Source organism: Vanessa atalanta, chromosome 7, assembly GCF_905147765.1.
Source record: "Vanessa atalanta chromosome 7, ilVanAtal1.2, whole genome shotgun sequence".
Lineage (NCBI taxonomy): Eukaryota > Metazoa > Arthropoda > Insecta > Lepidoptera > Nymphalidae > Vanessa > Vanessa atalanta.
In genome coordinates, this window is record NC_061877.1 from 11,398,411 (window position 1) to 11,542,589 (window position 144,179).

At 31.8% G+C, this 144,179-nt stretch overlaps 1 protein-coding gene across 1 annotated transcript; it reads right to left on the reverse strand.

The window, feature by feature from the left end:
• Positions 1 to 25,403: 25,403 nt before the first annotated feature.
• On the reverse strand, positions 25,404 to 107,316 carry LOC125065285 (acid sphingomyelinase-like phosphodiesterase 3a). The gene is made up of 10 exons (XM_047672815.1): positions 107,205 to 107,316; positions 40,845 to 40,971; positions 36,305 to 36,370; positions 33,472 to 33,625; positions 31,054 to 31,259; positions 30,811 to 30,977; positions 30,532 to 30,730; positions 29,428 to 29,537; positions 25,980 to 26,152; positions 25,404 to 25,614 (listed from the first exon to the last, which is right to left on the reverse strand). Exons 2-10 carry the CDS (start codon positions 40,912 to 40,914, stop codon positions 25,404 to 25,406), a joined length of 1,356 nt encoding a protein of 451 aa, XP_047528771.1. The 5' UTR covers positions 40,915 to 40,971; positions 107,205 to 107,316.
• Between the last annotated feature and the right edge of the window lie 36,863 nt (positions 107,317 to 144,179).

Here is a 144,179-nt window from a genome sequence, read left to right on the forward strand (position 1 = left end):
GGCCCGTAACAGCTGGGAAAAGGCCTTTTTATAGGTTCTTAACTGTTCCATAAGCATCATGATGATGTCCTTAAAAAAAATCCTTACTTATATTTAAACATTAGATCTTTCGATAAATTGACATGACCTTCTCTGGTTATTTAAAAAAAAAACGTTTATATAATATTTAATTATCCATTTAACAATGATAATTATAAGTTCAACAGTTACAATAGTTGATAATTAAAAGCAACAGGTTTGTGTATATTAATATCGCTAAACAAACATCATACATAAGTCATAAGCTCGTTACATATAGTATAATATATAATATATTGGCCACTCATTGCATCACCGATAAATTTTAATAGGCAGGCAGGCTGGCAAATTTTTGTGGTACAATAAATTATGACTCAGCTATCCAGATTGAATAAGGTGAAGAAATGAAATTATTTAACGATATTTCTCAGTGGCATATGAATCTAAATGTGATGTCAAGCTCATCTAGTACTACACAGTTCTCAAAGTCAAAGTCAAAAATCTTTATTCAATGTAGTAGTGATTACACTTGCTTATTGATAGTCAAAAATCTACCATCGGTTCGGAAATATAGTATAGTTCATGCATAATAATAATAATAAACACATTTTCGTTATTTGAAACAGCCTGGAGGCGATCATCTCATTCCCAAGGTATGCAATCAACTAAAAAGTCATTATTGGTATAATATTCTTTAGCATACAAACGACCTTTAACGATTCTCTTAAATTTTACAATTGAATATTTTCGAACGTTTTCTGGGATCTAGGTTCTATCGACACAAAAACGCAAATATTATTTTCGTTATACTTTACAGTACCTATTTAGTTTTAGAACTTATATAAGTTAACTCAAATCAATGTGTTGATCATATACTAGGTATTACAGAGGGATTTAATTTATTTACGGATGAAATGGAATGTCTTCCTTCTCATGGCCCCAAACAAAGATTTACCTCGTAATACTCCATGAAGCATGTTGACCTATTACGTATGTGTGCTCACACGTACAAACAATGAATAAATGGAACAATACGATTTAGTAACTATTGTTAGTTATTGTAAGCTAGCGATCCATCACCGGCGTTGCTCGCTCCGTTCTCTCCAACCATTGTTTCTTATAGAAGTGTACACTTCACTGCTCATTGAATAGTCACAAGATAAACGTGGAATTTATAATAACTGTGTATTTGGAATTTGCTTGCGGCTCTGTTGCCAGATACGTTTTATTCTTGACGAGCTTCGTGTTTGTCATTACGCAAAAGGTTTGTGAATTTTTGGGATTGTGTTCCATATATTTCCTTGTCTAGAATACGCGGCTTGATGTGTATATACGTATTAAATATTTAATGTTAATGTCATTATTTATTTACTTAATATGTGATAACAATCCCGCACTATGAGTTGCATAATTTCGTTCCTAAGTCATTGGGCTTCCTTCCTAAGTCCTTTATGCTACTATAATCCCCTATCTTAAAGTATATGTAGAGGATAAAAATTGCAATAATGAGTAATATCTTAAACACAATTCATATTAGTATTAGTTCAAAGGATTTGACATATCCTATGACCATGACATATTCTACTGCGAAATAACAAGAATTATATTTTTGTTTTCCAGCTTAAGCGGTGAACATGCCAGTATCAAAAACATTTTTTATAACTCAGTGGCTGATGTCAAATTCAACGGCACATAAAATATTACAAAATAAATGATAGTCTTCTCTTTGCATCATTTTCTTAATTCAATGAACAGCAATCAAAGGCAGCAGTACCAAAGGTTTTCTTTGGTTTTCGGATGCTCGACTCAAAATATTTCTAAATTCAAAACTCCGACCTGTTCCTAAGATTTTTTGATACTAAATCCCTATAACTTTTTATTTGACGTTGGGTCTTGAAATCTGCAACCCAAAGAAACGTTTAACGACTTATATAAATAAAATAATACTCGCATAAATTGAAATAAAATAACATACAAACGAACTTCTCAGAATCCTCTATAATTCCCATCGATTTTTACTTATCTCTCATAGTATTGTGCTTACAATGAAATTTTAGAATATGTTCTCGGAGATTAACATAAAAGATAAAATAAAGTGGCATTTTATATGTTGTTGGTGACAAAAGTTTATATAATCTGGTTCTCTGACTGAAAGTTGCCCACAGATATTTTATTAGAAATACCTAATTATAAACACGAAAATTGCTAACTATTTCAGTGAACATGGATCATAGAAAGTACCCTAACATATCAGTGACTTTTAGTTGAAGGACTTACTCAATCCGGGCTCAACTACATAGGTACCCCAGCGCCAGTTTAGTTATTTATTGTTTTTCATACGATACAAATATATTGGAATATATAATTGGAGTTTTAAAATCTAGGATCCCATCGAGGAATCTTTTATATTTTAAAATTTTAATCAAGTAAGCATAACATTCCCTAAACCAAATTTTTTATTCACACCCAAAACCAGAAAACCTTTTGTTGAAAAGGAGCATGGCCTTGGAACAAAATATTTTCTGAAGTAAGGACCACATGATCTTTTCATTTTCCCCCCCCCCCCCCCCCCCACAACCTAAACGACTTTTATGTTTTACAACTCGCACTCAAATCGTAAAGCAATATGAAACAGGGCACGCCAGGGCCCCACCTCACCCGTCGTCATTACTACTGAACTGGTGTACACCTCCAGATCTCCAATCAGTAAATTATAACTAACTCAACCTAAAGTGTAACAAATGAACAACGTTATAAACATATTATTTTAAATCCAATGCTCGTTTACAATCTCTCTCTTAACCCGTGACACATACATTATTATCACACAAGTCAAACTCAACGAAAACCTGAACCTCTAATGCTTATTCAAATTCCAATTTGTCAGTTTATAAACATAAAACATTACATACACACTGACGTTACGACGCATAAAAGAGATGTCAAACGGATTGAGAAGTTTACGGGTGTTCATGACTTCACAACAACGTATCTCCTATGTGAATACATTAAGGGTTGTTTTGGCATGTGCTATTTATTTAGCGGTAATGCCGCTGTGGGCTACATTTTCATTGTCAAATAAATGTAATTTACGTCATGTTACCCCTTACCTCGGGCTATGCAGCGAATTCAGTGATAAGACTATTGATTTTGTTATTTATTACTGAAGATAGACCGAGCACATTGTAGTAACATTGTTAATGTGACAGTAATTGCTTATTATGGTATCTCTATTGATAGTGTTCGAGAATAAATATAAATCATCATATTATAAACTTGATATTACCCACTACGTATTCTTGGAGCACATCGTCATCATCTTATGGGCATCTATTTAAATAAAAAGACATAAGGGTTCAGTACTCTTTACGTGAACCGATTTATTTTTCTGTTCAGTAGATATGACGAGTTTTAGTGTTTTGAATAAAGAAATAACAAATGTTTGTTACATTGCTGCTATACAATTTTCTCTAAATTTCAATTTTATTATGGTCTAATTTCGTATACTAGGCGAACATTATTTGTATTGTTAAAAATGCTTGTCGCTGCTTTTAAGTTCATATGTTTTAGCCACTGGGTCTTAACAGCTAATCATTTTCTTAATAGTATTTGGTATCAAATATATAACTTTCTTGATGGTTAGACTTTGTGCAAGCTCTACTGGGTAGGTACTACCTACTCATCCTTTATTCTACAAAACAACAATACTTGGTATCTTTGTGTTCCGGTTTGAAGGGAGAGCGAGCCAGTGTAACTAGTGTTAAGGTTGGTAGCGCATAAGTGTCATGAGGAACAATTAATATTACAGTACCAACGCCTGTGGGAAGTCGTCACCACTTACCATCAGGTGGCCCGTTTGCCAGTCCCACTTACCTATAAATTATACGGTACCTACCTTAAATTAATGGCATATCAAATAAAATAACATCAAATCATAAGTATTTTATTAAGGGAAACTTAACCATGAAGCGATTTTGAATCGTCAATATTTAAAAACTACCACCGTTACGGAAAGCAGCCTTCAGCAAGAAGAAACGGTAAGAAACTTGCATAGTTGTTCTTTTTAAATAAACAGATTTACAATGCTGTTTTTCACAATTAGTGTTCAATCAGTCCTGTAATGGAACCCGAGCCTTCTAAATCCAGGCGTCTAAAAAGTATTATTTTAATGAATTATAAGATTTATTTATTACCTAATTTTTTTAATGGTAAATTGATTATATTTTCCATTATTTTATTATATATGCGTATAACACTACCCAAAAATGTTCTGTAGCGTATGCAAACGGAAAGTAGGTATTACAAGTTTATTATTTCCTGTATTAATAGTATGTATATCAGTTTTTATGGAATATTTTTGTATATTCTTCTGTATAAACATTATATTATCATAAATATATTACGAAGCAGCCGTTAATACACCTATTTCTTTAAATTTTTCGCATAACATTGACGTGTTATTCTTCTGTATTTAATTTTCCAGACATAAACAATATTTAACGATCCAACAATACACGAGTATGTTTAACACACTGAATACACACTTGAAACAGCTTAAGACATATTCAATGTTATTCGCAATATGGAGTTATGAAAATTGAAACAATTATCACCTTAAAACATCTGTTCTGTAAAGCGGCCCGTGTTAATCCGTTATTTGTTGTATGGAATGAATAATTCATGAGATGAGAGATACACCATTGATCGGTACGGATTATTTATCGTTATCCTACCATTAGGCGATGTCGTTAGGAAAAGACGATGATCGCATTTGCTGTAATGACACTGGATTCGATACTATTATTTTATCTATGTTGGTGCTCTATGCAGGCTCGTCGATGTTGATGTCTTTCATCCAGCGGCTATTGTGTCCCTTAAAAGTATCTTGATTATATTTGAGTACGTCAGCGTTACGCAATAGTTGCAAGTCGTGTGTGGGTAAAATGATTATTTACAAATCGAATGAGGTCATCGCACTATTTGTCCTTTTTATTAATAAAATCTATGATGAAATTTAATAAAAAATATTAAAAATTAATCTGCTATTTTAACAGTTTTAAGTATTTTTTTGTCTAATGTCATCGTCAGTTCATATGTTAATATATTTTCTATTAGAATATACCATAGTTACTTTTTTACGTACTAAATTTTAAACCAATACAATTTTTATATTTTACGTATAGTAAAATTTATTGCAACGATGTTTACAGTACTTAGTTACCGTAAGGAACAAAAGCGTTATGACCCTTCCAGGCGAGCTTTCTCTCTCTTTCTTGCTATCCTTTTCTTTTATTTAAACCTATTTTTTGTTACATTTTTTTTGTCACTTCATTATTTTCGAACGTAGTTCTTTTTGTATTGTGTCCTTTATCTCATAAAAACCGGGTGTCGCAAGGCATCTCTCGTTTTATTTTTAATCAAAGCGTCAAATGTTCGAACATTGTTTAGAGTCTCAACGGCCTCATAGATGGTTTACGCTAAATTTCCCAATGAGATAGCGTATCGGATTCATGGCTTGTAAAACCTGATGAAAGGGACAGAATGAGCTGTGGGCACATTGAAAAATGATATTTCTTTTCAAATTGAATTCCTTTAAGGATAAAATCATGATTGATTTTTAAATTATTCTATATTCAAAAAATACAATGAATTTACCTAAGATTATATATGTGTCCGAAGAACTGAAAGAACGATCGAACTAAACAAACGATCCAACGATATTATCTTGGCGCTCGTGACAACTACGCTTGAAACTCGCCAAATGTACTACTACTGTACTAGTATATAACTTTTTAATAGTGTGCATGTATTTAGGGACCAACTGTTGGACACTATTTTTCCGACGCTTTCTATATCTTAATCTATCTATAGATAGACAATCTTGACATTCAAATAATCTAAGGATGTTACAATTTTATAACCGAACATTTACAACCCACAAAAATTTAAAGTATTAGTTTTAATGTTTTGGGTCCTGTCAGGTAATAGTTGTTATCTGTTGACTGAAAGGATAAAACAGTTTATTTCACTACGATATTCTTTGAGTACGAAATGAATTAGAGATACAAATGGATGTAACTGAATATTTCGTAGAGATTCGTGTATTTGTCAATAAATTCATCGCTGCTCAATTTATTAACAATTATCAGTTATATAACAAGTATTTATAAATGTGATTGTGTATTTTTTACTAAACCTAATGTTTCCATATCTATGCCACCACCACTGAAGATTATTATAGATCCATCACATCATATGCCATGCATTTATATTCATTGGTTTGTTACTGATCTATACACATATGACGGTTCGTATTTAAAACCAAAGTAGCCTTTAATTTCAATATATTAAACGATGTTTATTTAAAAATAAATTTTAATAAAACTACAGTTTTGTTGTACATGTATTCAGAGTAGATTTTACATATAATTAAGTAATTATAAATACATTTTATTGTACATATATATATACATATTTAAATCTTTTTATTTATTTCTACCTGTTAGTATTTGTAGGATTAACAAGATTTCAAACTTCCATATAAAATTTCAACCAGTTTTCGAAATTTCGTACACAATTTTTGTGCACGTGAAAATACAATCTTATGCAGACAAAGCTGGTGGAAAAACGGTTTAAAAAAATACAAAAGCATACATGTTTGATTTATATTGAAACTTTTTTGTGTTAATTTTATTATTTACAAATATTCAATATAAAAAAATAGCCAGTAGACGATCGTTTCATTCCCAGTGTGCTATCAACCATTAACTCACACATTGTATTACCTTTCGCACACAAGTACTTTTTAACGATCTTTTTAAAATTTGCAACAGCTACATTTTGAACGCTTACTGGGATCCTGTTGTAGAACCGTATTCATTTAAATAACTATATATTATTTTTCTTTTTTTTAAATTCAGAATGTTAACGTCATAAGGCACCTTATATACCATATGTTGTATATGCTATGTAAGGTAAGTCACGTTACCATTATTTATGTAAATAAATTAAACAACATACAAAACGCTGTAACTTAAATGCCTTCAGTAGTTTTATTATAACTTACTCAAAGAATCCGACTTAACAGTAAGGGTTGTGAACACAACATCCAAGTTAAATACGCCTAAATAAACAACATACAACGTTGTGTGTTTGTTCTTATGTTACGACGTCGAGATAAAAAGTTAAGCAGTTCTCCGAGTTAAACAAAAGTTCATTCAAGTCGACAGCTCTCTGAGCTGGCTTATTAGTTTGTCGGTCGAAAACGTTTCAGAATTTCAGCTGTAAAATGAGAACTTTAAAATACTCTTATATAATTACTTAAGTTTCTTTCCCTTGTAACTTAAGTCGACAATATGGTATTTAAAATATGTTTTATTTGTACTGTAATAAGATTGTTTTAATATCATATTCAATATTCATAGTAAGCATTAATATAAATAGTCGTATCGTTTTAGGGCTTTGTGCAGGCCCATCTCGGTAGTCAACAAACAGCGATACTTAGTATTCTTGGGTGACGGTTTCAAGGGCGAGTGAGCTAGTTCATTCATCTCGTGCTCGGCGGTGAAGGAAAACATCGTGAGGAAACCTGCATGTGTTTAATTTCAACGAAATTATGCCACATGTGTATTCCACCAACCCGCATTGGAGCAGCGTGGCAGAACATGCTCTATACCTTCTTCTCAAAGGGAGAGGAAGCCTTAGCCCAGCAATGGGAAATTTACAGGTTGTTAATATATATCAATGAATTAATCGCAGTTGTTTATATAAAACAATACGCAACCTATTAATAAAACTTATCGGTTGAAATATTAAATTCCATACTTCTCTATCCAACGTCATGAAGGCGACATGGCAGAGAGAAATAAAATCAGAAGTCACTGATCGTTCATTATTGATATTAAATATTTAATTAAAGGCATTATTTTATTTTTTATTTTCAAACACAGAATATATTTTTTATAATTAATTAAAATCCCATCAAAACATAAATGTGAAATGAGAGCCAATTTCAATATTATGACAGAGGTCTTGGTTGTTGACTTCAACGACGAAGTAAGTGAATATTCCTTTTCCATAAAGTTTTCCAAAAACTTCTATAAAAATTCTGTACAATCATCAATTATTTGACTAACAACTTTGCAAATATCTTCCACATTTATTAATAATACAAGTTATATAAATAATATTGAACAAAATAAATAATATTTAATTAAACATTACTCAGTAGTTGGACGAAATATAAATAATAATGAACGATACCGAATTTTAATAATAAAGTAGCGGTAATTTCGAGCGCACATCCCATTTAATGTCGCCGACCGCATTAATATTCTGATTATAATGTGTAGACTGGAACGAGCGTTGATGAGATAATGCCATCGGTTTTGGTGCATTACGTATCTATGGCATAAGAAATATACTTTTCGTAAAACATATGGCTAGTCTTAAGTTGATTTAATCATTCACATGAATCCTCGTTTGTATTATTTTTTGACAATCAACTAATTTTTATTTTTTTATTTTTTATTCAGATTTTTTCGCCAATGTCACGTGCGAAACAATCAACTAAGTAACAAATCCTTCTATTATACAAATATTTTTAACATAAATGTTATTTTTTTAAATAATTAACAAACGCTATTCGGTTTTAAGTGGGCATTCCTGTGAGCATGGTCACACTGGGCGTTCTTGGTACCGGTGAGTCCCACACATCCCTACTTCACGTGGGAGAAACGCGTAAGATCATTTTTCCAGCGAGAAAGAAAAGAAAAGACTATCATTTAATAAGATATACTAATTTATTATAAATATAAAAGTTTTATTCGTTGGTTTGTTCTGAATTTAAGTAAAACTACTTAACTGTTTGATTAGTTTCTTTTAAATTATGTTAGTTTATTGTTTTAGGATGAATAGAGAGTTTACAGTATTTATATTTTTTGCGATTTTGAAAGGTCTGGGCGCTATACAAACGAACGCTGTCCCAAACTATAATATTGATATTCATGTACAAACTTCAAATGCCTCCAAGTGGTTTCTACAATATGACGGCTATTGTCGTCGTATTCCATAAATAATATTATTATTATTATATTTAAGTCCTTGTGTATCATTATTCGCCTCGTTGGTCTAGTGGTTAAGACCGCAGATCCTGAGCATGGGTTATAGCCCAGTTCGGTAAATAGTTAATTATAAAAATTAATTGTGCCCGGTATAAAAAGTAATTGTGTTTTTCAGTCCAAAATTTCTCAATTGCCTAGATTCTGGAAGTTAAAAGTGTGTATATTGCTTTGGAAAACAGGTAAAGTTAAAAAAAATGCCTGTTGACATATATCTGTTTGGGATAAATAGATACTATTTGTCTAATCATTATAAAAGTTATGAACTAAAAGAAAAAAGTTACACCCTAAATATACTATGATTATGTAAAACTATGTATACATTCGAACAGGGAGAATATTTTAGCGCGAATCGTATCGGGTAATAGTTTGTAAAAAGATATTTTGATAACTCAATAGTACAAGAGATTTTTATTGTCATTTACTGGGTGGTTCTGTATAAGCCCGCTAGGATAGGTATCACTTACTCAACAGTGTCTAACACTTATTAACATACATAATATTTAAGTGTTAACATAAATATTCTACGTATCATTGTTGTGTCCCAGTGCTTTTAACAATTTTAACAATAATATTAGCTTACCTCTTACCTAAAGTGGAAAGAGGAATATACACGTTTTTGTTTGCTTGATTCAGTTGTTGATACCTTATTTACAGACAATAAAATAAAGACGCATTTTAATGCATCCTATCCGTATGATTTTAGGAATGGATACCTTTAAATTAGATTATTGTCTAATATAAGCGAAGCGGTATATATTATTTTATTTTTATGTAGGAGGTTATTAACTTACTCGATGTAGAATGACTACCACCACCCACAGAAGCAACATCGGGAAGCTTGCAAATTGCCGGCCTTAGAGGAATGAGTGGGTTCTTTTCTTGTTTCAATAGATTACAAAGAAACAAAAAAAAAATCAAGCTGTTCTTATTTCAAAATTATTATTTATCGATAGAATAAAAACAGAAAGCTTAAAGGTTATTGTGGTGATCATATATTAAGAGGAATTTAAATAAATTGTATTTATTAATAGTTCCATTTTAAACAACTGATTAATTTGATATTAATAATTATAATTGGATAGGCATCATTTTGATGGTCTGTCAATCTGCTAAAGACAGGTTGATTGATGAAGGTTCTACTAACTAGCATATCTATATAAATATTTCATCTTTTAATGTATTAATGGTTGATATGATAATAAAAAGAATGGTTGAAAATTAGTTCTACGATTGTTAATTTAAACAGCCTTGTTAGTCTAGCTAACTTTAACGGCACTCATTCCCCAGTTTTGGTTTCTGTATTAGAATTGCTTTAGAGAAGCTAGGTGTTTGAAAAAAGTCCAAATAATGACAAAGTAATGATTCCTTCAAATTCTTTTTAAAATTAAAATTATTTCTAAAATACTTAGGATTTATATACATCACAAAACAATACATAGCAATTATCTTATTTGTATAGTTTAATTACAAGCAATCGCCTTAAAATTGTACCACCGATATTTTAATATCACATTAATCGCTTTGTTTACTAAAACAACATTATTGTTGACAAACGCATCCTGCTTATAAGCGACGACACTTCGATGGGTTTAATTAATATCTTGCTTACTAACAAAAATAACGCGCGTGCAATTCAGAACAACTGACGTAAGGACAATTGAATTTAACCTTTTTGTGTCTCATCAATTTCACTCAAATTCACCCTTAAAAACGTCACATTCAATGACGAATTCCTTAAGAAAATAGCTTTCGAACAGCTTTTAAATGTCACACTGTCGAGCAGAGGTTTCTTCGACTCTTAGAAAAGAGAGATTGAAGCTTCTTTGTAGAATTTCATTTAAGACATGCAACTACTGATTTAATTTATTAAATAGTGTATTTTACCACACTGCTTCATTATGGATTGGTGGATATACATTTAGCAGAGTAAGATCCAAAACATGCTTTACTGCCGAGCACGGGAAATTCAGTGGTGTTTGACCACGAGTGGACCCGCGATCATAGCCTAATATTCAAGTTTTTAAACTACTGAGCGATCTAGTGAACACAAAATAATTTATAAGCACAAGTTAAGCACACAAAAAATACTTTAAATAAGCTTTTAACTACATTTATTCCAGTGAATTTTTCCGGATAAATAAACGACAAATTTAGTAGTTAACAATTTTTCACGCAAAGGAAACCCCTTGAAAAGATATGCGGATCTCTGAGGAGTGAAAAACTTAGTTATGTAGAATCCTTACCCAATGAAACCTTTTCAATAGACGTCTTCGGCACGGAAAGGAGATGCCCTGATTGTGTCTCGGCAGAAAATCATTAATTGAATATAATTTTTTTGTTATGTTGAACTAATTAGTGGCAAGAAACTTAATATTAAAAATAATCATACAGATATTTATTGTTCCTCTAACATCTCATTCGTCTTTGATGAAATAATCTCCTGATTTGATTCTCAGGATTTGCCTGCATTTACAGGTACTGTGATGTTTAATTATTTTAACTTATATAATAATCGCATCTGAACTGTTACAATACAAACGAATGCTTCCGGTTAAGGCCCCTAATATTTCATTATGATCTCGAATCGATCGAACATTTTTCTAAAGGTACTCTTAACTTAAAAATACAAATGGTAAATACATTGTTGGATGGAATATTTATTATTGCTGAAAATCACTATACTGAAATTCTGACAAACACAATGCGTTATTTACTGTGGGTGTGGAGTCAGGCGTCAAGTCAAATTTTACAAGCAATATAACTGAGGAGATACAGGTAAAAACGTTTGTGAGGACAACTGAATGAGAGGAGCAGATCTTAAAGTAATATTTTTTGAACGAATATTTGAATGATTTTTTTTAACTTGTTATATAACTATAAATTTGTAAAAAATAGCAAATTAAAATACTGTGAACTGATAATCACTGACACAGAAATAAATAAATATACAAATTAAATCTATAGACTATGCAAGATTTTTTTTTCTAAAATAGGTAAGCGAATAAACAAATGGGTCACTTGATGGCGAACGGTTACCATCATATTATAATCGTTACTTACATCTCCAATGCATCACTAACTTGGGAACTAAGTTATTATGTCCCTTGTGCCTTAGTTCCACTGGTTCACTCACCCTTCAAACCGGAACACAACATAACATAGTATTAGCTTCTTGGCAGTAGAATATATGATGAGTGAGTGGTACCCAGTTAATGCTTTCTTCTGATTTGAAAGGTCAATGAACCATTGCAATTGTAGACTCATTATGACGGTACATTGATCATGTACTTTCAGTATTCGTGCTTATAGACAAAGGGACCTCTGACCACCGAGTGACTCGTCTGTCTTTATTATTATTATTTTTTTTTTTTAATTATATGGATTAAATTCTCATACCTATATTTTCTTTCCAAAATATGAAATGTAAAAAATGAAATACATGAAAACATTTTGTACGGTATATTCATTTATTATATGTGTATCAAATAATTTAATTTGTAAGTATTTTACTTTTAACTTGTCAGCTTAGTATTCATAAGAATTTCTTAAAGACGCTCAGTGAAAACATTTACAAAAATAAAATAAAAATTATCGTTCGTACATAGAATCGGAACGCTTAGTGTTTTCAAAGAAACTTCGTTATAATAAAATGATTGAACCCTGTTCGTTGCTAAATCCTATTAGATTCAAATATTTCAAGAAAATATCGAAGGTGAAAAAAAATATTTTGAATTTACGATGTACTTTTAGTCTTACGTGATAATATGCAAAGTATTATACGTGTAATTTTAAAAGAGTATTTAAGTATTTTTTTATGAAAATTAATAAGGTAAAGTTCTGAAATTAACAAGCTACAACTTTTTTTATTAATATACGAGTACTCCTTGGTCAAACTGATTTCCATTCTGATTCTGATTGTGTTGGATAAAAAAGATTTTACCAAATAAATATTTCTCAATCATCTCAGTGACAGCAATATTTTATAAAGATATAATGTAAGACTTGATTTTATACACACTGGCGTCTAAAATAGATATACAGCAGTGTAAAGTATTGATATTTTGCGCGAGAATAATTGATGAATCAGTTCCAGAGAGGCTTGCATAAAACCCACTAGGCTACCCTTTTCATTATTAAATCCAAAACTTTCCAATTTAACGTTTCGATATTTATACGAAAACGAACGAACAAACAATTATAATAAGCTATTGTTATTTTAATTATTGACATGTATTAAATCGAATGGCACTAAGTTACTATTTCAGTTTGATGTTTTAATTAGTATTCATTTTATTGTTATATAAGGAATTTTCTTCTTCGCACAATCAGCAAACTTTCGCCAACGGTTTTTCTGATTCGACATAAGTATCTTCAAGAAAAGACCTTACACATTTTCTAAAGGTCAGCAACGCACCTACGAGCCAGCCGATGTTGTTGTCCATAAACGGTGGTATTCATATTCCATCAGGTGAGCCTTTTGTAAAAAAAACTGTTCTAGACTAGAGGATATTTTTATTTAAAGATACTATATACATATACTAGACTATAATACCTCATGTTAAGTACTGATATAGGGTCTAACATCGAAGCTAGTTGATGCGCTCATCCTTGGCTTCTAGATACCCAGATTACAATGCTCAGGAAATACTGACAGAGAGGAATAAAGCATGTGGGAGGGGACCTGTTGGACTATCAGGTTGTAGGGTTTGGTAGTGCTATTATGTTTGAACAGCTACTTTTGCATTATAACACATTATGAAAAGTTATCTTGTCTTTGTAGAGTATAGTTGTATTTACTTGGTGGTAGGGCTTTGTGCAAAACCCGTCTGAGTAGGTATCACCCACTCATTAGATATTCTTTCGCCGAGCAGCAATACTTGGTATTGTTGTGTTTCGGTTTGATGGGTGAGTGGGTCAGTGTCAACTACAGGCACAAGGGACATAACATTTTAGTTCTCAAGGTTGGTGATGCATTGGCCAAGTAAGGGATGGCAAATATTTCTAACAGAACCAATGTCTATGGGCGGTGCTGACCACTTACCATCAGGTGGACCATTTGCGAGTATGCCTACCTATTATTTAAACAAAGAATAAGGTTACTCAATCAGTACTATTAAAGGACAAATTTATTGTGACAAGAGATTTTTTTTTTATTTTGCACATAAAGCTGATCAGCTTAACTCGTAATAAACATTATTCAACACGTGCGGTCCGGAATAATAAATAAGACTTCTGTCATTTTGCGGTTGTACAATTTTAGGACTTTCATAACGCATTATAAATTTGTGGACAACAATTTGTTACAATTGGTGAATCGCTCTAATTACGTTATTATCTCGTTTTATTATGAAAACATTTCGGTGTGACATCGTTCAAAACGTTATTTCTACATGTATAATTGCTCGCGAATTTAGACGTTATGCTCGATGCATTAAGTGGGAAAATAGATTAAATTGTTATGTGAAATTGAATTTATATTTTGTGAACTGTACGATTGTCGGTATAATGTAAGGCTCGCATTTCGTACAAATTATTTAAAGTGGCCTATTTGTGGTCGTTCGGTTGATAAGCGTACGTATAACAGTACATTTACGTAATCGTGTCAAATTTTTATAATCAGTATCAACGACAATTTCAGCTTTGTTGTGATATTCATAATTATATTTCAGTTTACTCTGTTTTAATTTTTATTATAAAAAAATAAAATTTTTAATACGATAAATATTGATGCATTAAGTACTTATCCTGATTCAAAACTTTAAAAAATATAATTTCAAACATTTAATACAGGAGCCCTGAAATATTTTTTACATAATACCATATGTCTTTATTTTATGGTGAAAATAGTAAATATAAAAATTATTAAACATAGCATTATATCTAAGAAATTAAACAAATAAGAGGTATCATGTTATTTTATACCACGGGGTTGGGATGAAGTTACTTCCGCTATATATTATTGAAGACCCAGCTTCAAGTAATCATGAACGTCAAATAATTAACAATATTTAATAGAGTTTACAATAAAAAAAAAATCTAGTTTTTGTTAGAATCATCCATCATCTTCCGTTTATCAACCCCAATTAACGATTCCCATGTCCAATTCAAAAATATTCTTTTTCTACTTTTGTTTATAAAAATGTCAAACCAAAAAGTATTTATTACATTTATATAATTATATGATTGAATACTCAATAACTAGAAGCTATACAAACTTTAATGATTATTTATAAATATTTTATATCAAATAATTTATCTGTTTAAATAATGTATTAAATAATATATAAATTAACTACGTTGGAGAAAAATTAAATGTCAAGAAGTGAAATTGTTATTATTTTATAAAAAAAAAATCCGTGTGAATTAAAACAATAACAAAAGATAAGTTTAGATAAAAAGAGATATAGAGAGAAAGAGAGAGACCAGTCGCTTGGAAGGGAGATAACGCTGTTTCACTCTACTGTAAGCCGCGTAAGATAACTTAACGCGTTCCAAAAAAAACCTATAATTAGTCAATTTTCGAAAAGTAACAATGTATAAATATAACACATAACACAACCGCAATTCGATTAAGATTAACGTACTGTCCACTCGATCAGATTGGTTTTTTACTTGGTTTTTAATAAGTTTGACAGTATAAATAAAAATACAATTATTATTATCAAAGTCTCTTCCTACTAAATAAAAAACCACTATAAAAATTTTATTTAAAAAAGTATTCGATAAAAATCGTATTACTTAAAATCATATCTGTTAAAAAATTGCATCTTGTATTTCATTCTTACCTTTAAACATACTCATTGGTTAGAAAGGAATAATAATAACGTCACGTCACAGTTCACAGAGTACTCATGCTTGCCGCAGGCGTTATATATTCACGTTATAAATAAAATTCTGGTCGTGCTACAAAATAATACGTTCAACAACGAATCATCCCGGTGACCAAAAACTAACAGCATATATTTTTCATAGTTGACGCAGAATTTTAAATCTCAATTTCGACCGCCAAATAAACGCTAACGGGACGGAGCAAAAACTGTGAAACCGACCCAGCGCGTGACGGGGTTTCGAACTGGCGTATTTTTACATCCAACAAAGAGCTAGAGACTTTTTTTGGAGACAAACGAAGTTAGAACAACAGCTTTTTGTAAGGGATTTTTTATTAATATATTTTTTTTTATATCTTGGACAACATCACATACATTACTCTGATCCCAAAGTAAGTAGCTAAAGCACTTGTGTTATGGAAATCAGAAGTAACGACGGTACCACAAACACCCAGACCCAAGACAACATAGAAAACTAATGAACTTTTTTTATATCGACTCGGCCGGGAATCGAACCTGGGACCTCGGAGTGGCGTACCCATAAAAACCGGTGTACACACTACTCGTCCACAGAGGTCGTCAATATATTGAATTATTATCACATTTTTATCTGGTTATTGACATTCAACAGGCAAGTGTAATGTATCAACGTTAGAATTATTTTGAATTTAAATTTATTACATGTTATATAAAGAAATACTTTTTTTACAAGAAGCTGATCTCTTCGCTTAAATTAGACTGATAAAATCAGGTGAAAAATCTATCGAACATTGCATTTTTAATTTAGTCAGTTTATGATAAAAATAATGATTCATAGATTATTAGCATCTAGTTAATAAAATTTGCGTTTATAATTCATCTCCTGCTCGGCGGTGAAGGAAAACATCGTGAGGAAACCTGCATGTGTCTAATTTCAACGAAATTCTGCCACATGTGTATTCCGCCAACCCGAATTGGAGCAACGTGGTGGCATATGCTCCAAACCTTCTGCTCAAAGGGAGAGGAGGCCTTTAGCCCAGCAGTGGGAAAATTTACAGGCTGCTAATGCTAATGCTAATAAAAGTTTCAATTAAGTAACAACACGTATTGAATAAATCATATTTTGTTTGTCTTACAAAAAAGGTTCTAAGCATTATAATTAATTGTGTATCTAATTCTCAATAAAAATGTAACTTACGACATATTTTTCTGTAGTTCTTAAACAACCTTATCTGGTTTTCAGGAGTTTTTGTCTGTGTTACTTTTATAACTTGAACTTTCTCAAGATTTTAATAAGAGTTAATTATCATGAACAGGATTTATTTGAATGTAAAGCTACAACTGGCTCTAAATACATAAATGCAGATTGGAGCAGTTACTGTAACCCATTATTTTTGTCTCATATAAAATACAGTCATTACGTATTTTCAGTTATATTGTTTTTAAACACTCAAAAATGTTTAAGTTTTTATAGAAATTTCTCTGCTTTCATTTTAAGTATCCTTAAATCGAAACTGAATAAATTACTTGATATATAGCTAATATTATTTCGCGCAATTCTCACTACTTACATATTTTAGAAAAAAATATATAATTGGATTAAATTTAACATTTCAACACTCATAAGTGTAGAAGATGAATCGTACGTGTTAAGTGCATGGGTCATGGGGTCACGACGCTCAACTGACAACTTGAGCCGACAGTCAGACAGAATGTTTGCTTAGAAAGCCCGCAACTTAAGGGTGTCATGTTGGATGTAAATTGGGACAAATGTTTAAGCCAAGTATTTCTGCCTTTTTATATTATTACTTAGAATATGGAAAACTATTTGTTCAATAAATTTCAATGTGTATACTTTTTATAATGTATGTAACGTGCCTTTGAAACTGTTTATACAATTTGAAAAACTGCTTGTATGAGATAGTCCGTTTATTGAGGCAGTTTAAATGATAAATACGCTATACACATCGTAGGTCATTTTGTTGCGGCGGGGAGTAATTTTACGCATGGTAATATTCAAACATAATCTATGTTAACACATACAAAATTAAAGTCACTAACGGGGCGAAATCAATAGCGATTGCTTGGGTCTTGAAGACGTACCATTGCTAGTTACAGTGGTGGTGCCTTTAGTGTTTGTTTTTAATGTAAGAAATATCTCGAGAAGTTCACATTGTTTACAATCCTTTGCTTAGGAAAACAGTTAAAGATATTGTTGTAGCGCCTCTTATTTTCAATCGTGATTTGCCGTTCCATTGATTTTGAGTGTGAGGATAAGGAAAGGACGCTTATGTTTGACATTTAAAAATAATGTATAATCGTGTTCATATACTATGCTTCCACATATCGTTTATCTGAATTTACATCGCTTATTACGTATTGGTTATGATCTACATTTTAAGTTAAGGTACGCTAAGCCATGTTGTCTTAAACTTTCATGTTGAATCTTAATACGTATTAAATAAATAACTTATATTTTCTATTCCCTATCGCGTTTCTATCATTATTTATATATAATATAACCACGTTTTACCCCCTTAGAGGTAGAGTTTCGTTACGTTCTTAGCGGATGTCTACACTCTATAAGGAAACCTACCTGCCAAATTTCAAGTTTGTATATGTTATAGTTTCTGAGATATAGTGATTAATCAGTGAGTGGTATTTCGCTTTTATATATATATATAAACTTGGTTTGTTATCAATTATGCAACCATGCAAATATAATGTTATATAACATTTAATGACATGTAACCTCATGATGTTTTAATTTGGTTAGGTAACATTTTACGTTCCAAAATGTAAAGTGTCCGTACATTGTTGATTTAGCTTTGCGTATAATACAATTAAACTTCGTCGGTTTGTTGTGTGTTTTTTTAATTTATTTTCATGGATTCTATAGTCTTATATGTATCGCTTAACGCTGTCTGTCCCTATGTATGCTAAGATCTTTAAAATTACACAACGGATTCTGATGCGGTTTTTTTAATAGATAGATTGAACAGATTAGACAAGAGGTTTATATGTATAATAGATGCACAATATAGTAGAGGAACACTGATAATTTTAGAGGTTTCTAAAGTAATGTCGTAAACAAACACATTTTTTTACGCTTACATTGCAAACGCTGGCTGAACACTACAAGATAGATCAAAACAATGTACTACAGAATGTAGATACAAAAATATATGTAAGACACTCTGTAGTATATTTAGTATCAATATTGCACCCACGCAAATCCGGGGCGGGTCGCTGGTATCAAATTAACTGCTTTTGCAGAATTTTTGGATAAACAAAGGTTTGATTTTACAGCGATTTTGAAAAGTCCGAGGTTGTCAGGTCATCGCTTATTTTTTTCCAAAATCACACGTCACAACTCCAGGTTTGCAGGGTTTATTTCATAATAATTTACGCCGCGAAAACCAAACCGAGCCTTTCTTACGACATTAGTCGTGTAATTGAATAGCAACGAGAGTTGGATGCGACGGGGTCAAATCTCATTAATTTTGCAACGAATTTAATTACCAACGAGGGTCAGTGGGCTAAATGTGCGTAATATAATAAACAGGGCCCTCGTAAATATATTGTAGTCTTTTATACACACTAATTAGATATCAGATGCCTCCGGCGTGGGGTTTCAGCTTCAGTGTTTGAATTTTAAATAGATTTCATCCTTTGTTCGTTCATGATATATCCTCGCTGTAATCGTTTTGTAAAGTTTCGAAATTAACTCCTTTATACCTTTACTATGTGTAGACTAAAATGTTTTGTATAGCGAACGTTCTATTTGTATATTTAAAACATTGTTCTCAATTTTCGTTGGTTTTAGGGATTTGTGCCCGTCTGGGAATCTACTCATCAGATAATCTACTGCCAGGCAATACTTAGTATTGTTGTGTTCCGATTTGAAGTTTGAGTAAGCCAGTCTAAATGCAAGCACATAGGACATAATAACTAAGCTCCCAAGGTTGGTGGCGCATTAGCTACGCAAGGAATGTTTAATATTAGCGCAAGAGTCTATAGGTAAAGACCGCTTACTATCAGAACACATTTGTTTCCACTTAACTATATTATAAAAAAAAAAAAAACAGTTGGAGTACCACGTATTACAAAGTCGAAATCATTATTTAATAGTGCTATAATGTAAGAAAAAATCGAATGTTACCACAGGACACGATCTGTCGTGAAGTTTCAGACAGTTACAAGCAACATTGATTACAATAATTATAAGCATTACATCGGCTCTCAACATATCACGACTAAGATGATGAAGTGAGTTAGTGAGACAACAAGAAATAATTTATGTTTCAGGTACCTAGACGCATAGTGGTATCGGTGTGTGTATATTCATGTATGTATATATAAATACAATATTGTAATAGGTAATGTTTACCTACACTAGTGGATGGAAAAGATCACATCTAGACTATTTATTCTTAAACACTGAATACCACGTCTTATTGCTTCCCGTCGCAACAAAAGACTCAGCTCAACAACACGATTCAATCAATTCCTACCAACTTTCTTTCAACCATGCAACCATCAATAGTTGACATTTTTTTTAACTTTTCATCTGAATTGATTCATTATTTACACACACGTATACACACACACTCTATACATGAGATTTACATAAGTTTTAAGGATAATAAACCAACAACATACACACACTTGCAAACATAAATGTACTTAATAGAAACAGCACCAATCACTTTGCGTTTATATCTAAATTCAATAATCATAGATAAACTTGTTTTCAAAAATTTTGATGGAATGTTAAATTACAATTAACTGATATTTTGTTTTGGACCTCAACTCCTTAGATTTCATTTCATTGTTCAACATGCAATATTATTAAAATTATACCAACTAATAAGACATCTAACTTTGAAAGATTCCATTAGAAGCAAAAAATATTTCTACAAACAAATTATTATTACACATATTTGCAGTTAAATTTTATTCTAATTCGAAATAACAAAGAGAGAAAATGCGTACGACTCCATTTTATATATTTTTCCACACATTAATGCTTAGTAGCTTTTTACTGAATATACTAAGCCATACCCTTCGTCCTCGACTTGTATTCATAACGTTCGTAGTTCCCACATGTTGTCCAGTTATTTAGACCCTTCGTCTGGTGCTCCAAGGGTCAATTTGTTCAAACATGTTTTGTGGCTCGGGGTCTTTGTAACTGGATAGTTATTTACAGAAAGAGAAAAGGTTGATTCGAAATATTTTGTAGAGGTTTAGAAGTGCCCAAGACATTAGTGAGAGCGCTCCCTAAGAATATTACTTTAAAAATAGCAAAAAAGCGGCCAAGTGTGAGTCGGACTCGGGCACGAAAGATTCCGTAAAATTGACTAGGTAAATAACAGCAGGTACATAAATTTCATAATGCAACCTTTTTTGAGTTTCTCTTGTCCCGGTATCTCTTTGTAACCATAGAGTCTGGCTGTAGTTAAATCTTGAAAGCAAAATTTGACTTATTTCGTGGTTTTTGGCATGAGAAATAGGTTATTAGGAAATATAAAGTAAATAGTTATCAGATGGAGTTAGGTATATAGTAGGACCGCCCAGTTTTGTTTATGTATTAAAAATATTACACAATTTGAAATTGTATCCATAATGGACTATGGGAACTAAATAGTGCACGGTATGAGCCAGCATTTAACTCAATATTGCTAAACATACAATTAAGTATTTTCATACATCGCGTTGAATTCAAGATGATTAACCAATTATATATTTCTATTTGACTTATATTTTATTGGACTTATAGTAAGCTCTATAATATATATATCGATATTGTGGAACCTCTTTTATTTAACACCATTTAAAAAAAAATCATGTATTAAATTTATTCGAAATTTTGTACAAATTTTATTTCGTCAGACGAAGGAATTCAATTATACATCCGCAGGCTAATCGTTTGGTATTAAAGGCAATAAAACAGTACGTAATATTATATATCTTTATTCATATACTTAATTACAATGGTTTTCAGTTCACTTATAAATAAATATATACAAAACCTCAAATATCACATTGAAATCAGCAATATATTTTCTAAATACGAATATTTAATACATTTAATTATGTTTTATTCAAAGAGATTGTTTGGAAGAAGATTTCCTTTGACAATCAATGATTTTATTTGATTACGTTTATGTAATTTTGGTTAAAAAATTTTGATATTGTATTTTTTTGTATTTGTTTTTACGTATAATTTAAATACATTTTCAAGGTCGAATAGTTGCTGTAATTTTGGTCGTTTCGAGAACTTAGTAACCATCTTACAATTAAGTATTAATATAAGATCAATAGCTACGCCTACATATTTACCAAGTTGCATCGGAGCAGGGAGGTAGAATAAGCTGCAAAACCTTCTTCCGAAGACGCCTTGAAGAAAAAGACGCAAAAATGTGACGTTTACAGGTACTTACTTACTTACAGATACTTACTAGCCTTTTTATTTAGATTGATTTACTTGGGGGTAGGCCTTTGTGTAGCTTGTCTAGATAGATACCGTTTACACAACATATATCCAACCATCAAGCAGTAATACTTAGTTAGTGTTGTTTTGTTCCGGTTTGGAGGGTCAATGAGCCAGCAAAATGTTACATAATGTCTCAGTTCTCAAGGTTGGCGCATTGGTTATGTAAAAAAAATATTAAAATTTTATATGGCCTTTTGCAGTGGTGACCACTTACCAACATGTGACCCATTTGCCGTCCACCTACTGGTGCCATTAAAAAACAAAGATTATAACGTTGATTATTTTTCTAGCTTCCAAGGGGGCGAAATTCAGTAGGAGTGGATTAAATTAAAATGGAATATTATTATTCTAAAACTCTATTACGAGAATTTATATTTTTTATATTTTTATATATAAGCCGAGGGCTTGCCTTTAATCCGAAATCCAAGGGTTTTGTATGGCGCAATTACCTATATATCAACATCGTTTGTTTGTCTTTATTAAATGTATTTATGTAGGATTTATCATTGATTTATTCGTATATTAATCTCCACATCTGGGTCTATTTTCAGTTCTTCTTTAAAATCTCATATCTCACACAGTTAATACTTTTCAGCCTCTTTTAGTACAGCAGGTTACATTTGCACCTAAAATTCTTATTGTACTATGACTTTTCTCTCGCCGTATATTTTTCAAATTCTCAGAAATCCATCCCTTGGTAGATGGAGGATATCTTGTTAAAGTCCACTCCACGTTTCTCTAACGCACACATTCCATATTTTGTCTATTATCTTCACTCCACACGACAATCTCAAAATTATCTTCAACAGAATGTTTGATCATAGATAAAGATGAGCCAAGATGACCATTAGGTTAGAAGACATGAATTTATGACAACACACAACTGAATTTTCATGTGTTTAATTTGTGTCTATAATTTGATGAAGAAACCTGCATGTGTTGGATGAAATTTTATCAAATTTTTACTCTTAAACGGTATTTATACTAATTTTATTATAATTAATATGTATCTCTTGAAAAGGTACGGCCATATTTAATGTATTAAACGTATAGATTGGTCCTGTACATAACTTTCCTTCATTACTTCATAGCTGTAATCTTTCCGCTGGCCCGACATCTGCTTTGATACTATTTTCGAATTTCGTTTTTTACGGCAACATCTATCCTTTTTATGTTCACGGAAAACGCTGGCCTTTTTACTGAGGCCGTAATGAGATTAACCTTCAGCGTAACGAGGGGGGTGTACAAATTTTAGCGATCAAAGCCTGCTTTTAGGGTTCCTTCTATATTATGTTGTAAAAATGTAACGAACCCGTTTTTTTTTAATGATATATAATTTAGAAGGATTAATTGTCATATCTAATATATTATAGATTTGAATTATAACTGTTTTTATGGAATCTATTGAGAGTACCTACAGTGTAAGATTGTTTCGTGTGCCGTGATGACAAACAGCTGACTCATGATTTTACGACTCCTAGTACATCCACCACAGCTCTGTAGTGTCTCATGTTAGGGAATGTTAGGGACACGTTATAATAAGATAAATGTAATTATTTTCGTAACCGCGAAATCCTATTAATTTCACTGTTTATTTATTTCTTTAATTATTTTAATAACAATTAATTCTAAAATCTTATTTAGGTCTTTCTATACAATAATTGGAACACTTGATTTATTCGATGTTACCATAATTCTAAAAGTTCTCAGGTTAAATTGAAGAAATATGTTCGAATCATTCTTTGCAACAGTTAATGTAGTTGACATAATATCGTCATTGTAATAGAATGTTGTATTTAAAAAAACTAATGTTTCAATTAATATTTATTTAATAACATTTATGAATTTCTTACAGAAGGCCGTGAACATTTTTTTTAAATTAACAAAAAAGTATAAACAGTGACAGTAATGAATGATAATGGTTGTTTTTTAAAAAAAGAACAAAAAAGGTCCTCTCGTATAACGCGATCAAATTTGTTTTTTTCTTTACTAAGTGCCTTGTGCTGTTCAGAAATTTCGTACAGTATCAAATGAATTCTAATAAAATTCCAAACAATCTCTCTGAGAACAAAAGCTTTGCTATGAATATTTACTATTAATCATATTCGTTTCGATAAAATTTACTTTACGATAAAACTGTACATCGACTTAGTCTATGTAGATATATTTTTCATTTTGAATATTACTTTTACACGATTTGATTATAAATAGTTAAATTATTTACACTCAGCTATCTTGAAGCTGTAATTTCACTACAAGAGCTTCAACCGTGGAACAAAGACTACAAGAGGAGATGCACAATATCTGAGGCCTGATGCTAAATGACCCTAAGTATATTATTGAGTAAAATTCAAACGACATTTTGGCATTGGCCTAATCGTTAAAATATATATTGAAGCTGCATAAGCTTAAATTTTTTTATTCAAAACAATCCATATTGCTTCTATTAATGATTGCCAAAAATAACAGTGAAATTAGTACTTTAAACTCGAGGCCACAGATATTATATTACAAAAAATACAACATTTTTGAAAATAAATAAATAGACGTATTGAAGTTAAACATGATTAATATTTACCAGAAATCATCACTGTTTTAAGATTGTAAACTATGGTATAAATTGGGATATTTGTAGGTAATATTTATGTTCAGAGATAAAAATAAAAGTTTTTACTTTTACATATTAACGGTCATACAACATTATTACACAGATTAAGCTTATTTACAAAGGTATTTCCTGACGTTACATATTGCTATTTTTACTATTACCCAAAATTATAATTATTTTTTTAAAGCATACCATATATACATTGCAATTTCACGAGATATTTAAATAAAAACAGCCTTTAAATTGTAACACGAATAAAAATATTTTATAACTTATTTAAATAATATCAAACTTATATAATTATATATAATACTATAATATTAAAAATTAAAAAAAAAAAAAACACTAAATATTTATGACGAAATCAAAATCAAAATGGCGTAAAGCAATATGGCGGCGGAGTTGTGACACGCCCGTGACGCAAGCGCCGACGCGGGATTATGCACACATGTACGAAACTCGTGAAAGTCGGCGCGTGTTATCGCGCAGAAGTGGACGTGTACGCATGCGGCGTCGCAGTCGGATATGTCTGTAGTGTGACGAACACGCAGTGCTGTCAAGTACCTGGCAAATGTTTAAAATGTGACTATCGCTTTATACGTGAAAATTACATGGCTATATATTTTAAATTATAAAAAAGATTACAACAATTCTACCTTTTTTAAAAATTAAAATATCTATAATGTATCAATATCCATATGATAAGTAAACACAATTTCGACATTATTAATTTTTTTTTCATATTACGAAAAAAACATCTTTTATTCATGTATTAAATAAAATAATCATCGGTCGAATCTGTGAAGCTTAAAAACAAAAAAAAAAATGCTATTTAGAGTTCAAATTTTTTACAATATAAATTCAAACACTGAAGAGAAAATAGTCAAGTTGGAGATATTTAGTATAGCTTAATTAATAATAACACTTACTTGGCAAGCAGCCCACGGTCATGGTAGTTCCTTATCTTCTCCGCAAGAGTATCCAGACTGACAGCGCTTACTTCCCTAAGACCATAGTACTGTGTCACATTGTATTCTATCGCCCAATGCGCTTCTCCTCTCGTATTCGTTACATCTAGATAATACTGTGTATAGTCCAATACCTGCAAAAGTAATATCTTTGTAAATAGTGTATTTAATAAGGTACTTTATTGCCATAAAAAAATAAAAAAACAGGATTTAAATTTCATTTCTGCCATTTTTTAAAATTATACATATTCGTTTTTATATTTAATTTTATTTTTAGTAATAGCTTACTATCACAGAATCACACATCTCACAATCTCAGCTTAGAAAATGACAATCTTTGTGAAGGTTTAAGTTGGTGTCATGTTATTTGATTAGGTGTGGTGTCCTACAGTTGCAAAATTTTCTATTGTCGTATTTCAGCTTTAACTAAAAGTAACCCAGCTAGTTTATTCTTTATTACACGGAGTATTATATAATGTACAGAAATTGATTATGATTTATGTTAAATGTTTATATTAATGATATCAATTAACGCCTTAATGATCCAAGTGTACCAACAGCAAATGCATACACAATGCGAATCGGCGTCGGGTAGGCCGGTATCTAAAGTACCAAATCACTCAAACTGATACGATATTCCCATCAATCGAATGACGAATGATAATGAACGTGAAGTGAAATGAATGTATCGTCAGAGCTAAAATAGTTCAGTTCAGTAATATAAAGTTATATAGCACATTTACATAGCAAAACACACTTAACTTACTCTCGAGGCGAATTTAGGTATCATTATATTTTACCCTGTCAGCCATAAAAATTACATGATTCGTAGACAGTATTTATAATGGCTCGCGGAAAATATGTAAAGGGTAAAGAAAATGTCAGTAAATGTGAAAATCGGGTGTATGTTATGATCGACAGCTGTCGATATTTTTGATGATAATATTTTACATATATTTATGTGACTATTGACGATTTATTTTCTAAAAAGTTACCAGCTTTTAAATATTTTTTGGGAAGGTTTTTGGCACATATTGCATAACCACCGTAATGCTGATTGGAAACATATTTTAAAGATGCCTTCTTTACCAATGTATCTGTAAAAAATACATTGGTAAAAAACCCATATTATTCGATAGAATCGAATCGAATTGAATCGAATTCAATAGATCGAAGATTATATTGATAATGAAAAAGCGTGGAATTAATGCTTGTCGACTTCCAGGCAGGAGACATAACATACATATATAATTGTATTTTACTAATATGACTGTAATTTTAGATGTTGAAAAAGTGTAACTACTGAGTTTCTTGCCGGTTCTTCTCGGTAGAATCTACATTCCAAACCGGTGGTACCTTTACTTTAAATAGTTTGTTAAATGACGATTCAAAAGTGCTTGTAAAAGCCTACTTGAATAAAGTATATTTTGATTTGAAAGACTTACATCCAACGCAATCCGCTTTCCTCACGATAATTTCCTTGCGCGATTTTATTATTTCAACGCCAATATTAAAACAAACGTCAAAGAAATAATTAATTAAAAATTATAAAATTAAACAGAAACGTATTATTGAAACCATTCTCATAATAATTGTCAGGCGTTTATTCACAATCATTTGTTAATTAAGCGTCAATTAAATATGGAAATGATATTTTCAATTGGATTCGAAAATAGAACAACAATAAATCTATCGTCATATAATTTCAACGCGATTCAATGAAATTAGATCTCGCTTTGAATATATAACATGTCGCTAAATACGCATCGGTAATGGTTCAAATCTTAGTCAGATATTTGTATGTTTTAAGTATTTAATGGATTTTGTGTGAATGCTATATCAATAAATGGTGAGAAAATTCAATTTAATTGTAATTATTTAATGTCTTCGCTGTTTAGTAAATAATAATAAAATTAGTATATTTTTTGCATTTCATACCATTTTTAAAAAGTCTTTTTTAAAATAATAACTTTGATTTCAATTATAATAAGGATTGATACGACTAAACTAAAAAAATATTTATCTAGAGCAAATTAAAATTGTTCTATATTCAAAACATTATATATAAATTAAATTATGGTTTGTATAAATTAGCTATTGTACAAAAAAACAATGACTTCATTACTTCAAAACCTATTCTTCACTTTCAAAAGGAAGTCAGGAAGCTAATTTCTTAAGCATGATTCGGGCGGAGTAGACAGCAGTTAAATATAGGCAGTTGGTTGTTATTTTATTAATCAGTCCTCGCAATTTGTGAGAAAATAAAACAATTATAAAGTTTTTACAAAAATTCTGCCTTTTAATACAAACTGTTGTACTTAACTTTATAACTTTAAGTGATGTGTTAATCTTTTGGGTATTTTTCTGACCGTACAAACCTTATTGACTTTGCTGCAATAGTATATTCTTATATACAAAAAACCACTAAATACTATAATAATTTACACAAGGACGTAGTTACGAATATAATACAAGTTATGTAAAATTTTATGAGTTATTATTTTTCTGTCTGTACCTATTTTATGGACTAATTTTCTTAAAGGCGAAAGGAGTTGAGCAGCTATCTTATGAAAAATTATTAAAATTACCACTTTAATAACATGTATAAGCTGCAATATAATATAAATAGTTTCTAAAGTATGTCATCGAAAATGTTAGGTTGATGTCACCTCGAATGCAAAGAGGTATGATAGTACTACTTGGTTTTAGATAGATATTTGCTAGCAATATCTGACAATCGTTTTCTTGCCTGTATATAAATACAATTGTCGCGGGGAAGGTATATACCTTATTTATTAATTTTATGTTAACAAGAGTTTATTTTGTTAATGATTATACTTTAACTTATGTTTTGTTCTTCATATATAATTATTCAAGACATTTCGCTTTTCTTCGAAGTTTGAACAATTACAGAACAATAAACCAACTTCAAATTTAAAACATCTTGATTTTTTTTATTCAATTTCAACGTGTGGTTAAAAGAATGAAGAACAAAAACATAAAATCCCATTTAATGCGATCTCTGCGCTGGAAACTCATAAAGGGGTCGCGGTAAATGCTGTTAAATGAATATTGAACCGTGCGAAGATTCATGCCGGGAAAGGTTTTATAAGGTGAACTTTTTTTGCTATTCAGAAGAATAAAAAGTTTTGTAGAATTTTAATCATACATAGCACTATCTATATTATTTAAATTAATAGAGAGAAGGCCGAACGCCTCATGGTATGTGGATGATAACACTGGCTCTGAATACTGAATTATACTAGTTAAATTAAGACATTAATTTTTATATGCTTCTTCTGCTTTAAAATACTATTAAATGTATCTGCGCCTTGAGTCTTAGCTGCGGTCTATCACCTTGACGTGTAACATCGATTTTATAACAATGTGGAATGAATTAATAACTCACCTTTCCTGTATTCGACTCGAATTTGTAAAGTCTTAATCCAGGGTTTGATATGCTACCAGCACCACGGGGAGTCAACGAAGGTGCTAGAAGGGCCCAGGATACTGGTCGACCTGTAACGAATGTGCTTCATAATTTCTAGTCCATTAAAGTACAAGTAATTACACCCTGTAAATATTCAAGCACTACGCAAAGAATTCTCTTCTTTTAAAAACGTTACCATGTTACTGTTGGTTGAATCGGTGCTGAAGGAAAATATTATAAGTTAACCTATATGTATCGGATAAAATTGTACCACATGAATACCTACAAAGCCGCAATGAAGAAGCGTTGCGGAATAAGCTCCAAATCCTCTTAATATAAGAGGGCGCCATTTTCTAGCAGTACGGCATTAACAGGCTGTCACTTAAGTTTTGAATTTTAGGACAAAATATAATTATTAATGCCAAATGAATTATAATATAATATACACGAAGTAAATAACATTATCAATTTACAAGTATATGGTTTTAATCATATACAATTATTACTCGTACTCATAAAAAATATCTTAATTTATGTTTCCAGAATACTATTTCAATAAAATAAATAATATTTCTGAATTACTTCATAAAATGAATTAATTAACGTGTTGTTTGTGAACACGTCAAAGCTTTACTTGTCATTGTATTGCCTGTGTGACAAGTGAAAATAAGGATTTGTATATATTTATTCGAATTCGAATATATATTTTTGCTTTTTTATGTTCACTGTAACTTCTCTAAAAATTTAAATAAGATTTACAGTACGTTACCAAGACAGGAAAACTTTTATTAAAGAAGTTTTCATTTAATCGTTAGAAATAAACATAAACATAAAGCCTAGAATACATCGTATCATTCCCAATGTGTGTAATAAGTAACATTTATCACACAAACGCACGTTAATAGTTTTTTTTATAATATAATTATAATTTAATTTTTTTTTTATTGGTTCCTTGGTTCCTGTTACCCCACAAAAGAATTACAAGTCTTCTGTCATCGGCAAATTGAGTTAAGAACTCAATGACGTAATGATTAATGCATATATATATATATATATACTAATTAAAAGGATCACATTACATACCTTCACTATAAATAAGTCTAAATGTATCTGCATGCCGGTGGCCATAAAATTGCCCAGCAATAACGTCACTGAAGGCTCTGATCACATGCAGCAGTCTTGCGTTTGCAGTCGGAGTGAGTTCACCTCCACCTGATGCTGAAGAACTTCCGGCATTATGCCGTTCCTCAACACCAGGTCCTGCATGGGCTACCAGGTATACCTATTAAAATGTATTAATGATTAATAAACAATACAATATCATCATAAAGTTTACATGTTTAAAGTAACTAGCAGTCTTACCATTTCATTTTTCCTCCTAGCCTTGCTAAGAACATGTTCCAGCCATTCCCACTGTGATCTTCCTCTATGAGGGCCATCAGTTTTTGCGGCTCCACCAGCCCAGAGCACACTATTTAGTACTACTATTCGTAATCTGCTATGCGACTGCTCAATTGTGTAATATCCTCCTAAAAGTTCGACAGGAAATCTTAAAATGCACTTAATCTGTAGAAATAATTCGTTCAAAGTTGGCGATAAGTTTACCAGTTTCAAAAGTCTGCAGCGCTTCAGTTGGCAACCACTGCATCCACATATCGACTAATTTTCTAGAAGGCGGAGGATCATTGTGCCCCAAAGCTGGGAAAACGAACTGGCTGCTAAATGTACGACTGAGAATATCGGTCACATTTCTGACAGCCTCCAACTTAATTTCCTCGTTCAGATGCTCCATCGATGAAGATAAGATGTCTCTGCGACAAAAAACATAACTTTAAGACTTCAGAGACTCAACTTGTAAAACTACTTGAAATGTTTTTACTTATGGCTAAAGTTTGCTTTAAGTGTTTCACAAATAGGTTTTGATACCCGTAAAAACTTTGCGCCATCAAACAAACTTCTCGAAATTTTGACAAAGATATTCTGATTTACATAGTTCGGTCTAGATTTTAGCCTTCAAACTGCTTAATTATTTTTTGTTTAATATAAACAAAACACAACAATTTTGTTCATAAATAATGTAAGCCATAAAACTTCATAAAATAAGACAATATGCTATTTTTGGTTTTTATCGTATATTAATTCGCTTTTGAATGTATTCAAAACCACGAGATAGCCTCCTTTTGTTAACAGTATATTAGCTACCACAAACGATCGCATAAGCGGTCAGAAGCCAGATGTTGCAGCGACCATTACTCAGAATAATGTCCGTAATTGTGTGACCAAACATTATCGGCTGAATGTAGAGATTTATTAATGAAGATAGTATACTGACCATTAGCGAGATAAAGCTACGCTAGAGTTGGGGTAATTATTCTTTGGAATTGTGCTTGGGGTTTTAATGCTTACTGAATGAAATTATTTCAGTCGTTCCCCTTTTAACAACAAAGGAGTGAATGTAATTAATCCGTGATTGAAGTGAAACGTTACATAAAGAAACGTTGCAATGAAATTAAATTTTGTAATTTTACTTTTGTACGTTAGTTTTGAAACTAAATTAGGTGATTATATCTTACTTCTCTGTCATTGCTAATACGCTGTGGCTGGATGGACATAGACCCAGGAGATATCAAAGTATACAAGTGTCCGCAACATCAAACACACGTGCGCTTTTAATTTCATCACTCTTATAATCCGGTGGGACATCAATTCAGCATGAACGGAGACAGATCAGACTTTACATGATGTTCGAGGACGGGAAAAGGACGGTTCGGGGGGCTTAGAAGGGTGGTTGGGATTTAGGGGGGCGGTGTCGTTATTTTAACCTACTACTGAGAATAACATGAACCAATTTTCAACTCTACCCAGGAATCGAACTCCAAACCTTTCACTCTTTGAACTTTATCTACGATTATATAAAAAATATATGAGAATAACTGTTATTGATTCATCACAGATACTTAGATCTAATAACATTATAATAATAGTAAATATAGTTGTACCACAATACAATAACATCAGGTCATTGTGATACAAACTACTTATTCATACAATGGCAATAGTAATCATATCCGTTTCAATAATATAACAATGCAGCATATTAGAAATACTTATAAGCTATACGTATGTTGTATTGCAAATAATTTGTCACGAGCAGGAAACCGATACGTAACCCTTGTCATTATGTAATGAGAATAGATCAACGACATCAATACTTCAATCATTTCACTCCGGTCATTCTCAATTGAATGAAATGAGTTATGTTATGTTTGAGAATGTTTTGTTTGTAACGGAGTAAAGCTAATATATTTACTGAATGTAAATGTTTAACGTCTAGATTCTACGTTTAACCTTTGAAACTAATTTGGGCACGTTTATTCAATACTAGCGGGTCTCCCGCGAAACTTTACGTTTAATCGAAAGATTTTTTAGGAATTTCGAAACCTGAGACAGTTTTTATGTTTGATTTAATTTCATTGAAAATTGCAAGTTCGTCATTTACATTCGACGCCAATATGATGAAACCTCTTTTAAATGAAATTTTTAATATTAAATATTATTTAATTTATATTAGTTTATTTAAAATTGGAGTTAGTCGAAAATAATTTACTTTTATTTTGTTTTATTATTCAGCAGTAGTAGTAGCGCTCTCTAACCGGCCAATAACTTTTTTCCGCTTTCTAAAATTAATTCTTTGCTAAATCATAACAATTTAGTAAATTTAAATCAAGAATCCTCTATAATTTTCTGCACATATACGGCTTGAGCTCTTCAAAATGAGACCATAACTGATTTTTTATATGCAGCCATCGTCCCATAATCACTGGGACCAAAATCGGCATACGCTATTAATATATAAAATATAGTTACATAAACGAAAGATCGAGTATTAAATTAAGGAATAGAGATATTATACGTATTTGCTCACATTTTTCTCAGTCGGTTAACAGGTTTATATTTATTTTGTAGAGATACTTAGGGTTGTTGATGTTCAAACGTTTTTTTAAAGTGCATTATTATACAAACCCAGTCCACAGCACAAATTCTAGTGTGTCCGGATGTCGCTCCGCCATGAATGCAGCGGCGCTTTGTATAAGTGGCCACGAGCTGTCACACGTGTGGTCGCGGTGGCGTCCGTTGCGGTGACTGTGTTCGCTATTACCACGATTGTGTTTACAACCTGGAATTCCACGTTTATAAATATACATCTTAATTATTATCACAAACTAAATATATTTTTAGTATAATTGGCTTTTACAAACATTCTTTAATGATAATTTTACATGCTTAAGATAAATATATTCCACTCAACAAACTTCGGAATTTTAGATTCGAATAAAAAATAAAGTGTTAAAGTTTTTCATTTAAAAACTAAATTTTTACATTCTCTTATTATCAAAACTTGCGTTTGAAATTTATGATACATTCAAAGAATTGAAATACGTTTATTTATTCAAAGATTTTAAGCACTGACATGAATCGATTCCCTTATTACGTACAATCATTTTTGCTATGTGAAAATATTGGGGCAAAATACCTCGATTCCACTTTAGGGCCGGATATTTCGAATATTTTGCAGAGGTTGTGTCATGCGTCATGAGCAAAAGTCATGCATTTGACATCATATTTATGTCTCAAGCCAAGAATAACATGAAAATATTTTATTTATGTACGTTTCTATGAAATACTTAGCATATTTTATAGGAATATAAACAAGATTTTATAAAATTTTAGTTCCAGACGAAATTTAGTTTGTGTGATCGTTTTGATAATATATGTAAACATTTTTTTATTCTAATTATAAATGTATTTATATTATAAGTAATTTACGAATAAATATTGCTCATTATATAGAACTTAAGAGTTTTTCAAAAGATATAAGTAGGACGACTACTAATTATTACCAGTACATTATCAGTTCACTAAAAACAGTTAGACTCTTTAAAATATAATAAATGTATTTAGCATAAATGCTTAAAAGTAGTAAAAAATATTTATTTAGCCACGTCGTTCGACATTTCTGATTAAAATTTATTTATTTCAAATCGTTCTTCTATTTAACAAAATGTCGAATAAATGAATTCAATTGAATGGTATAATGTCTCAGTGGACTTCGAACGAAAAACGAAAAGATCGAGATATTTTATCGCTTATACCTTGGCATCTGTATCAGGCTGCATTATTGGAACGTCGCTTCGACTTAAGTTAAAGCAAATCTCGATGTTACGAGTCAAGTTGCGCCACAACGGATACGTGTAATGAATGGAAAGCGTCGCCTTCTGACGTTATTGCTTAGGAATCTTTCACACACGACGGGTTAAAAAATTTATATTGAAAATTTATTTCTTTGACTCACTGATTGTGTACTGAAGCTAGTTTAATACAAATTTATTTCATATAAATGGACTTCTCGTTCTATATTTAAAATTGTAAGTTAATTCACCTTGCAATTTTTAATTTATTCAATTTTAAATACTTTAGCATTATATCAAAAACCTAATCCTCTTGTCCTCTAATATATTTACGTGATATTAAATAAACTAATGCTGGTGACAGGAGGGCTGATTCGTTTTTTGCCCAGAGGATCGGAATTGCGATTCAACGGGGAAATCCTGCTAGTATTCTTGTCACCATTCCACGCGGTCAATATTTATATAGTAACTATTTTTAATTCATTTTTGTATATATTTAAGGACATAATGATAATAATTCTTATTTAAAGAAATATATACATTTGTAACAAACTAATGCTTATATATTATTTCATAAATTTATTTTTTTTCAGACAAGAAAAATCGAAGAAAAATCAATAGGCTATTTTCAGGTTTTAGTATCAAAATCTAAGTTATTAAAAAATAAAATTTTAATATTTTTATCGTTAAATTGAATAGTAGAAATAAAATAACGAGAAATATATTTTCCATTTTCAATATCATGTGATACAAGTATATGTAGATACTATTACTTTTTGTTAGTTTCGAACTATCACAAGCGATAACAAGTACTGAACTTTCATAACAAATACTTCGAAATAAACAACAAAGAGAAAAACTAAAAATAACTTAGCAGTATCTATTTGTATTTTGTTAGTACATATTATATGTATTCGGTTTAATATATACATATTTTTAAAATAATAATTCATTTTCAAAGTCAAAGAAATTAATTTATTTTTAAACAACGACACGTGTTACCATTTCCAGGTGAAATTTATATTAAAATATGTCATAAAACACAATTTTGTTATAAACGTAAACGTAAAATATGACAAACTTATAAAAAGATAATTTCCTGCGCTTCAAAACGCTCAGTGTCATTGATTCTTTACGCTTGAGTTGCTACAAGCGCTACGGTAAATTGTAGCGTCGCTACGTGATTTGCTACGAGATCGCTACGAATGCCTTTTATACGTCCTTAATCTTACATGAATTATAAAGTATTAGTGAGCTTAGTTACTCTTAAAAGCAATTGATTAAATCCTGCTTTAGTTAAGTTTTAATCTAAATACAGTATTATTTTATTAATTAAAGTGATTATACAAATACACACCATTTTTTATGTATAATAATTAAATTTTAAAAACTCCGTTATTCAAGAATTAAATTAATCGTTTACTAAAATTTTGAACAACAAATAATTAAAGCATAATTTAGATTTAATAAAAAATCTTATTTCAAGATAAATAAAATGTTTTCACATACATTATGAGTTAAAAAAATATCATTAGTTAAATTAAAACTTGAATTCCCTCCCCGTAATGTTTTCCTCTTTAACTCGCTATGAAGTTTACAAACAAAAAGACAATAATGGGATGGAGTTCAGTTAAAAATTTAAACAAAATTTTGAATTCAAAGCTTACCTCTATGTAGCTCCTGGGAATTGTGGAACGGGTCATAATGAAGATCTGTGATGTGCCAAAAGTACCCTGGGAAGAAAATTTGAATTTAGTACAAACAAAGGTCGTTTAGGTATATTCAACAAAATATGGGACTTAATTTAAATGTTTTTGTTAAGTTAATTCTGTATATGTTTCTTATATTTAATTTTTTTTTTCGTTTTCGAATGTTAATGTAAGACAAAAAAAATGATGTCGTACTGATCCACTTGTCATTGGCCATGGTGTCCAAACTCAAGGGAGACCAGCCAACTACACAGGAAATATTAAAGTGCGCAAGTGTTTGTGCAAATACACACAGTGCACTCTATTTTTTCTTCACTCTAATAATTCAATGCGACTTCAAATCCAACATTAACAGAAAGAGTTCAGGCGCGTGATCAATGGCTTTATGTGCTCTCCGAGTCACTAGAATGTCACATACACATGTCCAACTTCCATACTCCGGGCTGTTAATGAGAATATTTCGTTAAAAAAACCTTATAACTTTTAATCGGCCCAACCTGGTGCTTAAACCCAGGGCCTCGGGACCCTTGTAAATATACAAAAGACCAACGAGGAAAAAGTAATATTCTTTCACAATAAGTATTATATTATAGTCACTTTTTTATCTCATAGTTGTAAAATCTATTACATCTGCCATGAGTATGAACTTACTTTCATTTTATCTATAGTAAATCCTTATGTAAAAGTAGGAAGAACGCCTTTACACAATTAATTTACCAACACAACAAAAAACGAACGAATACATTAAAGAAAACCGACTTAATATATGATATATTCTGTATTTCAAGTGTAAATTCAAAAAGTGATATTTTCATTCTAAAGTCGACGTGAATGACGTCGCGAGAACCATTTATAATAATAAAACTACGCCAGAAGGACAGAAACTCAAAAATTCTTCAACTTATTTGAGCAAGAAATAATTATTTAAAAAAAGAAAAAAGCTTTCTCCTTCAGTTTATAAAACTCCAAGTCAAAATAACTTATTTTACTTGATCTGATTGGTCGATGACAGCAGATGTCGCAATAGGCGGCCAATGAGCGTTCAGCGTTGAGTTAGATTAGTAAATCTGATTTTAATTTAGCGTTTCAGAAACTGGAGGTTAATTATTCGTAGAATAATACACGCATCAGAACTCTGTATTTTAACTTAAATAATAATGTAATAATTCAATTAAAATAAGAATAATATATATATATTGTAAAATGTAGCGTCATTTAAAAATGGTCGGTACACTTTTAGAGAATAACTTCGAGACAGATGCGACAGCCGTTAAAACAATATATTTACTACGCCTTAAGAATGCCAGATGTTTCTTAGTCATTTTATAAAATTACATTATAAAAACGCGTTATAAAATAATGTTACTAAAATACAAAAATAAGAAATATGCTTTATACAAATTTGGTAATTATTATGTATACATGTCGGTGAATCATGTAGTTTCATTGCGATAGGTTTTGATTATTTATCGTACTCAGCTGGCAAAGTCAAGCTGGAAGCTTGAGCGGGGTTGCCAATGTGTCAGTATGACGTAAAGAACATGTGACACCTGGAAAGTGTCATACTTAAGGTGCGTCGATTGCGTGCGCTGGAACTGTTGATCAGACGAACTCGCTTCGTTACCAATCTGAGCTGAATCGTACTCCGTCATGTTAATTTTATAATATTTGAAGTTATTGTGATTTAATTGACGTCATACATATATGATTCTTATTGATAAATTGAACATAACTTTTACGCAAAATTAAAGGTAATTGGATAATTTATCTAGAGCGAAATCCAAATATCCTTATGAATTTTTTAAGATCATATTGACTCGTAAATAATAAGAACTAGAATTATAACATTTTCTTTATTGTCACAAAAAATGTGACCTTTTAGTATTATCATATATACGCGATTTTATCTTTACTGCTAATATATAATCTATGTATTTTATGAGAATAGCTGGCTAGACTAGAATAGACTAGAATTTATTTTTTGATATTTTTTTCTTTCGACATACTTGTATAGGTTTCCTCACTATGCCTTTCTTTAGTACCCAAAATGATATGTATCACTATGAGCACAATTTTGAAAACATAAATTCAATGAACATTTTTTTTAAAGAAACCCGACCTCTTGTGCTTCATTCATTCATGTCAGCCGAAGGACGTCCGCTGCTGGACATAGGTCTCCTCCAAAGATCGCCACAACGACCGGTCTTGTGCAGCCCGCAACCAGCGGCTTCCCGCGACCTTCACCAGTTCGTCGGACCACCTTGTGGGGGCCTACCCACGCCTACTACTCTTCTGCCTACTCTTGTACTTATTTGTGTGAAATTCTTAATAAATAAAACCGTTTTAAGTAGTTTTAAATTATCTCAATCAATTCTAGTAAAATATAAATAATTATTTCAGTATTAAAAAGTACTTTACACATAACCAAGAACTAAACTAAATAGTTTGAATACGTAATGCATAGTACTGCACTCACCCGACTAACTTTACACATTCATCTTACGAAAATCTTTTGAGATATCAAATCCTTCGTCTGTAATGCAAAAGTTACGGCTTGAATTTTAGATCGATCTATAATGTTAGTTTTATTCAATTCAAATGTATATTATTAATGTGTTAACATCAAAACTAAATACGGAAATATTAGTTATAAACTCATCTGAATAGTGAAAGCCTTTAAATTATTTTAAATAACATATTAAAATATGTATGTATATAAAAAAAAAGTATAACACTTTGCCTTATTGTCTCCACTGGTGACAGGAGAGCTGGTTCGTTTTTTGCCCAGAGGATCGGAATTGCGATTCAATGGGGAAAAGCTGCTAGCAATCTTACCACAATTCCACGCGATCAAGATTTATACAGTAATTATTTTGATATTCATATTTGTATCTACTTAAGGACATAATTCTTGTGTAAATAAAAAATAATATTAACATATTTATAAATAATCATTAAAGATTGTATAACTTCTAGCTACTTTTTGGTTTGCCGTTTTTATAAATGTAGAAAATAATATTTTTGAATTTGACATAATTATGAATTGTTAATCTGTGATAAAAAACGAAAGATAATGGATGATTGTAACAGAAACTGGAAAATATAAATACTGCAAACTATTGTAATTGTTAATTATTCGATGTTCCCGATTTCTTGAAGCTGGTCTTCAATAGGTCTTCTTTACCACCTACTAGATAATAAGAAACCCAAAAAGATCCATTTTTTTTTTTTTTTTTTTTATGTCATAAGGTGGCAAACGAGCAGGAGGCTCACCTGATGGAAAGTGACTACCACCGCCCATGGACATCTGCAACACCGGGGGGCTTGCAGGTGCGTTGCCGGCCTTTCAGGAAAGAGTACGCTCTTTTCTTGAAGGTTCCCAAGTCGTATCGGTTCGGAAAAACCGCCGGCGAAAGCTGGTTCCACAGAGTGGTTGTGCGAGGCAGAAAATGTCTTAAAAATCGCGCTGTTGTGGATTTTCGGACATCTAGGTGGTGCGGGTGATATTTGGAATTTTGACGAGATGTCCGAAGGTGAAATTCAGCAGCCGGGATTAATTCGAACAATTCCTCGGAACATTCCCCGTGATAAATTCTGTAGAAGATGCAGAGCGATCCAACATCTCTACGCAAAGCCAAAGGATCAAGCAGATCGGAAAGGGCTTGATCGTCGATAATTCGAGCCGCTCTACGTTGGATACGGTCAAATGGAAGGAGCTGGTACTGGGGAGCACCCGCCCAGAGGTGAGAGCAGTATTCCATGTGAGGCCGAATTTGCGCCTTGTATAGTCTTAGACGATGGGCCGACGTGAAATACTGTCTTGCCTTGCTGAGCACACCCAGCTTTTTTGATGCCAATTTGGCTTTGCCTTCCAATTGACCGCGGAACTGAACGAGACTCGAAACATCAACGCCAAGTATTCCGATACTAGCTGTAGCGGCTAACGGAATGTTCTCGAATCGTGGAGATACGACAAATGGTGTTTTTTTAGCAGTTAACGCGCAAACTTGCGTCTTTTTGGGGTTGAAGTGAACTAGGTTTAGCCGACCCCAGTTCGAGACTTTGTTTAACGAAGACTCGATTTCAGATACAAGTTTGTTCCGGTTTTCTTCGACGTTTTCCCGAGAAATAATCCATTAAGGAAACTAAACTACTAAACATAAAACTTATATCAGAACGCAACTTTGTTTCGAAGAAGGTTCTATATATAATGTTTTTTTTTTTATAACCAGTAAAGCTTCGCAGTTTCACACGTGTTAAATTCTCATTATTTCTCATATATACGTATTAGTGCCAGTCTTAAATATATAACATTTCTTAAAGTTTAACAAATGATTAAACAAATAATTAACAATATTTTTTTTTATATATAATAATATAAAATAATTAGTTAAAATTAGATATTATAATAATGTGATATAATTCATTATCACATTCTATGACATAGCACCGTGTTGGAGACTAGATTTACTCGCTAACACTAGATACAGAAACTTACCAATCTTAGCGTATGTAAGATCAAGCCAAAGAAGGCTCGTGATGTAGAGAGCGAGGCTGCTTGGAGTCATGTTATGTTGTTACATCGTGATCACATCTAATAACACCGCGCATCTTCTTCACATTATCTGGGAACAAGTAATAATATTATTTAATTATTTAATAATATAAGCATGTCGCTAGCTTACTTTTTGATGTCTCGTTGATTTCGGTCATATACTCGTAGATCATTTTAAAGAGAAATTGGAAAGGACTTATTATAGTGCATAGGTATGACCACTTCTATTTCTTGATTCTCGTAATTTGATGGGACGGAAATATGAGTCAATTAAAAAGAGATCACATGCTTTTCAAGTCTAGTAAACTACTAAAACCTGATAACTTTTTAGTGGCCCAACGTTGGGTTTGAACCCAGGGCATTGTAATCTGCGGCCCTATAAGCGAACCACAAGGTAAACGAGGTAGTCAATTTGATTTTTGGAACGAAGTTTTTTTACGCGGCATATAGTACAATGAACTAGCTGAAATCGTCATGTAAGGGGAAAGCGTTATGCTTCATCTAGGTAACTTTTCCTTTTCTTTTTCTTTCTCACTTTTTTATGTATACAAAACCGTATACAACATTAAAATATTGAAATAAAAAAAAATACTATTTTTTTTTTATGTTTTATTTCACACATTATTTTCAATAAAAACATTATCATTATAATATTTAATTATTTCCAAACGTTGTTAATTACATTTATTTTGTCTCTTATTTAGTACATAATATATGTAAGCAACAACTTCGTTCCAACCGGGGGTCCGACGATACCTTTCGGTTTTATTTTTGATCAATTGTATAAAAGTTAAATATTTTAATTACTGTAAGTTATAATAATATTATTACACTTTTTAAATACTCAAATGCACGTATATGAGTTTCTTCAGAGAAATAATATACAACCACAAATATTTTGACTTAATAGGAAAAGCGCTTCACTTAGTTAAAAGCAAAATATGTTTTGCGTAAATTCCAATTTAATATGTGTGGAATATTTTAATATTTAATCCCATCAAAAACATAAATGTAAAAATGAGAGCCAAGTTAAATATTATGATATATACCTTGGTTGTTGTCTTCAACGACAAAAGAAGTGAGATCTAAATTTGTGCCAAGTTAAATAGTCCTTTCTGAAATTTATTTATAACTACATAAAATATCATTTCTTCTTATAACTTGGGGTAATATATTGTTGCCTAAGGTCTGACTTGGCTAGTTCTTATATGTTTATAAACACAAATTGTAGTTTGCGTTTAGAATAACAAATTATAACTCAGAACATCTAAGAAGAATGGAGGACAACTCAGTATTGCTTAGTTAGTATTAACGTACATTAAGAGCTGCGACGGTCCAGTCACCAGAAAACATGAATCTTAACTAGATATTGCGAGTTCATATCCAGACAAGTACCATTGAATATTTGTGTGCTTAATTTGTGTTTATAATTCATTTGTAACAGGCTTGCAACTTACGAAGGCTATAATATAATTCGTATATGAGAACTAGCCAAGTCAGACCTTAGGCAACAATATATTACCCCAAGTTATAAGAAGAAATGATATTTTATGTAGTTATAAATAAATTTTAGAAAGGACTATTTAACTTGGCACAAATTTAGATCTCACTTCTTTTGTCGTTGAAGACAACAACCAAGGTATATATCATAATATTTAACTTGGCTCTCATTTTTACATTTATGTTTTTGATGGGATATCACTACTTTTTGTATATAAATTATTAGTAGGTACTTATTAATAACAAAATGAATACCAAATGGTTTTTGTTAAGCTATTCTATTTTCTTATGTTTACGGGGTATAATTGTCTTTTTTTTTATACGTTCTTATTTTTCTTGTAGGTACCTCTTAAATGTTCGAGTGAATTGCTCATTCAGTGTCCGGATATTTTTTACGCGTTTTCTGTTTATACTTAATTTGCCCAAGTAGGGGTGGTATAATGTGCGCAGACGGTTGTACTCTACAATAGAGCTCTCTTGTGTCTTGATTTGACTTGGACCTAAATTGATAAGATGTACTCCATCTAAGTTTTTAACTCTAGAGAGGCCAACGTAAGCCTGCTCTTTACTTAATATAGAGGAGCCTATGTCGAAAAGAGCACCGTCAAGGCGAAGGCCTTGTGATTTGTGTATAGTAGTAGAATATGCTAAGCAAATAGAGAATTGTTTCCTTTGAACATATATGGACATTACTTAATATCTGTAACTTGGTTTGGCTTCTAGTTCGCAAATTAAATTATGTTTAAATTGAATTGTTATTTTACGTGCGCTATTGCTGTTGTCGACGTCCTCAATGTACTTTCTCTATTTTTCCATTGGATCCATTCACCAGTCCTTTGCTGACATCAGCATGCTCGCTCGATACTGTTCTTCCAAGCAATAAGGATCCCCGTTTGTAGCGCTAGAGTACAAACTTAAATCATTCCAGTTACGATATACATACTCTACTAAAGTCTCACGAAACCTATTTTATTGTTGTATACTAGTATACTCAAACAAAAAATATGCAGTCGAATAGACTAGGCAGCTTCCATCGGAAGGCATTGAAATAATTCTTATGAGTGCGGTTGCCACTCGCTCAGACACGTCCGCGTTAAGGTTTAATCACAACGCTTCTATCCCCCTGCTTCGGCGTCACGTTACGCGCCGTGTACCGAAATGCCTATTATTTTATTTCTTTGAAGTATATATATATAGATTTTGCACCATTGATGTGCGCTAAATGCTAGTTAATAACGTAATAAATACCAAAGTCGGCTATAATAATAAGTGATAAAATGGAAATATTTGGATTTAAAAAACTTAAGGGTGGTATTCAACTTGTTATGTATTCACGTGAAGACCTTAAAATCCACATTAAGACCGGCTGTCATAAGTTTTGATTGCTGGTTCTTACATCATTTTTTTTATTATTACAGTTATTACAGGAACTAAGTATATAAGTGTTCCTATAGACCCAATAAAATGAAAAATTATAATAAAATGATAAAAAATTACCAGTTTCAGATTTTTTCCTTTATATTGGCCTAATTATCTACCTGCATGCCAAATTTGAACTTTCTAGGTCACCTGGAAGTAGGATATAGTTTTGATCTATAGGTCAGTCAGTGATAAAAATGACGATTTTTAGACGTTAATATCTAAATAACCATTTGAGATGCGTTTATGAAATTTGGAACACATATGTATCTCGCGAGTCTCAATATATGAGCCAAATTTGACACATTTATGACAAATAGTTTATGAGTTATGAGGAGGTCAAAAGTGGCTCCAAATGGTTCGTGTAATATTACACACGGTGCTGCACGCCAGTTCTGTTACTAGAACTTGGCTGACACGCTACCGCGTGTCTAGATTTCTGTGTTAAAGCGCCGAAGCTAATATCAAATTTTAATTATACTTTGAGTTTCAGTAGATATTTTTATTGCTTGTGGTTAACTTAATTTTACAACGAATAGGTTCCAGCGGATTTAAGTAGTTGAAGAAATCTTTATCCAAGTAGTATAACTGGGTCTTCCCTTTATTTTCTAATCCTTCGTAAATAATTTTAAATGTTTTGTACAAACGAATAAACCAGGCTAAATTTCAATAAAACTTTTAATAATTATAAAATTTTCTAATCAAATGTGAATTTATTTAGGATACATTAATTGAAAAGTTATAATAAATTCTAGTGAAAGACCGCGTGTAAATAGCTCCTACAACCCTTTGGAGGACAAAAGAAACTATTAAAAAGTGTTCTAATTAAACCGTCACTGTTCTTTATTTCAGAATGTAATGAGTTTCTTTACAATGACATTTCAGACAAAAGAATATTTTACAAATTAAACATTAATCTTTTTACGTTTGAATGTAAGAATTTATCGGTGTTTTTTTCGTCGGTGATATTGTTAAGAGCTAAAACTATGTATCTACTCGTAATACGTCAATAATTTTATTCTTTGACACATATAATATATAATTATATTTAATTATAATGAGCCGAGATGGCCCAGTGGTTAGAACGCGACCATCTTAACCGATGATTTCGGGTTCAAACCCAGGCAGGCACCACTGAAAATTTCATGTGCTTAATTTGTGTTTAAATTCATCTCGTGCACCGCCGAGTGAAGGAAAACATCGTGAGGAAACCTGCATGTGTCTAATTTCAACGAAATTCTGCCACATGTGTATTCCACCAACTCGCATTGGAGCAGCGTAGTGGAATATGCTCCAAACCTTCTCCTCAAAGGGAGAGGAGGCCTTTATCCCAGCAGTGGGACATTTACGGGCTGCTAATGCTAAAAAAAAATAATTGAACAGATCGTTGAATTGTGTTTGGATACATATTTCCATAAAACAATTAAAAAACCTGTGTAATCGGATAACATGGGCTTATATTGAATATTTATTTTAATTGTCGTACAATAATTGCAAATAGAATATTTATATTTTTATGAATATTTGGTATACCTTACGATGGTTTGAGCTTAATAAAGGTACACTTAATACAAATTACAATGGCCTTTCTTCCATTATTAATTTATTTATTTACTATATTGAAAATTGTACGAAATCAATAAAAAATATTGATAATTAAAGCTATTGGTCTTTTGCTGGTTGCATTTCTGTTAACGATATTTTTATCGAGTATAATGTGTTCAACATTGTACTAAATTTACTATAAAATATATATATATTTATTATATCGTTTATGTCAATAAATAATATTAAACGATAAAAATATTTTTTACAACATATATTGTTTTATTATTATAAATTAATATTTGTAACGAATTTTCTCACAATAAAATATAATCACTTAAAAATACACACACGAGGATTGGTTTAATTGAGATTATTTAGAATCAAGATCTCTCTGTAATACTTTTATTTTTACGATATATAATTTACTTCAAGGGCGTTTATCATAATATGTCAGAAGTCAAGGTTGTATTCTATACATACATAATTCGTATTTTGTTAACATTATCACAAAATATGTTTTATTAAAATAATCGCGTGCTCAATACAAATAAATTATACAATATTGATAGCTTCCGACAAGCTACATTTAAATTATCGTATTACGACACGGCAAGATACTTATCATCTCTATAGGATTTATCACTGTGGAGGTTTCCCTTGGGCCGGGCTACAAATTATAATTCCCGCATTTTTTTAGCGTCATTCATTGCTTCAGAAAATTAATTCAAATTATTAAACTCATTTATCATAAATTAAACTGGAGTTGTGTATTTTCAAAATACTTGGTTTAATATTATAAGTACGCGGTTACAATCAATGAAATTTCAGCGTTTAATTTTAATATTTTGAAGACGTGATGTATGGGCAAACAAGTTGGTGAACGGGCGAATGGACCTCATATGGTTAATGGTTAATGGTCCATAAAAATTGGTTTTGTTAGAAATATTAAACATTCTTTACATCACCAATGCGCTGCCAACCTTGGAAACTACGATTTTATGTCCTTGTGCTTGTAATTATGCTGGCATTTTATTATGGCTATTCACCTTTTAAACTGGAACATAACAATACTAAGTATTGATGTTTGGTGATAAAATACGTGATGTTCGAGTGGTAAGCCCTACCATAAATTAAAATTTCTGTCACCAAGGTCAATTCTATTATATATATATAGACGTAATTTAAAAAACAAAAAACGAGACTGCTATAATTCTGTTATAATAGTTTGATAGACACGAACAAAGCTATTATTGAATCGTTAGTAAAGTCAAAGTCAGCACAAGGCGAGGCAATTGGTTTTATAATAAATTTCGACAAACAGCAGTTTATTTATTAAGTTATATGTATAAAGCTAATGGTAAAAAAACAATTATATAGGAGAAAAAACTGTCTCTACCTAAAGGCTTAAAGGCAGAAGATCCCAGTACTTCATCTTGTAGAATTGACGATTTTTAAACGCTAATGGGCTATATAACCATTAGAAGTTATATTCGAAAATATACCGTCACTGTAAAAAAGTCTAGACACACGCTCCATCCTATTAAGTTCAAAGATTATTCTACTATGTAGTTCCATTGCGGGTCAATGGGCATGAACGTCATCTCTATTGATGTTTGGCTCTGAAATAACTGAAGCATGGGTACGGAGCCTTAAAAAGGTAACAGCTTGTAAATGTGGGACTGTTGCGCTTATTCGACCAAGCTCCAATGCGGGTTTGTGGAGAGTCGTGACAACATTTCAGTACACATTCAAGTTTCTGCACGATGTTTTCCTTCACAGTCGATAACGAAATGAATTATAAACACAAATTTAGCACATGGAAATTCAGTGATACTTACTCGGAATTAAACCCTAAACCTTCGTTAAGATTCACAAGTTTAAGCCCTGCTTACCCCAGATATATAGTACTTGCAAAGTAATCTGAATAAAGTAATTTTTTTTTTTATATTTATCACGTCTAATATTCCTACATTTACTTGTATAAATCGTGACAATGGCTGCGTATCATTCCATCTCTGCATAACCTATATGTTAAGTGTAAAACGTAAATATAAACAGTAGACACACTTGAAGCACTCGAAACGGCCAGTGTGACGGACAAATGGGCCCTTGACACGAGTCAGTGGAACCACTACAACGGACATGGGCTGCAAGTTATCAGAGGTAACGTTATCTCAGGAAACGTATACTAATGCTTATATTTTATTTATTTAAAAAATATTTTTGGAATACGAACTCACAATCATACAAAATTTAATAATAAATGCAAAATACGGAATTGAAAATAAATAGTCATTATTTTTTTTTTCTAATTGAAGCCTACGTGGGGAAAATAAAAGTAATACTGTGTCATTACCATCAACCTAGTGATATTGGTACCTTGCTATCAGGTTACACCTGGCATTAAATAATAAAGAAATACTATTTTTATTTATTTATTTAATAAGTAAGATAGGCCATGAACTTCTTCTTTGAGTCTTTTCAAAAAATCTGGCCCATTTTTGATAGCCCGCTTTCACTTATAAATCGCGCCATGCATGACTGGCTCCACTCAAATAGCGATCGCTGTTCCGGCGGATCGTCGAACAACGGCTGCTGGCCACGCCTGAGTGCAAATGAGCTTTTTTGTTGACTGTACCCACTTTTGTACATTACTGTATATAGCCCGTATTTTAAAAATACGTTTTAGCATCATCGTGACAAGCAAAAATACACAATGACCGCGACCCATTTTTCAAGTTTTCCGCAAGTAAGATTCTAAATGAAAAAATAAATACGTGAAAGGAGATTGTTGTAGTAATTGAGTAGTTAAAATATTTTGTACAGCGTAGTTTTATAATATTTTGCTATAAAAAAATTGTTAGTTCTATTTGCTTTTTTTCCAATATGTTATATTTATTTTAGTTTTAGCCAATATTTTTTTGCTCTATAATTCAGAAAATAGTCTTTATTATATAATAATATTTGTTTTTATATTTGTGATAGAGTGCATACTTTGCTGCTGTTATATTGTTGTTTCACATGGATCAATTTTAGGTCCTTTTCTATTTTTGATATATATTAATGCCCTGCGTTTTATGTTAAAAATATTTCTCATATTCTGTTGTTTGCTGATGATACTTAATTAATTTTTAAGCTTGGCCTGACAATAAACTAATTTTGACGATTGTTCACCTTGTCACTGATACAAAGTAGGTTTTTAACAAATACTTTGTTTTTGCAAACCATTAAACATTTTTTAGTATTTACCGTACCTTATGTAAAACAAAATCGATATGAATTCATGTTGGACAGTAGAAATCTTAGTTGACTGAAAATACAGTTCCTTTAGGCATCAATATAGATTCAAGGTTTCAAGATTCATATTTTTCATCCAATGTAGGTGGGTTCATCTACGTACATAAACTTGATTAGGTAGGCTAGCCAACTGATATTGACACAAGTCAATTAGTATGTTTTCATACTATCATGTCCGACGATACATTAATTATTTAGGATAATGCTGCAGACTTACAAAATATATATTCATTCATCAAAGGTAAAACAATAACTTATTTTTTCTAAGGAGTTATAAACACTGTAATGTTTTTGTCAATTTGTCTGGGTATCCACATTCCAAACCTTTCATTTTAACCGATAAGGACCGAAAATTAAATTTAATTCTGTGATATGATAAATATGATACAATAGTGCTCGCTCTTGAGACCTCTTGTAGGCTCTTGACTACTTGAACAGAGATTTTTTTAATTTGATTAGATTTAAAAATATGTTTGACATTTCATTTTCAAAGAAATCTGAAATTGTATTCGATGAATTTTGTTTTATTTGTAAATAAGTTAATGTCTCTGTAATTAAGTGCTAATATTAAAGCCAATAATAAATATATATTCGACATAAAGTTAAACCATATTAGAACCGATACCACATACACTTTAGTGTATACAAATAATATTACAGTACATTTATAAGTTAAATTAGAAGAATAATATGAAATGACTACAACAGAAAATTACTGATTATTCGATTTTGATACTACTTAATACAGGAACAATCAAAAATGTTCAAATAGGAAGTTAATAATCGCCAAAAAGAATCACCATTCTTTGACTTTAACATAAATTTAAACTATAACGGAATACCTTTGTTGAAGTCTCATTAAAATTCTTATAAAGTACCTTCTCAGTTAAAAACTTAAACGCTCAGTTTCAGATAACTTTTAAAATATCTTAAAAAATATTAGCAGAAGGTATCCTTATTAAACGACAAAGTATTTCCATATAATACGGATTTACGACAATCCAATTAAAACTTTTCGGTCCACAATACAAAGTTTAGTTTTCTTTGTAATATTTTTTTCTACTTGTACATACATGTGTTCAGTATATTTTTCACGTTGCTAGTTACGGTAAAGTTTCACCTATTACGTATAAGTTGTTGAGAGCCTCGTTTACTTCTATCGATGAAGTTTTTATTACCAAGCGTTAAGATTTTCTTTGCGCATGTTTTTTAAAAACCATTATAAGAATATGTAGAACTAGTTGTCATCTGCGGCTTCGTTCGCATTTTAGGGGATGAAGACCTCTTCAAGTGTTATGACATAGGCTGTTAGCCTACATCCAAACCAAAAAAAAAAAAAAAAACAAATTCAGTTTAGAGGTTTTGCCGTGAAATAGCAACAGACTGACAAACAGAGTTACCTACGTCCTTATAACATTAATATACATGTAAGGAAATATTAAATAACTTAAATTATCTTCAAATATTAAATAATTAAAGCATGAATAATGTATATTTATATATTTGTATATAATTGTTGTGATACATTTTTTAGATAATAATTAGATAGTAGTTATCAATTCTGATTTAAAAAAAATATGGCCCTGTTAATTGTCTCAGTTGTTTTAAGACGTCGATGATATTTTGAAACATTGTTTTCTTGCAGTAGTCTATTGTATTCCATTATTAAAAACATGTATGCGAACTTTTGTCATAAAATATGTTCATATATCCATTCAAACAATGAAAAAATAGATATATATATATATACATACATATATACGAGGTAAAATGTTTTCAAGCTAAACACTTATTTCTGCTTTTAATATTTTATACGACATTCCTTATTAGAAGTTAGCATATTTGTAAATGATGTTTTATAAAATACCTAGAAAACATACTCGTCAAAGTACCGTACGGTACGTTGTTAAATACGGATGTGTAGTGAATATTAACACAATTTATCCTTGATAGATTTTAAGCAATCGAATTTAGTTATCCAAGTTAAAAAAAACTCTTTATACAAATTAAAAATTCTTTTAATTTCGATAATATGTATAAAGAGTTACTATCTTTGTAGTGAAGAACGTCCGTGCCAAGTTTCAATAATGTTTGAATTATTAATATTGAAGCTGGAAATATTCGACACAAAAAATCTCCACTGAGTTCAAGAAAAGAACGAGAGAAGAAACACTTAATTGTTATGAAATCCTTGTTTTTATTTTCCGAACGATACTTATTTTTAAATAATTGAGATATTTACGTCAACTTTTTAATTTTTCCTTATATGTATATAATTTTAAGATACAAGAAAATGTTTTTCAATAACAACTCTAAGGGTATATATTCATTGGATTTGTAACAAATGAGTAAATAAATCTTATATTTTAAAAATCCATACATATTTGTAGTTCAAGATAAGGCTACACCGAGTATCGTATAGTCATAAAATTAGCCTACATAATATATCTGGAAATACTAACTAATTTATTCATAACTGAATCTACTAACGGAAATTTACCAGACATATATGTACATATCATAATCCTTTTCGTTTAATGAACTTCGACCTCTAAATTTTGTTACAATATCGAAGGCAAAAATAACGTTCATGTAGTGTTTATTTTAATAAGAGAAATTAATATAATTATGAGATTATAAACTAAAAATCCCTATGAAATATCGGAAAAATTAAAGGTAATTCAGGTATGAATGAAAAAAGATAATAAATCGATTTGTTATAAATAAAATTTAAAAGAATGTTCCCTTTGTTTTAATATTATACCATTATTAAATAATAATTACAGTTATGTTCAGGTTAAAATTTGAGTGAGCCAGTGTAACTACAATTGGTTGGTTGTGCAATTACATTGATAATGTTTGTTAATATTTTATGCAGTGTCTATAGGTGGCAAAGACTATTTACCGCCAGGTATTTTTTATTGAATACATTTGCCAATCAGCCAAAATGTATTCAATAAAAAAAAAACGATTTTAAACTATCTAAATTCTACATAAACGTATAACAGTGGGTTTGAAATCAATTTTCATATAGTTTTACACACGCATTCATAAAGTTAATACCATTTTATAACTACGAGATCTGAGATTTTTTTATTATTTTAAATAGTATTTTATTTTTTGTAAATAAAAAGACATTTTTCATAGATTTTCGACATTGTAGCTAATTATATTCTACACGTTACGTTAAATAGCTGTATATCAAATTACTTGCCTTAAAATTAGCTTTAACTCTAGCTAACCAAGCCCTAAAGCAAATTCTTAAAACAATTACTGCAACAATATTTTGGTAAGCTTGTAGTTATTAGAAATTACGACTATTCCAATTAATAAAATACGAAAATAACTTATTTTGAAATATTAATTAAAATGGCGAGCAGCATAAATGGAATTGCGAGTAAGGAACGAGTAAAACGCTGGAAACAATTTTGTATTACGTATAATGCGTTGTTATTATCGAGGTCAGTAATTTCTGCGCAGTCTTGGAAGTTTCGCATTGGTCTGGGTTTAAAATTACGATTTTCACAACGTTGTGTAATTTAAAAAAAAAATGGATTATTAAACGGTATGTTAATATTCCACTACTGGACAAGGGTGTTCATTTATCCAAGAGACAGGCTAGTCTGGTCAATTGCTTTTGGTGGACATACATCGGGTATTATTACAACCACATTTTCCAAAAGCTGGGCTTCTTAAGTACTTTATAATTCTATACTTTTATTATAAGACTTACAAGTTTATATTAACTGTATCATAGAACGCTAAGGCGTAAGATTAAGGTCTCAGAAACTATGAGTCAGTTTTGATTGATCTCTTCATAGACTACAGACTAGTTCAGCTTTCTATTCTTGAGTTCATGCACCTTTCGAATACAGAAGTAACCATAAATATCACGAGTGAAATAACGCGAGGCAACTAGTTTAATATAATATCAAAATACACAAACACTTCCAGCATCTGCACACAGCAACTAGTTTAAAATCCAATTGTTAGATTCGACCTACATTCACTAACAGGTGAAGTTAAAAAAAAGCTTGTTACCCTTTCTGTGATTGTTGTATAAAAGTAACGTGTTTTGAATGAAAAAATATTGAATTTGATATAACATAGTTAGTGTCTCATTTGCATGAGTAGTAGGTGGTCACCATCAAAAATTTTAACCATTCCTTAAATATCTAATGCATCACCAACCAAAGGGAACTGAGTAGTTGTCCCTTATGCCTGTAATTACACTAGCTCACTCACCTTTTAAGCTGAAACACAACAATATTAAGTATTGCTGTTTGGTGGTAAAATGAAAATGGGTGGCACCACCCACCAAGACGGGTTTGTACAAAGTTCTACCACCAAGTAAAGTATGGCAAGTGTTACCATAAGACCTATTCTGTAAACTATTCACTTTTCACTATTACTGTTACTTATGTTCGTAGTCCTTAATAAATAAATAATTGTAAAAAGTCTATGCAGATTAGGGAACTGAATCTTAAATGATCAGTAACTTAATTTGCCATTCAAATCCGATAATCAAATTTGATATACAATTTTAGGTTTGAAAAATGTTTATTCCAAAAGAATGTTATAAAAATTCACTTAAAAGAACTCACCGGTTAGCTTATAAATAATAGCATTAGCAGCCTGTAAATTTTCCCACTGCTGGGCTAAAGGCCTCCTCTCACTTTGAGGAGAAGGTTTGGAGCATATTCCACCACGCTGCTCCAATGCGGGTTGGCGGAATACACATGTGGCAGAATTTCGTTGAAATTAGACACATGCAGGTTTCCTCACGATGTTTTCCTTCACCGCCGAGCACGAGATGAATTATAAACACAAATTTAGCACATGAAAATTCAGTGGTGCCTGCCTGGGTTTGAACCCAAAATCATCGGTTAAAATGCACGTATTCTAACCACTGGGCCATCTCGGCTCATATATAAATAATAGTTTAACATATATATTAAGCATACAAAGAAATCCAAATAAACATAGTTCAGTTTCCTTTATAAGATGGTAGCAACAATAACATATTTTTCTAATGTGGGTAGTTTTATTTTACATTGAAGCACTAGCATAAATAATATACGATTTATTGATGAAAACCTATGCAATAACATCGTAATTTTTTTAATTAATATTCTTTGTACTTTAACTAATTTGGTGGGCTGATACAAAACTGCATATTCCGATTTTGTGCGATCAAATCTCAGTCCAGGTGAATGAAAGGGAAAGAAATTTAGACAACAGCAGCTTGCCTCCAACAGACAAGAGTCTGGAGTAGTATTAATCTTTTTCGGAGAGCATGTAAAGTTACTGTTCCTTCCAGTTGCGTCATATTGCTATACTATATATAAGAATATGGGATCATGGAATGTTTTTGGGTATACGCTTATGTACTATAATATAATCTCCTCCGTAATTAGCTACTCCTTGCAATTTTACTGCCGTGGCCTAACATTAGGTTAGGATTAGATTATCTATCACAATGTGTCAGATCTAAATACTGTAGTATCTGTGGGCTGTCGTATTGTTTCCGAGAACACGATCTAAATAACCAGATCAAATCTGAGTTCCTAAAATATTCATCGTGTTTCGAACATAGCTTATGATAGACAGTGTAGGAAATGATCTCGAAGAAACCTGTATATATCAATTATTGTGACACCATTGCTAACTGCCACGGATACACTAAAAATAAAACTTTTAATACAAAAATGTCATTAAAATCATGTTTAAATTTTTAACCTTCAAGACATAAAGGCAAGTTGAATATCAAACGACTGTTTTAGTTATTTAAAATCTTTCAGTCGGAGTACCGCCTTGTGAAGACAAAAGATTTAGTAACAATAGCTTACGTTACTAAGCCTCTTTCTATTGAAGTTATTCCTGAATCATCGAACTGCTATTCAAAAGTTTTGAAGGCCCGACTCCTTTGATCTTTGTTTAATAATAATGAAGATAAAACCACAACCTATAATACTTAGTTGATACGTCGGTGTGAAAGGCACACACACGCCTCTAATACAGTAGTGTACAAATACGCACACATTCATACCACTAATCCAAGAGTGCACCAACACAAACTCATTTATGCCACTACTTAAATAGCGTACAAACACATGTGTAGTCGTGTGCACGTCGTGTGCGCTTATTAGATTTGAATAAAAACATTATTATATAAATACACAACAACATCAATTGATTTTGTGTAATTTATCAGAAAATTATATCAATTACTCTGTGATGTGAATAATGTATTTTTTTTTAAATTCGTGATAGGGCTTTGTGTAAGCCTGTCGGGGTAACTACCACCCACTCCTTATACATTCAACCGCCAAGCAACAATACTAACTATTCTTGTGTTCCGTATTGACGCTCATCCTGAATGAGCCAGTGTAACTAAATCAACAAGGGGTGAAACATGTGAGGAATGGCTATTCTTTTTCTACAGTGTCAATGTCTATTTGCTGTGGCGACCATGTGGCGACCACTTACCACCAGGTAGGTTGTATTAATATTTGAGAAAATTATTCGTCACTAAATGAAAATAATAATTTATCGATTGCACCGTATATACAGCTGATGTTTGTATGATTTCCCCTTTGAAGGTGAACGTCGCAGTACGTAGATTTTAATAATTATATTATGATTTTAGTTCGGTTTCAGTTCTCGTGCGGCATTTGATAATGGCAACAATTTTGGTCTACGATATGACCGTGTACCAAAATATTTAATCCTCTAATCCTTTGTTGCATTCAACTATGTACCTATATTTTATGTAGTAAACTTCTAATACTGATATCATAATGGGATCTTTCGAGCATCAAACATGTAGTGAAATAGAAGAAAAAAAAGTACTTGGAATTATGAGTCTTAAACTGATTTTACGTATATACTATTTCTAAATTTAAATAAGTAATTAAAAATGTCTTTATATCAACTATTTTCTGAAATACATTTATTATATTTTATAACTTATGTATAGTATAATAGGAACAGTATAGCATGTGTTATACTTGTATAATAAAACAGAAACAAATGAAACGCTGTTTGATTTGTAAGTTGTAATACAAAAAAAAAAACAAAATTGTTTGATTTTAACGATACATGAGAAATGTATGTGTCAAACTTGTTAAGTGTATGGTTTTATCTATATTCATAAATGAGAATACTTTTTGTAATGTATAAACTTAACAAAACCTACTTAACAAATATAAAGACCAGAGGATGCATCGTGTTTTAGAGTTTTTAACATAGCAACAACTTTTGCCGATGTAATTGTTCGCGTGATTTTCCGTTGCATATATGTAAGTACACGTAGCAAAATTAAAAAAACAATTAAACGATGTAATGATTAACATACATACAACCTTTGCACTTTGGTCAAAAATTTACTTTCATCCAAAAGAGTCACATCTCAAAGAGCTAAATCAATATAATTATTGTTTCCATAATGACGTAAGTAACAAAATAAGTTTTATATCATGAAGCGGCTGCTTAAAAGTTGCGAAGGGGAATATTTTTAATTGATTTAAAACAGTATAGATACCAGAAATTTCAAGTTATTTCGAAACTCATAAAGCAATCAAAGCTTAATTAAGTTGAAAGTTGAATAACAGACTTCTTGAAACATCTAGGACTGAGAAGTGTCTGTGTAATTTAAAACTGACGAAAAATAAATATGCAAGCTCTTCTTGTATAATATGCAGATCTTGGGTACAGTCAGGAACTAAAGGCATTAAGGCAAAAAAAAAAAAACGGTTTAAAAATGGAAGCGACCATTAAGACATAATTCTTTTATTTTCAATGCAAGTATGTTTTCCAAAGACAATATACTTGTATGAATAATAAAATATTTTTTATGATATTGCTCGCATTGTAATTTCGAAATGGTCGATATCAAATATCATATCGATATCATTAATATAATATATATAAGCGAGTAATTTATGACATATAATAATCTGAGGAATGTGTCTATCAATCCGCATTAGAGTAGCATGGTGGAATAAGCTCCAAGTCTTTTTTTTTTTTTTTTTTTTTTTTTTTTTTTTTTTTTTTTTTTTTTTTTTTTTTTTTTTTTTTTTTTTTTTTTTTTTTTATTGCCCGGGAGGGCAAATGACTCTGCTCCACCTGATGGTAAGTGGTAGTAGAGTCCAAACGCGACGACGGCTAGTGCAGTTGGGAAAGGTGATCTGCTCTAGCCGCCCCCGCCTTGCCGGCCCGCAAGATGCCTCTTCACGCCTCGCTTGAAGGAACCCAGGTCATAAGAGGAGGGAAATACGTGCGCTGGTAAAGAATTCCATGTTTTGGAAGTGCGACAAAGAAAAGAGTTGCCAAATTTCTTTGTACGCGATGGAATTGATGTCACAGTTAGGCGGTGACATCGAGAACCAGCACGCGTGGACTTGTGAAGGAAAGGGGAAGCAGGAATAAGGGAGAATAGTTCCTCTGAGCACTCGCCGTGACACATTCGATAGAAAGCGCTGAGTGCCGCTATCTCTCGACGCAATTGTAAAGGCTCGAGGGTGTTGGTGACCTTTACATCGCCAATAATGCGAACCGCACGTCGCTGCAACCGATCCAAGGCCTCCAGTAGGTACTTAGCGGAGCCATCCCAGAGGTGCGAGCAATATTCAACGCAGGACCGTACCTGTGTTTTATACAGCAGGAGCAGTTGAGCAGGCGTGAAAATCCTCAATAAGGAGAGGGAGTTTTAGACAACAGTGGAATATTTACAGGATACTACTGATATATTTTTTAGTTTTATCTATGATATATTGGCTCTTTTGAGGACATAGATTGGACTTTTTACTTGTTTCAATGCAGATTCGTAGACACACTTCGTAATATTTCACGTAATATATGTAATTGTTTGAATGTTTTGAATACATAACAATGATTTATTAAATAACTAGCCGTATGCCCGATGAGGTATCCCATTGAAAATATTTAGAAATCCACCTCATTTTAATTTTTAGATATCTTGTAACATCCAATGCTCATAATGTTGTCTTAGATTTTCGCGATTATTACACATTGAAATAAAACTAGTTTTTAACGGATTTAATTGCGTATATTAATTATTTTAACATCCCGACGTTTCGAGCACTTTGCAGTGTTCGTAATAATAAACTAGTTAATCAAATATTGAGTTAAGTACTAGCCCACATAAATTTAAAATTTTAAATAGTTTTTATTTATACTTCCCAAATTGACGTAACTTTTTCATATATCTAGATCAACGTGGGTGCACATACCGGATGTACAACCTGTATAAAAGACCTTGACTGTGTGATTAAGGAACACGAATTAATTAATTGACGCTACTTTATTGGTAGTCTGTAAACAAATGCACTCAACAATAATGATAGAACTTGCACTAAGTGTTCTTTAAAAGTATATAGCTGAATTTAAAATAAATAAATTAAAATAAAAGTATATTACTGTTTTAAAAACAGGCATTATTTTTGGGGTAACAATAGTTTTATTTACAATATATCAATATTGCACGCTAAATATTAAATTTGATTCTATTCATTTGATAAATGACAAATATTCATATGAATATTTATCCCTTATTTAACGTGGATAATATTGTTCTTAATATATTTAATTTAAATAGACGCATTAATTCTCATTACTATATTTATAATATCAAAAATAATAAACTTCCGTAAAAAAAAAAAATGCTATATATCCTCTTGAGGGATGCATTTTTAAAAACGCTATTAATTTTGTATATTGTTCAACAGAGGCAAAAAGACCGATTGCAATATTTTTAAATATTTAATATTTTTAAATTCCAAAGAAACTTTCATTCGGGTTAAATGGAAGAAATATTCCAAAATACACTTTTAGTGCTCACCTGTCCCATAGGAAACTCCTGTGATAAATTTCATCTCATTAGACCCAATAGTTTAGGCCGTGCGTTGTAATTCAGTCAGTCATTTATAAATTTAAAAAATAGCTAAACACAAAAAGGTATCTTCATTATACCATAAATTATTAAGGTTGCTTCACCGGATTTGAATCAACGATCTTAAGGTAAGATTCACATTCTACCCACGAAACCATCGACCAAATATTTAGGACGAAATTAAACTCAATTTATTCATCCCTCAGTATTTATCACATAAATGACTTTAAACAAAAGCAACTTAACCTAACTTTCTAAATGTTTTGCTATTGCGGGCAGTACTTACGGAGGTACGAGATTAAAAATAAACCATAAAAAAAGCATAAACCTGGAATTGTTCCTGAGTACGAATGGACAGGTAGATGCGATACTGTTTGTAATAGTATATTTACATATCTACATGAATATTAATAAAAAAGTAGGGTGAGGCCCGACCCTTTATTTCGCCTGAAACTTTGGGTAGTTCATTATAAATATAGTTGTCTCTGTTTGATGTAATAACAATAAAATTTGAGCATTTTTTATTTTTTCTGGAATTTGACAAATATGAAGTGGAGTGAGTTACTCAGGTGAGTCCCCATGTAAGACTGGCGCAGAGCGCGCTGGAACACCCACTAAAATATCGGTGGTAAAAATGCTACCGTTACGCTTATAGGGCTGCCACTCCCTCCTAGGACCTATAAAATTGGAGCCTTAGGCATTGAAACCATTAACGTCTCTTTTATTTTATTAGTTGAATTAGAGAATCTGATTCACTTTCGGGATGTAATTGAAAAGCGAAGAGCTATGTAATAAAAAAAAATCACCAGGTCTAACAGTATACAATTCTGAATAGGAATCTCTTATGTAATATAGGTGATGTTTCCACCGAGGAAGAATTAACAAAATTAATACTTAAGGGAATGAAATAGGGAATGAAAATTTTAATTGAAGTTCTTGTATATATGATTTTTTTTTTAAATTAGTCATCCAAGTCTTCATATTGAATCGAAAAATCATGTTTGAAGTTAGAAATATGGAAACTGGTCTGCAACACAAGCAAAAAACTGTCGTTAATAATTAATTAAGAATATTCGGTACCATAATATCCCACCAGGTACACGGCTATACACATATAAACAAAACTATAATATGGTTATATAATATGATAAATTTAAAAAATTGGGTAAATATTTTTATTGGTAATAGAAAAAATAGCAGGTCCTTTAACCTTGAAAACTAAGACTATTTCTCTTAAGCTTGTAATTATACTGGTTCACTCACCCTTTAAATCAGAGCACAATAATAAATAGACAGAGGAATATGTGATGAGTGTATGGTACAAAACCCAACCGTCTGTAATCAAGCAATTTGTCTGTAACGTATACTCCACGGACTAACTTACAAATGGCTTATAAAAAATTAAACAGTACAAGTTAACCAAAAACATTATACACCAACTATGTTTTCGTAGTTCCCGTTTCTACTTATCACTTGTAATTTAAATATCACACGAAATCCGCAAGAGAATCCATTTGACCTGAAAAGCTCTAATTTTGCATAGATTCCAGTATTTTGCATATTAATGTTGCCATTCCACTAAGTAGAAAGATACTTGTCGGCTGCTAGCTAAGAAATTAACTTAAATTTCCAAGACTAGCTGTGAATTTTCGTTCCATTTTTTTTTTTAGCTTTTTTCTTTATTAGATAATTGTATGATATTTACAGTCGACTCTTGAAGATCCTTAAAAATTTTCGAGGTCCAAGGAGTTCTTGTACGCCTCGGTTCTCTTAACAGAATATGGTCTCAGACACTTTTGACACGTTCAATTAAGAGTGTGGAACATTATTAATAGTACAATGTTTCCAATTGGAGGTAGGAGAGTACTGCTGTTTGGCGGAAGAATATCTGTTTAGTGTGTGGAACCAACCAAACCAACTGCTATTCTTCCGCCAAAAATACTAATATTTAGTAGTTTTAGTAGTGTTGTGTGTTGTGTTCTGATGTGAAGGGACATAACGTATTAGTTCTCAAGATTGGCGCTGCATTGGCTATGTTAATATTTCTTACAGAGCCTAATAGTCGCATTGCCTATATAAGGATTAAATAAATGGCTCAATCGTTAATCAGTATTATAATATATTAACGTTAACTGTTAGCTATAACGCATTTATTTAATAAAAATAAAATTTTAAAAAGTCACACTATATTCTATAATAATTTAGATTCCAAATTCAAAATGTTGTTGACGCGTATTTATATATTTATCAAGCAGTTTAGTCAGTATACTTTGTATTTCTCTAACAATTTAAGCAAAAAACTGTTGCTAGATTTATACTGTTCCATAAGTTAACATCGACCTTTTTAGGTACGGTCGAGAAGGCCTTGGATCGTTCGGAGGTCAAATTTTGTAAATAGAATGAAATTTATTTCATTTTGGGGTAGTTTCAACAAATTATATTTTAACACAAAAAAAGAAAAGTTATTTGAAATAATTGTTATCAATAAGTATATATATATATATATATATATATATATATATATATTTATGGATTTTCATGATAGATTCTAGAATCCGGTGATTAAATTTAGTGAGGATGCAAAACTGCGACTCCTCTAATAAGATTTATTATTAAAAATGTTGTTAAATTTTTTTTCCAAAATTCTAAGTTGTAATACCAAATAATAAACTCGCCTGCTGAATATCCGCCCGTGTATTTGATTTTGTCTCAGAGGGTTTAGCGTGAAAAAATATTTTTAGAATGCTTTTACAAAGTTCCAAGTTTATAACACCACCTGGTATATCTACTCCATTAAATCTTTGTACTTCATTTCACACTCAATTTCGAAAAACATTATGTAAGCAATCTTCTGGCGTCAAATATTTTCACTGTGATTGTAGTGTAACTAAATTTTATATGAACACACATACATATAATGTTAGTTGTTATATAATTTGTGTAATTATTATAGAACACGTTTTGACTCGTAAATTTGTAATGTAAATGTAAATGATAAATTAATTAATAGTAAAATTTTTTTGTAAATAAATAAAACTAGTCATTCTACCGCATTATACAGTTTCATATGATATATAAGCTTGTAAAGCCTGAATACGTTTTAGCACAAGATTTAATAATTGATAGAAATTGATGTACATTTATAAAAAAATAAACAAGAAAATCTCGTGAAATGTTGACACGCGAATTATATTGTATACGATTTAAAAAGTATATACAAATACTTATAAATATAACGTTTATGGTCACTTCTAAATTGTCATGCCTTATCTTACTATCCATAATTCAAGTATGTAGAGTGATTCATTATAATTAATATCGATGGCGCAAAAACTTTTACTCGGCCCGGTCACAGGTGCTGCACCATGATTAATAATTTAGCTGCCGTCTGCACGAATACGTAAAGACCAGACTTTAGGACCACAGACTAAATAAAGGGTAGAGACGACTTATGCTTAATATTTCTGAGGCATTATTTTTCTCGTGTTTTTTTCTCCTCTTTCACGTATCACATATAATTACAAATTCCACCATAGCTTATATTGCTACATATACCTTTTTGATATCTAGAGTTTTTTTTAATATTTAAATGGTATGCAGTTTGCCAATTGGACAATCTACTGTTAGGATGTCACCATTGCCCACACACACTGGGTTACTTATCTTCAAAAGTAAGTATTACTGGTGGTAAAATATGTGCTGAGCCTCATGCCCAATTCGAGGTGCAAAATATTGTACTAATTTACCTAAAAATAAATTTCTCTATAAATCAAAAGAATAAAGACACTGTGTCAGGGTAGGGTAGACAGAGCGCGTATATTAAAGCATTTGACGCGTAAGTTTTTTAAGAAGTCCGTCCCATTTTTTGTTCACGTGAAAATGATTAGGTTGGTTTTTATATTTTTATTTTACAATTCAAACGTTCATGATGCTTTCCATACGCTACTTCAGGGATGCAGAGAAAGAAATGGAGTATCTAACTCTCTTGTTAAAACACGAGCACGAAGTCGAAGCTGCAGGCCGAAACTAGTAATTAATAAAACTGTTCATTATATATCTTTTAATACTAAAGTTTTAGGTAACAGTAACTTTGTTAGCAGTTACTTCTCACCTAATTTTAAGTGTCGATTAAAATGTATGTGTGATATGCAACGGATACAACGCAAAGGGCCTCATAACGTCCTTATATAATATTAAAACTTCCTATACAGAGCATTATTTCAGGTGTTTCGTTTATAATTTATTATTCAACGGAACAGCTGTGAAAATAGTTAACTTAGACAAACTTGGGAGTTAGCGGGCAAAAACAAGAGTTGGTCGCTTTTGCTTGAATATTTTGAACTACGCTTACATTTTAATTTACTGTATATATATTCGTTTAGAATTGTATTAAAATATTTATTAAGTCAAGTCACATTTATTAATCTAATTATGACGTTCAACCTGAATGTTTGGATATTTGTGACTCAATCACAGAAAAAGGACTAGACAGATTTGGATTAAAGTATGCCTTGATTTCACACACAGGCAACCCTCTTCACCCCTGATAAAGCAGCGAGTAAAAACTATATTTATATAAACGTGCTCATAAAAAAATTGTAGAACATCTGCCACTGCTGGCTAAGGCCTACTCTCGCTTGGAGGAAAAGGTTAGGAGCATATTCCAACACTCTGTTCCAATACGGGTTGGTGGAAAGATATGTGGCAGAATTTTGTTGAAATTAGACACATGGTGGTCTCCTCACGATAGTTTTCTCAACTGACAAGCACGAAATGAATTATAAACAAAAAATTAAGCATATGAAAATAGTGGTGCTTGCCTGGGTTTGAACCCGCAATTGTCGGTTAAGATGTACGTGTTCTAACCATCTCATCTCGGCTCTTATATACATAGTTAATATATTTTTTATAAAAGGCATTGTGTTGAATATTTATCAACACGCAGCTCAATCTACAATATAATACAGAGGACGATATGGAGATTTTGTTTAATAATTTTGCAATACGATCGAATGTATTCAAAAAATATATATTTTTTATAATATACAAAAAAATATTCAATATACAATTAATAGCCGTTAATACTTTTATTTTAATGTTTATTTCTTGTTTTAAAAAATAAGTTTCAAAGTTTGAAGTTATAAATCTTACAGTGTTTTAAAAAATTATATGAATATTTTTTTACGACGCGTGCACAGGATGACCTACAAGCGACGTATATGATGAAGTTTCTCTCTAAAACGACAAATATCTATCAAATCGCTTGACATGGACAGCTTTACATACATAGTGTTATAGTAGAGGTGAAAATAGAAACAAGTAACATTTATCATAATAATTATTATGTTATTATTAATAAGTAGATTATTATTAATATATTCTTACGCTGGAGAAGTAGAACGTCTCACGCGCGTACATCAATAGATGCACCTTCTTTAATTTATGTACACGAATTGTTTTACATTTTATCATCTTTTATTAATTTTTCTTTTTTTAAACTTGTTTATATATTTTAGCTCATAATTTGATATTCAACAACAACAAATACATTTGTCTAATTTTATTTCATATACGTTATGTAAAGTTAGTAAAACAAAAGTCTACGAATATACCAACCTACACAAAATTATATAAGATTTTTTTAAATTATTTACTCGCTTTAAATGAGAAGATCTCAGTTGTCATTTACCATTATGATAATCCTCAGGGAAATATAGAGTTTTAAGTTCTAATATTTTGCTTTATTTTATGGGCTTGATGTTAAAAAAATATTTTTTATATTGATTTTAGTCCGCAAAAAAACAAACAACATTGATAATTGCCTTTAGACATCAGTACTGAAAGAAATATTAACAATGGTTAATTTTTTATACATCACCATTGCGCCACAACCTCGGCGACTAAGATGTTATGCCTTACTAACTAGCTCACTTAACCTTCAAACTGGAACTCAACAACACTAAGTGTGTCTGTAAAGCAGTAGAAAATATGATGGGTGGGTGGTACCTACCCAGACGGGCAGGTGCAAAAACAAAAATATAAAATTTAACGTAAACCACACAACATGTTACGTAATATAAGAAAAAGAGACTTTATTTAAAGAAATATCTTAGGTCAACTAAAAAGCTAAATACAATCTTTATTTGAGAATTGTTGCGTTCGATGCGATAAAAACCAGGTCCGTATTTAGTAGCGCTATTGTTGCATGAAAAAGTCATTGTGTGAATGTGCCCTTAGACATTATTCTCGTGCCTGTGTGACGTGTGTCCGGTGTCGCAGGTGCTTTCGCGATTTATAATTTAGACCCCCATTTGCTTGAGTTAACTTGGATGGCTTAAATTTAGAGTTGTGCAAACATTTTGTATACGGATCTTTTATAAACGGGGGCTTATTCTGAATTATTTATTTTTATAAATAATTCGGAATTATCATTAATAATTAATTAAGCCTATAATTAACGAATATTTTTAAATTTATTTTTATTTATAGCTTAGGAAAAATGTAAAACTATTTGATTCGATGTCTTAGACTACTCATACTTTGTATGAATCATTGAATTATAAAAAGTTGCTCACTTCGTTAATCATATGTGTTATTTTATATTGTGTAATATATATTTTTATTTAGTGAGATTAGTGCTCAGATTAATTCAATTTTTTGTATCTGCCTTACGTTCGTATTTTCGGAAAATGTATTTCTTATTTCATCAAATTCATTGTATTCTTTCATAATATAATTGCTATATATTATTTATAAAAATATATATTTAGACATAAAAAATAAGTTTTTGTAACTTATTGTTATATTTTATTATCATTCAAATTATATAAAAGAAAATTTATAAAAAAAGTTAAAGCAGGAAGTACATTTTAAAATTACACTTCATAACAAGTCAGTTAGGAAGCAATTACTGAGTGAAGTATAAATATTTCAAAGTGAAGCTCTCCGAAGTAATAGCAACTACTACAAACTGTTGGTGGAGCGTAAGTAAATATTTTCCGAGAGAATGTCGGGGTCGGACAGTTTCACTTGTACATACTTATATATTTTTTATTTAAAACTGTAAACTAGACGGGCAAAGGCGACCTTATGGTAAGTGTTCAGCCATAGATACTGGCATTTTATAAATTAATATGGTCTTTTCGATTGCTTAGCAGATATGGCCGCTGATTCCGCGGTCCTTCGTTCAAACCACAGATCGAGCCGATAAAAAGTTATTGGGTTTTCTATCGAAATATTCTCAGTAACTGTCCGGACTCTGCGGCGCCGAGATCACGTCCTATGGGAATGTGAGCTCTACGAAGACGAACGTTTCCAAATGCTAAGTGACGGGCGGAGACCGGTAGGAGGATCAGCATACTTTCAAGAAATGGTGAACAGCGACGACGGCTTTACGGGACTGAACGTGATAGAGCACAAATGGCTCACTTACAATCAGATGGGTCGGTAAGTAACCGGACGATGAAGGAACGGCAAAGTAGCACTGCAAACTTACCCATAGTTACTATTGAGACTTCAGAAACAGTTTGGATCGATGCAAGATTCGAACCGAAACTTCAACGTCACAAGCTAACCACTGAACATACGACAGTTAGATATAAAATCTCTATATTGATGAAATAAATCCTTACAATATAAAGGCCCTTGGTTGCGAAAAATAGTGTACCTTAATACAATATTTAACATCAACAATTAATAATGTTGTCGTATTCATGTTAAAATTATAATTAACAAAGTTTAAAAAAGCCGAGATGGCACAGTGGTTAGGACGCGTGCAACTTAACCGATGATTGCGGGTTTAAGCACAGACAAACACCACTGAATTTCAATAAGCTCAATTAATGTTTACAATTCATCTCACCACTGAATTTTCATGTGCTTAATTTGAGTTTATAATTCATCTTGTGCTCGGCGGTGAAGGAAAACATCGTGAGGAAACCTGCATATGTCTAATTTCAACGAAATTCTGCCACATGTGTATTCCATCAACCCGCATTGGAGCAGCGTGGTGGAATATGCTCCAAACCTTCTCCTCAAAGGAAGAGGAGGCCTTTAGCCCAGCAGTGGGAAATTTACAGGCTGCTAATTTATGTAATGTAAGTTTACACACACAAGTTTACACTTCACAAGAATACATGGGTGTGTACTGTGTACATGTACATGTGGGTAGTACTTTATGCAAGATGATAAAGTAATCACTCTTAAATTATTTGTATTATTTACTTGGTGATAGAGCTATGCGCAAGTCCGCCTAGGTAGGTACCACCCACTCATCAAATATTATATCAAATAGCAATCCTTATAACTATTAAATTCCGTACGAGGGACATAGCATCTTAGCTCCTAAGATTGAATATGTTATGGGCAATAGCTGTTAGTGGTTACCACTTACCATCAGCTCAAAACAAATTACTATCTATTCAAAATATACGTAATAATTTGAAAAAAGTTATTTAGCATAGGTCCTATTCTTATATTATGTATTATTTTTGTCAACTGTCAAATATAACTGACTATACAAACGAGTTAAGGACAATAAAATTTAGAAGACAAAGACAACAAAGACAACTCTTCTAGGTTTTAATAATTTAATATCTTCCTAACATCACGAGACATGTATATTTTTATTAGTAAAATATATATAGTGAGGTTATACATGTTCTCTATTAAATCACAAACGTGCGTACCCAGAACAAATCACCAAAGTATCATCAAAGAATTCCAATATATTATTTTTTTATAAAGATGAAATGTTCAGAATTGTATTATTTAATTTTTACTTTTTTTCAGAGTCAGTCTACTAGTCTAAAGGGAGCGATGTGTATGCTTATAAATCAACATTTTATTTAAGATTAGCTGTGCCCGCGACTTCGTGCACGTTTAAATTTAACAAGAAAAAATGTATTGTTCAGTTCGCAGATATTCATTCGTTGGTGGGAGGAACCCGACTGACAGGACAACAGACACTCCAATTTTATGATACGTATGTATAGATCGATTTGTTTTATTAATAATTGTAACGTATAAAAAATTCAGTATCTTATAATTAAACATTTCATTGCAATAAATAGTAAAGTCATTTACCAAATGCTGGTCCAAGATATGTCGTAATCTCTTCAGAAAATTTCGAAGTTCCCACACGTTACCTCAATGCACTTTCAGTTTATTTTTTCCAAAGTATTGTGGTAGATATGGTGTGAGACGATGTAAGTTCACGCACGTATCTTAATATCTTAGTCTGAAGGTTAGCGTCGCATTGACAATATAAGTAATGGTTAATATCTCTTAAAGTGCCGATGTCTATGGGCGGTGATAATCACTTACCATCAGGTAAACCATTTCCCCGTCCGCCTACGTATTTTATAAACATATCAACATAACCAGAACGAACAATTAATCGTTAATTTGAATTGTACCTTCTTCAGACTCCATTGTTTTATTTTTTAAGCAATATCAAATAAGAATAATATTAATATCCTGAAAAACAGAATAACATTATATTTTGCTTTCCTCTTTTATATGTTAATCCGCGTAGCAGTAATAAAATGTGATATTAACTTACTCGTTTTCGTATAAGTCGAAATTGCTTTATATATTTTTTTAATCACGTCTGTGCCTGGTAATATAAATATATATTAAGTATATATTTATTACCTTGACCTTGAGTCCTTTGTAGTTGGATAACTTATGTAGGTATTATTATGTAATATTTTATTTATTTATTGCGTGTCGGAGTTAGATAGATGTATTATAATGCACGTTCGATATATAATGCAAGAAGCGTTCTGTTTAAGCATTTGTAAATATTTTAATTAAAAAAATATTTACATATCATAAAATAAATCAAGATGGGCCGTGGTTAGCACGCGTTTTTATTATGATGATATTATCATGAATATACATGTGCTATGTTTGCGTTCATAATGTATCTCGTGCTTTGTGTTAAAGGAAATAATTGTGAGGAATCCTGCATTATCTGACTTGCATGAAATTTTGCCATATGTTTAACTCACATTAGAGCAATATAGTAGGAAAAGTTCAATACTTTGCCTCAATAGAAAGTAGGTCTTAGTTTGACTTCAAATAAAAACTTAATTGACGTCATTTCCTGTCTATAATCTGTTTTGGAAATACATATAAATGGTTTTCTGTTTAACCTAAAGATTGATTGGCAGAGAATGCCTTCAGGCATTACGTCCGCCTTTTGTCCTATTAACTTTGTGATGGTCAATAAAGTATTAAAATAAATAAATAAATGTATTTCCAAAACTGATTATTTTACAAAATATTCTCCATTGAAACATCTAGGATTTAATTTTGAACGGAAATTAAGCTATAGGTAAATTGGGTGGACTGGAATCCGTGACCTGTACTATAGACCTTACTACCTTAGATTTACCTATAGATTTTACTACCTTAAGTAAGGACGGAACTTACCTTTTTATGGTCCCCTAGTCAAATAGAGACCCTCATAATTTTGTCATTTCCGTCTGTCCTTCTGTGACTCTCATATAGTTTTGACGACTTTCCGTATAAAATTCAACGTTCTTTGCGTGTTTTCTTTTTAAATAAATTTGTATTATTTTATCGATAAATATTAAAATATAAATAATTAAATAATTTTATTCTATAGAAACTTAAGATTTATAAGCATAAAGGATTTATAATATGAGTGATAAGCAACAAATCGTTTTTTCAGTATATGTCGTTCCTTTAAATCGACGCCATCGATCCATCGCCATTATTAAACAGATTTTAACGAACATTATTTCAATTATGAATTATTAATTTTATACTTGGTTGTAGAGCTTTGTGGGTTCCACTGGTAGGTAATGCTTATTCATTAAATATTCTACCACCAGCAGCAATTCTTATTAACGTTGTGTTCAGGTTTGGGTGAAGACGATATCAGTGTAATTAAAGGCATAATTAAAGGCGGAAGGTGCCAATATCCGTGGGCAGTAGTGACCCGTCAATCTATCTATGCTATGAACAAGCAATATTAAAATATATATTAAATATTGGCTGTATATAACATTATTTCAACTCATGATGACAACATCTTGGAGGAGGCCTATACCCGCCAGAGAACTTAACAGAAAAGTTCTAAATGTATCTATTATCATGTTTTTTCTTTTTACTTTCCTATGTATGTTAAGGAAATAAAAGAAGGCTTTATTCATAAATTCAAATTATTTGTACAAAAAGACATTGATAAAGAAGGTATATTATTCAATACAAGATTATATAGATGATAAAAAAGTGTGAAGCTAATACTCGTTGACTTGGAAGAATGCCTGGAGGCAAGATGAATTATATAGAGAAATAATTTGAAATAATTTCATTTAATTCACATGACTTTCTATTTTTAAATACTGAAAAAGAGTAACTACTGAGTTTTATGACGGTTCGTTTTGGTAGAATCTGTATTCCGAATCGGTGGTAGCGTCACTTAATATAGTTTGCTAAATGACGATTCAAAAGAGCTTCTTAAAGCCTACTTGAATAAAGTATATTATGTTTTTGATTTTATATTATATTCTATATTTCAACTGGCAAGTACCACTGAATTTTCATGTGCTTAATTTGTGTTTATAATTCATCTCGTACACGGCGGTGAAAGAAATCATCATGATGAAACCTGCATGTGTCTAATTTCAGCGAAATTCTGCCACATCTGTATTCTACCAATCTGCCTTGGAGCAGCCTGATGGAATATGCTCCAAAACCTTCTCCTCAAAAGGAGAAGAGGCCGTAGCCCAGCAGTGGGAAATTTACAGTCTGTTAATGTAATGTATGTAATGTACATAACCGGATTTTATAAAAATATTTCAATATAAAAATGTCTCTAACTTATCATTGTGCGTTAACAGCCTTTTAATATTGAGCTACAATTTTTTTTTCATACAATTTTGCGAATAATTTATAGATCAGAAAAAGGTAACTTGATAACATAGTATCGAATACAAAGGCGCGTCCGATATTTTACATGAAAAAAGTTATTTATTAGGCTTTATTGTAACAGAAAATTTACGATACAATATATAAGTTTCCTTAATAATATTATGAGCTCTGTTTATATGCTGTCCACCGTCCAGGAACGAGTTACTTCTCATTATTACATACTAGTGGTGGTGGTGGTGCTTGGTCTAATATTGTACCTCCAAAGAGCAATACTTCGATTCGATTTTTCGGTTTAGAGGGTTAGTGGGTGAGTGTTACTACAGGCTCAATGAATATAACATTTTAGTTCCGAATATTGGTGACACATTAAGTAGAGTTAGTCTACCACCACTAGACCATAAGCACATAAAATATTTCTGCTAACTCTCAGACAAATATGTATGTCCTCACGATGATTTTTTTTTCAACCTAAAGCCAACGTTAAAATACCAAATTTATATATGTGTTTAATAATCGTGCATTTTAGGTTTCTTTATTTAAAAATAAGAGTCAACTATTAATATCAAGATATTCCTCTTTTAAAATATGGTGACTTTGAAAATAAATTTCACCTTCCTTTTTACTATTTGAATATGAACTTATTAAATGTTTTGGTCAGGACTTGATAAATAAATGATTCATCCCATACGTATCTTAATAATATAATTGGATTAAAAACACAATAATTAATATTCCTAAAACATTCGAAATGAAATCTAAATTGCACCCATTCGAAGTCGATTGTCAGTTAATATTGTATAAAGACACATTGTATTCAATCGTTTCCGCTTGATGCCTGCACAGACAAATTGTGTTAGCCAATTTTTTTTTCTATTCTTTGTCAGGGTTTGCTGGAATTATATTCAATTTGGTATAACAGTCTGCTTAAATTGGGCATATAAATAAATTGGCAATATTTTCAAATGTAACGGTTTTGTCTGTTGAACTACAAATAAACATTTATAAAAAAAATACTCTATTATTGATAGTAATAAGACAAATGTGTCATTTATAATTATCACGGTTAAATACGCAAGCAAATCCATCAAATTCATCACGTGAAGGCACTGTAGAAGACGGAGTAGGTACCGCTGTTTATTGCAGCTGATATTCCGGTATGCTAGGGCGCAGTGGTTTTAGTAAGCAAGAACCCCACATAGTGAAAAAAATATGGCTCAGTTTCCAATATTTGAACGGAATTTATAGGTCGTTTTTTTACGACAAAGGTAACACAAAAACCAATATGAGCTAAAATGAATTAGCTTCTTAATTAAATTCTTGTATTTTTATCGTTAAAACGCCCGTCTCTAATGAAAATAGTGCCAACCAGATAACCAATTTACCAACTTAGGCTAAACTAACTTAAGTAAATACTAATTATTGCTATTTGATAAAATTGCTGATGAGTGGGTGGTACTACACCAGACGGGCTTGCAAAAAATCCTAGCACCAAGTAAATATTAATGCTGATGAAATAATATTTTCGAATATAGAAGAACATTTTCATAAAATATTATGTAGTACTATACAAAAATATGTAAAGTGATACTGTCTTTAAAAATTCAACATAATCACATAACCTTTTTGCATACGTAGATGTATCTTAAAATGTTTTTGCATTAACCGTTACATTACCATTTTAAACCCGTACGTCATAAAGTTTCTTGAAAAAAGGCTAAGTCAAAAAGGTTGGGCCACTATATGCATGTAAAGTATATAAAGCTAAAAGTATTTACATAACGACGCCATAATGGGTTCAGGCTGTTAAATGTACGTCGGGCGTTGTCAGCGCAATGACATATGGGAGACACACGGAAATATATTGCATGCGGCCGCGCCACGGGTTGCACGGAAACATTACAATATTTAAAAAGAAAATTTTATAAGATTCTTAAATATTTTGAAGTTTTAAAGTGAGTTAATTTTCAAATAGAATTAACGAATGCTGTATTATGCTTTCAAATAGTATTTGGGTTTTGTGCGCTTATCGGTTATTCTGCCGCCAAACAGCAATACTTAGTAATATTGTTTCCGGTCCGAAGGACGTGGTCTAGTGCAACTACAGGTACATAACAAATTAGTTCTCAAGGCTACTTGCCCATTGGCGATGTAAGGAATAGTTAATATGTCTGACCAAAGTTTGTATTGCTGTTTGAATAAAGGGTGAGAGAACCACAGTAATTACAGTCACACGGAATAAAATGTTTTCAATATAAATAAATAAAAACTTACCACGTACGTTGAAGACACTATAGTGTACATGTGTTTAAACTCTAGTACGATGGGACCAAAATTTTATAGAAGTTCAGAGACATCAGGTCAACGACTTTACGCACTTTTCAACGGAAGAGTCGTATTGCTAACTCCCTAAATATTTAATAAATTTTATTTCTTTTTTCGGGCACATTATCGAATTGTATGTTTCAGTAGCTCTTCTACTCGTTGAAGAAATATGACCTTTATAATAATATCACAAGTGACAAAACCAGAACGGAACAAACGCATTACGGAGGTCGGGACTGGACGGCAATGTGATTTAATATAATCAGGACCAAAGATAAGGCTAAGGGTTTCACAAACTTATAATCGTGTTGGACTTGTCATTGTATATATATGTAATTATAACATATATATTCGTTTGATCTTTTGCTAGCTCTGGCTCAATGGTTAAATTATGTGGATCTTAATACCATTATAATTATGTAAAATAAAATATCGTGATTCCAATGGAGCAGCATCATCATTCCAAGCGATATCTAGTGAAGATGCTGCTACAATTCTAAGCCTTCCTCTTGAGAAGGAAAGATGCCGTTCAATTGTGTGACATACATTGGTAACTTTACTGTTATTGTATTTTTATTTATCTACTAACTTTCGAACTATTCTTATGGGAAGGCCTCGAGTTTTCTCGGAAGGGCAGATAGTTAGCAAGAGTGATGCTGGGCCGGTCAAATTCACGAGAAAATCGATAATTAATCGTATAGACGAGTTCTTAAATAGAGTCTGAGTCTTGACAAGTGTGTTATACAATATTATCAGATCAAAAAATACTAAGTGCACTTTTTTATCACTAATATAATCTTGTATTGAGTGATATGCCTCATTTTAATTTTTGATAATTGACTTTAGTAAGATCATATGCTACGTAATAAATATGCTATAAATATAAAAAAATCCACATAGGGGAAAAGGGTTTGGTATATTTTTTGAAGTCCGCAATATACATACACTTTACACGGTAAATGATAGTTTATACATTAAGCACTAGAGCACTAAGTAGCCCGAAGTTTGAAAGTTTGTGCAAACATTTGAGCACTAGTACACATTCTGCGCAGTTGGCTACTCGCCGATGAGAATATCCCTCGTGACTGAAATCGATCTGAAGCAACCCAAAGCCTTAAGTTTCTTTATATTTTACGTAATTATCTTCATTACACGAAGGTTGATACAAATCAAAGCATATTTTATACGTATTATGTAAACTACGCTTGTAAAGTAAGCCACGTATAACATTTCTATAAAATATGTATATAGATAGAGGAATAGAGGAAATGAGCAATTGAAAAGTGTTTTGGAAAGCCGTGAGCTAAACCAACCCATAACAAATAATTTGTTAAAATAATAATAATTCTCCAAGGTTCCAATGATATTAATAATATGTTTTGTTTTGTATTCATAACCTCTGATATATAATAAAGGCATTATTTCCATACTTATTATTATATTTCGTTGGTGAAAATTGATACACTTGTTTGGTTTAATGATGTTCCTTAACAACAGATATTATTAACGATATGTCGGTTCCGTATTTTAAATATTATACAAGCAAAACGGTGTTTATATAATACGTATACAATAGAAATCAATAAATCAAATCAAAATATACTTTATTCAAGTAGGCTTTTACAAGCACTTTTGAATCGTCATTTAATATTAAATTAAAGCTACCACCGTTTCGGAATGTAGATTTTACCGAGCAAGAAACTCAGTAGTTACTCTTTTTCAAGATCTAAAATACAGTCATATTAGTTAAATACAATTATATATGTATGTTATGTATCCTGCCTGCAAGTCAACAAGCATTAATATATATACAAGGTATAATATTCAAGGTTATTGGCAATTCGACGTATTCCCGTTAGGAGATAATAAGAGTGATTATTATATGCGATAAGTGAACGAAAAGTGAACCATTTTTGAATTATCACGTTTTTAAGCTTTTTTCAAAATAAGTCAAAAATTAAAACTTCAAAAATGTATTTAAAAAAAATGTATCAATTAAAATTTATTTTTATCTACGTCGAAAATACGTCCAATTACCAATAAAACTAAACTTTTGAATCGTCATTTTACAAAACTATATTAAGTGGAGCTAGTACTGGTACGGAATGTAGATTCTACCGAGTAGAGCCGGCAAGAAACTCAGTAGTTACTCTTTTCCAACGTTTGAAATCAGTTAACAGATTCAGAAGTTGATGTTCTATAATAGCTATCTTGATACGAGTTTTAATAATGTTGATAGTATAAAAGTCTTCTAAGGGAAAAAAGCGTCTGTGTATATTCATGGCGATCGGTCATACTGTGTCGAAGTGTATTAATCTCTATCAAACAGAATGTATCAACATCCATTTTTATATTATATATAAAACAAAAAATAAATGTAAAAAAATAACCTTTTCTTTTATAAATGCGCATCTCAGTCATACGTTATAGTTGGAGAACACTTATCAAATACATTACTGCGATATTTAAAGTAACTTTACAATATTACGCAGTGCAATATTCATACTGGCGCATACATTGGTGTGGGCAACGATCGTTTCTGAGATATAACATTACATGCAGATTTGCTTAGAACCGTCCTTCAGTATAATGACAATGTAATTCGTTATCAAATTATCGAATAATTCAAGCCAGTTGACACATGACACAATGTTTACGACCGTCGCCATGACAACAGGTCATAACACAACCAACAGACCGCTCCCTGATACAAAAACCTCAGATTGCCAGTGAAATGGGTTTTATATGACAAACAGACTATGTTACAAAGTATACTACAAGCAATCACCTACGGCTTTACAAATATGAATTTGATTTTTGCTATACGACAATGAATTTCTCTAAATTTTTTTCTTCAAGGTTTTAGTAGCATACAGGATAGATTTGATAAAAGAAGTCATTAAGACTTCAGATGAAAAAATCAAATAAATTAATGTAAAAAATTGTGCAGAATACATTTATTTTAAGTATATTATTGCTGTATTTTTAAGGTTTGACTAACTTTTTTTGGGCGTCAATGTCTAGAGGCAGTTATGGCCACTTAACCTCAGGTGGCTCATTAGCTCGTCTGCCTCATTATAAAAATAATGATAATAATAATTCTAATATTTTTAGTAAAAAATCTATTGTAATTAGCTTAAGTTAATCTTCACAGTATTAAAACGCTGCTAAAAAGCGAAAAAATATAAAGCCTCTTATACCATTATTAAGGTAAGTAGATTGGCTTATTCGAAATTCAAACCGGAATACAGTTCTACAATTACTGCTTGCCGGTAGTGACGTGATAAGTGGATGATATATGGTATCCGAATGACCGATTTGAGCCACGGGGGCTATTCTCAAGGGAGACAGCGCAGGACATTTTATTGAGCACATGATTTTGGAAGCACGGCAATTTTCAGACTCTGTTAATGGGAATTTATCGATGGAAAAAAATCTAATAACTTTTTATTGGACTGACCCCTGATTTGAACCCAGGGCCTCGGGTCTCGTGAGCTTATAAGCCAGCCATTAGATTAACAAAGCAGTCGTAATATGTACAATGGCGATGAGATACTTTTACAAAATAACTTTGCATACAATATAAATATAATAAAAAAAAAAAAAGATCTATTGACGCTTGTTACAAATTACAGATCACAGATAATCTCAAACAAGCAAGCAAGGCAAATGAATAGATCATCACTTATAATAAAAAAGTGAGATTTATCTTTCATTTATGTATATGAAATATATTTTTATACACATTTCAATCAAAGCGGCCCAGTAACCAGAGATAAATATCCGTTTTATATTTAACTTGCAAAACAATCATTAAACAAATGTAAAAGTTGTAAGCTCCTTTCGCTCTACAACGTTATATTTAGCACGGGGATAATTGAGGCACGGCAACAGAAAAAGGCTTTTTAACTTATTCGAACTAATTGTATGAATCACGGTAATTTGGCTGTACTGATTTCTGGAACATAACCAAAGAAACTTTTTATTTAGAAATTATTTTATATAACAATTGACAAATTAAGCATTGATATCCAAAAAATTTAACACTGGCTTGTTTGCAAATTGTACATGCCTCGTCTTAAATTAATATATACTTTATTATATTATATATGTATAACTTTATAAACCATCGTATTGATATTAATAATAATAAGAAGAAGAAGTCGCTCTTCCTTAACACACTCATATTACTTAACGGTAGTAACGCGCGCGTGTGTGTGTCTCTGTGTGTGTTAGTGTGTGTGTATCTGTGTGAGTACGTATGTAAATTTAGTTGTGAAATTTTCATGTGTAAATGGCTAACTGTATAGATATCCAATCCAATCTACAAAAGATGATAAAGTAATAATTCAGTTACTTCATAATTCAAACTTTTAAGCCAAGCAATTATTTTCGGTTTTCGGTATATTCGTGCAGAGTTAAAGGGTAAATATTGTTACTGAAATGTATGTCGAGAACTATGAATAATCTTTGAAATAAAACTAGGTTTTAACGGATTTAATCGCGTATATTAATTTTGTTTTTTTTTTTGGCGGTAGTTGTAAATAATATTTCTTTTTAATTCGAACAGACAAATGTCACCTTAGTCTGCCCGTGACCACTAACACTGCAAAGTGCTCGAAACGTCGGGATGTTAAAAATAATTAATATACGCGATTAAATCCGTTAAAAACTAGTTTTATTTCAATGTGTAATAATCGCGAAAATCTAAGACAACATTATGAATAATCTTTATCAAATATATATCACTCAGAAAACAAGAACTGAAAAGAACGTTAACAGAAAAGACTAAGGATTAATAATCATTTTCACTTGACCGATTTTCGACCAAAGTGGTCAATTCCAAAGTTTAACTATCCACAGGAGCTTGCACACATTTACACTCTCTACCCTCAATAGGAGAGCCCATGAGGGGTTTTGGAATTTACTCGAGCGCGGCAGATTAAATGGCGGAGACATAAGGGCGGATTCCTCGTGTAGAGTACCTCCACCATATATGAGCTCTTTATACGGAGCAGCCTATTAAAATAGCTAAAACAACGTTCATCATAAATACTCAAGCGCGTCAGATTAAGTGAGTTAATTATTAACTGAGCAGTTCAATAATCTTACGATTTTAGCGCCGCGTAAGGGAGTGGGGGTGTCGTAACATATACAAAGTATGTTATAGTATATTTTTCTAATAAAACTATATGCTATAGATATATATTCTTAAAAGCAAAAATAATAGTCAAATTTCTTCATTTTTGGATCCGATTATATGCCCTTTACAGTATTGTGTGTGTGCGTTTATTTCAATTAAAAATTTGATATTGATTTAAATTCATGACCAAGCTTACCATGTAATATTAACAATACTGTTTTTCTAGTTAATGTACCATACAATTCCCAATATGCTTGATAGCCCGACCATTAGAACAAGCTCTTTAATTACTTGACCTGGGGAGCTCAATTTTGCGTAAATAGTTGAAATACGAGGGTACTACGGAACAGGGGATGGCGAATGAGGTCAATTAATGGGAAACTCTGATTACAGCAGACAAGGAGAAAACCTTTTTTAATTTGTACGTTTTCTGTTTAGATGTCGTTAGTTCACTAAACGATTGCAATTTTTACGTAACTTTGTTTTTTGTAAATTAAATATAATTTAGTTTCTAGTGCTTTTTTTGAAAACGACGATGTGTTTCTGGTAGATTGGCTATACGTCATTTTCAGCACTGTGTTATAATAAGAACATTGATTTTAAAAAAAGAAACCTTTTTAAATCATTTGGAATATATAAGAGGTGAAGTGAATCGTAACCGATCATTTTGAGGTCAAACCCAGGACACAAAAATCCATGTGCTTAATTTTTATTTATAATTTATCTCATGATCAGCAGTGTAGGAAAACATCTTGAGGAAATGTTAACGTTAAGGGCGATCTGTCACGTGACATCAAACCGCACCGGAGCAGCGAAGTGGAGTAAGTAACCGTCTCCTCAAAAAGGGGAGGCATTTGACTCGCAGTGGGAAATTAACAGACTAACACTTTAATATATTATTACTATTTTACTTTGAAACAATGACTACGATATATGTTTTTGTAGTAGTTAGTAATTCTGTTATCAAATATGTAAATACTTCAAGGACACACTTTGTCGCTTTATACGGGTAACCATTATACACAATTATCCTTTTCGAAAGGTCAACACCATTCGATTACATTTCAAATAAAAGCGGCTTCAAGTTGAATGTGGGTTTCTATATTTTAATATTTAAAACAAAAATAGTTTTTAGATGTACGTGGATCTCGAACCAATATTACAAATTAAAATCTGTTGAAGTGCTTTAAATTAATCTTTGTAGAGCGATATTTATGCAAGCGCCCGTGCAAAAGGACAACGCCCATACGTAGCAATTTTATATGAAAGTGCAATCCAAAAAAAAAAACATATACTATTTTGAAATATTTAATAATATCAATGTAAAAAGACAGAGCAACTGCGACAAATCTGAAGTTAACAAACGATGAAAATACTCGTTCCTTATTTCAAAAATGTCTTTGTTTGCAGTTGAAACAGTTCGACCTTAGAGTAATAATGCATAAAATGTTTTTAAAAATGTATTGTATCATCCCATCTTATTGCCTCTACAGTTAACGTGACTGGTACATTTTCACCCAGAGGGTCGGTATTGTAATTTAACGGGAAAATACATGCCGTGATGATTTGTCTAGTAACTATTTAATTTTGATTTACATATATAATTACATTCTTAAATTAGTTACGCATTATTGCGAGATAATTTTATATGAAGCCTGGATAAAAAAAAAAAAAACAAATTAATTTTAAGTGTTTATAATAATATTGAAATTAATTTTTTTCAGTTTCATATACGTTACTCATCGAAATATTTTCGACAAGTTTCTAGAAATAAACGTCCAGAAACAAGGTTGTCACGCTGTTTAAGGGTAACCACTGGTGCTTCAATATAAAATATTCCTCGATAAATAACGTTATTGAATACGAAACAGCAATTTATACTTAACAATAACTTAAAATTAACTTAAGCAAACTGTAGATATATTTTAAAGACACTTTATTTGTATAAAGAAAGACAAACTTTAGTCGTCCCTATGCAAAGATACTTTAATAACATTTAAATATAAATTAAAATTAAGTTAACAAACTTTGTTATACGAAGCCTTAATATTTTAATGATCTTGTTTAAAAGTCGAAATCTAAATACATAAATAAATAAATATAAATAAATATTGGACAACATCACATACATTACTCTGATCCCAATATAAGTAGCTAAAGCACTTGTGTTATGGAAATCAGAAGTAACGACGGTACCACAAACACCCAGACCCAAGACAACGTAGAAAACTAATGAACTTTTTCTACTTCGACTCGGCCGGGAATCGAACCCGGGACCTCGGAGTGGCGTACACATGAAAACCGGTGTACACACTACTCGACCACGGAGGTCGTCAAATAAGAATCAAATCAGTCAAGAGTCTAAAATTTTAAGAGAATCGAGATGGCCCAGTTCAGAACACGTATGTAAATCTTAACCGATGATTGCGTTTTCAAACCCAGATAAGCACCAATGAATTTCCAAGTGCTTGATATGTTTTTCCAATTCATCATGATTGGTAGTGAAGGAAAACATCGCGATGAAACTTGTATGTATATAATTTCAATGAAATTTTGCCGAATTTGTGACCATCAACTCACATGGGAGCGTGGTGAAATTACCTTGAAACCTTTTCTTCAAAGGGACAGGAGGCCTTGGCACAGCATTGGGACATTTTACCTTCGCCCCCTGAGGAGAGCTCCGCCGAGCTGCGAGCTGAACACAGTACGGAAGGCATTCAGGCTCCGTGATTGCATTGATTTTAGTACTTATCAAACCCAAATAACCTTACCAACATATCTGTAGGTATGCTTTTATAGGTATCCAGTGGATGAAAAAAAAGCAAGTCGGATATTTACAGGGTGTTATATTATACAGGTTATGGTCTAAAAATCTACCACCAGGTCGGAAAGATTCAGACACGAAAAGACTAAAAATATTCGGTTTTTTTTTAAAGCAACTATTATCAGCAGTAATGTTTTAGTATTCGAAACGACGTAGTTTCGATAGTGTTATTTCACTTCGATACTGCATTGTATACTTAAATAAGGCGACTGACCTTTATATTTACGTTAACTATAAGAAAGAGATATCAGTTAAGAAACGCTTAACGATGCTTCCTTAAGGTGTCAAGATATCTTAAGTGCATTTAGACGACGAAAAGCAATACAACAGGGAATAAACATCGCCAAATAAAAAAAAAAAAAAACAAGGGTCTGAAGTATAACCAAGTTGTAACCAATTTACTTGAAGTGCACATTATTCATAACAATTAAAACAACCCTGGTAGGCTTTGTACGAGGTAGGTTAGAGTTAATACATGCACAAAAAAGATAACATCTTAGGTCCCCAGATTGGCGGCGCATTGGCGATATAAAAATTGCCCGTCTGCTTACCTATATTATATAAAAAATCACCAATGCTATGCCAAGCTTGGCCTCTAAATTGTTACATACCTTATGCTTGTAGTAACAAGCCACACGCTTCAAACCAGAATTAGGTTAAGTATTTTTCTATAATATAATTATTTATTTAATTATATGCCAAATACGCCAATTTTTTTTTTTTTTTTTTAAATTGATTAGCCAGTGTGGTATAAATAATGTTTTTACTTCGTTGCCCGCGCTGTTGGTTAGTCATTTCACTCTTGCTTTGTCTAACTAGCACGTATTTAACGCTAATTTTAAATTGCTCATATAATTTCTTGAACCGATTTTGTTTTAATTATTTATTCATCGTGTGTATGTAAAACTGCTGAGACAATATATTTTACTAAATTGATTGACAATTAAATTTGAACCCATTATTTTTTACCTAAGATGGACTATCGCTAAACATTTTTGTATTTAAATTAAAGTTCACCAGTTTATAATGTAGATTCTAAAAAGAAGAAACGGCAAGAAACTCAGTATTAATATGCGTGGTATCTGTCTAGTCTTCTTGAGCCCCTCAACAATATTACATGCAAATATTTTCAGATCATGGTATACATACTTTTCAATTAATGTTTTGCTTTAACTATATGTTATTGTTTGGAGTGAACACGACAAACAGGAAAAGGGATCAGGATCGACCGGATAGAACTATTTGCTTGATTATTTCTCAGTGACTGATTTTAATAATTAGCTAGGATTCGCGTCACGGGAAATCACGGAATAGGTTTCTATAAAACGAGGGTGGAAATAGTTTATATCATACGCTACAAATAACATCTCGCGATTCGAGGAAAATTAAATGATTCGAAAGAGTAAATGGAAGGAACCTTTCAAATTAAAATTAATTATCTATATTAATATATTTGTTATGTAATACTTATGCTATAAATAGGTAAGTTTCTTTTGTATTTTTTTATTCACATTCGTGCTACAAGAACTGATCCGAATAAAATGAAAGTTTTAATTAATGATACTTGAATAGACGAGGGAAAAGTATTATAATAAGAATTTATGTTTGTTGCATATTTTTTAAAATATTGCTTGTTATATCAATGAATACGAAGGGATTTATTTGTTGTAAAGTAATATTTCATAAAAGTAACAAATTATTATTAAGTGCTCTACGATGAAAAACAACACTAAAGCTTGCCAATTTAAGCCAATGATAATATTTAAAGAAATGTAACAAGTTTTCAGTATCCTTTGATTTTCATACACGGTTTATAAATTTAGAAAATAATAATTATAGTTATCTTAGTAAGATATGTAGACGAATTTGTTGTTGATTTATTTTTCAGTAAAACTATTATGGAGTTCAAGTTTTCACTTCCAACATAATTTATAAATAAATATTTAAATGTATGCCCAATATCCTCCACTAAATAATTTTTTTTTTTAAATTTCGTCCGAAATACTTTACGCAATCATCATCAGTCAGTCAAAATAACTTCGTTTGTCAAATTTCATATACAAAAAAAGTCAAAACACTGACGTCCCAGAGCACAATATCCGTCCTTATTTGTAACATAATGACATTTTTATTTGTTCGTATAATAACTCACTCTCGACATTTCAAAGCTGACAGCTTAAACTCTCCCTCTTATTCGTCCTCAACATTAGTTCCCTTCATAAAAATAACCAGGACAATAAACCTTTTTTACGGCACAAAAATAAAGCCCGAACTCGAGCCAACTTCACCATTATGCTTCGAAGCCTTTGTTACACAAATTTTAGGTGGTTAGTGTCTAATGTGGCTACGGTTGTACACTGGATGGGTTATTTGTTACTTAAAAAACTGTAATGAAAAAAAAATCCAATGTCTTAAATTGCACAATGTAATTACAATTTAAAATAACATGTTCGTAATTTAGAAAATTAATACTAGAACTAAAAGTGGGGACAATTGCACAATCATCTCGGTTATATAAGGTTAAAATTGACAATACTCTCTATTTCTGGATTTATTTGTTTCGGTGTGATTGTAGCCGTAGCAATAGTATCAGTAAAGCTATTCTATGCAATATAAATAGCGAGTAAGTTGGCTTTATAGATACGAAAATCTTACAGATTAGAATTACTGCAGGTTGATAATAATATTTTAAGATATATACTGGTTATACTTTACACTTCATATTGTAATATGCTAATGGGTCAAGGTGCCATGTACTTAATGGTGAGTGATTACACCATAGACACCGACAGTCAGTGGTTCCTTAATTATCCGTAACAATATAAGTTGTGGTATCTACACACGCCTTATATCAGCATGTGTGGTTGCGACTTAATTCAAAACTAGAATTAAAAAAAGTCATATGTCTCAATGTTGTTTATTTCATTATTTTAATATATAATATTTTTAAGTTCGATATAATATATTCATAGCGTCCTTTATTGGGTTATTCTCTTATTAAAATATTCATGTTGAAATTCTCGACATGGAATAATGTTAAGGGACAAGAATTAATGATAGCGAAGTCTCAAAGTTACCACTCGCAACAATCTTAATGGCGGAACCCACTCTCGCCGAGACGGGCACAGTCAGACGAGAGAGCGTAGTGTAGTATTTAAATTAACCCCGTCCGATGTTTCATTGTTATCTCATTGAATCTATCATAGCTGTATCTTGTTTCTTTAGTATTATAAATCAGTAACAGGGACGGAATTTTCTTGAATATTTTTAACTTAACAATTGTAATGTTTTGTATTCATCCAATTTTTAGTGATATTATGGATAATATTCTAACCCCTGGGGGTTAGAATACTTAAATCTTAACCAATAATTCCAGAATTACACATGTATGGACATATGAGGCGCAGAGAGGACACACATGTAACTAAAAGAGTGGTGAGCATGAGTGTAGAGGAAATGAGGGGATGAGAACAACCTAAGAAGGTATGAATGGAGTGTAAGAACAGGGGTGTGAGATGGATGTGAACGATCAGATGACGAATAATAGAGGTGAACGAAGGAAGAGATATGCTGCACCGAACCCAAATATATTGAGTCATAGATAGGGAAACGAAGAAAAAGAAAATTAACAAATATAATCTAATTTGTATTTTTGCTTATTTGTAGTTATCACACGCACACAAAGACATATTTTAAGCTCGAGTACTTACTAATGCAAGCCGATAAAATAATTTAACGTATAGGGTCGCGGCTTTTTGAGTAATAAGATATACGTTTAAACGCAACTGAATTTTCAAGTCTTAAATTTTTATTTATATATCATCAACTCAGCTGCATTTGTATGAAAATCTTCCACGTATATATTCATCGCCAACATGCATCGGAACAGCATGGTGGAATGAAGTAGAATGACTGAGCCCAGCAATGGGTTATGTAAAGACCTTTACTTTTGTTCTATTACAAATAATAGGAATCATAAAAAAACCGTAAGAATACTTGTTTAGGCTACAAAAGGTTTGAATTTTGATGCTTCTAAGGGTAAAGAACCTTAAGTCCTACAATAAAGCCTTCGGAGTATTTGTTTGGTCAAAAAAATATTATATCTCCACGTAAAATCTTCGACTAAAATCAAAGGTTTTATTGGACAACGTTATAACAAACATATGTATATACGTCTTTATGGACTAGTTTTTTAATAGTTTTATAATTGAGGTTCTAGTCTTATATGTTTAATAAAATCTACTGGAAGTAAGCTATGTAAATTCTAAAAGGATATTGTTTTCAATGAAAACGCTTATCATTCCAATAGTTTGTAAGTATTATTTAGTATTTTTTTTAAATGACTTCAAAAAGGGATTAGAAATAACATTATATATTTTCTAAGTCTGTTAACGATTCCGACTATGGAATCCATGAGGAATTAGGAGAAATTTTCAAAATTTTTTATGTCCTACTAATAGCGATAAAATATTGTCATTGAATGCGGATGAAATTTTATTACAAATTAATCACATATTTTATATAAGTGTTGTATTATGTGTTGATAATAACTTACAAGGTCCGGCAAATCGTTCTCTATTTGTTCTGAAGATTAGTAACTAAAAATTATATATAATTTTATTAGTTACAAGCTGCATCGCCGTGATGGTAAACATAATTGATAAAATGTGAGCAAGAAGTAGGCCATTGAAATTTAGTATAATATTTTCCGTGAGATAACAATTTTTTATCGATATTTTACTTTTTCAACAGGTATAACTTCATGATACTAAGAAATGAATCTTATGATTTATGCTATAAATTTTATTATAATAATATCATATTATTATTTTATAAATCATAAGCTTTATTATTATTATTTATAATATATTTTTACGATATCTAGTACAAAGTTCGGCTCGAGCGTCTTACGCGAGAGTGTAACCTGCCATTAGACTCTCGGGAGAATTCTTAGGCGAAGGTAATGTTTATGAGGGCTTTCACCGTTTTAACCCTTGCCTTTTACTCCAGATATAGTATTTTTGTATAAACCTTGCTTGTTTAGGTCAAACCTTATGTTAAGTATCCCTTTTGTGAAATAATTATATATGCAACCTAGGCACGTATGGCTCGTACGTATTTGGCGTTTTTAACCATTAATCCATGTGTGTAATAAAATGCTTTAATATTATATTACATTAAAAACTCATAAGATTACTATTAAATATTTGACGAAAATTGTATACGTACAAAGAGCATGATGTATACACGACGTGGTCAGTTAGCGTCATAGAACATAAAACATCAACATTTATGGTTGTTGAAATAATTTATAATTAAATAAATCCTATAAATAAATATGAAGTATAATAAATTATAATACATTTTTTTTAATTTTTATAATGATATGTGAGAAAAGTACCTATGGTATTATGGTATATACGCCACACACAAGCAAGTGAATAGAGATTTGTGACGGAAGGAGAGGATGAAGGAATTAGAGAACATCATTCCGACTGCCATTTTTTTTTATTTATCATATAGTTGGTAAATGAGGAGGGTCACCTGATGAAGAGTGACTACCACCGCCCATGGATTGATTTTTGAAGGTTCCCAAGTTGTATCGGTTGGAAAAAACCGCCGGCGAAGTCTGTTCCACAGAGTGCTTATGCGACGCAGAAAATTTCTTATAAATCGCGCTGTTATTGATTTTTGGATATCCGTGGTATTGGTGAAGCTTAGAAATTTGACGCAATGTCCGAAGTTGGTATTCAACAGCAAGGATTAATTCAAACAAAAAATGCATTTTGGGGTTGTTTGGACCGACCCCAGTCCGAGATTTGTTTAACAAAGACTGGATTTTAGGCACCAGTATGCTCCGATTTTCGTCATGGCATACGAGTCGGTCCTAAAATAAGTTAAGTCGGAAATTTACTCAATAAAAGTTTTCATATAAATGTTGGTAGCAGTATTTATGTAAAGCTTACGCGAATATTATTTAATATGGATATATTCTTAGAAAATACTTACGCATAAGTTAATATTTTTAATGAATACCAGTATTTCTGAGTTTGACATCTTTATGATTGGAGTCAATAGGTTAAGTAAAAGGGGGGCGTTTACTTCAACTACACTTATAAATTATATTATATGTGTAACTTAATTAATTGCAATGATACATAGTAAAAGCTGGGCTTTTGCCTCCTTTTTGACAAGAACTAGCCTATTGGACTTGGTGTCAACACTGTTTCCTTTACCGTCGAACACGACGTCCACAACGAATTACTGGAATAAATTTAAAAAAATAAATCATGAGTGGTCGAATCATGTTTTACAGTTACTGGGAAAACTCGTGTATATTTAACTTATATGATAGGATTGGAAATATGATCTAAATCTGCGAAGCTGAAAATAGCTAATACTATTTAAAAAATAAAATCTATTTCAATATATAAGAGGTTTTTTTTTTGTATGTTCAAAGTTAACTTCAAAAGTAATGATTCGATTCTAGAAAAAGAAATCTCTGGTAGAAAGCTACGTTATGTTTATATCATATAATTTTCATTATACACTGTATCCGTGTGAAGCTAAAACTCAACAGTCTCTAAATAAACACACACATATGCACTTAATCACAAATCCACAAAATAAAACACACACTCAAAAATTGATTCACTAACATAAGTATAATAAATTTATGAGACCATAGTTTATACTAAAACTAGCCTAGCAGGTAGTCTGAATGTGAGCCGCAAAAGATACCATCAAATAAATTCAACCCTTAACAATCAAATGAACGATGTCCTACGCATTCTTCTACAGAGAATACAGGAGCGTTTCATTCAAGTAAACCGATAACATAGCAATAAAAGGTTATACGAAGGTGAGGTAATTGATCAAACGATTCCTACTAAATAACTTGAAGACAAATAATTATACATTCAAAACTAATATCATAAATAACTTTGAAAGTAACTTTCCGTTACGCTTTGATGGCCAAATCACTGAACTGGAGTTGGTCAAATTTGGTACGGAACAAACTTGAATTCTAGGAAGGAGAAGGTCTAATTTTTTATACCTATCATCTGACGACCAACTTCTGAAATTCGAGCCAAGCCGCGGGCAACAGCTAGTCTATTATAAATATTATACACAATTATTATTGCACAATGTCATAGTTTGATAAATGTTGAGAAAATTAAGAGATATAATATGTATATTTTTATGGTATAGGTGGCAAACGGGTACGTTTACCTGACGGAAAGTGACTACCACCGCCCACGGAAATCAACACAGGGGCGCGTGCAGGTGCGTTGCCAGCCTTTAAGAATTATGTATTCGGTTCAAATTACCTTTTTCTAGTCATAAATATGCTTGCGTGGAATAAGGAAACGAAAATCTCGTTGTTAAGAAGTTACACTTTCACCCGTGAAAGACGTGAACCCTCCACAGCTTCAATCGTGTCTCATCGCGCATTATGTAATCAGTGCACTTCTTCGAGAAAAGCCGCCACGGCCGTTCAATAATACCGTGTGATTAATTATTATTTAACTGAATATTACTTCATAAATAAATTTGAAAATAGAATCAAATTATTTTACAAGCAGTAATTGCGATGTTAAATGTTTAAAATAAATAATTTATTATTAACTTGAACGTTGAATTTTACGATAGGTAAAATTAGAATTGAATCAACTTCACGAGATTCATTAAGGATTCATTAAGACGTTGTATAATTATGGGAAAACTTTCTTGGTATCGTTCTAAATATAAATTGGATAAATCTATGCAATATTGTATTACAGTAATGTAAGGTTTATCGAATAAAAAAAGCGAAATCTAAAAAATACTTTGTGCAAAGTTAATTTTAATGTAGTACTATATAATTTCATTTCTTAACAATCAAAAAATATCTGTGTATTAATCATATTATACAATTATATTTTTGTATCACGTATGAATAACAATGAGTATTAATTCCAATAATACTCATTGTTAAAGTACTCATTGTTTAAGTACTCATATTAATTCCAAAGGAGAGGAGGCCTTTATCCCAGCAGTGGGACATTTACGGGCTGCTAAAGCTAAAAAAAAAAAAAAATTAATTCCAAGCCCAAATTAATTTTATCGTTTATGTAATACTTTAAAGTATGTTAAGCCATATTTATTAATATTATATATTAAATTTACGTTAATCAAAGACCTCTTTGTATACTACCTAGTGTGTTTTTCACCCTATAGAGGAAGAATATCCTGAAAGGCTTAAATACGTATCTACTCACTTTTAATCATATGTTAAAAATAAAAATTCATGTTTCTAACTTAAAAAATTACGAACTTCCAAAATTCCTTCCTTGGTGGGTGTCTTCTCAATAAAACAACCCTACTCACCAAATTTCATGGACCTAACTTTAATAGTTTACGCTCGGCGATGACGAATCAGTCAGTCAGTCAAGATATGTTATTTTATAATATATACGCACCACCAACCTTGGGAATTAAGATATTATGTCTCATGGGCTGATAGTTAAGCTGGGTCTCAGACCGGAATACAATAATACAAAGCATTTTTGTTGGGGCAGTCAAGTATATGATGAGAATGGTATCTAATAAATGGGCAAAGAGCACAGTTGCACAATTTTTTTTTATGTTGGTCAAACTTATTCTACCTTAGATTAGTTAGACAGAGTTACATGCATAATAACCAAGTAAAAAAGTTATGATCTAGTGTTCGAAGACAACATTTTAAATGTATCGATTGTAAGTTATATAAATCTACAATAGTATTGACATGATATATGACGATCTCCATGGTCGAGTAGTGTTTACGCCACTCCGAGGTCCCGGGTTCCGTTGATCCCTCCGGCCGAGTCTATGTTGTCTTGGGTCTGAGTGTATGTGGTACTTCTGATTTTCCATAACACAAGTGCTTTTGTGCACATTGGGATCAGAGTAATGTATGTGATGTTGTCCAATATTTATTTATTTATTATTTATATAAACAATGAAAGACACTAAGTATTTTTTTTTAATGGCATTTTAAATATATTGAATTCAGCAAATAATCAAACGGGCTATTGAGTAAAGTGAAGCCTGCGATACGATCGACCTTAAGCCGGAGAGATTGTGATTGTAATACTCAAATTAACCAACCAAATGTCAGTGTTATTAAATTTTAGTGCTATCATAAAATTATCAATACTTATAAGAAGCGTAACCACTGCGGCTAAAATTTTCTTTCGGAGGTAGAACAATAAAGGCTTCCCTTATACTTAATTCAACTCTGTAACATGACGATTCAAAGAGTTCTTTTATAAACCTCCTTGAATAAAGAATATTTTGTTTTTATTTTTTTCTTTTTAAAATGTATTTTTTTACATCGAAAATAGTCAGCAGACTGACAAAAGCTACCGTTGGAACTGTAATTATTAATAACCATCCCACTTTCAAACTGAAACATAATACTACTAAGTATTGCTGTTTGGCGGTAGAAAATGTGATGCGTTGGTTGTACCTACCCAGACGGGCTCAACCTCTAACATATGTTAACAATAACATTGTCCCTGGACTATTAAAATATAAAACAAAAGGAAAAGAATAATTAAAAAAAATGAATACAAATGTCAATTTTGAATTAGAAGTTACCAAAAAATATTCACCAGTCGATGTTAGACAATATTGAGAAAGATAAATTTTAAGGTAAAAAGTAATAATGAGTCTCATTTAACAATACTAGATTATATTATAGTCAATACATATGTGTATATATGTATATTATAGTAAATCCGAGATGGCCTAGTGGTTAGATCGCGTGCATCTTAACTAACGATTGCGGGTTACTACCTAGGCAACTGAATTTTCATGTGTTCAATTTGTGTTTATAATTCATCTCGTGCTCGGCGGTGAAGGAAAACATCGTGAGAAATCGTGATGTGCCTAATTTCTACGAACTACTACTAGAGGAGCCCAGCAGTGGGAAATTTAAAGACTGTTAACGTATATATATTAGTGGAAATTAGTTGATTTCCATAAAGAGCAGACAAATTCATATGACTTTTTGAATAAGTAATGAGATTCAACTAAAAAATAGTATTCGAATTTAATTGAATATCAAATAAAATACGAAACAAAACTGATTAAAACACTAGCTTATACAAACGTCAAGAACACCCGCAACCAATTTTGCATAGCGCAATTACAATGTGTACTTAAATTCCGTACCGTGGAAAATTAGATGTATAAATTGCTGAAACTTCTATAAAGATCGATGGAAGAAATGTGAATTGTGCAACACAATTTATAAAAGATCAGCGATTATAATAACTTCGTGTTAATGTGTATTGCACTCATGTCTGCGTGTGTGTAGGAGAATAGATTTTAAATATTCCTATTGATTAATATGATATTTATTATTATTAAATAAATAGCTTAAATGTAGGTTTTTGTTTAAAGCAAACACTATTTTTTATTAATAAATCAATAGCCCTACCACCAATTTTACTTGGTGGTAGGGCTTTGTGCAAGCCCGCCTGAGTAGGTACCACCCACTCATCAGATATTCTACCGCCAAACAGCAGTACTCAGTATTGTTGTGTTCCGGTTTGATAGGTGAGTGAGCCAGTGTAACTACAGGCACAAGTGACATAAAATCTTAGTTCCCGAGGTTGGTGGCGCATAGGTGATGTAAGGAATGGTTAATATTTCTTACAGCGCCATTGTCTATGGGCGGTAGTGACCTCTTACCATTAGGTGACTTATTTGCTCGTCTGCCCCTACCGATAGCTTAAAAAAAAAAACGTATAATTTATAAAATATCGTTTTATTAATATATCTTTTTTTTTACTCGGAACACAAATTAATAGAATGTAAAACAAAAAAAAAACATCACGAATTAAAAAAAAATAATTAATGTATAAAATATACCAATAGCTTAATATATATATATATATATAAAGTATATACATACATAATATGTTGTAACTTTTAATCTTAATGTTGATAAGAAATAAATAATCATGCACAAACACATACATATACATACGTATATTTAATACGAAACAATCATAGTTTACGTTAATACAAGCTAGTTTAGGCTAATAACAACAAACGTCATGTCAATGTTAAAAATCAATTACGCTTTTTTTGACATTTGTTTTATTTTTTATTGTAATCATACTAAGGTATCGTCCGGCTAATCTTTGGAATGAATATATCTCAGTGTTTGTTAACAATGAATTCTTCAGATTCTCAAATTCTACTATGTTACTCAATCATAAAAACAAGTAAACAAAATTTAAATATTTGTGACTTGCACCAATCAACAAAATAGCTTTTCATTTTCCCGATTGAAAACCAAAGAAGTCTTTGTACGGAAATGCTGTCGTTGCGACGCGACCGTTCCCGACTTGCCGATAAAGTATGAATTTCATTTCGATTATGCCAACAAGATGATGATGGAAGATACCGAATAATCGATATTTAAAAATTGAACGAATATAGTAATATTTTTTATTTTCCATATTAAATTTATTGTAATGATTCAGATAGTTAGAAATTGTAAAAACGTCGAGTTAAGAAGTGAGATAGTATGTTTCGCACACAATTTTGACTTGCATAATTATTATTCTAAGTAAAAAAATATATAAATGTATATAGGTGATAAATTTTATGACATCTTTGCAAAGTTATAAAAATTGTTATCATTAAAAAATCGTCAATAAATAAAGAAGGTGATAACAGAGCGTAGAGTTCATTTTCCTATATTTTCACGCAGGATAATTAAGTGTAAATGTCTAATAATCATACCTTGTAATTTAATAGGTGAGAACGTGTTAACATATATAGGTACGTATATATACCGAGATCCTATACAATACAATACAGTGGTTAGAACGCGAGCATCTTAACCGATGACTTCGAGTTCACACCCAGACAAGCACTACTGAATTTTCATGTGCTTAATTTGTGTTTATAATTCATCTCGTGCTCGGCGGTGAAGGAAAACGTCGTGGGAAACCTGCATGTGTCTAATTTCAACGAAATTCTGCCACATGTGTATTCCACCAACCCGCATTGGAGAAACGTGGTGGAACATGCTCCAAATCTTCTCCTCAAAGGGAGTGGAGGCCTTAGCCCAGCAGCGGGAAATTTACAGTGGGGAATTTGCTTATATGTTATATATAACGAAGGGAACGTTGGAGAATGTGGGCGATCTTCTTCCATTGTATACTTTTCGAAACGCGGCGAAGTCGGACGTTGATGAACTATATCCACTTTTTCTATATAAACAACCCTTAGCAACCGTCAGCTGTCAACTACTTCAGTGTTGTCCACCATCGCATCCGAATACGCCCAAATCAATTAAGATTTGACGTTCCGCTTTCCAGTCTCCGACACGGCCATCATGACGCGTCACACGTCCCTGTGTGATGGTGCTGCAAAAGGGAACACATTCTGCAATATCTTAAGCTCGGCCCATTCTGATCATCATTTAGTCAAATAATAGGATTTGTTACGTAATAAACCACAATACTAGCGGTAAACATCAAGTTTATTTCAATTACATCATAAATTACATTACATAATATAATGAAGGCAACTCGCTCATTAGTGAACAGTATCATAGTAGAAAATAATATCACAAATATCAAAAAGTGTCGTTGCTATCACCTATATCGAGCAATAGCAACTCATGCCACCTCTATCGAGTGACGATAACCATGCCACCTCCATCGAGTGACGATAACCATGCCACCTCCATCGAGTGACGATAACCATGCCACCTCCATCGAGTGACGATAACCATGCCACCTCCATCGAGTGACGATAACCATGCCACCTCCATCGAGTGACGATAACCATGCCACCTCCATCGAGTGACGATAACCATGCCACCTCCATCGAGTGACGATAAAAAGTCAGTTTATCACATGTCATATGTACGGCTATACCTAACGTTAGTACTTCACGTCCAATCATGTAAATGGTGATCAGGTAAGACATGAAAAACAACCTCTACCGGGATATCATTGATTTCAATCTGCGATACAATTTGTAACGTACTGTTAATAGTGTTTTTGCCTATACCAGACATCACAACAACATTATTTAAATGTTTTCCATAAAATTTACAAGCTATAGATTCTTTCATTAGCGAGCACTCAGCACCAGAATCGTAAGTAAACTTAAACTGCTCACCAGCATTTCGAAGCAGCCCCTCAGGCGAGTTGACGACGCAGACGTTGACTCGCTTCTCTTGCGAAGGCCCAGCCACACTGTTAGTGCTGTCCTCTTTATTGCCCCTCCGTGAACAGTTTTTCGCATAGTGACCTGTGGCATGGCAGTTGAAACAGGTAATAGAAGCAGCAGAAGAAGTCTTCCTTGGCATGGCATCAGCAACTGGTGGCTTTGGTTTCACGTCTTGACTCCTTGCTTCGCTTCTTGAGCGACATTGTACTGCTTTGTGACCCGGTTTGCCACAAATGTAACACTTTGCAGCAGCGGTATCAGAAGGAAAACGAGATCTTTTCGGATCCTGACTGTGATCATGTGCGTAGGATGATTTCCGTTTCAAAAATGAAGTAGCTTTAAGTTCTTGTTGCAGGCGGTTTCTGGTGGTAATATTTTCCGTGAAGGAGAGTCGCTGAACCCGAGGTTCATATTGAGAAATATGCGCTAGGATAGTGGACACTGCAATTTGTTCAACTGAGAGATTTTTCCACTTCGACATAATAGATGACATCAATTTTGCCGCGTATGAGGCTAAACATTCGTTCTCTTTTGGTCTACCACTGTTTAAATTAATCAAAAACGCAGCAGAAGTTTCGGCACTCTCATACCTGGCAGTAAATAAATCCTTAAAGTTGGTCCAGGTCATTCCATGAAATGACACTTGCGATAGCCAGGCCGAAGCTTGTCCTTTAAGCGCACGACTCAAAGCCATCATGAGTGAAGCGCCTTGTAAGTCTTGATCCGTGATGCACATGTCCGCGGTTGTAATCCATGCGCGAGCATCCACGTTGTCTTGATCTGGGTTGAACTTCGGTAGCTGGATATCCTTGCTAGTAGACGGTGTTTTCATTGCCTCGATCAACGCCATAAAGTTGCGGTTTTGCTGCTCCATAAGAAGGTGCCATTTTGTATTTTCGGCACCACGTGCTTCATGTCGATTTTCTTCTCGGTTACATCCCACTTCTGATAACGAAGGGAACGTTGGAGAATGTGGGCGATCTTCTTCCATTGTATACTTTTCGAAACGCGGCGAAGTCGGACGTTGATGAACTATATCCACTTTTTCTATATAAACAACCCTTAGCAACCGTCAGCTGTCAACTACTTCAGTGTTGTCCACCATCGCATCCGAATACGCCCAAATCAATTAAGATTTGACGTTCCGCTTTCCAGTCTCCGACATATATTATTTATAAGTCAAAGTTTTTAAATTATTGTTTATTAATTTCGTATTCATACTCTAGCTTAGATGCTTTCGAATTATCGAAAAACAACAATACAAGAAAACTAAAGAAATCGATTGATATTTTTATGATAGAATAAGATCTTAACTCGTCTTCTACCGGATGGAAGTCCCGGCTTGGAATGAGTTCATCTTGGATCTATCCGTGAGCTGTTAATTCCACGCCGACTTAAGTTTATTAAGCTCGTTACTTAGCTATTGATAATTACAGAACAGATAACGTAATTCCTTTATAATATGAGAAGAAACAGAAGTTATTAGTATACTACAAATACATGTTGATGCACGTGGATATATTTTTTATGATATCGGTAGGTGGACGAGCGAGTGGGTTATTTGATGGTAAGTGGTCACCACCGCCCATAGACAATGGCGTTGTAAGAAATATTAACCATTCCTTAGATCACCAATGCGCCACCAACCTTGGGAACTAAGATATTACGTCCCTTGTGCCTGTAGTTGCACTGGCTCACTAACCCTTCAAGCCGGAACACGACAATACTAAGTACTGCTGTTTGGCGGTAGAATATCTGATAAGTGGTACCTACCCAAACGGGCTTGCACAAAGCCCTACCACCAAGTAAAGATTTAGATAGAATGTATTTTAAATTTTCAATTACTAGCGTAAAATAAATAATAAAAAAAAAATCTCTAAAACCAGTCTGGGTAATTCTACTAAAAAAAGGATTTAATATTAAATTCGCAACTACACGTATTGAAAGAAATTTAAAAATAATATTAATATGAGCTGGTTTAATATTATCTCTTGAATATTCTAGATGTAAATTAATCTAGTTGTTTATTGAGAATATTTAAGACCTATTTTTTAACTTATTTTAAAATTATTGCATTAAATACATATATACTTTATATTTACTTTTCGTATGAAAATATCATTATATCATTTTATGTTATATAAGATTTTATAAATCTGCAATAATTTTATAGATTTTCGGTTCAAATGTTGAAAGTTTGAACCACTTCTCATACCAGGTCAAGCTAAAATGACTAATGCTGCAGCCAGAATTACCTCTTCACGAGAGAACTTCTCGACAAGCGTCGTTTAAAATTTGACACACACTTAGAATGAATAACGAAATACATTTACGGCTTCACCTATAAATAGGGTTGATTATATAAATAATGCATCTTGCTCTTTCAAATGTCAAATCAAAAATGACAGAAGAGGAGAAAGAGTTAAATCTATTCAATAACGAAGGCCCCTTCACGATTAATCATAACGCATTAGTGTGAGTGACGCCCGTACTTACGAGACGTCATATTGTGCGTGAGATGACTCATGTAATAAACACGTCAATAAACATTGAAATAAGTTTAATTTTTTTTTATATACGTCGGTAATTTCGTGAGAAAATATATTTATATAATTCTGTGTTAAATAAACCACGCTATTCAATTTATATAAATAATATCGATATTTCGAAATCGTTCATAAGAGGCATAGTGTTTTGCTTGCATTTAACTAGAAACACTACAATTTTATTTATTCTCATTTTATACGATCACGTGCAGTTTTATGTCCTAACAAAAATTTTGCGCTAGCGTATAAAAAAAGCTAGTAAAGTTTAAATTGATGAAACGTAAAAATACATTTTAAGACTGAAATAATGTTCCAATAATATCATTTACCAACACTCCCCGCGGTTTTAACCACGTCCAATTAAAATTATGATTTATGTTTCAAACATTTTGTCAGATTGGTTTACGTTAATTGTAGTTACTACTCCGCTCCTTAAGCTCGTAAAGCTCCTCCATCTCACGATGTTTTACTAAGCAAGAGATGAATTGTAAACACAAATTTAGTACATGAAAATTCAGTGTCAGAAATTGATAGATTTAGAATTTCCAATGTTACAGACACAACGATATTGAAATAATAACATTTTGAATTTCGAATTCAGAGTTTTGACTCTGTAAAAAGAATATTGAAGTTCAACCTAGCCAGTATTTTAAATGAGTTACTTTATACGACCTAATAAAAAAATATGGATACAAATATTGTTAGCTTGATGTTTATATATAGCTATATTAAAAACTATGAGAAGAGTTTTTTAGCTCGTGATAAAAAAGTTAAACGGCTATAAAATCTACATATACGTGATGAAGCTTAGTTATCTCAGAATATAAGCTTAGAGTATAAAAAAGTTTCGTGTTATCGAGCACGGGAGCGCAACATGCGAGTGCTCGCGGAATCTCTTCACATAAGCGGAAGCAAAGCCGCAGTTTTGTTGCTTAAAAATACACATACATTTAACCAACGTGATTATAACATTTAAAATGAATAAAACATTTAAATTAACTGAAATATAATTAATTTATTAAATGTTCAAATAGGTAGACTGGCAAATGGGTCACTTCAAGGTTAAAGGTCACCACCGCCTATAGAGATCGGAACTTTGATAAATATTATCCATTTATATTAACCCTTACAAGTTAAAGTTAATGCGTCACCAACCTTGAGAACAGTGATATTGTGTATCTTGTGTGTGTGAGTTGATATTCTTCGGTAATATTACAATTTAGATTTAAAAGGTATGTCATAATAATCATCTAAACATTTCACAATTCTCAACGGTTAGCTTTCAAAATAAATTATGCTGTCAAGTGTCCAGCCAGTTCTGAATTTAGAGATCAGTTTCGCCGGCGCGTCGGCTTTCTAACGCCAATTACGGCATTAATGATTATGGATTTGTACAGAAGTAGCTTGGATTGTTACAGGAATAGTATTTGTCTTATGTCTAAGTTATCAATTTTACAATATTTACTATAAATATAACTGTTGTGTTATTGTTTGTGAGTTGCTTACAACGCATCTTAACCCCTTATCTTTCATATCCCCAATGAATTTTCATGTGTTAAATTTGTGATTTTAATTCGTCTCGTGCTCACTGGTGAAGCAAAACATCGTGAGAAATTTGTTTTGCACCATCCACCGATCTCCATGGTTAGTTTACTTTGCTTTACGTAAAAATTACACGCATTAATAGCTAATTTATAGTTAATAACCTGATGATAAATAAATTAAAATATCAAATACTGAGTATCAAGAGTAATTACAAGCACAATAAACATATTACATAAATAATTTTCCCTGACCGACTCTCGGCCAATGTGAGTCGTTTTAAACAAGACAAGCTAAGCGTAGGTGATATTGTAGTTCAAAAACGTTTGCACAAAAACGGTACACTATTTACACTCAAAGAAGAAGATTTGTTTACTCAAAGAGGCACATAACTATAAATTACTTATTCCATATGTGTCTAAAACATAACAATAAATTTTATTATCCTGACCCGGGAAGAAAACCCACTTCCATCAGTCAAACAGGCATTGTCAAATATAGTTTTTATATAGTTATTTGATTATCATTATTTGCCTCGAAACGTATATAATTGTGCCTAGTAAGATTATTAATACAAAACCTATTACACGTAAAACTTTAGTTCAAACAAAATTACTTTACAAATTTGTTGCAAACTTTGTGCGAGATTAATTCAAAACTCGCCCTTATGTCATTTAGAATAATGTAGAAATTTCTATACAGTTTCCACGACCAGCATGCCATATTGCATTCTAGTAACGTTATTAAACACGTGATTGTGCATGTTCCTGAAAGTAGGTTAACTGAAAACTGCATTGGTTATATGAAAAAAATGTGTTGCAAAATGACTTTTATTGCTAGTGCCATAAGAGTTAAGATCTATGCATACACACCTCGTAATCGAGGTCATATCATTACAAGTTATTTATATAAATAAGAAAAATCTTTCTTGTAGCTTTTGAATTGACTCATAATATTTATATTTTCGTATTTTTTTTTCATTATATTTTGAATCTTAATAATAACAAGCGAAAAAAAAATCACTAAGGAAAAAAAAGGTTTAATACGCACTTGGGTTGCCTTTAAAAAGGCTGTATGAATTATATAAGCTTGGTGGTAGAGTTTTGTGCAAAGCCGTCTGCGTAGGTACGACCCATTTGTATTATATTCTAACACCAAACAGGAATTCCTAGTATTGTTGTGTTCCAGTTTAGGGCGTAAGTTACCTAGCGTAACTACAGACCACAATGGGCATAAGGGACATCTTAGTTACCAAGGTTGGTAGCGCCTGGGGATAAAAAAGAAGGGATTAATATTACAGTACCAATGTCCATTATGACCACTTATCATCAGGTATTCCGTTTTCCAGTACTACGTCTACGCATATACATACATATATATATAAAAAAATATTTAAATCATTTATTGCATAACAGAGTTAAATTGTACAAACGGTGAGCCTAACACGCCTACGCTCTCCTCGAGCCAACTTCAAACCGTATATGAAAGGTTATGAAAAGTAAGTATGCGTTCAAAATGAAAGTAAATAAAAAAATAATGTAATAAATAATAAAATCACACACATACATATTCTCTCACACATCTATAACGAAAAATGGTTTTTGTGCAACATTAAAAAAACTATGACAAAATACTCGCTAACTTTTTCTTACCTTTAGCTCAGAATATCTACCAACAGTCACCATCGTCGTATAATAAATCATTTGTAATTAAGCTAATTACATAATAACAGATACGATAATATTTGACGACCTCCGTGGTCGAGTAGTGTGTACACCGGTTTTCATGGGTACACCACTCCGAGGTCCCGGGCTCGATTCCCGGCCGAGTCGATGTAGAAAAAGTTCATTTAGTTTTCTATGTGGTCTGGGTGTTCGTGGTACCGTCGTTACTTCTGATTTTCCATAACACAAGTGCTTTAGCTACTTACATTGGGATCAGAGTAATGTATGTGATGTTGTCCAATATATATACGTTCTATTTTGGTAGATTATTATCAAAATAAGGAATTATTAAAGACAAATAAATACAATACTAAAATAATGTTATCCCTAATCTAAGTCCACAATTCTTTATTAAATTATAGGTATATTTTCAATTATAAGATCTTATTTTGATAATTAAGGCGCAGTGATAATCTCGATGAAAAATCTTGCTTCTCATTAGCACTAACCAGCGCATAGTTGCAAGAGAAATTAAAAAATACATCTATTAAGAAAATTAAAATCGGACAAGTGAGAGTCGGAATCGTTCACTGAGGATTCGGTACATGTGTGCCAAACTTCATTATTCTAGGTCAACGTGAAGTAACTGACCACCGGAAACATTTTGAGCATACCACGATAATTAAAGTAAATTGAACTGGAATACTTAAAAATTGTATGTTCTCTGTGCGTTCCTACTATTTATTCAATTGTGATGAAACTTTGGCGAATTGGTACGATCTCCGGACGCCCAATAAAGTGAAAAAAACATTTTATGTAGGCCCTCATTCTATCGTGAAAAATAGAAATTGGTGACTATAATATATATAAATATATAATAATTTTGTTACGGTGACTAATATCAAGAGAGATTAGACAGATATGCAGGATATATTATAGTTAACAATTGTGTGCGCTAACACAAATGCACTCTACATTCCCTCACTCATAATCTGATTGGAAAGCAATCCGATACGATTGAAGGAGTTCCTGTGTCCTAACTCGTTTTAGTGAAAATGGCGAGTCTTATGAGAACATCATAATCAATATTTTAAAAAAAAAATCATATATCTACCATAGCATACTAATTAGGCATCAACATTTTTTTTCTCTAATTTTTAATGTTTTTTAATAAATTTTCAAAAGAGGTCTGTGGAGCTATAAAATAGCAGCGTACAAGCTATAAAATATGCGGGCTATTATTCTTAACACAAACATTTTTGTTTAAATATTAACATGATGTTATTTGTAGAGGTTATTCTGTAGGAATGAAAAACGTAGAACGTCCGAGAAATATAAAAAAGTAATGTATAATTTAAGTTTATTGACTATAATATTTATGTCATTTAAAATACAAGTGAGTTCCCACAGAATAACTCTGATTTTCTTAACACGATATGTTTTAATTTTCCTCAAGATTCGTGATTAAAACCGAAAACAATATTTTGCAAGAATAAATTATACTTATAGAGTTCATCTAGTGCCTTGTCAAGGTAGTAAAATATCTTAAGATTTACTTGGACATCGGAATTAAATATACAGAATGAACTATTCAGAATACATTTAAACAGAATAAATTATTAATATATTTAATACTTTAGATGGTTTAAAGTAATCAATAACATGTTAAGCTATTTTCAAGACACATTGTGCTTGTAATAGTAGCGGATACAATATCATTCAAAGGGTCAAGATTGAACAAGCGAGTTACACATCACCAGATTGCCTATGCAGTTAATCTATTGTATATCACCATATAACTACATCACATACATACATATATTATATAAATAAAGAAAATTGTTACACACAAAATAGTTTATTCTGTGCGAATTACGACTCTATACTTATTTTCGTAAACGTATTTACGACGTGTTTCATCATTTTTAAAATCTTGAATATAGTTATATTCACTTTTTGGGTACTATATTGTATATACTAATAACATATTCTAGCCCCAAACAGCAGTACTTAGTATTGTTGAGTTCCGGTTTGAAAGGTGAGTGAACCATTATAACTAGAGCGCGAGGAACATAACATTTTAGTTCCTAAGGTTCGTAGAGTATTATCAATACAAGGAATGGTTAATATTTCTTACAGTGCCAGTGTATATGAGTGTTGGTAGCCAGTTCAGGTGAATCATTCGCCAGTCTGACGAACTAATTTATATATTATATAAATTATATATTATATATAATTTATAAATTGTATTAGTATTTCTTTACTTCAAAATCCAACTGATCTGATTTCAATATATGTAAAATTGAGATTAAGAATAGTAGGTTTTTCTTAATAAGGAGCGTACAGTCCTCATCCACTTAGGTTGAATTAAAAAATAGTTACTGTTTAATAATATATAAAATATAATCATGAAACAATAACATTTTATAATAATTGTTTCATGATTATATTTTGTTGCTCACTGTTGATTTAAGATATTAAATCGCGTGAGAAATGCAAAATTATCTGCAGTGTGTGTGTGTGTGCATATTACAGCGTTTTGTGTTAAGAAGTTTAAACAATCGTTATGGCTGCAGCTTAGGTAGTTAGCAGTTTATCGCTTCAACCCGTCTTTACAGTTGGTTTGTCACGAGTGTATTATATTTATGTGTGGCTAGAGCGAACTTACTAATTATCATGTACAAACTTCAAAGTAATGTCTTTAAGTTACTTGGTGGTAGATCTTTGAGCAACCCGTCTGCTCTACTCATCACACAACATGCCGTTAAGCGTCAAAATTTAGTATTGTTTTGTTCCGGTTGGAAGGGTAAGTGAGCTAGTGTATCACAGGCATAAGGGACAAAATAATCTTAGTTCCCAAAGTTGGTGGTGCATTACTGATTTGAGGAATTAATAATATTTCTTGCAGTTTAAATGTAATTTGCCCATGTTGATTACTTCAGACAGGCCACCGTCAGATGGCCTATTCGCCATTCCACCTACCTATGACATAAAAAATCATTGTAGTGCCACCTACAGAGTCCAATTAAATAACAGAGACTCATTCCTGCTGGAATGAGTCTCTGTTATTTAATTGTAAACACCGAAGATTTTAACAAATTCGTTCCAGCTGTACACACAAAGAATAGTGTAAGACACTTATAAAGATAAATACATATATAAAAGATATGAAATTGTATTGAATTTAATTGAATGAGTTTTACAAAAAATATATTTATTTTGTAATTTTTCATCAAATTACTTACTAGCATTAAACCTTTATCATCCGGTAAAATAATATATCGAATTGCCTTGGTGTGCGAAATAGAATGACACTTTAAACGAGCTGATTAGATGAAATTTATGATAAATTACAATCAAAATTTCACAAAACCTTCCTAAGTGCGTCCCTTACATTACGAAACGAAGGTTCCCTAATCCCAAGGCTCTGTATAGCTCTACGTTCATAATAATCAATCTATCAGAACTTTGATTTAATAAATGTAAATCTTGTATTGGTTCTAAAAATGTTGATGTAAATTCAATAATAATTTCAATGAAGAATTATAGCTTTTTTTTAAGTGACATTCAAATTCAAAGTAGGAATGAATTGCCTAGACAACCTTCTTGTAATACTATATGACGCAATCATATACTCAAGAAAAAGTAAAGTAAACGTGACTTTCCTTTTACTAAGTTTAACAGTACAGGGTTAAAATTAAGTTAGAAAAAAGTACCTTACTACAAGTACAATATATAAAATGCAAAAGTACAATCGCAATATTTAAACAAACGGTCGAATTCAAAAAGAGATATCTAGAAAAAATATTTCACATTCAAAAGAAAGAAATATCAAAACGCTGAAAATGTAAACAAAGGAACGAATAATGAAAAGATTACCTTGACTTTTTTTCCATCAACTCGATCCGCAACGCACACTTGCAGCGAATTGCTGGCGACCTTTAGTAGTAGAACTATTTGAATAGGATCAATTATACTAACCCCACGTTGGTATTCATTAGAAGCATAGCAGAGAAAAGTTTTTCCCCTATTAATAACTAGTATTTATGTGCGGTTTCGCTCTGAATGATTTTGATGAAACGTACATATTTTATCATGTACATTCTACATTTCATCCCAAAACTCTAGAAACATAATAGCGTTGATGATTCTTGGACTACATTAATATCTATTATATGACTGCATCTTTTAAATCTAATTTACTTTCGAAGCGTAACAATTTGGCTAAATATTTTTTTCAAATAGACCTTTATTCTATTTCTAACGTAAAACTACAAATAGTCAATAATTAAATATTTTGTAAGAAGCTTAAAAACGATCGTTACTGATATTATATCGTTTTAGACCATGATTTAGATTTTCGAAACGAAGATATCATCCCGTATATACACTGGCACTGTAAAGAGCAAACTTCATAGTTACCATCAGTGTGCCATCAACCACAAGATCTATGAATTTATGTCTCTTGTGTACATTTCTAATGAAATGTACAATCATATATATATATAATATTTATGTATGTGACGGTTATATTGTAGCATATGCGGCATACGTTTATTATGAAGTATTTAAGTATACAATATTAGTTTAGTTACGATATATTTCAATGAGAAAAACAAAGAATTATGGAAGGTGTAAAAATTCTACGAAAAAGTAAGCAAATTAACATTCCTTAAATATTCCACTACTGGGTTTTGTTGAACGCGAGATTAATTATAAACTCAAACAAAGCATATGGAGATTTAATGGTACTAAACTAGGTTTGAACCCGAAATCATCAGTTAAGATACACGCGTTCTAATAACTGGGCCATCAAGCACAGAAAAAAGTAATCAAATCAATATATTCTTTATTCGAGTGGATTTGTATGAGCACTTTTGAACTATCATTTTCAGAGTTGATTACGTAATTAAACGTGAAGCTACTATTGCTCTGGTGATCGTATTATACAGACAGAACCGACCAGTACCGACAAGAACCACTTTAATACAAATTCAGTTATTACTAATTGTAAATATTTGAAAAACAAGAAAACAACAACACTATAAATGTGACTGGACACTCAAAAATGGCTCTAATATATTTTCGAATAGAATTCAATTTAATAATTATAAAAAGGGAGTTATGATCACATTGAAAATTGCAATATGTACGTTATGGGCTAGACTATCTATTATACTGGCAATGTTTTCATTGCTGATGGTTTCGCGGTCGATATCCACTCTGAACAAGTATTAGATACTTTAGTCTGTGTTACTCTTGTGCACTTTCTGTACTAGTACAAAATACAAAGCTTGTGGTAGTTGTAATTATTTAGTATACAAATAAAGCTAAATTGCTTTGTGAGCAGGTCAATCAAAGCCAAGCATCTGATGTTTAAATAGAGATAGGCACTACTGAGATTAATGTGTTTAGTGCTTATAACAAACATACAACAACTCGTGCGTAAAGAAACAGTCTATTAATGTTGTAGAAATTTTGACTAATGCTAATAAATAACATATAGATTGAGAATTTTATCGACGAATGATTCCTCAAAAAGGTCGACATAAGTCTGCGAAAACACATCTGTTCTTAATGTATAACGGACTGATTATACTCTCAAACAATTGGCATCAAACATTTAACTTCAAGCTGTTTGATTGCTATTAATTTATTTTCATTATTAAAGTTGTTTTTGAACGTTAAATTTGTTTTTTTTTTCTTTTTGTTTAATTAGAAAAATATTACGCAAGAACCTTGCCAAAGTACAAAAACGTTTTTTTTTTCTTTTTATTTACTTTTTGACACAATAGTTAGACTTAGACGAAATTATTACAATACTTTTTTTTTAAATTAAACTCTATTTTTTTCTGTCTAGAAAACATCGGGCGCTGAATCACTGTTTTTATAAATGTTAATTAAAAATATTTAAAAGAAACAATGACGTGAAAAACTCGAACTGTTCTCGTTCGAAATTGGAGTCTTAACTAGTCTTATATTAAAACCATTTTCTAAAGTTTGTTTGCTTGGAATACGAAGATAACAAAAACCAATTTACGAGCGCTCTGTGTAATTCCGGTATTTGCTCTAATTAGAGGTCAAAATGTAATTAACTCTGGGTTGACACAAAACACAAAGTGTACGAAAAAGCACAGAAAATTTTAGACTTTGACACAGATGATTAAATAAAAAGGATCATTATATTTCACTGCTTTAATAAGATAAATTTATAATCGTTGGCGGGTCGTTTCTATGGATTAATTAATTTTCATAAAGATTAATTGCTGGGATTATTATACACTTGCCATAGAATATTCTTGTGTAAAAATAAAACAGTAGATTTTAAGCTTATGCCAATTCGAGTTGAAACAAGTCACGTTTTTAATTATAAACAATACTTATTATATTAAACTATTCCCAATAATATATATCTTTCAATAAGTATTATAACAATTAATATGCAATATATATATATATATATATATATATTACGTCACACAATTAAGACTAACCTAAAAATATAATATAATATTCACTTATACGAACATATAAAATGTGTCATAAGATTACGATAACAAAGTAACTGTTAGCCATTTACGAGTATTTGAATAAACATGTTAATTTGGAATTTAAACTAGGTGTGAAAACCACTAATCCTCTAAAGACAGCGAAGCGCAAATTACTAACAAGGTAACAGAGTTCGGTTTTCAAAGTGAGTGAGTAAGTAAATTTAATGCTGGCCAGTACTTGAATTTCTAAGAAATTACGGTTTAGTTTTGAGATTAATTCAATGTTTAAATTTCTAAATTTAATAAAGATAAATTTCTCGCCCTTGCTAAATAAATTCTTATTAACATTGAATTGTTCATATTTTTTAAAGCAAATTAAAATCGTAATATGATTATTTATATTTTATGATGTTACATCAGATTTAATCTTATAACTAATTTTAATTAAAAAAAACATAATTATTAAGCTAATGATGATTAGAAACAATTAAAAAATAACTTTAGAATATCTCATACCTAAGAATTCGTTATTAAATTTCGTAGAACATCTACAGCAGTCAACTAGCTACGACGTAGCTGCTACGAGTATTACAAGAGTATGGTTGTAAAAATATATTTTTAACAATGCCGCTAAACTAAAATCCCATGATATAATATATTTTTATATTTCTAAAACAACTTATGTCGCTAATATACTAGTTAAAAATAATATATTTGTTAATTTTACGTCGTCTGTATTTGCAAAGGGCAAACTGTTTAATTGAACCTGATAAATTTCAAGTCTCAGAACTCCTTACGAAATAACCCCTTTCTATAAATCTTCCTAATAAAACTTCCAAAACAATACCAAAACGAAACGTGATTTATTTCGAAGGCAAGAACTAGTAAAATATGAACGACACAACAAATCAAAAATCTCGGTGAGTACAAAACAAAAAGGCATTAGCATAAGAAAATTCTCACTTTTATGTTCCGCGCGTTGAGTTTCACCAAGTCAGTACATAAATCACGAAACCACTACACGCACTCACGATAACATCAGCGACACGTCCGCTCGCCACGACGTCCGGGCGACGAATAACAGGTAAGGAGCGTCCCCCCACAATGATGGTGCACTTACGTTATCATTTTTGGCATCATTTCTGTTCACTTGTTATCACATTTTGTTAACCCTTGTTAGTTTTGTTTGCGATATATTGTATTTTTGATTTATTTCATGATTGAGTTATAATTTGAACAGTAAAATTTTATGTGCGTGTGTAAAAAATAAATTCTTAAGATTATCGTATTGAATTTTATTAAAAAAACAGTTAACTTGCTTTATTATTTTTAAACTTATTTAATATTAAATGAAAAAATTACGACATAATAAGAGCTACAACAATAGAAATCATATTACAATAAATATAAACAGCGAGTTTGAACAGATCAGTCAATAAAATATCAACATATTATGGAATGGTTCTCTTAAATTATCTCCTAAATTTATTTTCCATAGATATTTTCAGAACATCGTTTGAAAATATACGCTTAAATCCTGGATAGCATTTAAGCAGTGGGTTCAAATTTTAAAAATAATATTTTCCAAGCGGCAGAGCTTCTATTTTTTCATCAATATATAATACTTAATACCTACAATACTATTTTATTAATAAATGGATTATATAAGAGTGCGCACTAATATACAAAAAATTAACATATTATTGTGAAATTATTAAAGTGAAACCTTTTTCCTTATTACTAAATATAAAATAGTCATTTAAAAATGAGCTCAACACTAACTTTGTAACGATAGTGTCCTTTAGTAGAGTTATGTACCAAGAACGTCTGTTTATGTAATTTTCTTTTGTGAGACAAATTTTAAGTGTTAATTTGTTGCCTCAGCCAATATGACTACATGACTATTTAACATACGTGGCTGTGTGTTAACCTCCTAGAGATTAAACTTTAATATATTGTACGATTAAATAACTATACAAAAGAAAAGCAATGATTATAACAAATAAAAACTTTTATGTAACTGTGAAAGATTTGAGTATTGAAAGACCAAGCAAACTACGTTTTAAGATCGCCAGAATGCGATTACTTCACCTTCGGTTAGTATACTTATTATAGAATTATAATAAAACATCTTCAAAAGTATTGGAAGTGTAAGAAATGAAATTCTGTTATTTTTTCTTGTCAATGTATTTAAAATTTTAGTAAATAAATATGAATTTAGTTTTTATTTTTGTCTTCTGTACGCGTGTTAAATGTTTAAATCATCTGATTGAAAAAAAAAATAACTCACTTACATCATTAATTTGCTACTAATCATAGTGATGGCGACCATAAACTGGGCCGCAGCAATACAGATATTGATGTTTGGCCGTAGAATGATTAATGAATGGTGAGCACCGATTTAAACGAATCTGCACAAAGCCCTACCAACAAAGTAAATAATCATTATAATTACATCATAGGTTATAAATCTTATATTAAAATTTAGTCCAAAAATATTTTTAATACAAGACTACGCATATGAATGGGTACCGCATTGTAAGTCACTATAAAACTCAACTTGATTTTAAAGGAACATTTTTTCAACAACACCCCACTTCAACACCAAAGCAGATCTCGTTTTATATATTACATGGTTTAAAGCAAATTTCTGTATCGGTATTTCAAAAAATATAAAGAAAATGATCATATCATGAGCGGGTCTTATGATAACAATTTATTAATATCAATTCGGAATGCTTAAAACCTCCTCTAATTTTGAAGGGTGAGTGTGCCAGTATAACTACAGGCCATAATATCTTAGTTTCCAATGTGGTGGATATCGTGGCTTACTTTTTAATCATCAAGTCTTCCTTATTTCATCCTTATTTTCAATCACTTTGTGTTTTAAGAGATTCTTAAGAAATATAAAAAACATTATAAGTATAACGTAAAATATTGCAGTCGCATTGTACTGATCATAATAAGAAATATACTTCTAAGATCCAATCCAACAGATAGCTCGGATTAAGCGTAACGTAACGTAATTGCGCTGTTCGTATCTGTAATCAGTTTAGTACATTTCAAAGGAATTGAAAATACATTCGAGATTAAACTGTAAGCTTAAATTTTATAGGATTCTTTTAATATAGCTTATTTATTAAATATTATATATTTTTATACCATTCCGGCCGTACAATATATTTATAATTCATCTCATACTTTGAAGATTAAGGAAAACATTGAAAACGAGAATGCGTTGGATGTAGTTTTGCCATACGCAACCCACACTAGAACAGCGTGACCGAATAAAATAAAAGCGATTGCTGGAAGGAGTTAATTTGAAAAGATAAGCTCTTCGATCGAACAGTATTGCATCCATACTGTACGTAATATTCGAACAATAAAGTGGTTTAACACATAACCTATACTTGCCAAGTATATTTACATTTTTTTTAAAGTTGTAAACGAAAACTATTTGCTATTAAGTGAAATAAAAATCTGAAATAGCAAAGAATTCCGAGTCTTTTCTTTAAGACATGAAGAGACCTATGCACACTGTAAGACATTATATTCAAACGTACTGAATCATTTCAATGATATCCTCCCTTGCAATATTGAGGCACGTGAATGTTAATAGCTTGAACGTGATCGATGAACACACCCCGAATCATTTATTAATGGCATTCTACTTGATGGACTGGCGTTTTTTAAAGACCAAATGTAGAAATAGCAACGTGGTAGAATATATACTAAATCAATAGTTTCATATATTTTTTGTTAATGGTAATTAATTTTTTGTAGGTTACACCAATCAATACTAATAATTAGACGAAAAATCTTCATTCGACGTGGAATATTTAAAACATTTTCACTTACAGTTAAAATAGAGCCTTTTTATTAATATTGAAGTTAATCATATAATATACCTACATCTTGATATATATAACATTTATTTATGTTATCGTTGCGACACAGAATAGAACATATATTTTGATAAGTTATAAGAGCCTTATGTGTGAAATATGGGAAGCACGTCAGACACAAGTCACACATGTGTGAGTGCTATCAATTACAGGACATTAATCTAAGGTTTAATATGTCAGATTGCATGGATTACGAATGACGTCACTGCACCTTGACAATGGAAAGCTGAACAATTATAGGAAATTGTCTTGACATTAATATTAAAAGGATGTCTTAAACTATTTGACTATTAAAATTGACATTTCGAATGTTTTTCAACATTTTAAGTTATGTATTACATTACATTGCTATATTTGGTGGTAAGGTTTTCTGCAAACTCGCCTGGGTAGATACTAACCACTCATTACACATTCTACCACCAAACAGATTTTTTTGCATTATTGTATTCCGACTTGAAGGCCCAGTGAGCCAATGTAAGTACAGGCACTAGGCACATAACATCTTAGTTTCCAAGGATGGTGGTGGTGGTAGATGATGACTGATTTTTAATCAGTATCCAAAAATAAAGGTTCATGTTTCTAATTTAAAAAATACAAATTTTCAACCTCTATTTCACCTTTTTTTGTTTTTTTTTTTTTTTTTCGCTGGAAAAACGCTTTACGCGTTTCCCCCACGTGGAAGTGGGGGGGTATGTGGGACTCGCCGGTGCCCAATGTTAGCGGCACACCGGAATACCCACTAAAAAACCAGCGGTACCCTCTCCGTCTCATCGGTAGGCGCCACGGGATCGCTTTCGCATACTACCGTGACGCCCTGACGGTCGGCCCACCTATGCGGGCCTCCAATTCCTAGGGGAGATTCCCGGGGTACTGAGAACCCTCCTAGCTCCTGTGGCGCCTATTGAGGCGGGGGGAGAAGGTGCGCGTAGCGTTGTTTCCTCCTCCCCGGTCTTCTTCGGCGGATCGGGTCTGCAGCAGCGTCCACCTCCCGCTCCCGTTCCGCTGCCTCCTTCTGCGACATAACGTTTTCGCAGAAGGAGCGCATTTCTGACCAGCACGCCTCGCTACCGAGCATTGCGTTGATGACGCTCGGCAGCGAGAGGTCTCCGCCCAAAGACGCCACCAGGGAATGCCTCTGGGGCCCCCACGCAGCACACTCAGTCAGGGTGTGGTACGCCGTGTCCACTGACGCGCCACACTGATGGCAGGAGGGTGACACCTCCCGCCGCGCTATCCCGTGCAGGTACTTACCGAAGCATCCGTGCCCGGTAAGTACCTGCGTCATCCTGAACGTGAGCGTGCCACGCTTTCTCTTGACCCAGCGACTCAAGTGGGGACGAACCGCCTCCACTGTCGCCAGGCCTGCCGTGGGTGACCCCAGATCCTCCTCCCATCGGGCGATCAGGGCTTGCTGGGCTATGGCTCTGATCCGCCCGACCTCCGCCAACCCTGGACGGTCGCCGCCGTTCCTCGCCTCCGCCCGGAACCGGTACACCTCTGCGAGCACCTCCGCTTGGAGTTCCCAAGGTGGATCACCCGCGAGAAGTGTCGCCAACCTCTATTTCACCTCCTTAGGGGTAGAATTTCCAAAATTCTTTACTTAGTACCCACTAATCTACTCAATAAAACGATCCTGTTCACAAATATCAAGGCCCTAACTTCAATAGTTTACGCTCGGCGATGATGAATCAGTCACTCAGGACATGTTATTCTATAAGTAAAGAGGATTTCGAATCGAAAACTTGCGCTTGATAAGTAACACGTTGGTTGCTAACCAAAATATTTTATTTTATTTATTATAACTATTACTCTTTATTCTTTAATTTAACATTTTAAAATTAATTGGTTCTTATCTTGATTTGAAGACATAACTTCCGGGTAAAATCCACGTGGTCATCCACATAGACCTCAGCTCTTGTAATTTGATCCTTATTATTATTGTTCTTTTTCTAGTAGTACGTTGTGATTGTGTAGTATTCGTTTCTTATCATATAACCGCATCAGATATTACGCTTAAATAAATACTTTTATTTAACTATGTTTTCGTTTAAAGGGTGAAAATAAGAAAGTGTAATTAAAAATACATCTTATAAACTTCTTTTGCCAGACAATTGGTGTTATGATAAATGTTTATATTTCTTACAATGCCAATGTGAATTTGCCAGTACATAGGATGCGATAGTTTTAACTATGAATGCTTTTTTCATGCTTGTCTGTCTACTATATACTATAATAAATCTGAATATGGTTATGGTCTGTTCAATAGCGCTAATTTCTGGAACTGCCACTTGGATTTGAAATATTATTTTGGATATTTTAATAGCCCAATTTTTTATGAAGTTTATTATGATAATTATATTTTGATTGGATCTCAGAAGAGCTATTTAATCACGAGGGCGGAGCAGCATCGTGGTTGAAACAGTGCTGAACAGGTGGTTAAATATAAATTCGAGAATGATTTTAGAGTGTGACCACAAAATCAATGCATCTAGTATTTTTATTTGAAAATATATATTTAAAAAAAAAAAAAAAAGTTTCTTTATTTAATTAAATAAGGTTCTAATACTATGTTTTTGGATTAATCATGTTACTCGTTAACCCTAATATATTGTGTGATAATTATCAAAGTCACGCAACTCCGTAATAATATGCATATATACTTGGGTATATAATTATTTTCTTTAGGTATTGATTAACTTGTATAATAAATTACGACTAGTTAGTTATACTTGACGGCCTCCGTGGTCGAGTAGTGTCTACACCGGTTTTCATGGGTATGCCACTCAGAGGTCCCGGGTTCGATCCCCCGACCGAGTTGATGTCGAATAAGTTCATTAGTTTTCTATATTGCCTTGGGTCTGGGAGTTTGTGGTACCGTCGTTACTTCTGATTTCTGTAACACAAGTGCTTTAGCTACTTACATTGGGATCAGAGTAATGTATGTGATTTTGTCCAATACACTACTGGATACCGTCTCGACTTCATGCTATTTAAATAAGGATTTCAATCCGTGCTGTTTTTTACTCATTACAAAATATAAAAATAACAACACCTTTATTTTTCAAGCATATCTTTAAATATATCGTAACATTATTAACAAAATTAACATCTTTATAATATTGACTTGGTGGTTGGGCTCTGAACAAGCTCGTCTAGGTAGGTATCAAGCAGTCATCAGATAATCTGGCGCCATGTAAGTAATAGTAATTTGGTTAAGTGGGTCTGGGTACCACCCACGTATCAGTAATTCTACTGCTTAACCGCATTGGTGTGTTCCATTTGCAAGGGTGAGCGAGCCAGTATTATAATATAGGCATTAGAGGTATAATATTTTAGTCACCAGATTAATGGCTCATCGACGATGTAAAGAATGGTTAGTAAATCTTATAGTGACAGCGTCTATAGGCAGCGGTGACCACTTAACATTAGGTGGCCCATTGCCCGTCCGTCTACTTAAATAATAAAAAAGATACAATTATATAAAGCCGAAGAGTTTGTTTATTTTATATAGTCCATTTATTGAGAAAGGATATAAGCCATGACCCCTGAGACTGGACCAGTAACAAAAATACACGGAGCAGCTGGTTATTATAAAAATATATTTAGATTATTTATTTATTTATATAATGGTACGCATGAAGGGCTTTACGCACGCTCAATCCTATGCAACCTGAATTGGATACACGTGAGGCAGCCTTTTTTGCACAGATCGTGTAGGCTTTCTCACGATGTTTTCTTTCACAACTGAGAACGAGATTCATTTTAAACACAAATCGAGCACGTGATAATTCAGTGGCTCTTGTCTGAGATACACATATTTGAACTACTGGAACCATCTTGATATGACATTTAAAAAAAAGTTCAAGAATATAATGCTATATTTCAATCTAAAAAGTAAGATAACCATATATTGTCCGAACAACGAACATTGGAAAAACTTTGTAAAGGAAAACATTACATCTGTTACTTCCAGTCCACCGCCTTTTATTCCATAATTCTTTTCCAAAACGGACCGGACCGGATCCGACTTTCCTCTATTAACAACGTTCTATTTAGAGTCATTTTATTTTTTTACGCTCTATATTCTTCAAGCAATTTTATCCTTTGTTACAAAAGACTTATTGGCAAATTTCGTATGTGATTAATAAAATATGATGCTTTTGTTATAATTGATAAAGACTTCGTTGTATTTAATTTTATAACCTATTATGTTTTTCATAAAAATCATTTTCATATGAATTTTATTGTAATGCTGAGGTTTTTTTCGTTTACTAATTAAAAAATACGTGTCCATATTATTTTTGGTACTTTTAGTTAGAACGTGCTTCATAAAAATAAAATCGTATTTTATTTGATACTATACCAATAAAGCTTTGTAATTTCATCGAACAAAATATATTAAACGTTTTCAATTTAATTAAAATATATTACATTTATTTTAAACTACCTAAAACCGAAGCTTTAACCGCGCTATATTTATAAAATTTTACAGCACACAACCCTTAATCCCTGAATTTACCTCCTCAAGGGATGAATTAAAAATCTTGTTGTTTCTTGTACCAAATTAAGACAATACCTAATTAATTACCAATATATAATTAATAAAGATCTTCTGATTAACCCGATCGGTCAAAAATGCACATACATTATATAAGTTAACGAAATGTTAAATTATAATTAATTTGATATTCCTTATTTAGAAATGATTGATTCCCTATACAAACTTTAACCCCGTCATCACCGTAATATAAACCCAATCCTTAAATTTATCCTTTCCTGTGACTCAAACTATCTCTATACCAAAATTACATCTAAATCATTTCAGCGGTTGAAGCGTGAAGAGGCTATAGAGTTATTTTCCCATTTAAAAATATATCATAGCATCATGATTACAGAATACAAATTAGTTATTTTGAAAATTAATAATTCCAGTTTCGGCGTTGATATCTTCTTCGGCTTAACAATTATACCAAGTATTGCTACTCGGCGGTAAAATATATGATGAGTGGGTGATACCTACCCAGATTGGCTTTCACAAAGCTCTACTACCAGTAAAGTAATATATTTATATGTTAGCATGCAACAGTTAGGAAAGTTACCAGTGTTTAAGCTCGAGCTGGAATACTTAAAGCTAAGTTTCCTCTATGAAAAATATATATAGAGATTTTTTTGAACATCAATGAAATCATCTTACAATTAAAACAACCGTTAAGGCTTCCAACGTCTGTCGCCTGAATCAAATTTTCACTCTAACTATGTTAAAATAATCATATATATTTGGAAAATAAATACAACATATATTTTATAGCCTACAGTCCAAAAAGTATAAACAAAATTATATGTAAATATCGCATGGATTAGTAATTTATGCGTGACTCCGGAATCATAATATTTAAATTTAATTATATTTATTTACATAATTACATTTAAATATAATACAATATAATTAACTTTAATTAATATATATACTATAAACATAACCAATGGATGATCTAGATGCAATGATCGTTACAATAATCATTAATATATAATATATTCAACAAAAAATATTGTCTGAATATGTCTGAAGTAGAATAAATTAATCCTAATAAATAGAGTGGTTATGAGATTACATATTTAAAAGGAAGTTAAGTTAGAAGCAAAAACAGAAGCGAAGACTAAATAGCACTAGTCTGATATATTTGTGCACACGTGAATACCGACCAAAACTGCCAATGGTAGGGAGCACTATTGATTTTTCATGTACTTATGATTCATAATAATAATGAACAATGCATGCCTGCCCTAGCCTTTTTCTCACAAGGAGATTCTCCCTAGATCAGCTGTGGGATCTTTAAAAGATGTATTTTTGTTCCTTTTTATGCGTCATGAAGAGTGGAATCGTTCGGTGGTAATATTCCTGTAAATTGATTGACTTGTACGTCAATCCAAATAACAAAGACACACCATTTTTTATCATGCTCCTGTTAATTCGTATTTTCAATTTTAATATATGTATTCTTTGTAATCGATATCAATGAGATACCTATTTTATATGTCGTCCATTCGTCACAGTCAAAGCCTTAATGTTATTTCTTATAATGGAATGAATATCGGAAAGGCCGTTGTTCAATTAACTTGATAAGTTAGGTCACTGCTCTCCCTAAGGAAAATTTGATATCGGTTCCGAAGAATTTTTAAAATATTGCAAATTAAATTTTAATACATCGAAAAAGCTGATTTACAATTTAAGTTTTATGTATACACGGTCCACGAAACCTTTTATCGTTATTGCTGTTTTGTAGTTAAGTGAAGAACTTTATTATAATTTCAGTTTGTTTAATGTTAAGCTTCAATAGATCAATAACTGTTGTCTTATGATATTAATAGTCGTTGGTTCAAGATACAGTTTAATTCGACAATATAGGTAATCGGAGAGTCAATTTCCAGGTGCTACTATGAGAAGCTGTTTACAGTTACAAGAACACTCTTACATGAGATAATCTTCTAAAAGTTTTTTTTTTTATTTTGGGTAAAAAATGGTAATTTTAATTCAATTCTTATATACAATTTTAATAATTGATTAATATTATGATTATATATAAATAAAAATAAAAAATATTTCAAATCATGACCGAGTGGAATGGTGGCAAGTGAAGACAATAAGGCATGGTATAAATCTTAATGGAAGTTTTTGCTGTAATTCGAAGGTCTAAGTATTTCAACTGCAAATATGACTAATCATTATAAGGACTATTTCTAGTCATATTTGTCTGTAAATATTCCACTGCTACATTTGCTAAGACTCTCACATTGAAGCTTATTTCACAAAGTTGCTCCAATGCGAGTTGGATGTACATATGTGGAAGAATTTTATTGACATTAGATACATGCAGGTTTCGTCACGATGTTTTCCTGCTGAGCACGAGAGGAATTATAAAAATCAATAAAGTACATGAAAATTCAATGGTGCTTGTCTAGTTTTGAACGCGATCATTGGTTATGATGTCTAATCACTGGGATATCTCTTTAGTATCTATAATAAAGATATTCAATGTTATTTGAATAAGCACACAAAAAGGCGTGTGGTTTGCACTTAGTATAATAATGACCGGCTAGAATGCATGCAACGCTATCAGTTGTTTTATAAGATATAATTGCATTAAATATGTATATCATAATTTAAAAAAATATAATATGGCATAACTTAACTTTACCTTTGGAAAATTGAGTTACGATAGCAAGACGATGACATCACAGTTGACATTAAAGAAAAAAACGTATCATAAAAAATGTTATTACTTAAATTGATAGGTATTTTATAAAACATTAACTGTGCCAATTTTAATCTAGCAAAAGAAAAACCGGAAACCATCATTACATGATAACTCAGAATGATATATAAGGATAATCGTATGCGGTGGCTGTCCGTGGTTCTCGTATTGTATTTTCAAGTATGCAACGAAATATCGTAACACGCACGACTCTAGTATTGAGCGAAATGAAACACTTTGTATATTTTAAGTTGGACAATAGAATGTAATTCACAGGTAAATTGGGCACGGTGATTTAGCATAAAGTATATGGCATCGGTTCTATTGTTTTTAGAATAGCGGGGAGTATCTATAAAAAAGTGTTTCGCATACAAAATAAAGTATTCTATTTGTAAAACTTTGACGGGAACCACAGATAGATATGGACTGTGCATTTTCTACGCAAAGCGCTTTGCAGCGATTTTTGCTGGATATTGCTATTAATCCAAATAAAATCCATTTTAGAACTATATATTAATTTACTAGCCTAAAAATCGCACGTGGAAATATATTTTTTTCACATTTATATTTTGTAGTGTAACGTAATTTACTTCAGGAAGGGATGTGTATAAATTACTTTGGGTTCAAAGTTAGTACGATAAGTATTTATCGCTAACATTTTGAAGGATGATAAACGGTACAGTAATTTATAATGCCTTTTCAATGGTAATAATAATAAATTCATTGCAAATTTAATATATAATATTTGTTTTCCATTAATTAATTTATATATACATTTAAAATTGTTTTTTAAAAATAATAAAAACAGCAATATATAGTACTGATACTTAATAATAGAATTGATACGTCTGTAAAAAGATATTTCTGTAAAAACTCTATCAACAACACCATTAACAGTACAACAGTATAATTCGTTACGTTACCCTAAAAATATATATAAGAATTGTACTGTATAATACTGTCTTCACTATAAATTAATTATACTATTTAATGCCTTCATATCCGCTACGTCAATTATAATACATAATATGTAACACTCTTATATCAGCTACGATAGTACTACGACGTAGCGCTTTCATACTTGCTACGCCAATTTTATATCCGCTACGCCTATCACTAGCATTTCTACATTAACCAAAGGTAAAGCGGCAAAAACCTCAAAGCTACCCATAAAGTTTGATTAGATTTTGTAACAGGCCACGGTGGCGTACATTAGAATGCGTGAATCGCGACCGTCGTAATTGAATTTTCTAGGCCATTGCCCTGGATTTGGTGTTTGAGATTATGCATTGCCGCGAGCAAGGATTTTCTTCCGAGAAAGTTACTATGTGTGAACCATGTTGTCGGGTTTTATGCCGTATATATGTGTGAGTGTAATAATAACTTTAGCTGAGATTCTATCCTCATAACTAAGGTAAGAATTAATTTAACTACGAATTTAATACTTATGAAAAATTGCTTATGATTTTTTGTAAAAATTATGTACGATAACTGTCAATCAATCTGTCATTGGTGGGAAAAAGGTTAAGCTTATTGGTTGATATACACGTAGCAGAATTCATTAAGTGCAGGTTTCATCGTGTTGTTTCCCTTCAATGCTGAGCGCGAGATGAATAATAAACACAAATTAAGCACATGAAAATTGTCGCTTGCTCGGATTTTAACTTATGTTCAAAGTATAAACATCATCATTCTGTGTACACAGAACTTCAATTGGATTTGAACTATTCAGAATTTATTATTTAATTTACGATATTGTTTACTTTTGAGCTGAACTCTGTGGGGAGAGAAACGGATTCAGGTCGCAGCGTTGGTGAATTGGTAGTTAGGTTTTACCCGACTACGGTGAAAGAAGTATTTTTGCAGCATTCCAGAATTTAATTTCATTTTTTATTTCATATCATGATTTAACTGATAAGGTATCGTTAGACACGTCATGTTCATGTACTAGTTATAGGCTACGTGACGTCACACTAAATTTAATCTGGTGCCCTTTAAAGGAAACCTCAGAAATCGAATAAGTAGACTGCAAATATATGTGTAGCTTATATACAAACAGATATTGTTATATCGCTATTTTATTTGTATTAAATCTTTTTTTTTTCTCTTTTTTTTGTTTTAACTAGTATAACATAATTTAAGAACATAAATCATTTTTAGTCTATAAGTTTTTAGAATAAGCATGCAGTGTTTATCTTTAATTAGTTGTAGATTAGCGTTAGATATATTTAGTTCTATTTTATAGTAAAGTAAGGTATTAATGTAACAACTGTTGATAAACTTAATAAATAAATAAACGGTAAAATTAAGGCTACAATCGTTTACAGGCTTACTTTACGGGTTTATTTACAAGTGCATATATAGTGCATATACATTGTTCGAAATTTGACCGAAATTAATTGCTAATAAAATATTAGATTTGTTGATTCGAAAGATACGTGGAAAAATGAGACTGAACTGAAACTTATAAGCCATATAAACTTAAATTGTACCAAATTTCACACACCTCCGTCCGCATCCTTTTGTCCAAAAGCGGTACAAAGTTATTGCTTCACGTGTTAATACATAGATGTGCTATATATATAATTATAATGATAATTCTTATATCCCTGAATAGACGACGGCAAAAAATCTAAATGTTGGATATAGTGTGAAACCCTTATTATTTTCCAAACCTACCAAAAAGTTTCAAAATGTTTAAAAGGTAATATAAAAATATAATCGGACTACAAATAATAATAAAATAAATATTTTAACAACCCACATTTAAATAAATAACACTTAAGTGAAATAGAAAAATCACATAAAAAACACTGCAGGGTTACCATATAAAAAAAAAACATGTGTTATAAATATTTATAAAAATACATATTCATTTATTTTTTAAACGAATTTCGAACACAAAATATACTTTTAACGGTGAAGCTACACATTGCTTAATAAATTTCAACTGTCCATATAAACACTAGAACGAATACAAAAATGGGATGTTATTTTTCCCTGGTACATAAATATGACAGCTTAATAGTCACTTCGTCGATATATCACGCAACAAATGTTCATTGGTTTTAAATTATTTCTAATAGAAACTTGTCTTACGCGGAAAAATAAGCGAAACTAGTTAGTTTTTGACTTTGTCTGTATTCATTTTATATTTAATGATATTATGAATTATTACTTTTCACCCCTTGTTTCGCCTACGTCTACAATACTACAATCTATATAAGATCCAAATTTCATTCTGATCCGTTCAGCCGTTCTGGCGTGATTGAGTAACAAACGTATTTATAACATTATAAATGTTCACGAGTTTATATATAAAATTTATACAGTTTAACTCAAGATCGTGAGATCAAATATTAAAAAGAAGCTCTTAGTAATTTATTGAAATGGGAAAACATTTGTTTCAATTGTATCCGTACGAAATTGGGATGGGCAGACTGTCGATGATATATATATTTTTATAAAGTATGAATGTCTCGTTCAATAAGAGTTCAAAATTATTCTTGTTTGCCATTGCTTTAAAATTACTGCCGAATGGAATTGCTCGTCCATCTATAAGCAGGTTCTCTTTATTTATGCTACAACACGTGACGTGCATCCGGACAAATTTTACGAGGAAACAATTGCTTTTTATTGTAACATAAATAAGTGAACTATTCTGCTTGTATTTTTCTAATATTTCACAGTAATAAACTTTTTATATTTGAATATAAAAAGCAAACACTTCACTTCACTCGGTAGTTATGATGATGTTGTCCTGACCAATTTCAGACACAGTGACCAATCTGAAGAGATACCCGCCAACTAGGTGTGCGCACACACTATCCCTACCCTAACTCTCATAATCCGTTTAGACGGCAAATCTGCTACGTCCGGAAAGAATTCAGGCGCAGAACCATCGGCTTTACGAACTTTTCAAGGCTCTGTAGTGTACACATTTCCAACTTTCAGGTTTCGGGCAGTTATCGCCTTCAGCCTTATATTTAGTCACAAGAACAACTGCAGACAGCCTGGCTGGATTCTACCCCCCCTCATGGCTTATAATATTGCGACTAATCAAAATATTGTTTACGAACGAAGAAGTGACTTTGTATTGTAGTGTTTTAAGTATGAATATTACGTATACGTAGTGCACCGTAGTCGATGCATTTTTTTAGCAAAATAAAAATGTGTTTCATTCCGTTACCCCGGACTGCAGTATTACCTAAATCCATGAGTTTATCAGACCCATATTATAGCATTCTAATGTTAAAGTATAAAGCGTTGATATAATATAACCTTTAAGTATTTGTATCAATATTATCTTAGTGTATGTGTGCGTACATGTGTTATGTGTTTCTAGTTAAGCTAGCATGTTGAATATTGGATATTGTTGACACCGTTGAAATTATTTTGCGTAACCTGAATAAATATTATTAAATACCTATTAAAAAGGGCTTTTTAATATATAATTTATGTTAATATTAATATACTTAATTGTTCACTACAAACATAAAATTCAGAAATAATAAAATAAAAAACAAAAATGTACAAAAATATTTGATGTGTCGTTCAATGGACGGCAAATTATTATTATTTTATATTATTAAAAAATACTAACGCTTATAATGTGTTAGTTCTTGCGAATAATCAAATAAATATTTCACATTCCATTGCCCACTAGATTACGTTTATCCATTTATTAGATTTAAAAGTACGAAAACGAATACCATCTAAGCCTATAAACTAAATCCATCTAACTCTATCGAAACTATCACTACTTTCCTATTACAAACTTCGGAATGAATTCGGCCGCCAAGCATTACAATTTTATCTTCATCCCACGGGTAGAGTAGACCAGTTTTCATAACTTTAATAACTATGAGCTGTTGTCCTCACAGATTCGTTTGTAAGGCACCCTTTATTATTATTTCAAATCTAAAAACTATTCATCCATGCCTCTGTGCCGAGCCGAGAGAGAGCCGAGAGCCGAGATGGCCCAGTGGTTAGAACGCGTGCATCTTAACCGATGATTTCGGGTACAAAGTCAGGCAACCACCACTAAATTTCATGTGCTTAATTTTTGTTTATAATTCATGTCGTGCTCGGCGGTGAACGAAAACATCGTGAGGAACCCGAATAATTTCAATGAAATTCCGCCACACCTGTATTCCACCAACCCGCAACGAAGCAGCGTGGTGGAATATGCTCTAAACTTTCTCCTAAAAGGGAGAGGAGGCCTCAGCCCAGCAGCTGCATATATTACATTTACATTAGCAGCCTGTAAATTTCTACAGGCTGCTAATGTAAATGTAATATATGTATGCCTCAGTATAGCTCAATTACGAGATTTTTGTATACTAGTGTCTACATCGAGATCATAACAACAGAGTTCCCCAGTTTAGTGGCGCTTAGGTTATGTCGGAAATCGTTAAAATTTCTATGGGCAGAGGTGACCACTTGCCATCAGATAACATTTACCCGTCTGCATATGCGATATAAGAATCAGGAAAATAATTAGCATGTTTAAATTTTTTGTATGCTCTTTTTTTATTTATAACACTTTAACACGACAACAACTACCAACTTAATTAAAAAAAAAGAAAACACCAGTTGACATATACTTATTTATATATATATACGATTTATTTAAAATATTGTACACATTATTTTTAAAGCAAAGTTCTGCTGTTTTCGTCGTTTAAATAATAATGCCATATTCTGCCACGTTCAATTGTAGAGAAAAGGAATTTATTTAAATGTTTCATTTCCCGTTTTTAGATCGAACACTGATGAAGCTTGCATGCATTTCTAGGTACGCATAGGCGTTGGTATTATACATATGAACCTTCGTCTTTAATCACTTCAAAACCGCAATAAAATCCGTAAAATTTTTAAAACATCTAGCCGTACAGAAGGCGGGATGCAACTGTGTTTTATACTATGTAGAGATTAATAAGGTTACAATAGAACGCTGCTGCATTCTGTCTTAAAATATATCCCGAAAACAATAAATAAATAATAAAAAAAAAATATATATCCCGCTGAGTTTCTTTCGCCGGTTCTTCTCAGGTCCGAGGAGCTAAATTCCGAACCGGTGGTAGATTTTTGACTATCAATAAGCAAGTGTAAACACTTCTATTATATTGAATAAAGATTTTTGACTTTGACTTTGACTTTGACTTTGTCTTTGAATATTTCAGGTGGAACAAATCGCTATAGAGTTTCGGATATTATCCTTTTTGACTCTTATCGATCTCGGCATAACAATGTTATCCTTCAAAACTGCCGAAATTTATGCTCGTGATACTGAAGTGTGCTTCTCCGAGCTCCACCAAGGACTTCCATCACGATTGAGTCTGCCTCTTGTTGTTATTTTGAAGGTGTTATCGCTTATTTTAATTAAGAATCGTATTTTCTTTATGCGTATTTAAATATATAGCTAACTTATGCTCTTTATGCAAAAATATATATATTGATTTATGGCTCCGTTTATCGAAAGAAAGAATCATGACAACCGGAAACAATATGTCTGTTACACATTCGTATTTATAATAAAAGTATTAGATATTACTAAGCTAAAAATGTTCATGACATTATACGTGGTTCATACAATATAATTTTCTTTTTTGTTTCTTGTTGCTCATACTAGTCGTATCTTTCAAAGTTTTAGTCAAACAAACAAAATTGTGGAATTATTTATAGTTTAAGCTTGTAATTGAAATTTTGAATTAGTATGTGGAAATAGTCTAAATTAATTAAATCGAAATTCATTTACTTTGAAATTTGCACAATATCAGGACAAACAAGGCGATTACCACGTGATCCCAGCACTGATTAAACGTGAGCCAATATCACTTAAGGTTGGTTACTTCATTTACTTAAGACATTGATTGTCAAACTTTGATCATTTATGAACTATATGTTCTTCTAAGTAATTTCCTTCAACCTTCTAAGTTCTTCGTCAAATAGTATAAAAGTATTTATTTCTTCTACCTTAACATAATACTGTTTATTTACTTAACTCGGCTCTAGATTATTACCCTTTATTACAGATTTTAAAGCAATACATACATATATCACTTATTATTTACATATTTATTTATGTATAAACTTCTATGTAAAATATTAAGATATTTGGAAATAATATAATGTGTATATTCTTTTATTTTTTTTTTTAAATATTTATGTTCAAAATGTATATAATTGTAATTTACATAATCATTTACTGATTTTACTTTACATATATGTATATAGTAAAAATCGCGTATTACGGCTCACTTTCTTGGGTGGCTGGATGAAATCCTTTATAGAGATAACCTTTCATTTATAACACAGTATTTTATGTTTATGTAGTATTTTAAACAACTATATTTTATGTAGACACAAAAATAAAATAAAGGATAAATCATGCTTTGGAAAATAGAATAGTAATACCTATGTATAAAAAGGTGTGTAAGCGTATGATAAGGTCATTTAAAATATTATATTTCATATCAAAAATATTAATAGTTTCGAATAGCAAGCAAAAATAATAATAAGGTAAGATAAGGTCTTTGGCATTTTACTGGCCGTTTATCTAACTACTTCATCATGTATTTCTCAATTCACCCTGTGCGCGTGACAGGTTAAGTAAGAAATTATTAAATAATTAAATGATTCCAAAAAAAAAACGCTTACATTATTTATTTTTTATAATCAATTCCGTAATTATAATTACGATTTTTGTTTTAATTGTATCGATAGCATTGTCATTAAATAAGTCACTATTTTGACTCTTCTGTTCATTGTTGTGTATACCATGTGATTTGTAGTGATGCATATATAAGTGAAAGAAGCTCCTTAAAGTACGATTGTTATTGCTTGTTAAATTATTGATAATAATTTATGAATTGTTCTTTTGCAATTATCAGGATACAAAGTTATTAGGTATTAAGGTAATTAGTATATTAATTGATACAATATTACCATTACTATAATTATTATAATGCTGAAATAAATATTTACGCTTCATATAATCTCTTTTTGTCTTATAACCTTAAAATATTCTAACGTGATGGGTTAAGTCACTATAAAAATAAATAATATAAATCACTTTATAAGTCACCATAAAAAAACACAATTTTTTTTTCAACTGGCCAAAAGTCGTAGAACTTAGAAAATTAAAAGTAAGTAAATAACTATTCAATTGACTTAGCTATTTTCACGTTTATATATAAATATATATTGTAGTAGTATTTAGGATAATGCATATATTGAAATGTTAATTATATTGACCATGATATTATTTTGAGATTTGACGTACTTCCCTTCTCGTGTGGGCCGCGGCAACGTTTGTATTGTTAGTGTAACGCTCGTCCCTTGGCTTGTGTTCTTCAAGTGTGTGTAGACCAAGGGAGCGCACCCAAGAAGAAAGTGTCTTCGAGGGTACGAGCCCAGATTTCGAGGTAACAACTCCCCTTTCTATTTATACAATCTTTCTACTCTAATGCACATAATATGTGTATTATTAATATAGTGATTACATTAATATATTATAATGTTTAAATAAAAATGGCGTACAAATTTGATTCTTATATTTTGATAAATTAAGTGGCGTCCGTATAATTATAGCTCAGTAAATTCAAATAAGCTACATAGATATAAATACCAGTTACTAAAAGTTCTACTATTACAATTATATTTAAGTACATCCACTACTTAACGTTACGTGTGTTATTTCATAATTATAATATCACATTTTTAATATTGTCCTTATACTTAAAAAAGTTTGAGAAGCGCTGCTTTCGAGAAGTACTGATAATCACCCTGTGTTTAACAAAATCGATCGAGAATCTAAAACTTCTTTATTAAAGCTAATATAATCATTAAAATATTATACACATAATTTTTCTTTTATCATCCCATTATCATACCCGAATAGACACATTGTAATATTACGAGTATTTTAAAAATTATTTTATCTTTAATTGCTGGATATTATTAAGTCTTGCTATAAAGAGAGATTTGCATTGAATTATTTTTAATCCTCTTACAAATTATATGTGGTAAAATTTTCAGTTTTCGTTTTAGGTTATTTTCACCGAACAATATTTTCTCTGTTCGTGTATTCTTATTTTCCCCCCATATCTTATCATTGGTCTGTAAGAACACTGCATGTAGATCGCAAAACATCCGTCTAAGAAAGAAATTCAGAAGACTTCTTCATTGACTTGACTCGTAGTGGGTCCTTTTAGCAGGTGAGGCTTAGTCTTTCGACAGATGCAGATTTGCTTATGATATATTTTATTGTTGCTGAGAACAATGAAGGAGAAAAAAAAACAGAGTCAACAGTTGCAGGGATCAGAGTAGGATCATCTTTTAAGAAATATAAAAGGTTGGGCAGAAAATTGAGATTTGCGAAAATGTAAAAAAAAAATAGCAAGAAAATACTCGAGCGTGTCAGGCATTGATAGTTTAGGTGGCCCAACGTGCCTCTGATAACAAAGGTATGCTAATCTGCCAGCTTGCATGGTAGTCATACGGAAGGATAGAAAATGGAAGAAAAAAATATATTCGGGCGCTACACATATTTAGAGGGGATGCAAAGTGAACCCTGAAAATGCTCCCATTCAACAGACTGACGATACGGAAGTAACGCGAGCTCGTAACGAATTTTCGGATATGTCCAAAAACATCGCCATATTGAAATTCTCGAGCATATCAGATTTTTATACAGACGATTTAGCTCGATGTTCAGGTCGTGCTAGCCAAAAATCTGACGATTATTTGAGGTCTTATTTTTAATTTTCGGTAAAAAAAGTTATTTAGGTATTTAAATCGTTGGTTTACTAATATCTATACTCATTTTGTGCTATCAGAAAACTTCCAGAGATGTCCTATCAAAAGTGCTGCCATTAATAAAAACAAAACTTCCCAAGGAAATTCATTAAAATAAATAAAAATTTAAAGGTATTATAAGCATTTGTAGCTAATGGCAACTATTACAAGCTTAAAAAAAGTTCATCATCAATATTGCTATCGTAATAAAAGTGCTACGATAGGTGGTAGATCTATGCTGATTACGATGTTTTTACCGTAATTACGGTGCAGTTAGCAAAACTGAAGGTAAGCCATTTGGGGAAGTTGCGATAGAGTCAGAGATAGCATATCACTGCCACCATATAATGGAGGCTGGTTGTGGTTACATTCCCATGCCTTAAGAAAGTAAAGCCATTCTTCTTTGCAGCTGAACACGTGTGGAACCAGCTTTCATCGGCGGTTTTTCCAAAACGATACGACTTGGGTACCAAAAAAAAAAGCCTTTTATCTCTTTAATGCCAGCAACTCACATGCAAGCCCTCCGGTCTTTTAGATAATACCTTTAGGTAGGCCTTTTAGGTATTCCCTTTCCATAAAGTGAGACTCATGCCAGTCTGCCACATATGCACAAAAAAAAAAACTGATCACTATTGGATTGCCATCGCATTGAACTGTAAGAGATACGGAATAATGAGTGCACTTGTTAGTTTGCACGCAAACTTAAGACCTTTTATATATTTTGTGCAATTAGTTTATCTTTTGAGTGTTTCTACTGTTACTAAAAGATAAGCAACATCACACTTGAATAACAGCTATATACACACGTAAAACAACACATGTATTATTATTTTTATATGTGTACAATATTTTAAATAAAATTTAATCACACTCGTATATCATCAAAGTGAAAAGGTTTCCCCGCAGCATTAAATCGTTACTTGCCAATTTGATATTACAACGAAGCCTGTGAGTGAACGCCATATACGAAGACTACAGTTTGTGCAACATAAAAGCGAGGAATGGATAAAATAACCGATCGTTGTTAAATTTAACTCCGTATTTTAAACATGAAAAATGTCACACAATTTTAATGTTTTCAATAAGCATATTTGATACGTCTTTAAAAAGAGTAATTAATTTACCTACATGCTTAACTTTATAAAACATACAATAGAAAGTTAATAATAAGTATACTTTTTTCATTTCGGTAGTCAGAATGGCAAATGGAACACCTGATGGTAAGTGGACTCGACGGATCAATTTTATCATGCACCTTGAAAATTGAGATGTGACATAGTTTGTTGTAGTTATGCCGTAGAAGAGTTGAATGACCTTCAAATCGGAACACAACAATACAAAGCATAGCACTTTTGCGGTAGGAAATTGCCTACCGAAATAGACTTGCACAAAGTCCCAAACAAAGAAATATATCAAAACATACGAAGTAATAGTATAATGTTATAATCTTCGTGCATATCATTTATAGAATAACAAGTCATCCAAAGCATTAGCTAATCTTTTAATATAATATGTACCAACAAATAGACGTATGTTTTCTATATCAAAGAATTTATTTCGACTAACCTAATCTCGCACAAAAACGCTGTCTAAGGAAGTTATATTTTACGTAAAAGGGATATTCATTCATTTTTCAAAGAGTGTTCTCAATCTGTAAGCGGCTTTTCTCAGAGATTAAGAACTGTGTAGAATATATGGAATTTAAAAAATGAATCATTCTTACCTTTCTTAAAATTTTTTAATCTGTATTAATAAAACAAATACAACTCACTGATTCACTCACTCACGAAATCTCAGAAACTATAATACCTACAAACTTAAAATTTGGCAAGTAGGTTCCTTATATGGTGCCGTCCACTAAGAACTCGGACGGATTTTACGAAACTCAACGCCTAAGGGGGTTCGTGCAGGTAAAGCCGCAGGTTCAGCTAGTTTGTAACATTTTGAATTTACCACTTTATCAAAAGCTTGTGTAACATGAACTAAAATATATGTAGTAATAATGATTATATTAAATATTAAAAGACGGTAGGCCTATTCGTAACTGCATGATATACACCACAGCTTGTGTTCTTGCATAATTGAACCTAAGCTATAAGACTCTTATAAATGTCAAATCAGTTATATTGTAATACTATATGTAAATAAATCGGGATGAAATAGTTTTTAGAACACATGTGAATTAAACACTTGGAAAAGGCAAAGATGGTTTATTAATTTATACTGCTAGTCTTATATAATTTCCTTTGACAAAGGATAGCTTGAAGAAATGAAACACGACATCTATCGATACATAATAAGTACTAAATAAATCTTTAAAAATCATACACATATATCGTACCCAAACACCGGAGTTTTAATTCAATTGAATTGCTCGGCGTTTAAGACAAACATCGTGAGGATACCTGCATGCATTGGACGAAAATCTACCTCGTGTGTATTACCAACCCGAATCAGAACAGCATGGTGGAATAATCTACTAAATTTCTCAAAACGCAAAACCTTCCCTATATCAAAACTAACATTATTAATCGAAAATAACCCTTGATTAAATCTAAATAAATCTTTATATCCAATGACAATGGGAAAATTGAGAGCAATAACAAAATCCGTACTCTATAAATATTATAATAACCAGTACAACATACGAAAATCATGTTTGCCCAGTAATCATTTATATGCATTGGAGAATCATTATCATCGCCCCGCAGATGTGATCTGATAGTTGTGCGGTTTCTATTATCAAATCAAGCTATTCAAGCAATATCAATATGCTGTTAATGCAGATCAATAGACTTCGTACGCTGACTCACGTCAGATTGAATTATTATTTAACTAAGATAATTAATTGAGGCGATATCGTCACCCTCAATTAGAGTTCTTTAAAAATTAAGTAATTATGATTTATGCCCAAGATTTTAATAAGAACAGGCTTGCTTATTAATAATTTGTTTTCCTATTAATAATAATTATTATTGTATCTACAGAAATTTTCGGTCGTGTCGAGTTTGTTTTTTGAACTTTTCATAATCTGATACTAGTCGTAGATACCACGCGCTTGGATTTTAAAAGTGACGGTGATTAATTGTTTTAAGTGTCCTGTCAACTTTTTGAGGAGAAGACTTGGAGTTTATTCCATCATGTTGCTTCAATGCGGATCGGTGGATACACGTGGAGGTGCATTACCGATGTCTTTTTAATACTGAATACTCCTATTATTTTCACTAAGATATTTCAATAAGAACATATTCAATAGCGTGTTCATTAGCAATAAAAATACCAGCCTAGACACGGATTAACGTTTAAATATTCATCGTAGTTCTATTTCTACCTTTGCTCTTTAAAAAACTCTAGTCAATCAAGTAGAATGCCATTAATAAATGAATCGGCGTGTGTACATCGATCACGGTCGAACTATTAACATTCATGTGTTGTTTTTACACAATATTGTAATTGAAAATATTCAGAATGTTTGAATTAACGTAACAGACTGTAATTTTTCAACAATTGGGCTACTCCCTTTATAGCCATTTATTTGAAAGACAAAGTAGGAAGTAAGATCTCGTTTAGTATGTAATTCTCAAAATATATTCTGTGATGTTATGTATGTATGGAAAAATATTAATGATTTTATGAGAAAATGTGATACTCATAGGTACAAGGAACAGACACAAACTTGTTACTCCTGTTACTCGACTGCATAGAGTCAGTAACAGTTTTGTGGGGCAATGTATAGTTATTATACATAAGTTATATATTAGAGTTTATGATTGATACCATGCCTTGGGAATGAAACGATCGCCTCCTGGATATTTCCATTCATATTCAATTTGTGTTTATAATTGATCTCGTGCTCTGCAGTGAAGGAAAACATCGTGGAACCTGCATGTGTCTAATTTCAACGAAATTCTGTCACATGTGTATTCCACCGACCCGCATTGGAGCAGCCTGGTAGAATGTGCTCCAAACCTTCTCCTCAAAGGAGAGGAGGTCTTAGCCCAGCAGTGCGAAATTTACAGACTGTTAATGTAATGTAATGTAAAATTCAATTGTGTGAATAAAATTGACAAAAAAATACCCGCTGATTTTCTTTCGTCAGTTCTTCTCAGATCAGGGTATTTTCTTTTTTCGAACTAGTGGTTGTGGTTCATTTGACTATCAATAAGTAAGTATAATGCTTCAATATTGAAAAAATGAAAATGAGTTTGAGTTAAATAAGATACTTGTAATGATTATTTATTTATTAATATACATTATTTATGTACAGGTTAACAGGCACAATTAACGAAACAAAGAGTAATATTAAAAATATACGAGAATAAAAAAACAGAGTATTTGCAAAAATATAGTTCATTTGGCGTAGTTACGAAGCCATATTTTCTGTTTTCTTTTGAAATAAACATTACTCATGTAAAAACCTGTGACGAACGAAATCAACATGGCGGGCTGTCATGTAAAATTTCTGTATTGCTTTTTATATGTATATTTCACTCAAAACGCTTTATCATATTCCCAGACTTTGTATTGTTTTTAAAATCGTATGTATCGATATACTCTAGTGTATAAAATATTTAAATATTCATTAAAATTTTAACGATCCATAACGGAAATTAATAACGATTATTATACGATATTGCTGTGTATAAATTCGACTTGAGAAAATGATTCTATTTGTGATGTTTCAAATATTTTTTTAGAAATTATTGCATCAGCGTGGTAGAATAAGCTGATTACATTTCTCTTTAATAGGAAAATAAGCGTATGTTCAGCGGTGAAAAAATTACATTCAATCAATTCAAAGGTAGTATAATGATTTTCGAACTCGAGTAAAACTGAGGTCAATGTCCTACAGATTTGATCCCATAATAAAAAATAGAGCGGACAAGTCTTAACACAATAACGTAAACATTTTTTTTTTGTGGGAAATTTCCGGCATTTCGACCAAAACGGTTATCTTTATATCCTTTTCTTGAACTACGATATATTGCTTCAGTAATTGCCTCAAAGAAAACTAATGAAAATTAAGGGAATTTGTCGATCAATATACAGTTCGTGGCTTCAACCTTTCCTGTAAAAGACTAGACCAATGTTCAATGCCATTAATAATTGAACAATGGAAGTGCCGCCAATCACGTGCAAGCATTTAACTTTCATGAAGTCTCTCACGTCAATCTGTTCGCTGACGTTGAATGTACATTATGTATTTACAGCGCGATCTATTCATTGGCTATCTATGTTTGACTACAAAAAACTATTTCTGTGTAACGAAGTCTTTTTTATTCATTCCAATTCACTCGTTCATCACAAAAACGATGAAACGCATGTTGAAATTAGGCATTCATGGGTTTTCCGATAATCAACTGCAAAGTTTGCTTGTTAAGTAAAATAGAATAGTCCTTTGTGAGAAAACGACTTAAAATTATCAGATGTTCGTTTTACATGACATATATTTTGAGCGCGTGTGCTGAATTATACAAATTATAAATAAATATACAACGTCGAAAGTTTCCCCTTAACTATATTGTAATACCTGTAATATATCTTTAATTTGTTTTGTAACTGTTTTATCTTGGTGTGCAATATACTTTATTATTTTATAACGCAATAAATATAGAAAAATCTCAAGCAAGTACAATTAATTACAACTTGTGAAGGAAAACTATATGCGTCAACCATGTTACATAGAAACTTAACCAACGAGAAGTTTCACACTAAAACGTATCTAATACAGATTAAAGTAGTCGCCCGTATGCTTCGCATTGCGTGGCTAATCTGGCCTACTCATTTTTTGATGAGAAGGTTTGGAATTTATCTCACCATTCTCCTCTAATGCGGGTTAGTATATATGGATACTTATGTGGCAGAATTTCTTCCTATACGTGCAGGTTTCCTCACGATGTTTTCCACCGCCGAGTACCAAGTACGTGAAATTCAGAAATGCTTTGCTTTAGGCATGAACTGGCAATCTTTGATTACAATTCATTTGTTCCATCCATTGGCATTTCAGCCCATAATATAATTCAATCATCATTGTAATGGAAGGTAGACTATACATCTTAGTTTCTAATGTTAGCGATGCATTGGTTTTGAGTAATGGCTTAAATTTCTTACAGCGCTAATAACTATAGGCAGGCACCACTCACCATCAGGTAATCAATTCCACAGACCGCCTAAAACTTATAAAATTAGTAAACCTCATTTTACAAAAGTACTGCTATGGCGCTTTAACGTGTGTTCCTTTTCACTAATGATATATGATTAGATCCTATATATAAATATATATTATAAGAGTAGAGTCAAATTCAGACACAGTATAATTTATGTGCGCAAAGCCGCGGGTGACGGCTAGTTTAATATAACCGTAACTGTCTTAATTAAAGCGAATTTTAATGATTAATATCGTGATCTATTACCGTCGGTTTTAATTAAACTAACGAGCTACAGTATTCTCACTTATGTTAAATTAAAGTTTGTTATGTTCAGGATCGTGAACAAAATAGCTCGCTACTTCATTTTTGATGGGACTAACTAAATTCAGCAATCGTTTTGTGATGAAATATTTTTTTTTTCATCATTTAAACGTAGTGTAATCCTACATCATTTAAATGTAGGGCTTTGCATAAGCCCGCATTAGGTACCACACATCCATCAGTAATTCTATCATAACAATACTTTGTACCTTTAAGTAGTAAAAATAATTAATTTTATGGGCGTATCCACTAAAATAATAATAAAAAGTAAAGTAGTCCAATGTTTGGCAAAGTCGAGGAGGAAAAGCCTCCGAGCATATTCCACTATGCTTTTTCAATGCATCCATTATTGAATACACTGGAACAGCATAGTGGAATTTGTAGTATAGATAGTATTTTTGATGTCATTGAACTTAGGGTTTTGTTGTAGTCACTGATATTGTAGTTAGGTCAAATTCTGAATATCCATCTGGAATCTACGACTCCTTTGAAGACAGACATTTATATCGCATATAAATACCATATAACGATAAAAAAGAACACAATGTAAATTGGAAGAAACTTAAATTGTGATGCTGCCTAGTAATAAATATGAAGACACGCAAAAATTTTTTTTGAAGATAAGATCCAGCAAAGGCACAGACAGCACGTCTGTGGAGAAGAGAGAAGAGAGAGAAAATATCACTATTATTTTCATAGCTACCTTAACCTAACCTACCTTAAGGTAAATTAAATTTGATTAGTTTTTTTTTATGTACTCGGACCGGCCAATGGGTCACCCGATGTTAAGTGATCACCACCGCCTAGAGACATTGGCAATGTCAGAAATATTAAACACTTCTTACATCGCCAATGCGCCACCAACATTGGGAACTAATATGATTATGTCCCTTGTACCTATTGTTACTCTGGCTCATTCATTCTTCAAACCGGAAAAAAACAATACGTTGCTGTTTGGCAACAGAAAACCTGATAGTGGGTAAGACTCTAGCACCAAGAAAAGAAATAATAATATCGTCGCGAAAGCGTAGTGACCTAACAGTTGTTAAAGAAAAAGTATTTGAAAATGTTAAAACATTTATGATTATATTTTTTCACATTTAATCAAAATATCAATCTCGAATCACAAAAGTAATTGATTCCCGTACAAAGTCCCATTCTCTATTGAGTCAATATAGAAAAATATGCGTGACAAAAATGTGTTTTTAATGAAAAAAAAATCAGTTCTGAATTTTTCAATAAGTCTTAGAATTGTTGTGTGTTTCTTTGAAAGTTGAGTAAGCCAGGGTAACAGGCAGGCACAAGAGCAATAGAGTTCTGTGTACACCGGTTTTCATGGCTACGCCACTCCGAGGTCCCGGGTTCTGGGTGTTTGTGGTACCGTCGTTACTTCTGATTTTCCATAACACAAGTGTTTCAGCTACTTGCATTGGGATCAGAGTAATGTTTGTGATGTTGTCCAATATTTATTTATTCTTGGAGTAGTGGTGCAAAAAGCTTAATCAAAAGTATAACATCTCGCCTTATTGCCTTCACTGGTGACAGGAGGGCGGGTTCGTTTTTAGCCCAGAGGTTCGGAATTGCGATTCAACGGGGAAATGCAACCAACCCGCATTGGAGCAGCGTGGTGGAATATGCTCCAAACCTTCTCCTCAAAGGGAGAGGAGGCCTTTAGCCCAGCAGTGGGAAAATTTACAGGCTGCTAATGCTAAATGCTGCTATGCTAGCCAGCATTTTTGCCATCATTCCACACGGTCAAGATTTATACAGTACTATTTTTAATTCAGATGTGAATTGCTCACAAGGCTAGTATTTTAATTTAAATAAAATATTAAAACTGATTTTGATAAATATATATATATATATCCAAGGTTGGTGGCGCGTTAGTGTGATGTAAGAAATGATTGTTATTTCTTACAGCGCCAATGTCTATGGGCGGTGGTGATCAATCACCATCATCAGTCAATGATCCATTTGCCCTTCCGTCTTCCCATAACATAAAAAAATCCTACATAATACGGATACATAGATTTAACAAAACAAACTGTTCAGACGTGTTCGATTCCCGGCAAATAGTTTTCGTTTGAACTTTAAACATTGAAATGTGTTTAGTTCGTAGTTTTATTACGTACTAGCTAAACCTGCGGCTTTACCCGCACGTAATTTATAAATCTTTACCTATAAAATACAAACCGTTACCAAACATTTTAGAGAGTCTAGGTGTGAATTTAAAAAAAAGTAGCCTATATTCCCCCTCGGCATTCAAACTATCTCCACGTTAAATTTCATCTAAATCACTTGTTTTAGCATGAAGAGTTAAGCCGAGAATGCCCAGAGAACGCGTACATCTTAACCGACGATTGCGGGTTTAAACCCAAGCAAGCACGGCTGAATTTTCATTTGCTTAATTTGTGTTTATATAATTCATCTCGTGCTCGGCGGTGAAGGTAAACATAGAGATCCTGCATGAGTCTAATTTCAACAAAATTCTGCCACATGTGAATCCATCAACCCGGACTGGTTCAACGTAGTGGAATATGCTCTTAACCTTCTTCTAAAACTTGAGAGGAGGTGTAAGCCCAGCAGTGGAAAATTTACAGGCTGGAGCGTAAGGCGAGTTTATTTCGCATTTATAACATTGGTATAGATAAACTGCACCAGCAATATACATTTATGTAATTGAAATTATTCTACAGTAATACTCCTCTTTAAATGATTATGTTTATTAATTCATTCATTTCACAGCATAACTTTATTTAATACATTATTTGTGGATTGTGGATACGTGAAGTGTATGTTTATGTGTCTGTAAAGTGTATTGTATTTGTTTTGAATCTTAACTATAATTTTATATTGAACTTTTTTATCGCTACATAATAAAATATTAAAATGAAAGCATTCGACATCCATGCACACGGCGAAGTGCAAATATTTTACGTCAAAAACGATTCAGTTAAACATTACACATGGAAACGTTGCATGAAATATTAATGTAATGTTACAATTGGACTCTTTTCAAAAAAGTAAAATATTAGCCTATATATGTTCCAATGTGTCCTAATTTCCGTATGACGAGAAGATTTGGAGCTTATTCCACTACACCGCTCCAATGCGGCTCCAGTGCGAGTCGGACTCGCTCATGAAGGGTTCCGTAGCAGCAAGCAACATGATATTAAAGTTTTTGTGGTTCGTTGTAACTCTTATCGATGTCTTAATAATAGAGTTTTTTTTTTAAATTAAGTTATTGCTAAGTAAATATAATAATTATAATTAGGTAACCTAAATGTCGGGATTTAGATCTAACTATATGCGAACCTATATAGGCTTGTGATAGCTAAACAAGATTATTACAGGTTTATTATTAGAAAATAATGGTTCAAGGTTTATGCATAAGGTTTATGTTTATGAAATTAAATGTTTTATTTTTATATTTAAGTTGATTGAATGCAAGGTAATTGCGTTTTACGATTTATGACGTATTAAAAAAAACTACAAGATCGCGTTCAAAAAAATTTTCAGTGGAAGTTTGTATGGTAATGTACATCATATATATTTTTTAGTTTTATCATTCTCTTATTTTAGAAGTTACGGGGTGTTTTAGCACTGAAAGTATCTCTCGTGCTCTCTAAGCTCTGTCGCTCTAAACTATTCAGTTTAGAGTCTAAACTCTAAAATATATACTAAAAACCATAATATAATTTTTGAAGACCTATCCTCAAATACCCCTTACACGTGTGGGTTTCATGTAAAATTTTTTTGAGTTTCAGTTCTAAGTATAGGAAAACCCCAAAATTTATCATCTTTTTTCTATTTTTGTGTGAAAATCTGAATGCGGTTCACAGTATACATCTACTTACTAAGTATCCAAAGTATAGTTCTTATAGTTTCGGAAAAACTGTGGCTGTGACATACGAGCATATAGATAGACAGACATGACGAATCTATAAGGGTTCTTTAAGGAAAGGGTTGCCATTTGGCTACGGAACCCTAAAAACCAAGTATTATAATTATTGATTAATAATTGTTCCTGTGAGACCATATAGTTAAGGGTAGTTGTAATTATAGTTATGATAATTGGTATGTTATTTGGTGTGGTAATTGTATATAAGGGTAATATAGTCATCCCCACTTATTTACCTCCTTGTATTCATTTACAACATATAGTTATCAAAGTTCACTATCCTTATTTAAGGATTAATTGTGCTAAATTTAATAGTTAAGGATCCAGTTTCTGTTGTCTATCAATCAGTATTTTAATATAATAATAATAAAGATTATGAATACGACAAGCAAAATTACTTTGTTAATTATTTACACGTAAACTGAGAGTTCATTCGCTTTCAAAAAAAAAAAACTGATATATATTTTAGCAATTTAAAATTTTTATTTAGTGATTTCGACGTTTGAAAGCATTTTGAGAATGGACTGATAAAAGCTCAACTGGCAATCGAATAAAATTGGATCTTTAATTACAAGACAAATTTAATTATTGTATTTTTTTCTTTATTAATATATTTTTGGAACGAAGTTCTTTTAGAACGGCTTACAGTAGAAGGAACTTGTTGAAACCGTCACGTAACGAAAAAATGTTTTGGCCCAGGCAAACTTTCTCTCTTTTTCTCATTCTATTTCATACTGCTTTATATAACACTAGCTAAACCTGCGGCTTTACTCGAGCGAAATTTATAAAATACAAACTTCTAACCCCTGTTTTAACATTTTTAGCGGATGTCTACATCCTATAAGGTGCCTATCTGCCAAACTTCAAGTTTGTAGGTGTTATAGTTTCTTAGATTTCGTGGTTAATCAGTGAGACGCATTTTGCCTCTATGCTGTTGCCTCAATACACCGCACTTTATTTAAACATAATATTTACTTTCATTTATCTAATAAAACAGATATATAATGTCCAATCCTTCTGTAAATATATTTAAAACTTACCAATTTCTCACGAGGTTTATTTTTGTTAAAGCTGCTATACTTTTGTAAGATTTTGCCACGAAAGATTCTGGATCGACAAATTTCTTTCCGAGTACGTCATTAAGCTATATCCAAAAATATATACCACATAATTATCAAAATCGCATAGTTGGTCAAGTGCTCACTGGAAACTATAAACTAAAATATGGAAGTCCCATATCAATCGAAAAGCAGTATTTGCGTGAAACTGGCAAAAGCAAATGAACAAAACTTATCTATTCATAATTGAATATGATTTACTGAGAAATTGCATCTATGTTGCCAGTTTGTTTCCGAGCTCATAGTATTGAACAATTCCAGGAACAATCTACGATACAGACTATACTCTTGTATTGACAAGTATGTTATGACCTTATCAATTTTATTTATTGATTTTTTTTTTTATGAGTGACTGAGAAACTCACACATTTATATTAGGAACAAGTTTTAGCCCGCAACTTCACCCGCTAAAAGTATCCTATTTCCTTTCATGTTTAAGCTTACTTCATACCTTAAATATTATCAAATTCAATAATGCATATTTATTTATAATGTATTTACTTATAATTTATATAAATATTTTGGCCAATATTCAGCAGCACAGATGTACTCTCTATTACATCATTTTTGAAGTCGGGTGGAATAGCTACAAACACTTCACTTCATGGTAGGACTTTGTGCAAGTCCGCTAAAGTACAGGTACTACGAGTATGGCGTCAATTTTATGGGCAGTGGCGAATACTTATCATCGTATGACAACATCTCCGAACAATTTTTAAAAATAACATTCCCACATTCTGGGACTTTATCCTGGGAAATGCAAAAAAGTAATCCAAAAATATTTATTATTGAATTCTAAAGTGCCATTACAATTGGCACGCAAACCGATAAATAATTGAAGCGTGCACAGTAAAAACGCCTGTCCAATAAAAACACAGTATTACCATACTTTTGACGTAACCCTTTTTATAAAAGACCGTCACGTCACGACAACACCGATGCTGCATAGTTTTGCGTTCAAACAAAACACCTTCTACGCTTCCGAATTTTAATGAAGCTATCGTGAGAGACACAATTAAAAGTTTTACATAATTGGCTCGTGCGTCTGCGAGACTTAAACCCGGAGACAAAACATGCAAAGGATTATGACGGGTGCAAGAGAGAGATTCAGAGAATATTACTTTTATATTAGTTTAGTTTGAAAGCTGGAAAATATATATAGTTTATTAGATAATAGCTGATATCCATGGAAAGAATTGCTAAAGAGGGTGGGTTCAAGTCCAAGCAAGAACCATTATTTTTTAGGGTTCTTAATTTGTTTTTTAATCAAAATAAAAACATTATTTCTTAGAGTAGGCGCATAAAAGCCTTTTTGAATCGTCATATTACAGTGTGGAATTAAATGTGAAGCTACTATCGGTTCGGAAAGGAAATCCTACTGAGAAGACCCGTCAAGTGTTCTCTCAACTCAGTAGTTACTCTTTCTCACAATTTTACTACTGCCTAAAACTCAACAATTACTAAGTCCACACTTTTTTATCTTTACTAAAGTCTAGTATTGATAATATCGGTACTTTATTATGATTGTTTTTTGACATGAGCTTTAAATGTTTTAATAGGCCAAGATAAAAATAACTTTGGTATCTTATTATAGAAACGAATACCGAGCCCTAAGAAGGATGTGGTTACTTTGCAAAGTCGAAAACTAGGTAATATTATCTTTTCTCCTCATGCCTGTACACTTTGTCGCCGTTTTTTTATATGTTATATGCATAACATGCTATGAAACAACTGTACTGTCAGGGACGATAAATGAGGATTACATTGAAGTTTTTAGTATAAGGTGATTCCTATAACTACAGTAGTATCCTTTAGATCAACTTGAAAATTTGCTTTCTTACATTAGGTAAGGCAAAGACAACGTGGTCTTTTTGATATGATTGATGATGATTTTGTAAATCAACTTTGTATTAGTGACAATGCATTGTTTACAGCGTCTTAGTTTCCTGTCTTCTTCTTCAAAAAGTAATGAGGTAGCATCAGCAAGCAATACAATACCATAAATACGTTCAATATAAAGGAAGATCGTTTAAATAACACAAAAATAAAAAAGGACCTAAAATTGATCCTTGTGGAACGCCGGTTCACCGTTATAATATCGAAGGCATTCAGCAGCGTTATTTTGAATAGCCCTGATACGTTTTTCTACTGGGAAGGTTATTTACAGTTTGGAGCATAATTATATATATTGTCACAAGTAGAATTCATTGTATGCAAAATTTAACCCAATCGATTGAATAAAATTAATTTAGTCATCATCATTTATAAGATTTTATCTACACACCAACGACATATTATAGTAGTTAAATAAAAGCTAGAAAAAGAGCTATTACTCTACCAAATGCTTATAAAAAAGAAAACGCACTTGTTCCGCCATGTTTTATTTTTTGTATTACCGTAAGCCCCGCCAATCCTTTTATGGCAAAAGCTTAGGTCTTTTAAAATATATGGTTTTATTATAGGCTTTAATACACATGTGTACTATAAGGTATGATTAAATGTTACATTTCGTAAAAATTGTTTATTTGTAAAATGTATGAAATGGTATAGTAGGTAGGCAAATCTTTTCATTCGATAAAAAAAAATTATTTGTTGATAGGAGAAAAATTCTACCACGGGATTCGGAAAAAAGCACTTCAAACAGAAATTAATCAACACGAACCTCAATCAATGCCATTTGAATAATTATTATTTAGCTGCTGACATTACTTTTCGTTTTTCGTGAAACGTCAAAGCAAAATAAAAATCCTCATTTTAATACTATATTTTTTCATATAAGCAAGGTAGAGCTCAATTTATCAATTTCAGTAAACCGGGCACACATATTAAATGCGACAAAAGTAATGTACTAAAATTCGCACGAAAATTACTGTTTTCATGAGGCTCCAAGTTAATGCTCACATTGACTATGTCAAAATTAAACAATGCTGGCACAATACGAGCCAGGTTACCCAGAACCTTTCGATAAAACTCGTTATACGTTTGTTGTTGAATAATTGAATAAATCACAGTAATGGAAGCAGGTTTTAAGCAAATGGGGTCTTGTGTTGAAAAAATTCATTAAATCACCTGTCCCTTGTAACAACGCTATTATGTTTAAAATGTTCACATTCACTATCAAATTTGAGATTTTACTGGATCGATAATTATTAATTCCATTGGTTTCCCTTCAAAATATATAAATCTTTGCTTTTTTTTCCGTGAAAGGAGAACAAACAATCCTAAATATATTTTTGTAGCCTCACTGGAGCGGTAGATAATTATTTTCGTCACGGCAGCATGCGAAAGCAATCCAGTGGCGCCCGTCGAAAAGACGAAGAGGGTACCGCTGGTCTTTTTGTGAGTATTTTGGTGTACTAGGGTATGCTAGGCATTCTGGGTACTGGTGAGTCCCACATACCTCTATCATATACATTTCGTGTAGGGAAACGTGGAACACATTATTCTAGCGATATAAAAAAGCATTAGTACTAATACTTGACAGTGATATTATGAGTGTTATAATTTGTTAACTATGCTTCCATTAGACTCATTTGTTTTCATACTGCCAGTAAGAAACGCATAGTTTACCCATAAGACTAAGATTATCTCTAATGATGGCGTAAATAGAAACAGTCTACTATATTACATATACAAATAAATACTGAACTAAAATATGAACCAGCATTCTCAGTTGCGGTTTCGCCGCGGAAATTAAGTGTACAAATTTTAAAGCTTGAATATGCATTACATAAATATTAAAATGAAAATAAAAATTATACAATTATGTTTTATTAAATAACATATTATGACATTTATAATGACTTCAGTTACAAAAACATGAAAAAGCGTGACACTCAAAAATAGGTCAGCAAAGTTTGAAAAACAAAACTCCCATTACTGAACTGAAAGTATCGATACCGGAACTTGAAAACTTAACAACCTTTAAAATATTGGTTTATTGGTAGGGCATTACTTAAATACTCAGTGGTAGAGCTTTGTGTAGCCCCACCTGGGTAAGAATCACCTACTTTTACTTGGTAGTAGGGTTTTGTGTAAGCCCATCTGGGTAGGTACCACCCACTACCGCCTTCTACCGCCAAACAGCAATACTTAGTATTGTTGTGTTCCGGCTTGAAGCGTCAGTGAACCAGTGTAATTACATGTACAAATGAAATAACATCTTAGATCTCAAGCTTGATGACAAGCTTGATGACTTGTAAGAAATGATATATAATAACAATAATAATTAGTATTGTTGTATTCCGGATGGAAGGATGCCCGAGTGTAATAACAGTTACCATTACAGACACAAGAGATAAAATTTAATGTTGTTTACACTCTAACCAAAAAATACTTAATAATGTATTTGCTATTCTAAGATCATCCTTGAAATTTAAGACTCAAATTACAGCTCTGTCAATTTAATTTCCTCATCTTTTCAAATTTTTACAATAAAGTTTGATGATAATTTGAATTTAAATGCGGAATGCTTTTAAATCTTTCTACCAATGATTGATTGTCTTAAAGTCAAAAGTCAAAAGAATTTTATAATTACTGAAAAGAAGTTAATACATTTCTTAAGAAAGTCTAGTTGAGCAAAATTATTTTCCATCAATTGCTATTGTTTAAATATTTTTGCTTGCAAAGAAAAACATCGTGAGGTAACCGTCACATGCCATTAGACAATTTGAAATTAGCAAACACGAATATCTAATTTACAGTTAAGTAGTAGTATCAATAGGTTTCAACGTATTTCAGAAAAAGGTGTATCAAGTGCTTTCAACATACTCATATTGTTTTAAGGACAAAAATTTGAATATAAAAAAAGTAAATAACGTAATTTTTTAGCTCATAATCTAATTTGATATCAAAGCTCCGTGCAAGCAAGCGGTACCACCTCTCGTCATCAATCATTTTATAGCCAATTGAAATAAATTATTTGAATGTGTTCCTTTTTAAAATGCTAGTCAGTCAGTCTAATTACAGATTGAGTGGCGAGGAGCCTAGGCGGTTCTTTATACACTAGGAATATTGTCTTTACCAACGAATGAAAGGCAGACAAGTAGGAAGGCCACTGCCAGGGCGTCACAGTAGTATGAGAAAGAGATCACAGATGCAAACCCCTTACAGATAGTGGGTATTCCGATTCATTCAGCGCTGGTAAGTCCTCCATATACATATGCAAATTAGTCAAAGTCAAAGTCAAAAATCTTTATTCAATATAGAAGTGTTTACACTTGCTTATTGACTGTCAAAAATCTACCACCGGTTCGGAATTTAGCACCTCGGACCTGAGAAGAACCGGCGAAAGAAACTCAGCGGGATATTTTTTTTCCAACGAGATCAAAACAGACAAGATTGGCGCATTACTGGTATTTAACTTGCACTATATTTTATAACAACGTTACCCCATTAACAAATGGGGGTAAGTCACCCTCTGGCAACCAAGAGACGGCAAAGAAAATGTAGGGGTCGTCAAGTCAGGAAATGGGAAAATGATTTGAAATA

What these genes read in the sequence shown, in the direction of transcription:
- LOC125065285 (XM_047672815.1), bottom strand. Translation starts at nt 40,914, where the DNA reads ATGACTCCAAGCAGCCTCGCTCTCTACATCACGAGCCTTCTTTGGCTT. An exon ending in CTAGGAGGAAAAATGAAATG is followed by an intron (nt 30,731 to 30,810) that starts GTAAGACTGCTA and finishes ACATTTTAATAG; the next exon opens with GTATACCTGGTAGCCCATGC. An exon ending in TAGACTTATTTATAGTGAAG is followed by an intron (nt 29,538 to 30,531) that starts GTATGTAATGTG and finishes CATTCGTTACAG; the next exon opens with GTCGACCAGTATCCTGGGCC.